Source organism: Thamnophis sirtalis, unplaced genomic scaffold, assembly GCF_051295495.1.
Source record: "Thamnophis sirtalis isolate CommonGarterSnake01/CBP01778 unplaced genomic scaffold, rThaSir2_p1.2 scaffold_1, whole genome shotgun sequence".
NCBI classification, from domain to species: Eukaryota; Metazoa; Chordata; class Lepidosauria; order Squamata; family Natricidae; genus Thamnophis; species Thamnophis sirtalis.
The window spans coordinates 151,574,778-151,718,956 of record NW_028261381.1 but is presented as its reverse complement, the minus strand read 5'-3'; the positions used below and the strand labels follow the sequence as shown (position 1 = coordinate 151,718,956).

The 144,179-nt window shown below is 38.8% G+C and overlaps 1 protein-coding gene across 6 annotated transcripts; it reads right to left on the bottom strand.

Moving 5' to 3' along the window:
• Positions 1-53,156: 53,156 nt before the first annotated feature.
• On the bottom strand, positions 53,157-139,894 carry KTN1 (kinectin 1). 6 transcript variants are annotated; one of them, XM_087727930.1, is made up of 42 exons: positions 139,721-139,891; positions 116,975-117,526; positions 113,432-113,569; positions 110,524-110,700; positions 108,717-108,847; positions 107,957-108,073; positions 107,005-107,145; positions 105,063-105,169; positions 101,727-101,859; positions 99,529-99,616; positions 98,564-98,730; positions 97,642-97,710; positions 97,027-97,064; positions 95,347-95,437; positions 94,157-94,225; positions 92,226-92,263; positions 92,002-92,092; positions 90,932-91,000; positions 83,931-83,965; positions 83,182-83,272; positions 82,076-82,144; positions 80,601-80,638; positions 77,885-77,975; positions 77,656-77,724; positions 75,760-75,797; positions 73,833-73,923; positions 73,712-73,749; positions 73,199-73,289; positions 73,049-73,117; positions 71,617-71,654; positions 69,809-69,899; positions 66,831-66,917; positions 63,168-63,257; positions 62,778-62,858; positions 61,407-61,496; positions 61,216-61,308; positions 59,827-59,910; positions 59,501-59,584; positions 57,059-57,142; positions 55,608-55,700; positions 54,445-54,553; positions 53,157-53,559 (listed from the first exon to the last, which is right to left on the bottom strand). In XM_087727930.1, the coding sequence occupies exons 2-42, from the start codon at positions 117,495-117,497 to the stop codon at positions 53,552-53,554; spliced, it is 3,939 nt and encodes a 1,312-aa protein (XP_087584056.1). In that variant the 5' UTR covers positions 117,498-117,526; positions 139,721-139,891; the 3' UTR covers positions 53,157-53,551. The 6 variants fall into 6 exon arrangements, with proteins under 6 accessions (XP_087584056.1, XP_087584071.1, XP_087584086.1 ...); XM_087727945.1 differs by having other exon boundaries at positions 110,524-110,634; positions 139,721-139,890; XM_087727937.1 differs by having other exon boundaries at positions 53,462-53,706.
• Positions 139,895-144,179: the final 4,285 nt, after the last annotated feature.

Genomic DNA, 144,179 nt, shown 5'->3' with positions numbered 1-144,179 from the left:
TACACACCTCATTCATTTCCACATCCCTTATCCATCTGCTCACACGAAAATCTGTGAATTGATGAAGTCCACAGAACTCTGGACTTCAGTTCCTACCATGGATGGTTCCTACCATATCCATCCTAGCTGGAAATTCTGGAAAAATGTTCACGTTGGGGAAAAAGCTGAGATAGATGGATTTTTCTTAGAAACTGCTGAGGAAAACCTCATTAGAAGATTTAATGTGATTTCACTTAGACTAAACCTGGGATCCCTAAAGTTTTGGAGCTGGTTGAAGCCTTTTGAATATTCAGAAGATGCTGGGATATTGAAAAATGGCTACTAGGAGGTTTGCTGTTTCATCGAGTATAATTCAAGGTGTTGTCTAACTATAGCAGGGGTGGGTTTCAACCGGTTCGCGGCGGTCCCTGCGAACCAGTTGGTCGCCGAACCCGGAAGTAAGTAACTTCCGGGAACGGCGAAGGGCGCGCCTGCCCGCCCGCGGTCCTTACCCGGTTTCGATGAGTTCTGCGCTTCCACGCATGCGCAGGACGCATACAGCGCCTGCGCGATCGTCCAGGAGCAGCTGGAGCATCGCACAGACGCTAGTACGCATGCGTGCACCGCGCACGTGCACGAGGACGCCGCCGGCCCCGTTCCAACTGAACCGGTTGGAACGGGGCGAGAAACCCACCCCTGATATAGTCATGTATTCATGCATATACAAATCTAGAAAAGTGGGTTGAATAAACCATGAAGTAATGATTTATGGGTAAATATATTAAACAGCTCATCAGTGCACAGATGTTTGTGTCTTACCTAACACTTGTTTTGCGGATGATCAGTGTAATCTTTGGTAGCTGAGTTTGCAGTAAGTTTGCTAGGTTTAAATGTGGTCAGCTAATTTATGGTTCAGTTGTAATGCACATAAAATTAAAGGCCGGTATTTCCTGGACAGAAAAATCAAGACTAGTCTGTGAATTAATCCTGCAAAGCAGGGCTTACCACAATGAATGTGTTTTCACATCACAGAAATACCCCTTGACTAATCAAGCCATGATTTATTGAAGTAACCAAATTGTGTGATGTCACCAATGCTAACTAAGCATAATGGTTGGGTCTGTCTGCTGGGCTGAGCCACAAATTACCTAAACTGTATTGCAGCCATCCTATTGGCTGAAAACCAGCCAAACAATGCCTTTATTTATTGATGCCTTAAATTCTAAGAAAAGGGTTTGTTGCAAGTAAACAAAATAAAATAAAATCAAGACAATGAGTTAAACTAGCACACTTTCAATTCTGCAGCCAAGCAACTGTAAAATGTTGCTTGGTTTGCTGACCCCAGCACTTTAACCTCTGTTACTGTTTTCACCCCTGTGATGGCTGGCAGCAGATGCTCTAGAAAGTAGCAGATGTTCCTAATGGCTCCCCAGAGGGGTGGGGAAAATGTGCTAAGGCGTTATCCATTTGTTCTGAGGTTTATTTATGCACTCATCACCAGCTGTGGTGCTAGAGTGGCGAGTTGAATAAGGAGGCTTTTCAAAGTCACAGATCTACTCAAATGCAGCCATTTTCCCTAAAAGGAGATAATCCCCATGCCCTCAATTCAGAGATGTCTAGATGAGTGATACATTTTTTTTAAAGGAGGGGGGAGTCAATCACACAATTGCAGTTACTAGCTAGATTTTTTTTTTTACCCTCCCTGAAGCTGCACCTACCTCAACAACCCCCACATCCCTCTGTGTGGTTTGAAATTGCTTTATGAGATACATTTGGTCATCCCCCCCCCAAACAGGAGGGTTAAAACAATTCTCATCAGTTCAAGCAGATTACTTGACTGCAAGTGTACAGAATGGAGAGTTCATTTGTGCCTAGGTTTCCTAGGTACATATTTCCCAGTAGAGCTGAAGGGTTCATTGATCTTTTCCTTTGTGTTTGAATGGGGAGCAAAAAGGAAATTGCTGAGGAATGAGGTATTTTCCATTACTTTGCCATGGGGAAAAAATAAGAAAAATCCGGCCGAAAGACACTTTACAGAAATAGGTTCTGTTGTGATCACCGATGATTCTAGCGATATTTCTATGATTTATGATCTATGACTTATCACTTTTGTATCACTGTTTATATGTTAACTAAGAGCTTATGCGCTGGAGACAAATTCCTTGTGTGTCCAATCACACTTGGCCAATAAAGAATTCTATTCTATTCTATGAAAAAAGCTTTGAGGAATTTTTTGCCTTATTAGGAAGCAGAATAATTTAATTTTTTTTTAAGATACATATCTTCTTATTAGAATTATTCTTAATCTCAAAAGGAACATGCACAAAAGAGTTGATCATTTGTACATACCTCATTGGCTGATTTTGCAATAAAGTCTTTGTAAATATTGATTTGACAAACTGCTGCATGAAATAGCTTTATGCTTTGGTGAATTTCTTACAAACATTGGATTAACTAATTAATGCATCTTTTCATAGTAATTTGGTTAAAACTGGAGGAACTGCCTTAATGAATTCTCAAAAAAATCAGAAATTAACCCTTTTTTAAAGCCATTCAAACTAGTGAACAACACCATATTTTATAATAGTTAATTCCTAAACTATTCATGTGTCATCCTAGATCACAAACAAATTTGAACTTTACCTAATAGTAACACATATTCAAAGGAGAAACCAAAAAAAAAGTATTTGGCAATTGGAATTTTACTTTTTTTTTTACAAAATGTACTGTACCTAATTGACTCCAATTAACACTAAAAACATAATTTCAGTATCACTCAGATCTGAAATAGCCTTCAATCTGATAAAGACAGGCAAAACGAATTGCTTACTTTAGCTATCAGCCTAACAACCTGCATGGGATGCTGTCCTTTCAGATTCTGCCATTTAAGCAAGTTTTCTGGGGTACTAGTTGGATGGGAAAATTCTGAGGGAATCCAATGAGAATTGCTGCTTTTCTAGAAACTGCATTGGAGAGGGATGGTGTTTTATTTTTTTAATTATTTCTTTATTAAATTTATATGATATAAAAACGATGGGGGAAACAAATATATGCCCAGGGTCTGCCTGTTGAAGAAGAAAATCGAAATGGGAAACCCCAATCTCTTTTTCACAAAGAAATCATATTTGTTATAAAAGAGCCTACAGATTTTTTTTCTTTTTCCTTTCCCCCAACAATTAAAACTTTATTTAAGAATAACACAGTGTATACAGATATAAAATTAGAGATACTGTAAATTCATTTCCTCATACAGGGAGCTTTTATTCTTCTTGCAATTGTTTCTTGCTTCATCAGGATCAAAGTAAATGGCCATGTCCATTTAGAGCTAAATTTGGTCTTCAGTTATTAGGCATTGATTGAGTCTTATGTGATTTATCAAACTGTACCGTCTTGAATTGGACCTGAAGAAATTCGTTTAGTTTTGCATTTTTATCTGGAGCCAAATTTAATCTCTGAATTAAAATATAAATCAAAATGTAAATTATTTTTCATTATTCCTCCTTCTACAAACCCTGGGTATTATACATCCTGGGTATAAATTGTTTCCATTTCTTCACTCAGAACACTGCTCTAGGGCATTGCATGCCAAAACAACGAGACACAGGGACGGTTTTTTCCCCCTGTGCCATCACTCTGCTGAATCCCTAATTCCCATAGCACTCTTTTATGCCTAAAGATATTTACCAATGTAGTGTGCTGCATTGCTATTAACCTTGTTATCTTTTCTATTACCTTCTATTGATGTCTTATGATTTATCACTTTGTTGTTTGTATCTTATGATTTATGATTGTATCTTGTGATTTATGATTTATCACTGTTGTTTATATGTACACTGAAAACGTATGCACCAGAGACAAATTTCTTGTGTGTTCACTCACACTTGGTCAATAAAGAATTCTATTACTTTTATCTATTACTATCTTCTCTAAATATTGCAGTACAATGAGTCTGTCACTATCTTCCTAATAGGACCACCCCCGAATTAGATGAGTGATCAGAGAAAAAAGATTCTATTGTTACTCTTGGTATGAGGAAGGCAAGGAATGGCTGCTGATAATTCTACTCAGACCATGTGCCATTCAGAACCATTCAGGATCATGTGCCAAGGAAGTCAAAACATTGGAAGAATCAGATTACAGATTAACAAAGTTGGAAGAAACCTTGTAAATCACCTAGTCCAACCCCCCACCCCCCCCAAGCAGGAGACCCTACATCATTTTTGACAAATGGCAGTCCAATCTCTTCTTGAAAGTCTCAAGTAATGAAGCTCCCACAACGTCCGAAGGCAACTTCTGTTCCATTGGTTGATTGTTCTCCCAAGGATCACTTCCACTTTCAAAAAAAAATCTCAGGAATAAAGACAACAGCACGTCCAGAATAAATAAAAGCCTAGTTTCAGAGATGCTGTAACATTTGGCAGCTTATTGTTATTCTTGAATCCTAATCATAAAAATACTTTTATTTTTATAAGAGTATTTATTTTCATGAATAAGAGTATTTATGAAAATAAATACTCTCATAGAAGTCTGCCGGTGTACAGTGTGTAAGGTAACCTGTGAAACTGCAACCAAGATGCCAGGAAAAACGGAATCTGTTCTGGAAAATTCACAAGGTTGTTTTTCAGGTACCTCAAATTGTCTGGAAGCACCAGAAATGTTCATCTCCTCTGTTCTTCTTCTAACTTTTATACAGTAATTTCTATCCTAGTTTCTTGAAAATTCTGTCCCTTTACTTTTGCAGGTTGATATTTCCATAGTTCTGTCCAATATTATCCTACAGCCTTCTAATGGTCTGTGTAAATCAGCATACAAAATATAAACATCAATTTGATCTTTAAGTAGTTTATCAGCTTTCAACTTATGAGTTGAACTTTCAGTTCTAAAAACTGCAAGAAAAATTTCAAAACTCTATTTGCTAAACATCTATTATCAGCCTCCTGACTAGTTATGAAAAACAGCTGCAGTTCTGCTTAAAATTTCAATTAGTCTTTAACAGCCTTATACGAGACAGTTAAAGAGCAAAAACCCTCAAATATTCCATTTCATAAAACTGCATCTTTATTCTCACTGGCAAGCTTCACTTTTGTGGCAATAAATATAAATACTTTCAAAAAGATCAACACAATACTTTCACCATTAACAGCAGCTTTTACTAATAAGTAATAAAATTACTATTTAAACTGAAACATCAATTTGCAGACTTAATGCAACAGCCATCACACACAAAAGATCGAATTCTATTGCACTTTATGCTATTTGCATAACAATGCCATTATACAAGTGGGATCATCTGCATCATTTCCACGATAGCATCATTATGCAGATAAAATAAATTATTTGCATCAATTTACTTCATTTGCTTAATGATGTCATCGTGTAAATGAAGCAATTTGCATCATTTGCATTACTTATGTTGACATATGTATCAGCTTACCAAACATTTGGGAAAGACAGGTACTTCTTCCTCCCAATTAATCCATTAAAAAAAAGTCCTTCTACCTTTAAGTTTCAATTGTTAACCAGCTGTCCCAAATCAAAATCCAGTCTTTGAAATAATCCTAATATAAACATTATAACTTTTTTATAATATAACTTTATTGATCTGGGCTCAAACTAGTCAATAGATTACTTTCTTTTGGATGATGGCCATCACTCATTAATACCTTCTGAGGAGGTCTGTGTGTATTGCCGATTTATCCTATGACAATTAGGGAGGACCTTCCCTGTACGAAATTTCACTTGAGCTTTGACTGATTAATACAAAAGGACTAGGATCTTTATGACTTTAAAAAGACCTAAAAAGGGAAATTTATTTCATTTTATTAACTTCATGTGCAATTTGTATGGATTTTTAAAAAAAATTGAACATTCTGTTTTTCTTTTAGTTTTTTTTTAATCACTTTGCTTTCAATTGATTAACTTCTTGTCCTGTAAACTGCCCAGAGACATCTTTCTCTAAGACCCAAGGTGGCACAGTGGTTACAGTGAAATACTGCAGGTTACTTCTCCTACTTTCCTGCTGCCTGCAATTTGGCAGTTCAAATCCCACCAGGCTCAAGGTTGATTCAGCCTCTCATCCTCCCAAGGTGAGTAAAATGAGGACCAATAGCAATAGCAATAGCAGTAGACTTATATACCGCTTCATAGGCCTTTCAGGCCTCTCTAAGCGGTTTACAGAGAGTCAGCATATTGCCCCCAACAATCTGGGTCCTCATTTTACCCACCTCGGAAGGATGGAAGGCTGAGTCAACCCTGAGCCGGTGAGATTTGAACCGCTGACCTGCTGATCTAGCAGTAGCCTGCAGTGCTGCATTTAACCACTGCGCCACCTTGGTGGTGGGTTCTTACCGGTTTGGCCAAACTGGTAGTGGTATGGCAGCTTGGGTTGCTGGAACCGGCAGCAACCCAGGCCTGCCACATCCCCGAACCAGTTCCCTAGTCTTTTCTGCCATCACCGGCATGTTTCTGCGCATGTGCAGAACAGTCAACCATGCATGCCCAGCACATGAGCGAGTGGAGCGAGCAGCGTGTGCAAAAAACGCCTTCTCAGCGAAACGGTAGTAAACCGGTTAGGAACCCACCACTGATGAGGACCCAAATTATTGTGGGCAATATACTGATTAAAGCACTTAGAGAGGGCTGTAAACAGTGGTGGGTTGCAGGCGGTACGCCCCAGTACAGGCGTACCGGTGCCTGCCCGGAGCACCGGGTACCATTCTGGTAAGGTGCTCCGGAAAGCCCGCCCACCCGAGCTCCTTACCTGTATTTGAGCTCTTCGGCACTTCCACGCATGGAGCGCACAGCACCTGCACCAGTGGTGGGTTTCAAATTTTTTTAGAACCTCTTCTGTAGGTGTGGCCTGCTTTGTGGGAGTGGCTTGCCGGCCATGTGACCAAATGGGAATGACTTGGCAGTCATGTGACTGGGTAGGCGTGACCAACTTGTAAAATGTGGTGAAACTCACTTAATAATGCTCTTGCTTAGCAACCAAAATGTTGGCTCAGAAACTCTGGCATTTGAAGCACGCAAGTCTTAAAGCTTTCAAGTTACAAGACCCTTGCACCTCTAACCCTTTAGAAAAAAAAAACCCCAGAGGTGTTCAAACTTGACAGCTTTAAGAGTTGTGGACTTCAACTCCCAGAATTCCTCCTCTCGCTCTTCATCTTGATGATGTGCGGACGGGTGGGGGGAGGGAGCTGGAACCGGTTCTAAACGGCACTGTAGATTTGTGGAACCTCTTCTATAGAAGAGGTTAGAACTGGCAGGAACCCACTCCTGGCCTGCACGATGCTCCACCGAGCAGCTGGAGTGTCGCGGAGGCTCATGGAGGCGTCACAAGAGGTAACGATGCATGCGTGCACTGCACGCATGTGCACGCGTGCTGCACGCATTCATGTGGTGGACGCCGGGCCCCATTGCAACCGGTATGGTTGCAATGGGATCCAGAACCCACCGCTGGCTGTAAAGCACTGTAAAGTGGTATATAAATCTAAGTGCTATTGCTATTCTAAACAAAGAGAATAAATACATTACGTGCCTATCTTTTAAATGTCAACCACTGAAGTGGCTAAGATTTCTTCAGCTCCATTCATGCCATCTGACCCAATCCTTTTTGTGTGGAACTTCATCTCCCATATTACAGTGCAGGACCATTCCTGGCTGATTTGCAGCAGTTGATCACTAAGTTAAAAGTGAGCACGGTGGTCCAAGTTGTGATACATTTCAAAAGTGTCTTATTTCTTTTCCAGTGGTGGGAACAGAAAAGAGTTGCACAAGGAAATTAAAAATTAGTTCCCATTATAGCCTTTATCTCCGGAGATAGTAAGGTCAACCAGAAATAGATCTGTCTCTACGGAAAGCAATGTAGAAAAGCAATAGGAATCTAAAAAGACTGGAATTGTTTACATTCTCCTTTTTCCTTCTCTACTGTTACTTCCTTTTCCTGTTTATGACATATCTACGGTCCTGCTATGGGCATCCTCTGGCTGGAAACTGGACAATTTCCTCTTGCTTTCAACAGTAAGTGAATTATCTGGAATTTACAACCTGCACGGTTTATTCTCTAGGGCTCTATTGAAGTTAGCCACATTTTTTTTCTGCAACTTATCTTCCTCTGCCCTTTCCTGCCTTCCCATTTCAACTCATTTTGCCATTCGGCCACAATCATAGCCTCAATTTCCCGAGTATCTTTAACATATTATGCCAAAGTACTCTAGAGCCAGAATGAAGATGAATGGGAAAAAGCAAGGGAGATGCTTTTAAATGTTACCACTGGGATTACAAGTGTAGAGGCTGTTAATAGGCTAAAAGGTTGGGAAATGATGGACTGAGCTTTTAAGGGGCTTCTGCAGAAGTTGGGCTGGTAGGGTTTAGAAAATGCTAATTTAAATGCCCAGAGCAGATGGGAGATGAGAACAAAGGTGGAAGTCTGGAGCATTGTAAAAAGAGCTGGGTGCAATGATGGCAGCTGATGCTCTTCATATGCAATTCCATAGGCAGAAACGCTGAGAGCTTTGGAGAAGAGAAGTGGAGCGCCTTCTGTTTGTTTTTCTTTAGCAAATATCCTATGAGAAGAGTGTTTATTGCTGCAAAAGGACAACATAGATTGAGGCAAGATAATTTAGTTAGAGAGGCTTCTTGTAGCATCAGCCCCTTGTGATCATCCTCTGTGGAAAGTTAATTTTTGTTCCTTAACATTTGACTAGGGAAGAAATTTGACTAGGGAAGAAATATATATATATCTGACATGTGTCCACAAAGGACAAAAAATTATTACGTTTTGATCGTTGAGAAGTAAACCATTTTGCAAACATTGGAGGCAAGAAAAGAATCTGAAAGCAGGACTTTTGATTGATAGGCTATAATAGAAAGCTGAAGGAAACTTGTTGTCCTTGGGATTTGCTGAATTATAACTCTCAAGTGTCCCAGCCTCAAAGCCAGGAGTGAAAGATGTTGAGATCCTAGTCTGCCAAAATCCAAAGTGCCTTTGTTCCCTATCCTTATTCCTTCTCCATCAACAGCATATAATTCTCACAATGTGCCCAACAGATCTCTGCTTTCAGATTACCTCTACCAGCTTTCCCAAACAGCTTATTAGGTACTGTAGGTGACAAAGTAATTGCTATCCATCAAGCCCGATAAATCACAAGTTGCAGGTTCCAATGCCTATAAAGCTGCAGAGGTCAAACACCTTGTTCAAAATTTTAACTGTTGGAAATAAATTGTAACTCTTTTTTTTTTCAATCTTCACTATGTGTTTTCATGTCTAGTTGGTGGATTTATCCTAGTTGGCAAATTTACACATTTGTTGACTTGACCTTTTCCTGATCTTTCTCATTTTGAATGCCTTTCATTGTATAGCAGAGGTAAAGAAAGATGGGATTGTGCTTGGAGTAAAAGCCTAGATGCATATATTTTAACCCCAAAAGTAGCTTAGTGTCCTAAATTGCAGTTGTGACACAGCTCAGGCCAGTGGTGGGATGCAGGTGGCACGCACCGGTACGGGTGTGCCGGAGCCTGCCCGGAGCACCGGATACAATTCCGGTATGGTGCTTCGGAGGGCCCACCCACTGGACTGAGCTTCTTACTGGTCTTTTAAGTCTTCGGCGTGTATAGCATCTGTGCGACACTCCGCTGAGCAGCTGGAGCATTGAGGAGGCTTGCAGAAGCGGTAGGACGCACGCATGCATGCTATGCGCATCCATGTGCATGCTGCCAGGCCGGTTCCAACCGTATCAGTTGGAACGGGATCCAGAACCCACCACTAACTCAGGCCCACATAAGAATGAATATGTGCCGAATTTCACTCCTTTCTGGAAAATAGCGAGAACTAGTCTCCAATAGAGGCAAATGATCTCTTCCCTTTCAAATGAGACAATAAAATCCAGGATTAGAACTCTAAACAACTCTATATCGTTTGAAAGAAGTAATGTCAGCTTCCTCCATTCTAAAGCCATTCAGCCATTTTAAGAATATAGCTCCAGACTTCTCAGTCAATTTCTTTAATTGTCTTCTAAAAGTTTTAAACTGAGGAAAAGCGTAGTAATATTATATACTACTAATAAAAATAGTAATAACAATATTAATTACTGATTGCATCACTAGATTTCATCACTGGGCTTTTTTTTTTTTTGAGCTGGGTGTATGTAGTAAGTCCTATGTGATTTATTTTATAGAAGAATGGTGGTTTTTAAAAATCTTATTTAAAAATAGTTGGAAATAGAGAAGTTTTCCAAAACATAGATTAACAAACCACTTCTGAATTGTTGTTTCAGCAACAACATGGATGTGTTCAGGAAATCACCCAAAGATCTTGACTGGAGAGAAAGTTTGCCTTTTTCTTATAGTAGAAAGGATATCCAATCCAGCTTCAGGTGAAATGAAAAGGATACCTAGGATACCAGCTACTTGTTTGAAATAAATGTTTTTTTCCCCCTTTGGCGACACTTTGCTTGGGACAAGACTAGTGATTGGTTGCACTTACCTTCACTACTGGTTTGCTGATTGCGATCGTGTGCTTTCCGTTCGCTCGCACACCTGACTCATGCTACGCATGCAGGCATAATACACCGCCCCTGCGCCAATCAGCTGATTGTCAGGGCTCGCACAGACGCCATAAGCTGTGCGCGCATGCACAATTTGCCTTTTGCCATAAAAGCAGGTATAGAACGTGGGTGGGCGGGAGGGCCAAAAGATCCACCATATTGGTTTGCTTTCAGCTGGTTTGGCAGAACCGTCAGCAACCCACCTCTGGACAAGACGCATGTTTGACCTTCATATGTCAATGACTGTTGACCCCAGACTTGTCAGCCTCCCATGTAGGAGTCCATGTAGGAATAGATGTGACCTACAGACTCCTATAATAAAAAAGCAGGAAATCATAAAGTAAACAACCTGCTTGCACATTATGGACTTTGGCTCTAATGCTACTCATTGGGTAAAACATGAAAAATGCAGCCTATCATAATGATGTACTTTATATCTGTTTCTTTAAAAAAAAGGGCACAGCCAAGTTGCAAAAAGACAGAATTAAAGAAGTGCTGACATTAAGCAAAATTACATCACAGATGCTATGTTTCTCCTGCTATTCGCTTGCTATCCTACACACAAAGAAGGGGGGAAATTACCAACTAAGTAATATGCCATTAAATCTGTAAATATTTGATAAATTAAATAAGAATAAAGGGCTCACACAATTCACTTTCTCCCATCTACTAAAGTGCCTGAAATAGAGGGGCCAGAAGTGAGAGAGGGGGAGGGAGGGGGAGGGAGAGGAAAAGCATAATATAGTACAGGAAACAGCTCTAGGAAGACCAGCAGTGCAAACATCCATCTGGTAGGAAGCCAGAGCTGGCAAAAACATGTTAAATTAGAAAGCTAAGAATCTCAAGAGGGAACTTCTGTCAAGGATGCTAAAAGGGGTATTTAAAGGTGAACCCCAGAGGATGGAGATAATTGGAGTTCTGCTGTTTCTAATCTAAATTAATAATCCAGTCTGAGACATCAAATGAGAACTGGCAGAATTTACCTGAGAGAAGATCCAAGATTTATTTCTTATGAAATATTTGTGAAGCTGCATTTAATTTAGACTTGTAGAAGCAGAAAATGATGCAATGAAAAAGCCGCATTTAATTTAGACCAGTGAGAAGCAGAGGATGGAGATGAATTTACAGCTCAGGATTTCCTTTCTTTCCAAATCTAGGGAATCACCTGGAAACAATCTTGGGGGCTTCGTGACTATTGATCTGATCGATAACAAGGATGGAAAATTGTTGGGAAACAGGAGTGATGGCAATTGTTTGCTTTATTCCTCCACGGACATTCCTTAGGAGGAAGATAAGGTGGTGAAGGGAAGGGGGGAATGAAAATTGCTCTCTTTAGCTTTTTATTTTCTTTGAAGTTGCAGGTGCAAACAAAACTTTTTATAGTGTTTTTTCCTCTCTTCCCGCAAATCAGAGAACTTCATGTTGTTCTGTAGGAAATTAGCACCCACCCCTCTCCTAGGAAAATGAAATATTCTAGGAAATATTAAAAAGGCAGAATATTATATTTCCCTGGATGAGAAATGGAGGAATATGTGTTTTTAGGCAAGAAGCAGACTCACTTTTAATAGTCCCTACCCTCCTCAATAGCCCACAGCAGATGTCAGCACTTAAGTGAGTCCTCCGGGATTGGGCGGCCTATAAATTTATTAAACATTCAAACATTCAAACATTAAGTGATAAAGAGATAGCTACAGAGGTGGGTTCCTACCGGTTCGTCAAATCTACCGAACTGGTTAGAAGAGGTTCCACCAGTGGACCCGGAAAGCAGGCCACACCTACAGAAGAGGTTCCAAAAATTTTTGAAACTCACCCACTGGTCCTTGGATATGATTATTCTACACTATCATGCTCATATTTATAAAACTCAGTGCCTCTGTGAAAAGTAAGGATGACTACTGCGTTTGTGGTGCAATCAGAACATTGCGTGTGTTGAAGTTGTTTTAACGCAAACCAAAGATGCCTTTTAAAAAACAAGTTTACGTCATATTCTTATGCATGCCAGAGCTGTGTATGAGGTAATTTAAGGTGGTTCTGACAAGTGTCATCTGCATCTTCATATCCGGTAACATGGGTGGCAAGTCACTCCCATCTGGTCACATGGGCGGCAAGCCACTCCCACAAAGAAGGCCACATCCACAGAGTAGGTTCCAACATTTTTTGAAACCCACCACTGGATAGCTAGGTCTATTCATAACCAATGCCATCACCCAAGATCCAACAAAAATAGGATTAGCCCTCTACCCATCTAGCAACAGAACTCACCACATGGCACCTGGGGAGATTGCATCACCCAGCAAGATTCAACCAAGCTTGGGACTCAAGACACTACAAAGTTACCCCTGCATGGCCCCATGGGAGTCTGACAACCAATCAGAATACATTTCTTACACAGGAACAGGAAGTTCCAAGGCGGGGCCCAAGAGAGGATATAAATATATATCTCCCACCCATATGCTTTTTCTTTTGCCCAGGATCTCAAACCATGTGGTCCTGCCCACCATTAAACCATCTTTCCAAGCAGCTTCCATGTTTCCAGTGTCTTTCTCCCCACTTAGAACTGAACCCGGATGGACATTTCTTCCAACAATTCTAAGATGAATGGCCAAAAAAGAAGATGGTCATCACAAGAAGGAAGCCTGCTTGCCAATGGCCCCAAAGCAAGTCAGGACTCCAGGACCCATGCTGAGGTCCAAGAACTAATTAAGTTGCCACAACTTGTTCTTTGGGCACCCGGACACTGTTCCTTTTCCTTCCTTCTCTGCCTCTGCCAAGTGAAAATGATCAGGCTTTCCTTTTTTTTTACCTTATTAAATTTTAATTTTATTTCCATTTTATTCATATGAATGATGAATTACAATTTATTTTAATAAAATTTCCATTGCTCAGTACCTAGCACACTATGGAATGCTTGACATTTTTTTTAGTTATAAGTTTATTTGGTTTCCCTTTTGACCTGATTTCTTTCAGATGAATGATATTCTCTGGAGAGCCACAATTTATCTGAATGGATAGATGCCTGATAGCTTTTATGGGCTAGAATTCCATTCCTTTTTTTTTCTCCATAGTTGCTATGTATTCAGAAGAATTATCATTTGTTTATTTAAATATATTTTTCTTCAGTTAACCTAACCAAAACTGATAAGTGGAGAATAAATAACTAAAAATTAGAATTCAGTATTAATGCCTCCACTATAAATGCTTACAATAACACTGAAAATATTTAGGAAAATTGGCCTCTGCTTTACAACTCTCCATCAAGTCAAATTAATTTCTGGTGACTTTATGAGCATGTCACTTTCTCCCCCATACACACCTTTTTTTTAGGTAGCAACTTTTTGCAGCAAAGTTAAAGAAAGGGTTTTCTCTTGCCATTTTACATGCTTTCTGAATTTCTCAATCTATCTTACAAGCCTGCTATTTGTTTTTCTTTTCCACACAAGTGCTAAGTGTGCCCAATCCTGCTTGGCTTGAGCCTCACAAAAGTCAGCCACAGGCTGCCATCCACTGTTAGCATTTGGAAGATGAGATAGATAGATAGGTAGGTAGGTAGGTAGGTAGGCAGGTAGGCAGGCAGGGAGAAAGAGAGGGAGAGACAGGGAGAGAGAGACAGCCAGAGAGAGAGGTGGAGAGAGAGAGAGGGAGAGGGAGAGAGGGAGGGAGAGGGAGGGAGGGAGAGGGAGAGGGAGAGAGGAATGGAAAGATCTTTACAGACTTGAAATTGAAGTAAGGTCCTAGACTCAGGAAATAGGAACTGGTTGGACCTACCCAAATAATCGACATTTAGTATATTTATCTGTAAAGTGATGGTTACAATTAAACTATTTAATCTGAAAGGTGCCACACACAGCAGGCTTGATCTTCAAGCACATTCATTTATGTCAATCATCAAGGGATGAATAGTATATGTGGAATAGAAGATCCACAATTAATCTTGTAGAAAATACTTTATATAGCCCCAGTTTCTAAGTGTGTGTCTGTGTGTCTGTGTGTGTTGTGTGCATATTTATCTCTTTCCAAAGACATACGTCCAAATACACACACACACACACACAAACACAAAAAAAATATTTTCTTATAGGCAAACTGTTCTCACAGCTTCATGTGTTATTTGTAAAACAAAAATATTCATCATGTTTATTACATTCTTCTAGACAATAATGAAATGGAAAATTAAAAATCTGTCTGTTTAAACAGATTAGTTATTCAAGCAATACTTGTTTTGAAATAAACACAGAGAGATGAACATACAAATTGAACTGTACATAGATAAAAGCTACCAGTGGACTCATCTGAAGCCTTTGTTGATTATACATTGTAATAAGCCCAATTACACAATTAAACAAGGTTTCTCCTCACTGCATTTTATGCTAATGAACATATTGAGCAGCCTGCGAGATATGTTTTGGGCTCCAAAGAGGAGTTATAATTACGCATCTTTCTTCCTGACACTGTTTACCCATTATTAATTAATATTAAATATGTTGATTAAAAGCCCATTTGTACGTTTTCCCACCACGGTTCTTAATTTATGCCCAGCCCAACCCTTTTCAAAAATCTTAAGCGATGAAATTAAAGGCCATGTTTGGAAATGACTGAATCTTAAATCGTTGGGAATGTTGTTTTTTTAATAAAAACAGCAGATGTTCCAGAAATTCCAGTTGTTAACACTTTAATTAAGGTGGATCTGTGTCAGAAGCTACAGCAAGCCCAAGCAGGCGTTAACAGATCTCTTAGAACTCATTCTTTTCCCCCTTTTTTATATTACTTAAAACAACAGATGAAATTCATTCATTCATCTGTATGCAGGAAGTCCAGATTAGACTGAAGCTAACCACAGACATCTCGTCTCATGATCCAAGAGAAGCAGCCCCAGCTGGGCTCTCTTGCAGTTTGACAATGAAAAATGATTGAGGTAAAGATTAGAAAAATATATACATGGAGAGGTGTCTCCTGTTTTAAGACTCTCTTCCTGTTCCAGAAATGCTTCAGGTCACAATAAAAACAAAATACATGGTTGGAAATGTATACTGTATATAACTCGTAGTTGGCATCTTCTTATTTCATGTGTTACACTAACCACTGAGCCACGGTGGCGCAGGGGGTAGACAGCAGTACTGTAGTTTGGCAGATCGAATCTCACCAGGCTCGAGGTTGACTCAGTCTTCCATCCTTCCAAGATTGGTAAAATGAGGACCCAGATTGTTGGGGGCAATAGGCTGACTCTGTAAACCATTTAGAGAGGGCTGTAAAACACTGTAAAGTAGTATATAAGTGCTATTGCTACTGTTTCAAAATATAGATATTCTAAAAAGACAATAGGTTTCTTCCAGGCAAGATGGGCATTATACAAGTCTAAAAAATAAATAAGGTCTATAGTCAATGATAGGTATCTTCATTAACCTAGCCACTACCTATGCAAATAACTGAGTTGGAAGGGACCTTGGAGGTCTTCTAGTCCAACCCCTTGCTCCCATATAGTATAATATTCAGTTTGTTCCTTCTCTTTAATTGCAAGTATTAACCTATTCATTTCTGCACATTCTAATATTTTCCTAATCACCTTCTCATCCATAGGAATATCTTCACTTTTCCAGTATTGTGCAAATACAATCCTAGCTGCAGTTATTACATGGATAATCAGATATACATTTTCTTTCCTATATGTTTCTGGTAAAATCCCCAGCAAAAATATTTCGGGTTTCAAATCAATATGTTGTTATATCATCTTCTCCAACCATGTATGTATTTTGGTCCAATATTTTTTGGCTTTTTGGCTTGCTTTCAAGATTTTGAGGATGGTAGCAATGAGGGTGACCGGGTAACTATTTATCCGGATTAAGGGAGTGAAAAATAATGCCATCTAAAAGGGTCTCAGTCTGAAAGGAAAGGAGGAAAGAAGAAGGTAAAGAAGGGAGGTTGGGAGGATGGAAAGAAGTAGTAGGGTTGTTGTAAAATAAGATGGATGTATGGGATGGCAGGAAAGCGACCCCGGTTATATTTTTAAATTTTTTAAATGAATTGTGATAAATGTTAAAGGATAACATATAAATATCAATAGTACTTATGAGAATGTATATATGTGAATATATATATGAGAAAGAAAAATAAAACTTTTAAAAATAAACAAACAAACAAACAAATAAATAAATAAATAAATAAATAAATAAATGGATCTCAATGTACCTTTCAATATTTCCCTCCTGAAATTATAAAACACTAAGACAACAAAGAGAAAAATGCTCATCTCACCTATTTTCTCTTTTACTGATTTCTTGGTATAGGTTGGTATATTGTTCTGTTCTTGGTATAGGGAGATGGCTTAAATGGCATTCAATGGGTTTGGCTCCAGGTGTGGGAAAGATCTCACAAGTGATCTGTGGTGGACCTTCTCCTATATCAGGGAGTGGTCATGTGAGACTTCTTTTGGGGCTGATAGGCATGTCAAAGGTGGGGACCCACCATTTAATTATTCCCACAACACCCTGATGTAGTGTTGTGGTAGGTATTGTGGCAATCGTCAATAAAGGGAAGCTTCCCATCAAATTTGCATCATGTGCCTGAGTACCATTTTATCATAATGTCTAGGACAAACCCAGATCTCTTTGAAAAGAGGCGGCCAAGGCAGGTGTGAATAGTTGGCCCTGATGGGGTATGGCAATCTTGCATTGTCTGGGACTATCAAGGTCTGGGAGGACAACATGTGATGTCACATCTTCTGCCTGTAAGGGTGAAACCCATTCTACCGCTTTAGGATTCTTCTATTTAGGGATATCAGATCTATTCAGCAATAATCAAATTTACCAGTAGATAGCAAAAGAGAAAAAAGAACCATCATCCTGACCTTGTGTGTATCTAGAAGTTTGCAGCTCAGATCTAGTAGCCTTATTTCTATTGTTTGTTTAGAGCAGCCTTCAAACCGAGAATGAATCTGAATAGATTTGCTTTGAATTGAATAGATTTGAGAATAAATAGATCTGAGAATAAAGGGAACCAGTTGGGTTAATACGAGGGATTAGGAGTTAACCATGGGGTAGTTTAGAGCCAGTCACTCTCTTGTTGAGCTCAAGAGTTGTTGTTGAGTGGAAAAATTGTAGGAAAGAATTCTATGTCCTCCACCTTTCCTCTGTGTATTACTAGAAGAAACTCATTTTATAAATAATCTCATTTTAGATATTTTATGTTTCCCAATTGTACGAACATGTCAGTGGCAACCAGATTGGCTAAATCTTGAACAACACAACTGACCCTGATTTTTTCTCCCTTGGATTTGCTTTATTGCCTCTCTGTTGTGTCTGCCTGTGTGAATCTGGGGTCAGCCTGCTGCTTCAATGCACCATGAAGGATGTTTCAGTATAACCTTCCCTGGGGAGGCGAAACAATAATCCCTTCTGATGTCTTGCCAACAGCCCAATCTGCATGCGACAAAGGGACTTTATTCCCAGTTTAGTCAGGCAATAATTTTATTTGGTGGAGAATAAAAAGCCTGCCTCTTACTGGTCCTTTAATGTTTATTGTAGGAAAGTTTTCACTGCTCTCTTGGCTCCTCTAGCATTACATGACATTTGTTTGCCTTTCTGAGATCCAAGGGGATGACGAGGAATAGATCTGGAGAGACTATGGCTGTGCTCACATTTATCCAGGGCATGTAAGGAACTACCAGGCGCATTTCCACAACATACTAAAGTGTAGAGTATCAGCTTTGGTTGCTTGGGAAGCGGAATGATTCAATAGATGGAGTGACCCAGCAGTTTTGTTAATCCAGTTAATCAGGTTAAACATGTTGTGTGAAAGCAACTACCTTACGTGTCTATGCATTTGGAGGAGGCTAAAGCCAAAGACCTGTGTTCTTGGAAAAGTACTGACTTGAGTTGAATGGGTGTTGCAGCAGCTTTCATCCATGAACTGAAACAGAAACATGGAGTGAAGAGGCGTCTTAGAAGAAAATGAAGAGAGGCACAGATAGGATGATCTACCTCATAGGTCAAAGGAGAATGAAGCTATTGAGGTCTAGAAATGCATGCAGTGTTGGGAATGCAGTCCTGGAAATTCTGCTGTAAACAAAGGCTGGAGAGGAAAGATGCTCTTATTGTATGTGTGGAGCCATGATCTATTTTCACAGTAGAAGATCTAAGATATTCATAAAAGCAATGCACCAGCAGTTCCTATAGCAATGTTAAATAACCAAGGGGAAAAGGCCAACCCCAATATCCTCCACATTGGAGCAGCTTAGGGCTCAACTGCTCATCCCCCGTGACTGCCAACTGGAATTGCCCACTTAATTAGTAAAGGAAGAACACACACACCCCCGCGCAAGTCGCTCCCTACTCCCAGTCCTTACACCCAAGGCTAGTTTAAACCAAAGATTCTTCAGTGTATAATGATGAGCAGAAATTATATTACCGGTAGTATCATCCAATCTAGTCAATAGATACCTTGTACCTTTCATAATGAAATATTGCAAATTATTGATGCTCGAAAGCAAAAGTTGAATTATTTTTATGGTGGGGGTGGGAGAGCGCGTGCATGCAAGCGAGAGAGACATAAATATTAGGTACTGGATTTTATTTCAGCAGCAGAGACAATGGAGAGAGTACTCATTGCAACCATTATGTTGTGTAAATCTTGAGTATGCATCACAATAATCCTGCAACTTCCATTTCACATGTGCTAGACAGCAGGGGACCTGCTTCAGACAGAAATTACATCAAAATGCTGAGAGTAGTAGCATCTCTAATACATTTGAAGGGCACCTTGTTGCTTAACCAATGAGATTTATTTTTGAGATCTTTTCTAAGAAACAGGCCATCAATGGCCATTGTTTAATTTACAATTGTTTAAGAAGATGTCTTATTTATGTTTTGTTTTTCTTACAGTGGATGTTTTTACTACATTTTATTTTGTTGTAACAGGAGGAGGAGGCGGCGGAGGAGGAGGAGATGAGGAAGATGAAGGTATTGGTATTTTTAGTCTATTTTTTTCCCTAATGGTTCCCAAATGTAAAGCAGCATTTTCACAGCTATATTAGCCTCAATGTGTTTCTGGCAAATTATTGCTAATACAAATCTCACTAGTGTATCTGAAAAAGTTCAGATTGTTTATTCATCCAAATGCATCACAGTACACTTGTTCACAGCAAACATAACTTGCCACTTTAAGATCTATTATTCCAATAGATATTTGGATGCATCTTATTCTAAACAATCATCTGTCCCAATGCAGATCCTTTGGGTATACAACTATTTACATCCCACCATCGGGCCATAGGAGATATTTGAGTTTTGTGGCAAATATTACCTGGAACATTGAAGGATGTGTGAAAAAAGATCAAGAAGGCAGCCACGACAGTAGAAGTGAAGGACTATTTCCTTTTTACAAGTATTGGACGTACCAAAGAATTGGAGCTTCAGTCTTGCAGCCGCCATTTTGACTTTTCTTATGTAAGCATTTTTATTGAGTTATAATTATAAAATATAAAAGCAAATAGAAGAGCAGTGATGGGGGAGAGGGAGGGAGAAGAGAAGTGATAAAAGATAGGAAAAAGAAAAGAAAAAGAAGCATTGACTTCTTACTCTCTCTGTTAATAAGGCATCGACATCAAATCACAACTTTTTGCTTTTCCATAATAGTATAAACAAGCCATTTCTATAAAGATCTTTCAATCTAATATGTAAAACCCAGAGTTTCATTCTTTTCCACAGCGAGCATGAAGTTCAGATGTGGTTTCCATATGGAAACAAAAATACTTATGTTCTTTTCTTTAATCAAAGTAGTCAGTTATGCCATTTCCACCAACTCCATCAACTTCTGCAAACTTTCGTCCATGGTAGCAATTGAAGTGTCCTTCCATTTTTGCATGTACAATAGGCTTGCTGCTGTCAACATATATAGTAGTGATGGCTAAACTTTTTGTTGTCATGCGCCGAAAGCATGAGCATGCATGCACCCATAATGCAATGCATGCACTACATAGGTACATGCATCCCTCCACATGTGCCCAGCCCCTGTGCGTGCATGCATGCATGAACCTTCTGCTCCCTTCACCCCCTACGCATGCTCGTGTGGCTCCCCTACATGCACCCTGTACATGCACACACGACCCCTGCACATGGATCTCCCCATGCATGCACATGCATCTCCTGCATGCACCCCGCCCTCTGTGCCAAGGTGGCGCAGTGGTTAAATGCAGCACTGCAGGCTACTGCTAGATCAGCAGGTCAGCGGTTCAAATCTCACCGGCTCAGGGTTGACTCAGCCTTCCATCCTTCCGAGGTGGGTAAAATGAGGACCCAGATTGTTGGGGGCAATATGCTGACTCTCTGTAAACCGCTTAGAGAGGCCTGAAAGGCCTATGAAGCGGTATATAAGTCCACTGCTATTGCTATTGCTATGACAGAGACCTGAAAACCAACTGTCAGATTCCGAAGGGTTAATGAAAACAGCCAAACACAGAAACGGTTTGTAAATGCAATTTGTATGCAGTTTGTATTCTTCCTCCGGCACGAACTGACCAACAAAGCACTAACGCAATGACAAATTGTCAGAGCTGCCCCCCCCGGTGCTCCCCACCACCTTTCATAGTTACTTAGTAATTAGGATAACCCCCACACCCATCCCCTCGTTAACCCAGAACAAAAACCACCTGGCAATTAATCATGGATTGTTGTCAGTCAGTTATCAATAGCTTTGTAGATTACTCAGCTGCTTGTGGAGGAGTGAAGCCTGGTGAGTCTTGGCAGCTGGCCCCGTTTTCTCCCCTGGATGGCAGCTCCAGGCCTCTGGGCTGGCCGGAGCTGACACCAGCTGGTCAGCAGGAGACGCCCGTGCATGTGCAGTGGAGCGGAGCTGGGACGATGGCTTGTGTGTCCATAGAGAGGGCTCTGTGTGCCACCCATGGGGCACGCGTGCCATAGGTTCGCCATCGCGGATATATAGTAACAAAGTTCCATTTTTTTCTCCAATTCTTTTTCCATTAGGCCCAATAGGAAAAGTTCTGGATTTCATTTTTATCTCCATTTTCAAAATTTTCTGTATCAAAATATGAATCATACTCCAACCTTTTTTTTTTTTTTTGCTTTATCAGATGTCCGCCATAGATGATAAAAGGTCCCTTCTTTGTTTTTTCTGACCCACCTGCCGGTGCTGCTGTGTTTGCCTTTGTCATCTGCCAATCTGATGTTAACTTCAGACTCCTGGACGGAAATGAGTATGATATTTTTACTTCTTAGATTTATCATAGCCAATAATATAGCTGGTCTTTATTAAAATAAAACATTCTGTGGTCTTTAATCAAGAGCATTTGCTGCAATTCCATATTTTTTAAAAAAATTATCTTTGAAACTCTTATCTTACAGCTATTTGGAAATGCCTCCGTGAAGCAAACAGTCTATTTACCAGACTCTCCACTTCCAAATGCAATAAATGATGAAATTAATCATCCTTGTTTTTTTTTAAATATTAGATTAATGCAAGATCGTCAAAAAAGGCAAGTCCCCTGAGACGAAGTGTTTATCTTGATCTCTAATCTCCATCTTGCATCTCTGCAGGTTTCCAAGGAGCATCCAGCACTTGCTCAACTTCTGGGGTGTGATTAGTTGCTAATCAGCACATCCTTAATTGTCTCCTTTAAGCTTAATTACATTATTCTTGAAAAAGCCCATTTGCTGCCTATTTGGTTACCGTTAAGCTGGAGACGCCCCTCTTGGGGCAGTAGGTAGAGCGGCCTGCCCAGATGGGAGCTGACTGAGCACATTCATCTCCTTGGTTTGCAAACATTTGATTGTAAAACATGCTGGTTGATAATTGACAACCCGGTGCTATTAATTACAGTGGAAACCGCACCTACAAACATTCCCAGCGCTGTTGTTAAATCAGTAGTGGAGCATTGAAAATCCCATCTCTGAACATAGTACAGGTAGTCTTCATCTAACAACCATTCATTTAAGGACTGTTCAAAGTTATAATGGCACTGGGAAAAAGTGAGTTATGACTGTTTTTCACACTTAAGGCCATTGAGGCATCCCCACATGATCAAAATTTGGATGCTTGGCAACTGACATGTAATTAGGATGGTTGCGGTGTCTCGAAGTCACATGATGACCTTTGGTGACCTTCTGAAAAGCAAAGTCAATGAGGAAGCGAGATTCCCTTAACAGCCATGTTACTAACTTAACAACTGTGGTGATTCATTTAACTATGGGAAGAAAAGTTGTAAACTGGGGCAAAACCTATGTTGTGTAGCAACGGAAATTTTGGGCTCAGTTATGATCAAAAAGCCGAGGACTACCTATATCTGCGATGGCGAACCTATGGCACACCTGCCACAGGTGTCACATGGAGCCATTTCTTGAATGGGCACGAGAGCTCCAACTTATTTTTGACCTTGATTTTCAGCCATTTTTCGTCTTCCGGAGGCATCCCTGAAGCCTCCGGACAGAGAAAAACGGCCCAATGGGCAACCCAGAAGTCTGTTCCTGAACTTCCAGTTTGCGTGTTGGGCCATTTTTTGCCCTCCTCAGGCTCCTGGGAAGCCTCTGGATCCTGGGGAGAGTGAAAAAACAGCCCCACAGGAAGTTGTAAAATGGGCCATTTTTGACCTCCGAAGGGCCTCCGGGGGGTTGGGGGAGGCCGTTTTCACCCTCCCCAGGCTCCAAGAAAGCTGTGCGCACATGCGCAGGGCAGCAGGGTGGTGGTGTCATGTGCACATGTGCAGGGGGCACAGCATCGCAGGGGCATTAAATTATGGGGGTGGGCCGGGGGTGGGTTCCTGCCAGTTCTAACCTCTTCTATAGAAGAGGTTCCACAAATCTACAGTGCCCTTTAGAACCGGTTCCAGCTCCCTCCCCCCGCCCGTCCGCACAAGATGAAGAGCAAGAGAAGGAATTCTGGGAGTTGAAGTCCACAAGTCTTAAAGCTGTCAAGATTGAACACCCCTGGAGGTTTTTTTTCTAAAGGGTTAGGGGTGCAAGGGTCTTGTAACTTGACAGCTTTAAGACTTGCATGCTTCAAATGCCAGAGTTTCTGAGCCAACATTTTGGTTGCTAAGCAAGAGCGTTGTTAAGTGAGTTTCACCACATTTTACAAGTTGGCCACTCCCACCCAGTCACATGGCTGGCAAGCCACTCCCACCCAGACACATGGCCGGCAAGCTAATCCCACAAAGCAGGCCACATTTACAGAAGAGGTTCTAAAAATTTTTGAAACCCACCACTAGGGTGGGCATACGAGTGTGTTCAATGGAGCATGTATGTGGGCTTTTGGCACTCGAAGCGAAAAACGCTTGCCATCACTAACCTATATCCTTATTTCTGGCTTGTGGTATTAGGAACCATTACAATTAGAGGAAATTTTTTCTCAAATTAGAAAGTCAAAGCAATCATAATTTATATCAGCCCTAAGTCTGCTGTTATCATCTCTCCAAACTGGAATTATTTAAGGGGCCCCAATGCATACCCAGAAATTATGTCCACAAGAGAGAGAAGGACAAATAATAACATCTCAACAATAACATCACTGACATCATCATGTAAATGACACAACATTTTTACATCAGAGGACATGAAGCACAATTCAGTTATTGATGCGATGATAGATATCATAAAAGTAGCCCTATTGGAAGCAATTGTTCTTGCTTTTTTCCCCTCATAATTCTGCAAAAGTAACAAGGGCCCTGACCTGTCTTGCCCATCCAGTATGCCTTCTTTAGATTATACATTTTATAACAAGAATCCAACTAACCATAGGAAGCTAAAAACAGCCAACGCAGGAAGCAAGTAGCTGACCACACGCAGTCAGTCGCATCCTAAATTTTAAAATGTAGAGACTCACACAAAACAAGAAAGATGATGAGTCTACGCTTTGCCCCAAGAATAAATTACTCCAGATTCCTGTTTTCCCCAACACCTCTCTTCAATCGGATCCCACCTAGGAAAAATTGAAATGACTTTATAGCAGATGGTAAGAACTTAACATCTGCATGCAGAAAGGAGGACACTCCATCTTTAGATATTTTTCCTCATTTTCTATCCTTCCCTTCTGTCCCTAAGATTAAGAAGCCGAGCTTTCACGTCACTTATCAAACTTCAAATGCCGTGCTCAATTTTGTAATCCCTTATTCAGCTAACTACAGAGACAACAGAGGTAAACCTGGTCTGATTCTTAAGCCTGATGCAGACAGTTTAGTTTAAGAACTTAAAAGAGGTGTACTTTCAATGTTTGTGGCCATGCCTGAGAGGGAATGGAAAGGTCGATTAAATGAAATCTATAAGGTAAGAAGCAAACTGATAGAAGCATTGCTGGGATAGTCTAAGACCAAACTTGGTAGAGACACCCAGGGGTGGGCTTCAAATATTTTAGTAAGGGGTTCTCTGCCCGGTTGCTGGGTGGGCGTGGCCTTGCTGGCTTCCTGCATCATGGCATTGGGGAGAGCGTTTTCGCCCTCCCTGGGCTCCGGAGGCCCTCTGGAGGCCAGAAACAGGCCTTTTTCCAGCCTTCCTGAACTTCCAGTAGGCCCATTTTTTGCCCTGTACTTACCTGCATCCAAAATGGGCCGCATGGGAACTCCTGAGAAGGGCGAGGTGGGGCAAGCCAGGAGTGGGATTTGGGGGTTCTCTGAACTTCACAGAATCTTAGCTGGAGTTCTCCCAAAACTCTGCGAATCCTCAGCATCCCACCCCTGGAGACACCCAGAGCAAAGACATGGAGTTTGAAGGTCAATCTGCCTGGAGGAATTCCTGTGACATTTGCTGGCCAAAATTGGTAGAGATCTCTTTATGATCTTGAGTTGATTTCAAGAGAGAGATTGATCTCTGGAGGTTGGAGCCAACTTAAGAGTCAGGATGCCAGTCTGGTCAAGTGGTTAAAGCACCAAGGAAGAAACCGGGAGACTGTGAGTTGTAGTCCAACTCAGACATGAAAGCCGACTGGGTGACTTTGAGCCAGTCACTTTCTCTCACCTCAGCTTTCCTCACAGGATTGTTGTTATTGGGCAAATAGAAAGCCGCCCTTGAATTATTTACAAAAATAATAACGGTGGTTTTTTTTTTTAAATATCTTACTGGAAACTAGTTTGACAGACCCCAGTATGGGACCTAGAAAGAATTGAATGAATAAAGCATGCGTACAATCTGAGAGGCAAGTTGGACATAACAATACCATGATGTACACGTTGTCCTTTGGATGGCTTTCTTGTTTATATGTCTTTGAGTTGTCTAAGCTTCTAGCCTCATTGCTCCTTTCTGATGACACTTTCTGCCAGGCATGGTTTGTTTAAACATGATCGATTAGATACCAATGATGAAAGAAATGTCCTTCTGGGTTCGGCTCCAAGTGGGGAAAAAGACACTGAAGGCATGGAGGCTGCTTGGAAAGATGGTTTTAATGGTGGACAGGACCACATGGCTTGAGTACTGAACAGAAAAGGTGATCACATGCTTCAATGTTGGTGGAGAAGAAGAGAAGGAAAATCTGAGATGCCGAGTCCCTGGTTTTATGCCCTCTCTGGCCTTTGATCTTGAACTTGTATTCTGATTGGTTGTCAGACTCCCATGGGGCCATGCAGGGGCAACTCTCTGGGCTGTGTTTTGAATCCAGATTTGGTTGAGTTCTCAGATGCCATGTGGTCAGTTGGGGCCAATATTATCATGCATTCCTGTAGCTGAAGTGGAGAAGTCTTTATTATGTAAAGTGGACTAGCTTGGCCTTCTTAATGGCCCATTAACAAAGTGAGGATGGGCAGGAAGCTACAGGCAGCTATTCTGTCTTTTAAAAACATGTTTCTTTCTTTTCACATCCAGAGAAATATTCTGCCTTTTCAATATTTCCTAGGATATTTCATTTTTCTGGGAGAGGGCTGGGTGATAACTTCCTACACCAAATCACAATGGCTCAGTTCACACAGCACATAGCCCATTAGCCAAAACCAAACCATATCACGTTTTAATGCATATGTGAAACTATGTGCAGTAATTTATTTTTTCTTTCAAAAACTGGGCTACCCCAAGCCAGAATATAGATAGGAGAATGCACAAACATGGGGAGCTGTCCAGCAGTGATCTGCTCTGGGATTTGATATCAAGAGTGAGTGAGTGAGTGAGTGAGTGAGTGAGTGAGTGAGTGAGACAGACAGACAGACAGACAGACAGACAGACAGACAGACAGACAGACAGATCTCGGGAAACTAGGTTACTTATTTTCACCACAGAGATTGGCATTGATTAATGGAAGGAACACAAGGACACCAACCCTGCCAGATTGGCCAGGTAGACATTATGTTGCAGTGTATGTTGCCTCTGTTCGGGGTTCTAGGTGTGATTTCCCTCCCCACCCCCCAAGATACTTTACTTCAGTTCCAGTTCCTGGCTTACAGTACTTGGAAGGGAAAGGGAGAAGAGAGGGGAGGGGAGGGGAGGAGAGGAGAGGAGAGAAGAGGAGAGGAGAGGAGAGGAGAGGAGAGAAGAGAAGAGAAGAGAAGAGAAGAGAAGAGAAGAGAAGAGAAGAGAAGAGAAGAGAAGAGAAGAGAAGAGAAGAGAAGAGAAGAGAAGAGAAGAGATCTCGGGGCTCTTCTAATCTAATCCCATGCAGAGAACCTGATACCATTTCAGACAAGTAGTTGTCCAGTCTCTTCTTAAAAGCCTCCGGTGATCCCCCCCACAACTTTTGAAGGCAAGCCAATCCACTGGTTTATTGTTCACTCTCAGGAAGTTTCTCCTTAGTTCTAGGTTGCTTCTCTCCTTGATTAGTTTCCATTTATTGCTTCTTGTCTTGTCCCCTCAATACTCAGCTGTGTCTCAGTGAATTACTTTTGAGTGATCCTGTGCTTTCTTAGGCTTTTTGTTTTCCTTTAACAATTCCCTTGGGGTTTTCCTTCAAGCTGATTGAGCCCTTCCCTTCTCCTCTGCGTGGCGAATTGTCCTTTGGCAGCATAAAGTTTCACGCTTTGATTTCTTTTTTATGCCACTAAATGGATCATCAGGTTTTTATCCAATTCAGGGGTAGTTCTCTATCTTCATCCCAAAGATGATTAGGGTTTTTAAAAAAAATTTTAATGCTGTATTGTTAATAAATTGACTTTCCCCTTATCAGCTTTTGCCATTCCCAGCAAGACAGCAAATAAAAAGGCAGATTAGCTTTAATTAGATTGAGGCACCTGCTCTCTGACCAAGGAGCAAAGTAAAGATATCCTTACGTTGTTTTCGCAATAAAAAAACTATCAGGTTTTATTCTGCATTTGTCTGAAAACAATTTTGCCCCCAAACTTGCAACTTGTATGAGAAAGCTCTTAATAGTTTAGTGTTAATATAAATCTAGAATTGACTATTACTTTACTCAATTGATGGCATCTTTTGAGGCACAGCATAATAAGATTTTTGAAATGCTCCCTTTTCTCTCTTTTTAATTGTCTGCTGATTGACAAGAAAAACAACCCCAGATCCAAGAGTGTTGGGATGATCAAGAGTGGAGGATCAAGATCCACACAAGATCCACTGCACACCCTTTTGATCTCTGTGGAAATGGGAGAGGAAAGTGCTGGTCAGCTTCTTTTTTTGTGTGAAGTCTTTGCAACGTGATTTTGGTTTATGTCTCAGATGCAATTTAGAACCAAATCAGCAGATGGATGGATGCCACCGATTGGTCACCTTGGAGACCGAAGATTGAGTGCTGATTGATTAGCAGCCTAGACAAGCATCCCAGCATGACCCTGTCATATGCAAAGTGCAGAAATGGAGTGCTACAAGCTATTAGCAAAGGAGCACAGAGACCTCAGCATTAAGAGACGAAACTTTTAAATTATTTTTAAAGATTTAGGGAGCTTTTGTTGGTTGCCCACCTATCTTCTAGTCTAGAGCAGAGGTGTCAAGCTCATTTTCATTGAGGGCCGCCTGAGGGTTCTGTTTGACCTTGGGGGGTGGGGTGGGCTTGTCCAGCATGACATCATTCATGTCAAGGGTGTCTGTGGTAGCCTGAGTGCTATGGGCTCCTGGGCCTTGTTTTTGGCCACGACGGCCTTCTGCCACCCTCTATGAGCAAAAATGGAACTCGGGGGGGGGGACACATGGCCAAAAACGGAGCCTGGGACGGCTGTGCATGACCCAAGCTCCATTTTTGCTGGCAGAGGCACCAAGGACTGGACCTTCACTGTTTCTAGGGTAGCCCCACAGGCCAGATCTAAGCACCTGGTGGGCCGGATCTGCCCCACAGGCCTTGAGTTAGACGCCCCTGTTCTACAGGTTTATTGGGATAGGAAATTGAACAAATAGACTTCTGACATAGAAGTCAAGGTGTGTGCACTTGTCTTAGTTTTCCATTTATAATGTGCGTATACAATTAAAGTCATAAGATTATTCAGACCTGAAGACCTACTGATGTCTAATATTTGTCTAGATTTTTTTTAAAGAATTTCCTACTTTCTATCTCATTCTGCTCCTAATAAGCATGTGACAAAACTAGGTTAAATTTGGTCAAAATTGGCATACTTCTAAGTTTATTATGGGATGCAATAAATATAATGTGGCTGCCACTAATACAAAGGGTAGGAGTTCTTATCTTGATATAGTGCTTTTTCTCATCAGCTCCTTTCCTGATAATAAAATATCTCAGCAAGATGAGAGAATGTTATACTGTCTCTCCTTTATTCAAGTGACCAGTTGCCTATAACTGTGTAGACAATTAAAATTTTATTTAGTAATGACATGTTATTAACAAATAACATGGGGCATAAATCCACTACTATCTCTTTGTTCCTTTCTTTTGGAATTATTCACCTCCTTCTCCTTTCTCTCTTTTGCTCTGCCAAAAGCTTCTCTCTTCTCTGATTCTCTTTTAACTCTCAGATTTTTATTCTCCTTCCTTGTAAAAAGTTGCCCTGTCAATTCTTTACTGCAAATTGTTTAAATAAATAAGAGTTTCTTCTAGTTCCTTCAGGACACATGTATAAAAGCAGGAATGAAAGAATTTTATTTCTATATCCTGTCCTGAATAAAGTGTCAGAAATCACATTTTTCTTTCCTCGTATGTATGATTCTTTACATTTATAGTTGCTGCTTTTGGGGTTTTCTTCCTTGACGTCTGTCAGTTCTTTACAGTGTTGAAGTTTTGCCACATTCAGTTTTTTTGGAAAAACTGAAAAAAGTTTACCAACCAAAACTACTTCCAGTTCAGTTGAAGAATTATTTCTGCAGAAATTTGCTTCTGTGCTGTTTTAATTTTGGAATTCCTATTTCATTCTGTCCCTAACAAATACACAAACTTAGAAATTCAACCATATTTAAAAGAAACTATCTTGATACAACTTCACTTCTTAAATGTCCCTATCTTCTATTTTCTTTTTCTCAAATCCAAATAACATTCACTACTTAGCAGAGAGAGGTATGCAATGCCTTTTAAGACTATTTTGGTCATCTCTGGCAATTGACAGTATATAATTACTCTAAAGTCATTTATAGTGTGCAGTGCAAATGCAGTATTAAAATCATAAATATGAAACAATAAAAGGAGAATCAACCTTTTCAAAGCATTTTCATGTAAAAACATTTTAAAAGGGTACACCTAGAACTGGCTTCTTCAATTTAAAACTCTCCTAGCAAGAACTCCGACATGGGACTAAATGAAATCAATATAAATAAGGCTACCCTGTCAACCTTAGGACAGATTATTTCCAGGTAACTTCCCTTTACCAGCCTATTATTCTGGCTTGTCATGAAAGACTGATTTATAGGGACAGGGGACATTAATAAAAATCTGATACTAGAAGCCCAGATGGCACTTTCTCAATCAGAAACAGTAGTTCAACTATCCTTCACAAATTGTGTGTGCAACTATGGCCAATTCAGAAAAGAATATTTGGTCTCAAGAGCAAAATCTGTCTATATGTTAAGAAATCATCTTTCAAAGAGTTTCATAAAAAAGGTAAAGGTTTCCCTCGCACATATGTGCTAGTTGTTCCTGACTCTAGGGGGCAGTGCTCATCTCCGTTTCAAAGCCAAAGAGCCAGTGCTGTAACGAAGACGTCTCTGTTGTCATATGGCCGGCGTGACTAAACGCCGAAGACTCACGGAATGCCTTCCACCAAAGTTGGTTCCTATTTTTCTACCTGCATTTTTACATGCTTTTGAACTGCTAGGATGGCAGAAGTTGGGACAAGTAATGGGAGCTCACTCCTTTACACGGTGGTAGGGATTCGAACTGCTGAACTGCCGACCTTTCTGATCGACAAGCTCAGCATCTTAGCCACTGAGCCACTGCATCCCTAAAGTTTCATAACTGCCTTTAAATCTGGTCTCGACTTCTTGATTCTTTTGGTCTCCATTTTTTTAACCTGCAAGTTTTCTCCGTTGCAGCAAGCAGGATTTCAAAAAGGATGCAGCAGCAGCAGCACTAAACTGGTGGTTGGTGAGAACCAGCATGGCATAGTGCAGTGTTTATCAACTTTAACCCACTTTCAAATATGTGGGTTTCAACTTGCTAGCTGGTCACTTCTGGGAATTGAACGCCACATATCTTAAAGCTGCCAAGTTTGACAAACACTGGTAGATGCAGATACTGATTAACAGAGTTGGAAGGGACCTTGTAGGTCATCTAGTCCAACCCCCACCCCCACCCAAGTAGACCCTATACCATTTCTGACCGAAGGCAGTCCAGTCTTTTCTTGGAAGCTTCCAGTGATGAAGCTCCCACAACTTCTGAAGGCAAGCTGTCCTATTGGTTGATTGCTCTCACTGTCAGAAAATATCTCCTTAAAGATTTCTGGTGTAGTGGTTAATCTGCTGGGCTAGGAGTGGAAAAGCCCAGGCTGTAGTTCTGCCGTAGGCATGGAAGTCACTAAATCGCTTTATTAGGCATGGAGTGATCTTGAGCCAAGCACAATGTCAGCGTTCCAAGTAACACCCCCAACCAAAGAAGACTCCAAGGCAGGCATTTCCTCAAAGTTCCATTATTAGAGATGTCATATTGGCACATCTAGGGAAACCCGAAGATGAAGTCTCCCAGGTTTTTCCCACCCAAAGGAAAGTCAAAGCCCCTTCCCCTGCACCCACAGGTCCATCACATGGTCCAATCAGGTCACCATCCTAACTGGAGTAGTTTCCCAGTCACGCTTCTCCAGGTGCAGGCTGGAGAACATCCTTGACTCCCAGGGAAAGAATATTGTTGTTGTTATGGCTGTACATCTCACCCCGTCCCCATCCAACCCCCCTCCCAGTTCCCACAGCATACCCATCCTCCAAGTGTGGTAGCCCTGAAGACATAAAGAAATAAATGGCCTCCAGGACTGACACACTCCTTCACGGCTCATCATCACAACCCTCTCATCACATCCTACATTTGCTCTAAGAGCTAGACAAAAGCAATGCCAAAACAAGTAGACTCTGTAACTAAACGGGACAAATGCCAAGAATGACAACTACCTGGTGAGTGAATAACTTTCTGAAGGCGGAGTGGAAGAACTGGAACAGCCAATGAACTGTTGAAAGAAATGCCCTTCTGGGTTCGGCTCCAAGTGGGGAAAAAGACACTGGAGACATGGAGGCTGCTTGGAAAGATGGCTTTAATGGTGGACAGGACCACGTGTAGATAGATGTAGATAAATTTATTTATAGGCCGCCCTTTTCCCTGAGGGGACTCAGGGCGGCTTACAACGTATAGGGAAGGGAGTACACACAATGACATATAAAGACAGTACGTAATTAAAAATAGAAGCAACATTCATTCATCATTCGGGAGTGGACGGATTATAATCTTTAACCCCAGGCCTGACGGGATAGCCAGATCTTGAGGGCTGTGCGGAAGGTCTGGAGGGTGGTGAGGGTACGAATCTCCACGGGGAGATCGTTCCAAAGGGTCGGAGCTACTACTGAAAAGGCTCTCCTCCGCGTAGTTGCCAGTCGACACTGACTGGCGGATGGGACTCGGAGGAGGCCTAATCTGTGTGATCTAATAGGTCGCAAGGAGGTAATTGGCAGGAGGCGGTCTCTCAAGTAGCTTGAGTCCTGAACAGAAAAGGTGATCACATGCTTCAATGTTGGTGGAGAAAAGAGAAGGAAAAAGGAAGGAAGAGAAGCTGACTCCCTGGTTTGATGCCCTCTCTGGCCTTTGATCTTGATCTTGTATTCTGATTGGTTGTCAGACTCCCATGGGGCCATGCAGGGGCAACTCTCTAGGCTGCGTTTTGAATCCAGGTTTGGTTGAGTTCTCAGATGCCATGTGTTGAGTTGGGTAAAGGGCCAATATTATCATGCCTTAATGATAATCCCATCCCCTTGGAGCTGAAGGGGAGAACTTTTTATTATGTAAAGGGACTGGCTTGGCCTTCTTAATGGCCCATTGACAAAAGCGGGGGGAGGCAGGAAGCTGCAGGAAGTTTCTCTTTAAAACGTTTCTCCTTTTCACATCCAGGGAAATATAATATTCTGCCTTTTCAATATTTCCTAGGATATTTCATTTTTCTGGGAGAGGGCTGGGTGATAACTTTCCACCGAACTTCAAATGATTTTATGTAAAACAGGTTTTCTAGAATCATTTCAAGCTGATTTTGACCTGGGTTCATCGTCAACATTATGATCCTCCAGATAAAGACGTTATAGGACTCCAGTTCTTTTCCTTGACTTTAGGGCAGTGCTTCTCAACCTGGCCAACTTCCAGGTGTCTGGATTTCAATTATTTGCATCAATGGCTATGCTGGATGTGGAATTCTAGGATTTTAAAGTTTACTCATTTGGAAATTGCCAAATGTGGGAAACTCTGCCTTAGGGACTAGGAGTTGTGACAATGGTTCTCCATCAGATTGGAATTCGGGACATACTCATCTAGTAGTTCTCTCTTCCTGAGAGACTGTTAGAATATTCATGACTGGGAGAGACATGATAAGGTCAGCCAATGAATAGGCAAAGCAGCAAGGTCAGCCAATGGGAGCTGAAACAGCTAGGAGCCAGGGAATAGTTTAGCCTGCAACCTTCTGAGTCTTTGCAAAGAATTGAAACAGAAACTTAAGTCTCTGTCTGCTCTGAACTCTGAGATGAAACTTTTTCCTCCTGCTGGTGTTCTGCTTGTAACTTCTACCACATTGAAAGAATCTACTATTGGTATTGTACATTTATTCATTTGTTATTATGTTTATAAAGCAGTTAATGAATTCAGCTGAATCAGTTATGAATCAGTGTGTGTGTGTGCTTTCTGGATTTGATTTTTCTGCAACAAACTCTGACGGAGGCCACTTCCAGAAAGCCTGAAAGACAAAACTCAAGTTACACCCCCCCCCCTCAACAGTTAAGTGAGGGGGAGGAGAGAGAAGTGGTCCACAAATCTTTCCAGAGGGGGCTGCTTGAAGCAGGGCCCGGGTTCCATCTCACCTAATAGGCTCTGTCTGTCTGGGCTGCTGTTTAAAGCCCAGCCTTCACTGCAAGCTTTACTGATCCTTTATTTATATCTTTTTATTGCATCAAATTGAACCAATAAATAAAGCAGCAAATGAGGAAAGAGCAGTATTAAGCTAGTGGAAGTGCTTTCTCAAATGCTTCATATGACCCCTGAGAGAGTTTCTTTCTGAAAAGTTACAAACCTGACCGAAGCACAGGGCCTCTGGGAAAAAAATCAGGTCTTATTTAGAGTGAGTAGATAGGTTTTTCTTCTTTCCTTTTTAACCAAGTATATTCTTGGTGTCTTTTTGTCTTCTGCAGTGTTGGACTGCATCTATCTTCAAAGCAATTTCCATGGGGCCAGTGGTCTCACTAAATCCCTTTAGGCTAAAACAAATACATTTGTTGATTTATCCATAATTGGAGAGAGGCTGCTCCTTGTTTTCCTTTACCCTGGGACACTGATCTGAGTAGTAATCCACATGAGCTCCTGGCAGGACCAACTTCAGACAGTGTGAAGAACCTCTGCTGCTAATGTAGCTGATGGAGGTCAGTTGAGAGGGCAGTCTCCCACTCCCCCAGGTCCCCTCCTTCTTCTCCCCTCTCCCTCCTCCTCTTCCTCCATGTTAGAGATAGTAAACGACAACACATTGACTATCAAAAGGTACTTCTCTATTTGTTAAAGCAACCGGATCTTGTTCTGCGGGTTTCTGTTTGGTAACGCAGTATTTTTTTAATTGTGTTAATAAACTGACAAGAAAACAAATTACTTTGTTCGTTGATCAGACTGGATTTTCTTCAAATGGAAGCATGCTCTCCCTCTCTGTGCAGAGAGAAATATCCCTAAAGGGGAGAAGATTCAGAGGCTCACTAGATGGCAGCAAATTGATATGAAACCTTCACTACTTCCTGCCATCTGCTGGTGATCTGGAGTTTTACAACTGGCATAAACTTGAAAGCTGTATGAAGCTACCTTTGCCAGACATTTCCAATTAAATGAGCCCAACTCTTTATTGACAGAATCTTCCATATGGCAATGAAATTCTTAATTTATGTCAGTGTTTTTCAAACTTGGCAGCTTTGAGAGGTGTCGTTTTCAACTCCCAAAATTTCCCAGACAGCATGGAATTCTTGGGTTTGAAATCCACACCTCTTAAAGTTGCCAAGTTTGAGAATCATTGACCTATTCTATATCATGCTAAGACAATCCTTCATCTGCTAGTTATCCCACCCAGGAGTCATATTAACCTTTGTGTGTATATGCCAACTTTTTAAAAATATGTAACTGATCTCCATGATCCTAACAGACTATTCTCTACATAAGAATGGCAAGAAAGAATGAGTAGAAAAGAATATATGGATTTGATTGGACATGCCAACCTCACTTAGATATAAAACAACACCTGAAATATGACTTGGGAGATAGAAATAATATGACCATTGAACTTCCTAGAAACTGTCTTTTCCTTGTGTACATAAGGAATGGTTTTATAGACTATTTATATAACAAACATATTCATGGTTAACCTAATCATGCTTTATTCCTGATATGTATTTCAGAGGGTGAGGCTGCGACCTGGGCATTTGCATTTTCTGTTGCATTGCAAGTTGTCCAGTAATACTACAACATACAACCAAGAGGAGTGGCTGACTTGGGGAAGCTTATTGCTGTAAATGTTTCCCATCCACATCTTTAAATTCTCCCTCCCTCCCCCCAAGTTGGTCAAGTTATCACTTAATTTCAGCTCTGCAATCTAGGGATTGCCCATGGGCAAATATTGTCCAATCATATTTCAACACACTTCAGTTTCTAGTTCATAACATTACAGAGCGAGTCATAAATTAACGCATACATTTAGTTTGCAGAGTGTAGTAGACTTAACATACGATGGATTACTTACTGTTTCCATGTTTCATAGCCCAATGGTAAACACTGTTTTCTACAAGCAGAGTCCTTGCCCAGCCAAAGCAGCACCATTTATTCTTCATAGGAGGGCATTATTAGCAAAGTTGAGAAAACATTTGCAGAAATATAAAACATTTTCAAGGAGAACAAATGTAAGGAGAGAGGAGAGGAAAGAGGGGAGGGGATGCAATAGGAACATGAATTTACAGTTTTTTAAAAATATCCTCCTTTGATTCTGGCAGCTGAACTCACAAAATCGATCAGATGGCCCACAGTAAATAGGTGACACAGTATTGTAGTTGTGTTGCTGGGTAGGATTAGAAACACACAGTCCTTTGTACAAGTCATTTCCTCCCTGCTCAGCCTACCCACAGGATTGTTGTAGGAAAAATAGGAGGCAGGGCATAATGCTAAGAAAGAAAGAAATATTGGGAGTGTGCTCTGTATTCCACACCCTTTCCCTTCCTTCATATTCTTTGACCCTGTTCTAATACCGATTCATACTTCTGTTTTAACCACATTCTGGCCCTCTCAAAAGGCTTGTGAGAGCAATATTGCCTCATGGTCCCTTACAGAAAAGGGAATATTCCTTGCCTCATAATTACCCAAAAGGTTGGAAATCTACTCTTCAACTTCTCTGACCTTATGAAGCCAACAATTAAATCTGCTTAATCCATAATCCTCCACTAAGTTTCCAAAGACAACAATGCTGTTTTATTGTATCAGGATTTGCTCAGCCTCTTTCTATCGGCAGCCCTTACAAGAACAGCAGCTATTGGAAAACCAGAGCCTGTTTCATAAGGGTTTAAATGATTAACTTGAATTGGAAATATAACCTTTTGGGGAACCTGATGCTACACATGGAAAATATGGACAGAAATATGAAAAATAAATTGTTTTAAATGAACTGAAAAATGAATTGCGGAGTATGAATAGCTAAAATTCTGAACAGCAAAAATTCTGAACAGGAGTACTTTGCACAGTTACACCTTGTTGCAAGTAACAATTAAGTTTTTATATGTTAGTTCTTATACACTGTATAAACCACAAAGAATGGGCACAAAGAATTGGGCTTACTTGTGTGTCTCTGAATGAGTTGCAAAGAATTGGCAAGAGGTTTTGATTTACACTTGTTTAACAATATTAATAACATTTTCCTCACTTTCTAACAGATGAAGTAAAATTGGACAGATGAGTAAGTCACTAGAAATGTATTTTAAATCTCAAAAGACTGTGAGATCAGTCCTAGGCTGAGAATGCACTTCTGGATGTACATTTCACCATTATTTTGGTCGTATCTGGGAATGTTTAACTGATAACAGCAATAATCTTGACTTGACCTTAAGGTCAAACCCTTTGATGAGCAACCAACGGCTGTTACCTGTAAAATGGATGTGCATGGGGAGGGAAGTGTGTGTGGGTAACTAAAATGGATGTGCATGGGGAGGGGAGGTTTTGCTCTTTTGCTGTTCGGAAGAATTTCGTAGCAGCTTCTGGTCTTCCTCTTTCACAATTCAGAGGAGCGATGGTTGGATGAAGAACCTGACTTCCAGGGAGACCTGTTTGCAACTAACAGCAAAACCAGACAGCTGGCAAAAAGGACGACACTGTTACAAAAAGCAGCAAATTATTCCTTTTTGTGGGAGAGCACGTTCTCACACAAGCAGAGTAGGTTTTCAACAACAGGGGAATCAGCACCAATAGATAAAAGCAGTAGACAGGCATCCACTTTGCAGCATTTAATGACCCCCCACCCAATAAGAAATCCCTCTGCACTAGAGCCTAGAAGGCTCCAGGTTGCTGGGAGTTGGCCTTTCAGGCTGAGCAACTGATTATCTGACCACTAGACTCTCCTGCCCCTGCCTATAGCTCACTACGAATTGAGCCTTTTTTGAGGAAGCAGTAAAATATAATCATTTATATGATTTATATGGTCACCTACCTTAGACAAGTGGCTCTGGGCAGCATACAAGGAGTAAACACCCACACACCCCAAAAGTCATGATATAATGAAGGTTGTTGCCCTGAGCACCAGAAATGGAGATCTCTATCAAAAAACAAACAAACCAGCACCAGTAATTTGAAATGTTCAGATAGGCTTTTCATTCAGAACCCAAAAATGTATTAAAAGAGAATGCCCCACATTTTTGTTCTGATGGGCTGAATGTTTCCAAACATTCTTATTAGCCTGGCTATAGTAGGAAGCAAGCGAAAGATGGACTCAAGTCTAGAATGTGATTTTGGTCTTGAATCCTGTTTTGGTCTTCTAGTCTTGGACCACAAGCTGCTTTTGATCCTATCTGTTGTAGATCAAACTCCTTTCTTCCTGCTAAAACCATGGATGACCCAGCCTCCTCTGGCCCAGAGATCCACAGCCTGGAATCTTCTGAGTAGCAACACCTGCAGCACCTTGTTACTTTCACCAACATGAAGGAAAAACTGGGGTCAGCCACAAGAATCACTCCTTTCGGCATGCAATTTGGTGCTGCATACAGAAAAGAGGTGACACCAATGCCACAACACTACTTTAATCACTCTGACCCCCCCCCCCCGCCCTCTGGACTTCTTGGATTCCCCCCTTCAAACACCCATGGGATTGGGGCAAAATACAAGGATGGAGTTACGAGTACAGGGCATGTTTTTTTTTAAAAAAAAAACAACTTGGTACCCTGTTTCCCTGGAAATAAGAACTTCTCGGATAATAAGTCCAATCGGGCTTTTGAGTGCATGCGCTAAAATAAGCCCTCCCCCCAAAATAAGCCCTCCCCAAAAATATTGCAACACAGCAACAGCCATGAGACCACGCTCACCGCCTCCTGCACCTCAAAAATAATAAGACCTCCCCAAAAATAAGGCCAAGCACTTATTTGGGGGGGGGTCAAAAGAAAATAAGACCCTGTCTTATTTTCAGGAAAACGTGATAGGTACAGGCAGGGGTGCCCACGCACCAATTCACATAGGACAGTTTCCTATTTTTCACTTAATCCAGAAACAACGTCTGCATTTGGACCATTGTTCCAAATCCTGGTTGACTTCAGTCTGCGAATTCTGCAGTTTGCAAGTTGCAAAATCAGATTTCAGACCCAGGGATTGCACAAACCGATAGGAGTGCCACTTGTGTTAGCTGCATGAAATTGGTCTCCCTCCAGTGATCCACATTATGTGCAAAAACAAGAGCAGGTCAGACACGAGTGCTTAAATTACAAGGCTGCCTTGGACCCTGAAGCCCATCTGAGCCTCCTGGACACACTTCCCTCTTTGCTAGGTTTTTTTAAAATGGTACCCATTACTCTTCATTGTAAGGCAAGAAGAATGTTACTATCTAACTATGATTTAGAGACTCAATTTCTGCTTTTATCTAGTTATTTTACTCTTAACATTAAGTAGCTTTCCGGATTCTTTCCATCAACTTTTCTCTCCATCTAAAGCAGTGTTTCTCAACCTTGGTCCACTTGAAGATGTGTGGACTTCAACTCCCAGAATCTGCCAAGCCAGCTGTCTGAGGAATTCTGGGAGTTGAAGTCCGTGCATCTTCAGGTGGACCAAGGTTGAGAAGCACTGACCTAAAGGAATCAGATTCTATCTCTGGAGATGTGGTGTTAATCCACAGGTATAGGAACCAAAAACTTTTTGCTCCCCAAGACCCCACTCCCCATTTGAAGCAGTGAGAATGACCATGCTGTCTCCAGAGAAAGGATGGTTAATATACAGGTAGTCCTTGACTTACGACCACAGCTGAGCCCAACATTTTTGTTCCTAAGTGAGACATTTGTTAGGTGAATTTTGCCCCATTATACCACCTTTCTTGCCACAGTTCTTAAGTGAAGAATTGCTGCTGATAAGTTAGTAACATAAGTGAATCTGGTTTCCCCATTTGACTTTGCTTGTCAGAAGGTCACAAAAGGTGGATTACATGACCCCAGGACACTGAAACCATCATAAATACGAATCTGTTGCCAAACATCAAAATTTTGATCATGTGACCATGAGGATGCAGCAACGGTTGCTAAGTGTGAAAAATGGTCATCAGTCACTTTTTTCAATGCCATTGTAACTTTGGTCACTAAGTGAACTGTTTGAAAGCTAAGGCTAGCTTGCATTATAATGCCTTATGCTAGCTTACATTTTCAAGAGAGAGAAGCTAAACTCCTTATTAGAATTGAAATAGAAATGAATAGAGTAGAGTAGAGTAGAGTAGAGTAGAGTAGAATAGAATAGAATAGAATAGTTTATTAGCCAAGTGTGATTGGACACACAAGGAATTTGTCTTTGGTGAATATGCTCTCAGTGTACATAAAGAAAAATAAAATAGAATACATTCATCAAGAATCATAAGCTACAACACTTAGTGATAGTCATAGGTTACTAATAAGCAATCAAATTATACTAGGAAACAAATTATTGGATTTTTAAATTATTGGATTTTCTTTCAAAGAAACTCAGTATGTGCTAACTGATTATTAAAAGTGCAAATTCAGTGTCAATGACTCCTGACTTAGTGGCTGTAAGGGGGCAATGGGAGCAGAGAGAAAGTTAAGGGTTTCTCTCGTGTCCCCTCTTCATCTGTCGTTCTGCTGCTGTTTCCCTAAAACAAGGACTGATGATCTGAGATCAGAGTCTTCTGCCATTGCTCCCAGGCACACAGGCCCAGAACAGATGCTCTCTCTCTCTCAATCTGGCATGAGGTAATTAGGTGCTAGCTTGGCCTGCCTCTATAATGTATTTTATATAAAACCATTGGCTGCTCTGGTTAGAAAAAAAAAATGCTTCAGTAATTGCTCAGGTCAGATTCCTGCTGTCAGAAGCCCTCACGTCCTGGGGGGTGTCTCCAGGGTGTGATTAAAAAAAAGTAAAAGGGGTCGACTATGATATGCAATTAAAACTCTGCCTGGTTTTGATCATACATAACCTTAAAACTGGAAGACAGTATTTATTGATTTACTGACACCCCAATAATTAGCAATTCCTATTGCTTGCACTGCAGTTTAAAAACAAAATATAACACCAAACCACAAAACCAACAATAATTGCAACTGATGTCCTTTCTCTGGGAGTGGGCAAAAATCTTATCACTCCCAAAGGCCCTCTGGGAAATCAAATAGAATAAAAATAGAATTCTTTTTTGGCCAAGTGTGATTGGACACACAAGGAATTTGTCTTTGGTGCATAGGCTCTCGGTGTACATAAGGAGAATAAAATACTTTCGTCAAGAATCAAAAGATACGACACTTAGTGATAGTCAAGGTTACTAATATCAAATAGTACTAGTAAACAAAGGGTGTTGTTATTGTTTTTGTTATCCTTTATTTGTATGCCGCCCTTTTCCCTGGGGGAACTCAGGGTGGCTCACAATTCAAAAAGGGAGGGGGGGGGGAAGACAAACAGTATTCCAATATGGAAACAATACAACATATTAAAAGAGAGCACAACAGTCACACAATTCGGGTGGGGTTGGAATCTTAACCCCAGGCCAGCCGGGACAGCCAGATCTTCAAAGCGGCGCGGAAGGATTGGAGGGGGGTGAGGGTCCGAATCTCCACGGGGAGTTCGTTCCAGAGGGTCGGAGCAGCCACCAAGAAGGCTCTCCTCCGGGTAGTTGCCAGTTTGCACTGGCTAGTAGATGGAATTCGGAGGAGGCCTAATCGATGCGATCGTATCGGTCTAGTGGAGGTAATTGGCAGTAGGCGGTCTCTCAAATACCCAGGCCCACTACCATGAAGGGCTTTATAGGTGATAAGTAGCACCTTGAAGCGCACGCGGAGATCGACAGGCAGCCAGTGCAGCTCGCGGAGGATAGGTGTAACGTGGGTGAAGCGAGGTGCACCCATAATCGCTCACGCGGCCGCATTCTGGACTAGCTGAAGTCGCCGAATGCTCTTCAAGGGCAGCCCCATGTAGAGCACATTGCAGTAACACATTGTTGTTATCACAAAGTTGATGATTCTTTCTCCCCAAACATTTGTCCATCCATCTGTAAGTACTGCAAGGCATAGTGCTTCACTGCAGAGATGGTATTCTGCCGATTTGTCCGGGCTCGGGCAAACCGGTAGTGGTGATGGCGGGAGGCTCCATCCACCTCTGTGCATGGGCAGAAGCACGTGCACTCCCGGTTCCCAACCGGTAGCAAAGGTAAGAGGATTTCATGCCTGCTTCACTGATTTTTCCTTGTACAGATTCCATCACACGTTCCTATTCTGACTCCAAAAGAGGCTTGCTCAAGGAATGTCTGCTTGGCAAATAGTAGGACGGCCGTAATAACTTAGACGCTTCCTGCCAATATGCATTTTCAGTTATTGACAAGGCTGATCCAGAAGTATATGTTGCTCTTGCAAGAGCATGATCAATTTTCTCCTGATTTTCAGGTGTCGTTTTATCTATAAACAAAGGTATTGTGTATTTTTGGGATGCAGTGTTTTCCTTACTTGAAGATGCTCCTGATCACTTTGTGATGATCCAGAAGCAGCAAAAAAAAGTGTTTCTGGAATTAGACCTCTGGAAGGAAAAGCTACTTGCACTTTCACGCTGGTCCTCTTCATTTGATTCCATAAAGTATTTTTAAAAATATCTTTAGGGCAGTGTTTCTCAACCTTGGCAACTTGAAGACGTCTGGACTTCAACTCCCAGAATTCCCCAGCCAGCATTCGCTGGCTGGGGAATTCTGGGAGTTGAAGTCCAGACGTCTTCAAGTTGCCAAGGTTGAGAAACACTGCTTTAGGGCACCTCTGGCATGCAAGGATATGCTTTGTCATCCTTGTAGCATTTGGAAAAGAATATTTCTTCTCACAATATTTGCAAATTGCAGCTTTGCTCTCAGCAGAAATTGCACTGTGCAAATGTTTCCAAACTCTAGAATGTTGGGTCTCGTTTTACTGAGAAGAGGAAAAGAAAAATCAATTTACTGACCAGACTATATAAGTAAATATTATGCTGTAATGGTGGAGAACATTAATAGGAATCATTTAATTAGGAATCATTACATTCATCATTTACCCTCTTACCTGAGTTAAGGCCTGAGAGGACGACAGAAACTATCATCTACTCCTGTATGCCAACAATTGCTCAACTGTAGAAGGTCGGAGGTACACAAACAAACTAAACTGGGAGCCGTTTTCCTGAAGTGCCCCCTAGTGGCACAAATGCATATTTCTCTTGTTTGAGAACTGCATTGAGAAGTACAGTGTTACTTGAATTGTATTCCAGGATTTGCTTGTCTTTAGCTAAGAGAACTTGCAATCATTTAAAACTTTACAAAAACTCTCAGAAATCTTTCATTAAGTTCTTCATGTCATATAGTTTGAATACAATGCCATAGATATACTATTTATTCAGGGGTGGGTTCCTGCGAGTTCTAACCTCTTCTATAGAAGAGGTTTCACAAATCTACAGTGCCGTTTAGAACCAGTTCCAGCTCCCCCCCCCCCGCCCGTCTGCACATCATCAAGATGAAGAGCGAGAGGAGGAATTCTGGGAGTTGAAGTCCACAAATCTTAAAGCTGTTAAGTTTGAATACTCCTGGGGGTTTTTTTTCTAAAGGGTTAGGGGTGCAAGGGTCTTGTAACTTGACAGCTTTAAGACTTGCACACTTCAATGCCAGAATTCCTGAGCCAACATTTTGGTTGCTTAGCAAGAGCGTTGTTAAGTGAGTTTCACCACATTTTACAAGTTGGCCATGCCCACCCAGTCACATGGCCGGCAAGCCACTCCCACAAAGCAGGCCACACCTACAGAAGAGGTTCTAAAAAATTTTGAAACCAACCACTGTATTTATCATTGGAAAAGAACATACCAGTATTCCACACTCTTTATTTTTCCAGGGAAAAAAGGCTTTGGGCAAAAAAATGGGGAAAAGCCTGTTTTTCCCCCAAAATTTTCCAGGTTCTTTTCCAGGCCTTCCCATCTCTAGCTGTGGCACAATAAAGCAGTCCTAAGTCTTGGCCATTTTCCCCCCCACAAGGCATTAGGGAAGAGGGACAGACAGGGGTGGGATCCTAATGGTTTAACAAGCGGTTCGCTGTGCACGCGTGCACAGTTTAGAGAAGACTTGCCTTCTGGATTACTGCTTTGGAAGGAAAACAGCTGAGGCACAGCAATCCACTCTGCCGTGTGATTCAGCTGAGAAGCTAAAGGTAGGTAAAGTGCAGGGACGGGTGGGCTGGCCCACTTACTCGTGGGAGCGAATCAGTTCTCTCCCAGTTGATCTTCGGAGTTACCAATTCACTCGAACCGGTCCGATCCAGTAGATCCCACCTCTGGGACAGACACAGCAAAACAGTGTCCCCATGCCAACCCAGTGGGGGAGGTTCAGAAAGACAGGATGATTGAAGAAACTGAAGGCAGCTGAGTGATCCAGCTGGACTAATAAGATTGCACTCTTTTTATCCAAGTCTTAACGCAATTCATCCACATCACTGATCCACAGAGTAGCCTCAGTTCCAGATGTGTTTGAATCCTTCTTTCACCTGAATCTGAAGCTTAACTTTGTGGAATGGGAACAGGACACGTATTTGCTCTCCCACTCAGCTACTAATTTGCTTGAAAGACATCCTCGTTACACAAAGATGCGGTCCTTTTTTGGGTGTGTGTGAAATGAAACCCCTAGTGATTAAATGTATATATTCACAACTCACAAAAAGGCATGAAAAACTTTGGGCTGGAGCCACCCATCTTTTTATTTTCTAAGAATGTTTCTGTGGCCGTAAAGCAGGGATGTCAAATTCGCGGCGGCGGCACGTGAGCCTATTGGGACTTTCCCCCTCTTTGCTAAATGGGGCGTGGGTGTGGCCAGCATGTGACACATCTGGCCCCTGGGTCAGGAGTTTAACAGCCCTGCCCTAAAGCAATAATGGAAATGTGGTTATATTGGGAAAAGAGATATATTGCTTTATCTTATGTTAAGTACCCATCAATTTCTCATTTTTTAATTAAAAGAGGCTTTAAAATGAAAGGAATATATCAGTACTCAGAGATGATGTGTTGTTGTGTCTGGCACTATCACACAATAATAGGCCAGTGTTAAACATAGCAATTAGCATGCTGTGTAGATAAGATAAATTTGGTTATTTTAACACAGCCTTATTTACGTTTTTTATGGCATAGGGCAACGGTGTCAAACTTGCCATGTCACATTGCTGTCACGTGATGTTTCACAATGTTTTTCCCATCTGCAGAGCTGGGGTGGGCGTGGCCTACACATGATACATCCAGCCCACGGGCCGCCAGTTTAACACTCTTGACATAGAGTGTTGCTTAACCTTAGCCATTTTGTTGGTTTGTGATTCAGTGTTTTGTTTGCAAACCTAGGAAATGAGTTTGTGGAAACTCAGCCAATATCATTTGTTTATTTTTTTTTGGGCTTAACATGGTCTATGAATTCAGCCTTGTGGTTTGTAAACTATGGTTTACAATTTAGCATATCTGAAGTCAGTCAGGTTTTTTTTCCAGGAAACCATGGTTAGGCCATCTGTGGCTTAGTACAGTAAGTGAACCTAATTAGAAATGTCCAAACAAAAACACAAGGTGTTCTTACGCCAGTGGTTGGTTTCGGATCCCGTTCCAACCGATACAGTTGGAATGGGCCCTGTGTCTCTCACATGGATATGCACAGAACACGCATGCGTCATACCTGCCAGGGACGCTTCCGCAAGCCTCTGTGATGCTTCAGCTGCTTGGCGGAGCATTGCGCAGGTGCTGTACGCGCCATGTGCATGCATGGAAGCACCAAAGGCTTTAAAATTTTAATTTAATTTAATTTAATTTATTAGATTTATAGGCCACCCAATCCCGGAGGACTCCGGGCGGCTTACACAGAACAAGAAAGGAAAGCAAACAAAATAAAATAAAAATAAAGATTAAAATTCTCCAACACGCATACATTCAAGTTGGGGCTGGACCCTACATAATAAGGTCAACAGCCCCAGGCCTGCCGGGACAGCCAGGTTTTAAAAGCTTTTCTGAAGGCCATGAGGGTGGGCGAGGTCCGGACCTCTGGGAGTAGCTGATTCCACAGGGTCGGAGCGGCCACAGAGAAGGCCCTCCTCCGAGGCCCCGCCAGTCGACACTGTCAAAAGACAGGTAAGGAGCTCGGGCGGGCGGGCCCTCCAGAGCACCAGAACGGAATGGTACCCGGTGCTCAGGCAGGCTCCGGTACACCTGTACCGGGGCGTACCGCCTGCAACCCACCACTGTTACACCCACTCGTACTGACTTCAAAGGCCCAACACTACTACAGAGATATACATTCATATTTAGCCTACTTTCCTTGCAAGAACTCAGCAAATAAATATATGGCACGAGACCAGATTACCTACTCTACTGACTCTGCTCCGTTACACCAGTTCATCCCACCTGGTCAGGCAGGAAGAGTATAGGTAATCCTTTACTTACAACCACAACTGAGCCCAAAATTTCTGTTGCTAAGCAAGATAGTTGTTAAATGAGTTTTGTCCCCCGTCTATTGTTTTTTTGGAAAGGTCTATAAAGACCTAACTCTGCCAACCCGCATGGGGCTCACACAGGAGTTCCGAGCCCTAAGGCTAGTTAGTGCCTTTAAGGCCCCTCTGGTCTCCAACCATCCAAAATGTGCTGCTATTCCAAGCTTCATGTAATGAGCAACCAAGGGCAGGTATGCCTTCCCGTTGCTATAGTGTAAAATGCTACATTAATTTCTCTTCAATTAAGGAATCAGTGAAATCATTTCTTTTGGCCATTCACCAGGCAAGTTCAGGAATAATTGCAATGTATAAGTCATTGTTGCTGTATCAATGGCCTCCCTGGGCGCATGGCGCATGTGTGCCAGAACAAAGGCAAGGACGCATCTCTTCTTCTCAGGAAGAGGGAGATCAATCAAACCATGTTCTGCCTTACTGATGTGGCGCAATCTAAGAAAATTAATAGCCGTTGCGGCACAGCAGGGGTGGCTGGATTGCCCATTCTTTTGTTTGCACTTGGGGATTGGTGTAAATAATGTACCCATCTGAATGATAGATGTGGAAGCTCCAGATTGTCAGCTTTGTTATTGATCAAGTGGCTTGAATGGAACAGTGAAAAGGGGAAAGACTGGCTAGACTGCGTCACTTGCAACCACCCATATATTCATTCACTCCGAGGTGTTGTGAAAAAGCTCCTTTTCAATTGAACAAAAGGTTTATTTACTTTGTCACCGGCATAAAATTTTAATGAATACATAATTTGTCCCACACTGAGGACAGAAACATGATGGCAAAGCATTCTTTCTGAAAGAGCTGGGAATGGCCATAGGTTATTGATCTTGTTCTCATAAATTAGTGAAATCAAATTAACAAAGAATAATGGGACAGTGTGCAAAGGCTGCACACCAAACACCAGCATTTACACTTTCCGATCTGAGATGTCAGGATTATACCTTGCCTCACCACGGGTTGCAATCCTTTGAGCAGCATTTGCCATTGTAAAATTGATACCTATTAATGTTCTATATATATAATCCTGAAGATTGTGAAACATTCAAGCCTGATTCAATTTCCTGCTGTTGTGAAATTGATGTTTAATGAAATAATTATACCTTTGACTTAACACTTGGGAGTCCTTTGGGTAACAAGGCATCTGTGGAGATTGTACTGTTGACGCCTGCTGTATAATACTGGAATAAACGATACAATCAAGCTTACAGGTTCAGGATGACTAGTAGATTTATTTATACGTACAAAATAATATAGTTCAAAACAAAAACAACCCTCTCCGCCATTGTTTAGAAGAAGTGTGAAGACCTGGCTTTTCATCCAGGCTTTTGGCAAGGAAGAATGAGACAACTTCATCGTACTTGTTATCTTTTACGTTTAATGTCCAATTAATTTTATTTGCTTCATCATTGTGAGCTGGCCCAGAGTTGTTGAGAGTTGGGCAGCACATTCAATTAAAGTTGGACACCCTTTATGTGTGTTTACACTGGATTTGGCATTTTTATCCATCTATTGAATCCTTCCCAAGGTAATTCTAATCCTAGCCCTGGTCTTCCCCAAGGATCTGGGATAGGCAAATGTTGCTTGATGATACTCAATATATCATGGCAAGAAATATAAGCTGTTCCAAGTAAAGCTGCCTTTTATAGTTGACTGACGGGGATTTTGTCAATGCTGGTAGTGGTATTCCAGATGTTTTTGTGTTGCATCCACTACAGATACTATCTTTGCTTTCTTTTGCCACAGTCGTTCTAGTTGTAGGTCTTTGTATTTTGTTATTTTATCTCCAGTTCTTTTGCTTCTCTTTTGCTGTCTCCAGGTACTGCAATGTCCTCTATCAACGTTATCTTCTTTTTTAAAAAAATCAACAATTGTTGTCTAGCGTGTTATGTTGTCTGTTTGGTTTTTGAACTCCCAAAACTTTTGTTTTTTCATTTTCTATTTACTTTGTCTATTTCATGATCCCACCAGTTCTTGCTTGCCATATTTCCTGCAGATATTCCAATGTGCTATTGTCATGAGTTGTGTGTAGTCAATTGATGCTATTTTGTCATGAGTTGTGTGTAATCAGTCTGTGCAATCTTTTTGCAACAGCTAACTAGGTGGCTCACTGTTTACTCAGCTTCTTCGTATTATGGGTCTTACTTTGCAGCCTGTGGAGTGGGGGGGGTTGCTTTCTGATTCTTTCTCTGCCCATTATGCAGATGGGCAGCCATATAAATGGGGGGGGAAACCATTTCTGTTTAGCAACAATATATACTATCAGGACTATTTAGGAATGAAAGAAGAAACCAACGAGTCTTTCCACTTTCACCAGTTTATTGTGAACCAAATAAAGGTGGATGTACACAGGCATTTATCTATGTATTTCTTCATATATTGTAGAAATTTCACACTAAGTCTTGGATTCAATTCCCAGCATCTAAAGTTAGAAAAGCCAGTGAGGGAAATAAATTCTTTTGAAGGACAGTTGCTAGTTAAGAGCAAATTAATATTAAATTAAATGGTCAGCTACACTGACTGGATCATAATGGGGTTGTTGTCCTATGATCAGTGTGATTCAGACTTTCTTGTTGTGTGATATAAACAAAGTTTTGATTGATTGATTGATTGATCATATATTTGAGGTCATTTCACAGGCATCACCTGGCTGGTCGTGAACAGCAGGGAGGTGACACGGGGCTGGATCCAGGCGATAGTGATCGCGTCTCTCCGGGAAGGGTCCTTCCCCCCCCCCCCCCGTTAAAGGAGGCGGTGGTGAGACCCCTACTGAAGAGACTGTCCTTGGATCCAGTCGTTTTAAATAACTACCGTCCAGTCTCCAACCTCCCTTGTTGGGAAGGTTGTTGAGAAAGTAGTGGCCTCTCAGCTCTGGCGGTCCTTGGAAGAAGCCGATTATCTAGACTCCTTCCAATCTGGTTTCAGGCCTGGCTACAGCACGGAAACTGCTTTGGTCGCACTGACCGATGATCTCTGGAGAGCCAGAGACAGGGGCCAGGCCTCCGTTCTGGTGCTCCTGGACCTCTCAGCGGCCTTCAATACCATCGACCATGGTATCCTTCTGCGGCAGTTGCGAGAGGTGGGGGTGAGAGGCACCGTTTTTCGGTGGTTCTCCTCCTACCTCTCGGGCAGGTTGCAGTTGGTGTTGGTTGGAGGACAGAGGTTGACCCCTAGACCCCTTAACTATGGGGTGCCGCAGGGGTCGGTCCTGTCCCCCCTCCTGTTTAACATTTACATGAAGCCGCTGGGAGAGATCATCCAACGGCACGGGATAAAATACCACCAGTATGCGGACGATACTCAATTGTATCTGTCCGCCCCGTGCCAGCTCAGTGAAGCAGTTGACGTGATGTGTCAGTGCCTGGAGGATGTGAGGGTCTGGATGGGGGTTAACAAGCTGGCTCTCAACCCTGACAAGACCGAGTGGCTTGTGTTTTTTCCTCCCAGAAATTGGCAAGGTATTCCATCTCTCAGGCTGGGGGGTGAAATTATGCCTCTCAGACAGGGTTCGCAATTTGGGAGTTCTCCTGGACCCACAGCTGACCTTAGATCACCATTTGTTGGCTGTGACCAGGGGGGCATTTGCCCAGGTTCGCCTGGTGCACCAATTGCGTCCCTACCTGAACCAGGAGGATCTTACAACAGTCACTCATGCCCTTGTGACCTCAAGACTGGACTACTGCAATGCGCTCTACATGGGGCAGCCCTTGGAGTGTTCGGAGACTTCAGCTGGTCCAGAATGCAGCCGCACGAGCGACTGTGGGTGCGCCACAGTACACCCACGTCACATCTATCCTCTGCGAGCTGCACTGGTTGCCTATTGGTCTCCGGATACGCTTCAAGGTGCTAGTTATTACTTATAAAGCCCTACATGGTATTGGTCCTGGATACTTGAGAGACTGCCTCCTGCCAATTACCTCCCATAGACCCATTAGATCCCACAGATTAGGCCTCCTCCGAATTCCGTCTGCCGGCCAATGCCGGCTGTCGACCACCCGGAGGAGGGCCTTCTCTGTGGCTGCTCTGGCCCTTTGGAACGAGCTCCCCGTGGAGATTCGGACCCGCGCCACCCTTCAGGCCTTCCGGACAGCCGTTAAAGCCTGGCTGTCCCAGCAAGCCTGGGGTTGAGTCCCCCCCCCCCACTCGAATTTGTTGTGCTTGCTGTGCTTTTTTAAATTGTTGTATCACTGTCCTGTTTGTCTTACTTTCTGTATTTGTTTTTCCCCTTCTCCTGGTTTTTGTTCAGCCGCCCTGAGTCCCTTCGGGGAATAGGGCGGCTTACAAATCGAATAAATACCAATACCAATATATCAGTTATTCTTCAAAACACAGAGTCTTTCATAATAATTGCAATATGAATTTAGGAAAAGGAGAAATAGACATGCAGTTCCTGATTGTAGGCCTCCTAAGGGGAAAAGTAGTAGTATTCCCAGTATACTTTGAATTTCACAGTTCCAGGGAGCAGAGAAAACGGAACACAGAAATACAAATTGCTGCAATTACTTCTTACAAACCTGCTTAATAACTACTATTCCATCAACATATTAATGACGGGCCTATTGAGGAAGATTACCAGTGCTTTTGAACATTGTTGGACCTGAAAGGGATACCAAGTTGACTGCTCTGAATTCAAATGCATTTTGGCTACAGTGACAGGAGAACTCCGTTTACGGGCCAGGACACACTCATTATTTGGTTCAAATGAGCACTTTTGTCCAAAACGTTTATAAAGACTGAACTCTGTGATGTCACAGAAGTCCATGACACCAAGTATGCTGATGAGAGCAGATCCCCTCTTTGAAGTGTTAAAGCAGTAGTGTTCTCTTGAAGACTTCACATAGCTGCTTAAAAGGGCCTTTTCAGGCTGTCTGCTGTGGGCTAATTATTTTACTGGCATTACAAGCAAATCAGCTTTGGGTGCACATACATGAGATATTCAGGGGAAAGCTTTCACAATAGCAGTGCTGAATCTTTTAGAGCAGTGTTTCTCAAACTTGGCAGCTTTCAGATGTATGGACTTCAATTCCCAGAATTCTGAGTTTAGGAAACATTTTGTTAATTATTGTGAAGTTCTCCTTTCAAAACAATTTACATAGCTATATAAAAATACAAAATGCTGGAAAATTCCCCCCATCTCAGGCAGTGTCCCACTTATAAAAACTGCTGCAATCTGCCATACAGCTATATCTGATATTCAATTACTTGGGCAACTGAACTCAATCCATTTTCCCTCACGGAAATCCTTTATTCTTGAATACCTGAAGCACAAAAATGAGTGAATGACGAGGGAGAAAGCCAAGAAGACATTTTACCTTACATAGTTTGACTATTTTACCAGCAAAATTTTTGAAGCCCAGCCAAGGGTCTAATTAATACATTATTTAAGTTCAATTGAGATTGGACAAAAAAACCATAGCTAGCCCATATATGACCATGAGACAAATCTTATCTCTATGCACTATTTAACAGCTAAGTAAATATGTGCAGACAGGAGTGCTCGTTATCTTCTTCATTGTGCATTGTTTCAGCTAATTCCTAGCCTGTATTTGCTGATTTCATCATGTTAAGGTGGGATACAGTGACATTTCTGAGAAGTGCCAGCTCATGCTGTTATGTTTCACTGCTAAAACATTTCAAAAGGATCAAGGAGAAGTGTCAGGAAAGTTGCTTTCAATGATGACAAAGATTCTGACCTTTTGTCTAATAAATAGGGGAGAATTTTAATCAGGATCAGTGAATCTGAGCACTTCCTAAGTTGCAACTACATCTTATCCCTGGATGTATTGTGGGGGAACAGGTGATTCAGTTTGATTGATAGACTGTGTGTAGGTGGGTAAACAGATCAAAGTGTCAATTAAATGGTTGCTGGATGTATGGATCCACATTTATTAATGTTTAGATATTAATCTTTGTACCAATGACAAAAGTTCTTTCCTATCAGTTTTAAGAACTATATGTATTTCAGGAATTCTTTCATTAGCTGAAAACATATTTGAAGGAGGAACTAGATATACCAAATGTTCCTTTCAAAAATGTGTTTCTTAAGCAAGTGCACATTAAGCAATGTTGCTTCTAATTCAGATTTTTTTTATTGGCACCTCAATTACTTTTCCTTTACTTGAAAGGAATAAATTTAAAGAACATCACTAAGAAAGAACCCTTTCTACTTTATCATCACAAGACATACACACACACACACACACACCAGCTGAAACATCTGGAAACTTATCACACTTGCAATGTTACGAGTAGCTGTGCACCCTGCTTCTGAGAAATAGTAAGGTAGAGCTGGAGAAAAGCTAACACAATGGTAGAGGAATTGGAAGCAACACAACAGTTTGAGGGGTAAAACACAAATTGCAATAAGAGGAGGTAACCACGGCATATAACATTGGGCATAGCACGAATGAAGTATAGATAAATGTTTCTCTCTGTCACATACATTAGCAGAAGGCAGAGCTACTATGATTAGTGGGAAATTCAAGGCAAATAGTGATTGGGTTCACACATTATGTTATGTCATGTTTTCACTATGATTTATTGAATACCATAATTTGTTGGGGTTTGCAGAACATGCTCAGCCTTAAAATCATGATTTACAAGTTATAATGGCTAGGTTCTCATGACACGTTTCTCTACATACTGCATTTTTAGAATTGTTTAGAACAAAGTGTGGTGAGGGCCCCAATTCAGATGGATCTAAAAAGGAAGCAGACAAATTAATGGAGAGTAAGACAATCAGTAGCTACTAGTTATGATGTCTTTTTTCCAGGCTTCCCAGTCACTGTCCCACCTGTGACACTTGATGCAGGAAGAGGAAAACCTGTGATCTGACCCAACCAGGTTCTTGTGCTATCTGTCACACTGCAGTGTTTTTATATAATAGCATGGAAGATTTTACAGGTCTTCTTCAGGGAATTCCAAATCAAGAACATAACAGTACAGGTTGAGTAGTAAGCATCCCTTTATTTGCTGACACCATTACAAAAACTGATTACATTAGCAACCCAAAAAAGAGAGAGTAGGGAGGAGGAGTGTTGACTTCAGGTAGAAGTTACAAGGCTGCTACTCCCAAACCGTATCTAAGTAAAACAGCACAGGCTGTCAGTATTAAAATGTTATTGTTGCTGCTACTGCTACCACTATGTCAAGGGTGCGTGCGTGTCTCTCTCTGTGTGAACGAGTTTTACTGAGCATAGTAAAGATAAAAGGTTACACGTTTATTGTAGCTCCAGGAATGTAAAGCTCTAATTATCCAAACCGGTTTATTTAAATTTATTTATTATAAAACTAAACTCTGGAGGTGTCTGCAGAGTCGTCTTCTTCATCATCTTGTTTAAATCAGTAGTCTAACAAAGAGTAGAAAAGACAAAACTCTGTTCAGTGTTTGACGAAGTAGAAAGGGTGAACACATAAATAAGGCTTTAATTTGGCAAAATACAAAATACATTGCCTTCTGCTACCCCCAAATTAAACGATCTCCCCATGATTTCATTCTGCAAAAGAGAAGCAAAACAAAACAAAAACAAAACAAAATGAAAAGATAAGCTTAAAGATAAGGTAGTCACTATGGCAAACTATTTTTATTTTTAAAAAATAACAGAAAAATATGTCATATTTTGGGAGATCCGGTTCTGTTATATATTAAGAATCAGGAGATTTTTGAAAATAAGAGGTTTTGAGGCAGGAAAAAAGTCAATATTCAGCATGTATAGTTTTCTTAAAGCTAAAAAATAATACTAAGTAAGCCCAAATTCAGAATTTACTAAATAGAATTAATTAAAATTAACTTTGTAAAGAAGACAGAAAATTAAAAATCCAAATTCCATATCTGTCCACACCTATGTTTACATTTATAAACAAGATTTTTGTTACCGCAGAATGAAAATAATCATTAAAATCACAGGTGTGAAAAAATATTTGCCCTGTACAAGAGCAGTAAAAGCAGCTGCAAAGGATAAATGCAAATCCATGGGAATGCTACTGGGAATTTTGAAAATGACAGTTTCAATATTTCTGTAGGCTGTTGATTGGGGAAAGCTGGACTGCATTGACTCTTCCTAATGTATTATTTTGTAAGGAGAAATAATCCACAATGGTATTTCAACCAAAATGCAAGGCTGCAAGATTCTATGATTGATTACTGCTGCCTACAGTGCAACTAAAAACTTCGCCAGTTACTTTTGCCTTCCTGCTTAAGTCCATCTTAGGAAAACAGACTCAAACTTTCCTACCTAATAGCTGATACTGTTCTTTTCCCTTTGTGAGCATTTGGCCGACTGATGCAAGAAGCTGCTTAAGATGAACAATATCTTGAATTAGATTCACATTATCTGGATCGGCCTGAAAGGGATGGAAGAAAGAAAGTATTAGAAACTTTGGAGCAGAGGAGGCCAAAGGAAGTGAACAATTAATTTTAGGATATGAGCTAGATACTTAGTCGAAGCCTCACCCCTTAGATAAGGTCTCTTCATTCTAAGAATCTTCGTTTAACCTTCATTCAGCTATTTCAAATCATGGCCAAAGGACTCCCTTTTCTCCAGGACAAGCAGTGGGAGCATTTGCTCAGATTTCTTGGCTTTGAAACATTTTGGATAGTCACTTCAAAAACTCTTTAAACTCCTCCCACCCGCTGGGGCCAGCTTTTTTATTGAAAAAAATTATGCAATTAGGAAACGATGTCATGGAGAACTATACTAGATCAGATCTCTTTGATGTGCTACCTTTTTATATGAATGTTTTTATTTTTTTCATTGTATGAGGCTTTAGTGGTGCCCTAAACCAGAACAATAAAGATATATACAATAAAAGCTAGATCACCATCATCATAACAAAACAGCGTTCCAAAACATGTTTATAGTACTTGCCAGAATATTATTAGCCTGCCATCTGGTGGTCTTTAGCAGTGTTTTTAAACTTTGCAATTTTTAAGATGTGAATTCCACAAAGAGCATGTTGGCTGGGGAATTCTGGGAGTTGAAGTCCACACATCTTAAAATTGCCAAGTTTGAAAAATACTGGTCTATAGTTACCTGGCCAGGCCCATAAAGACATGTACTTAAGAAGCTGCAAAATCATAGTACAGTTACAGTTGATTTGGAGTCAGATGGTGCCTAAACTGAACTAAATAAGTAAATAAAAATATTCAATACCTATAGACTTCTAAACCAAATCTCCAATGGCTTCTACAACCCAAACACCAGTTTTATAAGGTCACGGTGGACTCCTTATGCCAAACAAATGAAACCATGCAAAAGTGGGATGTAGAATTTCTACTATATTCAATGTCCACAAATGATATAGACCAAAACGCACAGGATAAATCAGCCTCTAGGCTGTCTGCTTTGTATCTGCACTTCCTAAGGCAAATTATTTATATATCTAGGAAAATACTCACCGTCTGTGAACAGACATCACTGTTCTGTATCACTTCGGGGCCCCTACTAGTTTTCCCTATTTCCCTTTCTAGAATCACCAGTGATTCCTGGGCCTTTAAGAAAGCAAAAAATAAAAAAAAAGTTATTGCTTTAAAATATCCAATCATAATCAAAAAAATGTTTAAAGAGGGAGTAAAGACAACAAACAGCCCTAGACCCAGACATGAAGGTAGACTGGTTGGAGTACATTTCAGTATTTGAAAGGATCCGATAGATCATTATTTTTCATTCTAGATCGCAAGTGTAATCAATGAAAAGATGACAAGAAATGTTCCAGTATTGCATGTTTTTCCAAGCTCCTAATGACCAAACTACAGATTTCAAAAGGCGGGGGGAGAGTTGAGAAGAAAATTACACTGACATAGCTCAGTGAGAGATAGATGAGTATGAGAGCTGGAGTTTCCTATTCTACCCCCAAGTCTCTGAATCAGAATGTGTCATAAGCAACTACTAGGAATGGCAACGGGGAGGAAGAGGCAATGCTCATATTTACTGCATTTATTATTTCAAGTTAATATCTTTAAAAACTGAAATGTAGGCATAATTACTACATTTGCAAACAGTTCTACAAGCACAGATTCACTCAGCATAGAAAGCTAACAAAAATACATAAAACATTAGAAAAAGAAAGCTAACAATGGTTACAGTTTCCAGTCAAACATCTCTGGTTTTCCCTGTGTGGGAATTAATCTGAGGAGCCATTGTTTCCCCAAAACAAAACAAAACAAAATTCCAAATACAGGGCTTAACCAATGAGAAGTAAACTTTCATCTACATATTGTTTAGAAAAATTCTTGCTCCAGAAGTGTTGCAGGATTGCAAAACAAATAAAAAATAACTAAGGCTATAAACAGTAAAAAAAAAAACACCATCAAAGTCTGCAGTAGTGACTGATGTTTTTTTTTACTGTTTATAGCACTAGTTATTTTTTGTTTTGCAGCCCTGCAATACTTGCATTCAGGGGCAGGAACTTTTATTAATTACTCATTAAATCAATAATAAGAGTTGTCAACAAACTTTCCTGACAAAAATAATATTTTAAAGGGGACACTCCACCAAAAAGGAACTTTTGCAGAATCTAGGAGATCATCTGAATGTGAGGAGATGCTCTCGTTAATTTAAGTAACATTTTGGAACTGCTATTTCCAAATAAACTTTGTAAGGACAACTTCACATAAAATGCATTGCTATGAACTAACAGGAGCATTATTGAGGTATGAATCACCATGACTTTTCCTGGAGGAGCTAGAATTGCCACAGCAACCTTAACGGATATTTCCATGACTAATTTGAATCTATCACTACCCCAGACTGTATATAGAACTTTAAGGAAAAAAAATGAACTTTCATCCAGAATCGGTTGGCCATTATGTTCCTAGGAAGGTAGAACATCAACCATAGGATTCCTTACCTTTGGCAAATCAGCAGCTAATTGGTGTCTTTCATTCAGATCAGTTAAAAGTTTAGATGATGTCTCATTCAGCTGGGTTTTGAGCTGTAAGAGGTTAAGTCAGGGTCAGATCACAATGCTTAAGAGGAGCATGGGGCAGTTTGTGGTAAAGTAATATACATATAAGAATATATGCATACTGAAGACAAATCGCTACAAAGTACATTGAGTGATAGGAAATTCCATTTGCAAAGAAGTTAAGAAGAAAAAATAAGCCAGAAAGAGGTTAAAATCGGTAGAGGGAATCTTAAACAAGTATTATTTTTAATGTCTTGTCAGCATTACCAGTGAAAGTGAATAGATTCTTCATAAGTATACTTTACAGGTAGTCCTCAACTTACAACAGTTCATTTAGTAACTGTTTGAAGTTACAACAGCATAGGAAAAAGTGGCTTATGACCATCTTTTCACACTTACGACCATTGTAGCATCCTCATGGTCATGTGATCAAAATTTGGATGCTTGGCAACATGTTCATATTTATGATGGTTGCAGTGTCCTGGGGGTCACATGATCATCTTTTGCAACCTTCTGACTAACAAAGTCAATGGGGAAGCCACGTTTACTTAACAACCATGTTACTATCTTAACAACTGCAATGATTCACTTAAGAACTGTGACACAAAAGGTCTTAAAAAGGGCAAAATTCACTTAACAAATGTCTTGCTTAGCAACCGAAATTCTGACTTGATTGTGGTCATAGGTCAAGGACTACCTGTATTGGCTTGAGATTTAAAGTTGACCAGAGATTATTATTTTGGACACTAGATAAGTAACTCTCCATAAACTGCAAATTGAAGTGATCAGAATAAGTACTTTTATGGATATAACTTTGCTTTGTTGTCTGCAGATCAGTTTTTAAAAACATGAGGAACACTTTCCCAAGACAGTATTTAGATGTTTTCTGTTGAGTTTTCAGGATCTGAATCAATAGGTGGAAATAGAGATGAAAATAATCTCCAGAAAAAAAGAAAAGGGGGGGGGATTTCTGTGGAACCAGTTCCCCGCTAAAAATGATACTGAAATATAAATTCTCCAGAATTGGCTCAAAAATATGTTCTTAATTGTAGATTTGCAAATCATTTAAGCCAATCTTTTAGTAAAGATTGGTCATGTAATTTGTGTCCGTCATTCCCCAACTGCTCCCAAATATGACAAATTCATGTGGTTCAACAAATAGACAATCTTTTTCACTTGCTATTTACATTAGGTTAATGTACATTGGAGATCTTTCATTTGCTTTCTTCTTTTGATCTCTCTATGGTTAGGCTTAGTTTTTCTTCACCAAATGGAAGTGGCTCCCTTGGCCACAAGACACTCCAGTCTTAGTTGGGAGTCCATTCCCTTTAGATGACTAATAAATAGATATGCTCTTTTCCACACTGAGTAGGCCCTCTGGGTCTCAAGCTCCATATTCAGTCAGCTTTTAAGGAAATTTAAAAAATAACTCCCCTTCCTTAAGCTGATAAACCATGTTATCCCATAGAATCATAGAACTGGTAATAGATTTTTCAATCAGTGGTTCCAACCAGAGGTGGGTTGCTGCCAGTTCGGCTGAACGAACTGCGCAGATGAGTTGCGCAAGCACGAGCAAACCAATAGTAAACCAGTTAGCAACCCACCACTGCTTCCACCCCGTTGTTTGGTAGCCCAAATTAACATTCTCCCTACAAACAGCTGCTACACATCTTCTGCTTGAACTCAATAAAGAATGGCTACTGCCGTGTGGGTATTTCATTCCAACATCACACTGGTCCTACACAGAAAGCTTTCCTACCATTGAAATTTATTTCTCTGTAACTTTGTTATTTCAATTCTTATATTCTGAAACTACAGCGAATACATTGTGTAACCCTGTTAAAGAATATGAAGGCGAAATATATCCAACTCCTCCAATGGTCCTCCACAGCCTTAATTTCCAGTCCTATGATCATCTTCATTGCTCTTCTGTGAATCCTGATAATGTCCAATGCTGAGAATTGGATAAAACTCTTGAGGTGTCATTTGCGTATTCCAACATATTTGCATACAAGATGGGATTGTTCAATTTTTTCTTATCAGCAAGTAAAACTGCTTTCAGGAAAGGAAATGCACAGTTCAAATAAAACCAAAGATTTTCCTCCAAACAATCCTACACCAACAGCCAAGCCCAGTTCCTCTGTGTTCTGTGAACATCATGTTCCAAATTCACAAAGTATAGAAATATGAATCCTTTAGGCAAGGGAGAGGCAGGCAGATGAAAAAGTATACTAAGCACTAGTCATGTTATTAAGCGGCAGAGAAAGGCTATAAAAGTGGCTAAAGTGGACAAAAGCTAAGTCGAAATGGTTAGCAGACAGACAGGATTTGGAAAAGTTTCTACACTTTTCAACAGGTTTAGTCACTGGAGGACAGGCCTCTTACCAATGTTAACTCTTCATTCTGCCTTACTGCTTCAGAATATGAGTCATCAAGTTTTCTTTGCAATTCAGTCAACAGATCTTTAAGCTGAAATGAAGTTTTCAGAGGCTTTATGATGCATTATCATATGTTTCCAACTGACCCTTTATTCAGCCATTAATATAATTTATTTCAAAATAATAAATGAATTTAAAAACATAAAAATATCCCAGATTGTTGGATGAGCAGGTTTTTCATCTTTGGGCCAACTAAATATTCAAACTTCCTGTTAAATGTGTACATGTGACAGAAAGCAAATCTGGCTTTAATAGTTCAAATAGGTACATTACCTCTCGGACTTCTGAAACATATGTTGATCGCTCTATTTCGGCTTTTTCCAATTCATGTTCCAAATGTTCTTGTTCCTTTTTAAGCTACAAAAGGAACAGGCAATCACAAATCACACATTTTATTTCAAGTCTGATCTAGTCTTTTCTACCCCCCCTCCCCTCTCTCACACACACACATACAAAATGATATCCAACTTTATCCAATTTTATACTTTCATTAAACTAATTTTTATCTTTAAATTACTGTCTGCACTTTATTGAATATAAAATTGGAAGAATTTATTCACAATAATTCTAACCATGTAGCTATTTTTTTCATTAAATAGCCATGTTTAAAAACTGATAGCAAAGCAATTGCTATTTAATCGTTGGGTTGTAGACTGGTTAACTAGGGTTTGATATCCTGGCTTACTGGGAAAACCTGAATGAATTGCCTAATGCATACAGTGGGTAAAACTTATTTCCAAAAAAAGGGGTAGGACAGAGAAAGAACAGTATATCCAGTCACATGTTGTATTCCTAGATGAATAAAGTATCATATATTTAGTTTTCTGACAATCTTGATAGGTGAACTCATTGAGGGCATTGTTCACTGCTGGCAACAGAAGGTCAGCTGGGTCCTTCGTGAAATAACTCCTGAGTAGCCCCTGTCAACCCAAAGTGTCCCTTCTCATTTGTGGAGGACCTCCGAAAGATAAAGCAATAGATGTAATGCCCAGAGCACAGGCAGAGGAGGAAAGAGTGCATCTGACTAAGTGTGGGTATGTGTGCAGGTTCAGACATATTTTGTGGCAATAAGAGAGGTTAAATGTTCTGGATGGAAACTAAACAAGGTGAGAACCAACTTAGAAATAAGGAAAAATTTCCTTGCAGTTAGAACAATTAACCAATTAACCTCAGTGGAGGTTTTTTTAGAAGAGAATGGACAACCATTTGTCTGAAAAGGTATAGGATCTCCTGTTTAAACAGACCTCCAAAGTCCCTTCCAATTCTGTTATTCTTCCTATAACACTCTAGCTGTGAACTCTTAGGGCAAAAATCAGCTTTATTTTCTTTTAAGTTAGGAGCAATTACAGAGAAATCTGAATGAATTAATGTAAGGGTATACAGTTGTGTTGATCCATAAATAAAATAATCAATTGTCTGATAACCTTATATATCAGTTTGGGTTTACTTGTGTCTGCCTAATGACTCCTTCAGATAGCTTTCATTTGTATTTTTCATTTTATCACCTATATTAAGAATTATTATACTGAGAGGAAAGCTGCATTTTTTCTAGACTAAAAAAATAATTAAACACAGTAAGGGTATTTTCACTTAACAACTGAATATAGACTCTAACTAGCTCCCAACTATTTTCAGGATGAATACTTGATTTTTTTAAAATACCTGTTGTAGTTCCTTCTGTGATTCTTCAATTTTTATTTTCCATTTGCTCTCTTCTTCTTCTACACTGCGCTGTAGCCTTTGCAAGATTCCCTCCTAGTAATACAAAATTTCAGTTATGTTGATGCCTACAAGAAATTGAGGCAGAAGAAATATTACCAAATATAACCAGATGTAATAAAGTTCCTTCCTACCGTCTCTGCAAGGACAACTTTGTACTTCTCACATTCTTGCTGCAACATGACATGTAGTTCATCTGCCTCTTTCAATTTCTGTTCCATGACCTATAGTGATAAAAAGATTCCATGTATATAATGTACAGAATGCAAGGTAGAGAACTCTCTTTATTCCAGTGAAATGCTGTATGACTAATTTTGAAAGTTCCATTAACTATGGATTCTGCACAACTAAGCAATCTGGACAGTTAGCAGAGTTGGTAACGATAGAACAGGGATAATAATAGAATATTAATTTAATATATGTTTATGGAGTGACCACAAATTTAAAGGAATGTTATTTATTTCTTCAAGCAACCCGCATCTATTTAGCAATTACATGTTCATCATTTGTACGAAATTCTATTTCAAACACAACCTTATAATGTTCAAGAACAAATTATTTTACCTACTTTAAATCTTTCTAATAATGGTAAATAAGAAAACCAGTGGCAACTATGGCCCTCTGCCATCAGCTCTTCTTTTTTATTTCATGTTGTATCCCTAACCCTTTAACAAAATTCTAGCATATAACAATAAATTAGCTGTTTGTATTTGTTATTATTTCTCATCTACAAAATGCTTCTTGTGCTGAGAATCATATATCCCCCTATATACACATTTTTGAAAACAAAATGTTGCTTTTTTTTCTTTCTTTCACATTTTGTAACAGAATTTGGATAAGTGGCAGAGATAGTAGAATATGAATTCAACATAAGATTATGAATTGACAACAAACTAAGAAGGATAATTATATATTTCCTCAACCAACTCAAACTATATTGAAATTATAATGCCAATGAAAAACGTGAACACAAAAGAAACAAAGTTGGCAGAGAAAACAAACCCAGATGGGAACAAAGACCAAGAAGAAAAAGGGTTGTTAATCATTTTTGCCAAAGGTCTGAGGAAAGAGCCATATTTGTGGTAACCTATGCTTCTTATCATATTTTTGAACTCCTTAGATTGGAGCAACAAAATGTGGTGGCTAAATTGCTAAATTTCAGTAGCAAAGGTGCATGCTTCTGTTGTTTTATAAAAATGGTTGGTCTGTTTTTCGTGTTTTATTCAGTCAAATCTGAAAACTCAGAATTCTGCAGAGGACAATCAATTCTGTAATTAGGCTCTGCAGAAATGTAATCATTCAAAACATTAAAGAACTTTGGGAAAACACATGTGGGACAAATTCTAAGATTAATCTTGGCGTTACCTATTGTGAATCAAATCTCAAAATATTACCAGTTAATTCTCAAGCACAGAACATCAATTTTCTCTCTGCTCTCCAGAATAAAAAGAAACATTAAAAAACCTACTTAGCTAAAACTAAATTCATATCCAGTCTGCACTAACCTTAATGTCATCTGGTCGAGTAGTCTCTTTTGTATGTTCTCTTACTGCTTTTTCAAATCCACGCATCCACTCACTGTGACTCTGAGTTTGAAAAAAATACATTAAAAGAATTTGGAAATAAATCAGTAGCACTGCTAATTAACTATCACAGACAGTTAACTGGAATCTTGAATGTTATGTACAGAATAGCAACTTAAAACTTAGCAGTCTTTGAAGACACAATTTTGCCAGGTAGTAAAAGTGAAACAGCCAAAGCTAATTATAATTAACAAGAGAACTAAGGTCATATTAGCAAATCCATTTTTTTCATTCTTCAATATTGTCTTAGAAATCAGTCTTGCTTTAAATATAGTTGCCCATTTGATAAATTTAAACAAATGATGATCTTACCAAACTGGAAGGCAGAGAGACTATAGGAAATAGCTTCTGCAATATGTTTCTCATCTCTGCTTCAACAGCCTCTGCATGTTGTTGACTCTCCTGGATTGATAAAAGTGAAAGAAAGAAAAAAGATAAAATAAGTGTAAATCTTCTACCATGATGTCACATCAATCTCCATTTCTTCGCCTAAATAGTTCTCATTTTAATACTACTGATTCTAAGGAACAACCATGATTTCATCTGCTGCCCTTGCATTTGGAACATGGAATGATTCACTTTAAAACTAAAAGTTTTATATATGCATATATATATTTAATATAAAGGTTATATAAGGTTTAAAGCAGATGAAAATTATAATAATCATCAATTTACATTTGGAGAGTCTAATGTAGAGATTTTTTAAAAAGATGGAAGAGGGGAATCTTAAATGGGTGCCAGGAAGAAATTTATTACCCAAACTAATTTGAAAAAAAAATCTTTATCACAGTCTGATAACAATTAAGTTATTCTATGCTGGGCCCCCAAAAGAATTTTATTACAATATTATTCCATCTTACATATTTCTGGATACAAGAACTTTTCTATTTTTTCCACTTATTTGCATGCTTGCTGATCCTTTAAATCAAGAGTAATATTTATGCATGACTGAATTAAGGCAAAAAAAGCCTTATGAGTTGTATTTTGAGAGGCTCAAGCAATTCTGGAACTAACTGCAAATATTCCAGATTATTTCCACAGCAGTTATGCCATTATTAGGAAATTCCTGTTATAAAAATTGTAGGAACCTGGCTCCCAGGTGACATTCATTTTTTTGCTTCTCCCTCCCTTATCCACTTTAGTCCCTCTATGAAAATCCCACGCAGTATTGCATTGGAAATACAGCTGTTATTAGAAAACTCAATTATCACTTCAAAAGTGACTAGAGCCTTCCAAATTCATTTGCTTATTATGTTAAAGCACTTGAACAGTTACGAGTGGCTCACACACACGTGTGCCACTTGCTCTCTCATTATTTGAACCTCGACTGAGACTCTAAATCAGTGGTAGTCAACCTGGTCCCGACCACCCACTAGTGGGCGTTCCAGCTTTCATGGTGGGCGGTAGAGGTTTGCTATAACTGCTTTATAAATTTTATAAAGTAAAGTTACTTCCCTACTTCATAAATCACCATTAATATGGAACCGGTGGGCAGTTAGAAAATTTTACTACTAACAGAGATACAAAAGTGGGCAGTAGGTATAAAAAGGTTGACTACCCCTGCTCTAAATAGTTTGTCTTGTAACAGCAAAGCGGGCTACCAGTAGTTCGTTTGCTTCCTCTTGTAAACAAAGGCAGCTAAACTCACTTAAAATTAAGAAGGAAGCATTCTAACCTCAGGTTTCTAATTTATGGTCGCTTAACCAATCAAAGACTAAAACTCTATTGTCAGCAGAGTGTTATGTGTGTTTACACCCAGGGTGCAAAAATGAATGTGATGGAAGATAATATTTGTAGTCAGGGTGAACTGTGGAGTCTTTGGTGCTTCTGAGCTTGACTGTTTTCTTGCAGATGTTTCATTACCAAACTAGGTAAATGATCAGTTCTAAAGCTGATCATCATCATCATTCTAGCCCTGATGATGTCACATAGTTTGGTAATGAAATGTCTAAAAGAAAACAACCAAGCTCAGAGAGCACCAAGGATTCTACAGAATGTGATTGTGGAGTGGTGATCAGACAATATTTCTCAATACAACTCCTCTTCTATTTTTTCCCATTTGTATGCATGCTTGTTGATCCTTTAAATAAATGCAAAGCAAAATTATCTTTTAGGTGTCAAGGCAAAATATGTTCATTGTCTTTCACCACATGCTTCAAGAGGCATCTTCTCTCTCCTACTTTTAGTTTCCTAGAATACTATATGAAGTTGACAGAGCTGGGTGGCATTTTTTTCTCTCTCTTGGATGAACAATCTGGCCAAAAGAAGAAATTTCAAGGATTTCAAAAATCAAAAAGCAGGCAGCAACCAACATTTGTTCCTTCCACTTGTTGCTCTGTAACAGAGCAGAATAGAAGGGCAGGTGGGGAAGCCATGGCTGGACTTAAAGCACAGTCCATGGATCAAAGCAATGTTCTTCAGATAGCTTCAATACTGTTTGTTTCCTCTAGATGGACTGCAAATATTCATATTCCAGAAAAAAAAGAACTTCTCTGGTCCATAGATCTGCCAGAAGTTCAAGATCTCTGGTAGTAATTGAAGTTTTATTTTGCCACCATTCACCAAAGTTAAAGAACCTACCAGCTCTATTCTGTAACTCAACTCCATAAGCAAACTCCATAAGCATTGCAACAAAGGCCTGTCAAAACTTTTCTTTAATTTTTTTTTTAGGAGAGTTTCTTCCTAGCAGTTTATTTTTCAGCTAGGTGAGTGCTGCTTCAAAACAACTTGATCTTGTGGCTTATATCACTGGATTAAAAATGACAAATCTTACACAATTATATACTAACAAATTTATTATTCTATAAGCTTTTGTGGATCAGCCAGTCCACTTCATCATACTGTACAGTTTGTACCCCAAGATTATCATTTTTGATGCAAAAGAATCAGCATGATTACTCTTCTGGAGACTGTGATTATATTAAGGTTTTTTTTTCAAGGATATAAATAATGTATTTAAAAATAAGAATATATAGAAAAGAACTGCTAGTTTGGCTGAAAGCGTAACAGGAGACTTGCTAACAGAAATGTCCAAAACAGAAATATTTTAAACTGCATCCTTGTAACAGCCTTCCTCAACCTAGCACACACTAGATGGTCCAATATAATCCATATCACCCTCACCAAACAAATACTGTGGAACATTTGGTGGTGGATTATGGGGATTGTAGTTCAGCACAATTAACTACAATTGGTGGGACCAGAGTTATTTTGACTTATCCTAGTTTTAAAGCACATTTTAAAATCTCTAACCTCTAATAAATCTTAAGCTTGGTAAAAAAAGATTATATTTTTTCCAATTATTACAAATCTTAAATCTCTACTGTAAAATTCTACAAAAAAATAAGGATGTGGCAAACCTGAATCTGGTCCTATTCAAATGAACTAGGAGTCCCTGTGATAAATTTAACATGGACATAACTGGGTCCTAGTTAAGCATTTTGAAATATCAGTGGGAGCCTGTGTATGTGATGCTCTAGGCAAAATATGTGGGTATTAAATTTTATCCAGACAACTGGGACACTGGGCTGAGTATTAAGTTTCAAAGGTGTTATAAAATAGAAGTAAAAATTGTCTTTAAAAAAAACTTACGGGCACTTCTTTTATGACAGAGTTCCTTTCAGCACAAAACAAGAGAAATTTTCAATGACCAAGAGGGTGGCAGATCATCACTCTGCAGACTAAACATCACAGCCCTACAGCTCTAGCATCTTTCCCAAGCAAAACCAAAATAAGCAGCATGCTCACAAATTAAAGGTTTAAAGAAAGAAAGAAAAAGAAGAAGGGTATAAAGATGACAGGCAGAAGCAAAGGTGAAAGTACATGGAAAAAGGAAGGGAGGAAGGAAGAAAGGAAAGATTAAAAAGAGTGTATTTAAAAACTGCAGTAAAAGCTAAATGCTTCCATTTGATTTTAGAAGGCGGCTGCAGAATCACTTCTAGCTAATGCATTGTTTCTAGCAATTAGCATTACAACCTTGGCAGTCTTGTTCACTCTGTCCTGCAGCAATTTTTCAGTTGAGGCCAATGCTTCCATTGCTTTCCAGTTTTTCTTTCGAAGGTCCTAATCATTTTTAGAAAGAATGGTTTCAGTTCAGCCAAAATAAAACGATTTCTGCTTTCACCTCAAAGAGCGAGCATTTGCATTTGAGCACGGGTCACTGGAAAATGGGTTGGTGCTCAGTTTAGATGAGGCATACTAGCAAAAGACAAGTGTGATGTTAAAAAGACAGAGCGTTGATATGGCAAAAAATTCAAAAGAAAAAAGAAAAAAGCATCTATTTCTGATTTTAGGGCCATAATGGCATCATGAACAGGAACCTCCCCCTTCATACTTTGACTGCATTTGCAAAGAAGAAAATGGAGAAATATTCAAGTTATCAGCCTACATACATGCATACTGAGAAACATACATACGCTGCTAGATCATGTACCCACTAAGTTGGCTGCATATTCTAGAAAGTAACCCAAACAGAACACCACTGAAAATTTAGTGTCATTTGAAGGAATGAGGGGAGGGTTTTTCAAAGAGATGCTTTCAACCTCCAAAGCATCAATTTTGACTTTAAACACTGCTGGGAGGTCGTATATTTTAGGAACAAAGCAAATTATGGTGAATATCTGTAGCTTGGGTGTTCTCCAAGCTTGTGGGTTTGGTTTCTGAACATTTCGCTACCAGGTTAGGTAACATCTTCTGCGGAGTTTAGGGGATGTCAGTGTCAGTGTTCTTCTGTTTATAAGGGCTTCAGGTGTGTGTCAAGTAAAGGTCTTGTGATGGATCAGGTGTGAATCATCAGTGAGTCTTGTGATGGGTCTTGTGATAAGGAGGTTACATCAGTTCAGGGTCATTGGGAGGTGAACTTCTGGGGGGGGTTAGGGTTGTGACCCATCACAAGACCCCCACTTGACACACCCACACCTGAAGCCCTTATAAACAGAAAAACATTGACCTGATATCCCCTAAACTCCGCTGAAGATGTTACCTATCTGGTAATGAAACATTCAGAAATCCACCCACAAGTTCAGAGAGTGAACCTTCACCCTCAAAGCAAATAATTTCAGGCACACTTCTTGGTACAGAAGGATCTAAAAGGATAATACAAGAGATAAATGCTGTGGCAGTGTAGTTATTGCTGGACTCCAATTACCCACACCTCAAACCTGAATTTTGGATAAGCAGGCTGGGGCTGATGGGAGTTGTAATCCAACAGTATAAAAAGAAGCCCCCAGTCTTCTCTCTTGAGATATTAGGAAACACTTTAAAGGAGATCCAGCAAGAGTAAAAAGTGCTGAGCTAAGATGATCCAATGATGTGAATATTAGATTACGATTCACTTTCTCCTAATTTCTGGTGACTGCCAGAGGAAGGACAAAACTGTTTTAGTTTATGTTCACTGGGTGGATCAGAAGACAAACTTAGAATTAAACATTTTTGGCATTTGAATTTGTACTCCATAATGTGTCTAAGGTGATCAATCACATTTTGATAAAATAATCAAAACTGTGTTAAAATACAAAGCAGCAGTACATTAATCAAAGGAGAAATTCAAATCAGAATTCTATTTTCCTAGATGATCGTCATATTATAAGGGAATGGTTTTCCTCAATGGAATTCCAAAGTTGACAGTTGTGTATTGATTTGAAGGGGAGGCATCCTTACTCTCCTACCTCACAAACCTCTACAGTAACCTTTTTAGTTTGTTTTCATTCAATTTTTTTATAAAATGAAAAGCTAAAATAGCTTTCTAAAAGTGAACAGGAAATTTGCAAATTCAATTATCCCTTCTCAATAAACTACACAGTCTATATATCCATTGTCTCTTCCTCTTGTGGTGACTGCTGGAAGGAGATGAAATGTATTTTAGGAGGAGAAATATTTAGGAAGTTCCAAAAGAAAAGTTTCAGAGCACCTTATGCAGCACCCATAGAACAAGAGATTTGACAGCCCTGTGTGTTTCCAGTTTTGTTGAGCAACAGAAAGACTTAAGAGAAAAGATGAATCATCCAGCTGGAAGTGACCATGGAGGTCTTCTAGTCCAACCACCTGTCCAAAGCAGGACCATCCTGGATAAAATGAATGTCCAATCTTTTTTTGAAAATTTACAGTAATGGAACATCCACAGTTCCAGAAGGCAAACTGTTCCATTGACTAATTGCTCTCACTGTCAGGAAATTTCTCAGTAGGATCTCTCTTTAATGAGCTACTGTTGCTTCTTGTCCTGCTCTCAGATGCTCAAACCAAGTCAAAAGATCTCTGAGCAGGTGAAATGAGTAAGTGTTAAGTTTGCTTCTTTGGTCAAGGAGTTTTTTCTTAATTGGGTAATGCTTTTCAGAAGCATTTTCCTATCAACTTTCAAGAAATTCACTTAGCTCAGGGGTGTCAAACTCGTGGCCTGGTTGGTTTTGCGAAGGGGAAAAAAAGTCCTGATAGGTCACATGACAATGCAAGTTTGACACCTTTTAGCCAATTAGAAAATACCTCATTTTCTTCTTCTGAAATTTGTTTACTAAGCAGTGGGACGCTCTCCGATACCTCCAAAAACTTTTTCTCATATAAAAGGGAGAGTAAAATATCCCTCTTACTATCCCCTTAAAAGCCACTCTGCTTTTACTGCTGGACGAAAGGGGCTAAAAGAGGAGGCCTGAGATATACATATTCATTTACAACATTTGTGTTTCACTTTGCATCAAAATAAGAGTGTTTTATAGTAAAATTCAAACATTAAAAAATGGTCAGGTTAAAACAACTGATAAAAGTGTACATTAAAACATGACATAAACGGTGAAAGAAATCCTCTAGACATGCTGGACTACAGCTCCTATGAGTTCCACAGCCCATGCTGAGGAAGATGGGGCTGTAATCAAGGAATCTTCTAGAACGAGAATATTCGGGATGCAAGCAGTTCTTCCTTCAACATCCTCTCTCCAAAAATTATTCTAAAAGGAGTTACTTACATTGTTCTTTTGCCTCTGTTGCTCCACTGCAAGTTTCAAGGAGCCCAACTCGTTTTGAAGGCTGGTGTTTTCTTGTTCTTTCCCAGAAATGCTAAATCCATACAAGAAAAGGCAAAGTCACAGCCATGTAGAAGGGAATAAGACAGGGACCTGTTTTTGTTTCTTCAACAGAAAAGACAACTGACCTTCCCCCCTCTGTTATCTATATGGATCATGAGAACTAGAAAATATACTCTTTTAAAAGTAGGTAGAGGAAGAATCCCATTTCTGATGGATTCAGTTGGAAGCAAGAAGGCAGCAATTGCAAATTATTTTATAAATTAATTATTCTTAATTTTTTCCTCTGCCTGTTATTTGATAAAATATGTCTCTGCCCTCCAACAACAATTCTGCCAGATATGGAGTTTTAAAAGCTTTCCTTAAAAAGGAAGTGCTGCAAACAGATGCAAAATTTGGTTTCCAGTATAAATCTTTTTCTTCTCCCTAGTGGCTGACTCTCCTTTCCAAGCTGTATCCAGTGAGGAGAGGCCATAAGGTTGCTATTCCATGCATTACCATTAAATGTAGAAGGCAACACATCATATAACCCATAAGTATTCTTATAGTACACCTGATGTTTTTTCAAATTTAAACTGTTTAATGAGAATGCAGGAAATTTCTGAAATATGTTCTTTCCCTATCCACTTTTCTTTTTAACTGCTTTTTTCTAAAGAGTCATTTTGTGTCTAGAAGCCCAAACTAAAATTAAAGTCACACCACAATTAATGGCAACAGTGCACTGAGTGGTAAAGTTTCTCTTGATTTTAGCTTTCAGAGGATGGATTTGTCTCCTTTAAGTAGAGATGTTCTGCATTCAGAATTGGTTTTACATGCCATCATGTTGATGCACAAATTGGATCAAGATCAAGGGAGACTCAAATTTAAGTCCCTGTGTGCCTATTCTATGGGTAGTTTTCAACAAATTACTCAACTGTTTTACCTCATATTAGTGTGAGGATAAAACTAATAAGAAGAGAACCCAACAACATTCTCCTGATAATTTTGTAGGAAGCATATCATAGTAATATAATACATCCCCCACAATTATCATTAAATAATTTAACATATTTGTACAATGTAATTGCCAATAACTAAATAGTATTTTAGCAAAAACAGCAACAGTTTATAATATACCGCAACATCACTATGAGTGCAGAATACATTCTTCTAAAGGATATAAAGTGTGCCATTATTCACAAGTAAATAAAATGCAAACTTTCTGTACCACTAAGAAACCAATCTCTTAACTGTTTACAATAAACATAAAACCACAGGTAAAACTAGGATTATTACAAGTGAATGTCAAATAGTCAAGAATTTTTAAAGGGGCATTTTTAAATGCCAAGGTTATTTTTCCTCACGAAAATTGTCCGAACAGCAGAGATGGGACAATATTTTTGTATTGTACATCTAGACAGTCAAACATAATCTTGATGTGGTTTTTTAAAAACACTTTTAAAAATGTTTCATTTCAATGCAACAGACCATGTCCAAGGAAACACAAATACAGTTATCATTGAAGATAAGTAATTTCTGTACAACTTGTATATTGTTTTTCAAGCAATAGTGTTCAAGCCCCTGAGCCATATATCAGCTTCATACCTCTTGGTACAAACTGTTCTGAGGCTTTCAGCTACCCAATGTAGCTGAATTACTGAGGAAAGAGTAACTAATGAAGGGAAACAGAAAATGAAACAGAATCCAGGAGAAGAATATTGTGGTTGATACCCATGTAAAAGATATGCTGAAATAAGTTAACAATAACTTACAGCTGTGAAAGTTGCTCAATCCTGATAACCAAGGATTCCTGAAACAGAGGAGCACTTAAATCACTTAACTGAAATGCAGTGGAAACTTCCCCAGCTTAACAGTATTTGACATGTAGCCATTTGCTACCTCAAGATTTTTCTCTATGCTTTTCCCAGAAGACTGGAAGCCAAGCCATACATTGCCCAAAAATAATTAGAGCAATACTTATTGCAATATATGGATTACCTTTAGACATTCATCTGCTTTTCGTACTAATGACACCACAGAAGACAGAGATGTTATTTCCATTTTCCTGCAGTTAATTTACTTCTGACAAGTTTAATTTTGAACTTTATGGTGTTCTAGGACACCACTGAGCCAGTAGCATTATTATGTGTCAGAATGAGGGATCTTTTTTGTTGTTTAATTCTTTGGGGGGAATTTGGGAAAATCAAAGAGCAAAAATGAATTCTTAAGTATCTTAAACCTCTGTGAGGCTCAAGACACATATTTTGCCCCTTTAAATGTGTCTAACAATAGGTAAAACCTCCTTCCTGCTGTTGTTGTTATTGTGTGGAGTTGTTACATTAGCCAGGAGACCACAATGCTATTGCACAGTAATAGTTTGGCTGCCAATTTACCCACTCTGTTGTAGGACACATTCGCATGCTTCCCAAGTTATGCTACAGGAAGATGAGCTGGCTTCGCATCAGAAAGACAAGGGGCTCTTCCTGAAGCGTCATCCTAAGACCCCTTCCTTCCCTTTGAACTGTTTCATAAATGGGAGCCTTAACCAGGAAAGTTCACAGCTGCCTGCATGGAGTACCAACTTGACTCTCCATCTAAGTGGCATCTATTTATTTACTCACATAGAAAATGCTTTCGAACTGTTAGGTGGACAGAAGCTAAGGCGAGTGATGGGAACTCACCTCGCCACGCAACGCTAGCACTTGAACCACTGGAACAGAAACCATCTCCAGCGTCATTAAGCCACTGAGCCACCATGTCTCTAAAACCAACCTGATTTGAGGGGATGCTTATGAAGGAGTGAAATAGGTGTATAAGGTTTCTGTCATCTTGTATGCTCCTGATCAGATTAAAATTTACACACAAACACCTATTTCACACATATGATGCTGCAATGGAATTAATAAAGGATGAAATTAAGAAAGGATGGAGACCTTACAAAGGAATGCTGTTGCAATTAAAATATTATTATTCTTGAAGTGCATGCTCTAACAGGGGTAAAATGATAGTCTAGAAAGTAAGATCCATTATTCCAATAAATGGACAGAAAATCCCTTCTCCTTACCTGGGCAAACAGGAGACCTGGCAGATAGTAATTTCAATAGCTAACTGATTTTATTCAAAGTGACTCCTAAGGCAGAAAGAACACAATACATGTGCTGTCTTATTTTTTAACTCTATAAATTTAGTAATCTGGAGAAATACCTGTTTGCCGTTTTCCTGCTTGATTTCTTGAATCTGTGCTCTTAATAACCTATTCTCTTCCTGTACAGCCTGTGAAAGAAGATAATGTCTTAAATCTCTGTGCCCACTTCTTAACACCCCTCCCGCTCCTCTTAAAACTGTCACAGGCACCTGCAACTCTTTTCTTTGGTGAGCAACCTCTTTTCCCCTCTCATCTAATAATGCTGCCATTTCTTGCACTTCTTCTTGTTTCTCTCTCAATCTGTGAACAAGGTTTAAAAAAATTACTCATAAATACCCAAAATGAACCTTCATCAAATGACTCAAAACAGAATCTTTTAGCCAGCAAGCAAATTCAGGGCTGAATGATATGAAAACATTTTTTACGACAGGATTGTTTTTCAAGTTTCCCAACTAATTGTGGTTGTCATGCCTCTTTGACTGCTCTGGAAACCAACTGTGTCAGAAGCTCTCATTGTTCATTTGAAGATTTACTACCTTGATACAGGAGCAAGTCTTCAAGAAAGAGGGCATCACCCAATACAAAAAGCTGTTCCAACCAATACCAAGTACAATGAAATGTCTCTCTTATTCATTCATACCCCAACTGCATCAAGAATTTATCCCAAGTCAAAATGTGAAAGAATAGATAATGGTGGAAGACGTTCCACTTTGTTCACTTACATTGCCTCATGATCTTTAATAGAAGCAGCAACAGAAACCTAGCAGGAAAGAGACAAGGGAAAATTAATGTGACAAAATATCTACGATCATCTCCTGAGTTTTAAAGTTTCATCAACTATACCTGAAGGCATTCTACATTCTTCGAAATCTCACTCTCCTTTTCTTTCAACAATACTTCTAGACTCTTCACCCGTTCCTCTTTCTCCTTCAATCTGTAAGAGAGAACAAGACAAAAGTTACATTTGTGAGATGGGTGGCTATTTAAATAAATAAACAGCAGACAATAAATAAAAGCAATAGCAATTGTTGTATGTCTTCATAGACAAAAAAGCCAGATGCTGAATTCAGGGCGTGATCACAAGGCCAGCAATGTGGGTCAGCATCTCACCAGAATACAAAGAACAGTAAGGTAAAAGCAAAGAAAAAGCAGTAAAACTAACAGTGTAAGTAAGTAATTTGAAGAGTCCTCATAATGTCCAGTTAGCTGCTGAAAAACTAAGAAGAATTAACCTGGATTTGTATTTAGATGATAGATTCCCAGAAATAAAAAAGCTACAGGATAGCCTGGAAAATTTTTTTTAAAAGGCAATGGCAATACATTCAAATTATTGCCATGAAAAGCACAAGAATAAACTCATGCTTGAAGAAAAGCTTTTTTTTCATCATTATTTTTAAAAAGAAAACACCTAAACCCTTCTTGAATTGGATTTCACTGATATTTCACTGATTTCATGCATTCTTTACTACTCTTATTAGCCCAGTAGGTCTATCAGACTTTGAACTCTGATTGAGCAAATGACAGGGATGCTGCCTATCATAAATCTGCTCTCTCCCCCCAGGATTTCCCAGAAATGACCAAGTGTGAAGGCTTGTGCACAGATTGGCTATAAGGACATGCTGAGATTCCTGTTGTACTGACTGTCTAGTATGACTTTTATCAGCTCTGGCTGTATTTGGTGATGGTTTGGGAGTTCCAAGGATTACAGGTCTTGCATTCCTATAATTATATTTCTATAATGCGCTGGAAGAGAAATCTTGAGCAGTTCATGAGTTCCTCAAGTAGCCTTAAGCTACTTACACATAATTATTGCTTTGAACACACAAATATGTATTTGACAAGGTTTTCATATCAGAGCAAACGAGATCTTTGAATGAAGGACATTAACTACTCTCCTTTGCTGTACAAATCACTTCCTGAATAGGCTACAGATTATGGCATTCCTGAATTCTGCAAGGGCAGAGTACCTATTAAGACGATCCACTCCTAGCATCTAACGTATTCATAAAATGTTCAAACTGCACTAGGAGTTCCCATGACAATTTGCCAAGAGCTGTCTTGTGCATCTATTCTTATTTAGAGTGACTGGATCCTTTAACGATAGAATTTTGGGACAAAACTCCTGCATACCAGCTGCTATGTTTGTAGGTTTCTTCATGGGAAATGTCACTCATACCTACTCTAGTCTGGAAACCAATAGGGTAGAGTCTACTGTGAGGAATCCAGCATTTTGTGTTAAAATCTGGGATTCTTTGAATTCACACAACTGATGAACTATAAAAGATGGTTTTCTAGTATGAACTATGCCATCATTGTATTAGATCCATGCCCCACTTGGCTTTTTGGGCAATCAGAGAAGGTATGGGTGGCTGTATATGGCAGATGAGTAATGTTTTCTTGAAAGAGAATGTCAATGTCTTTAAAAGAGGTGGTGCTGCAGCCTCTCTTGGTATCTCTCCAGCCAATCACACATGACATACTTTTCCTTCTTGTAGTACCTAATTTCCACATGGGGTAGACTAATTATCCTGACCAACAACCAATTGCAGTTGTTTTAATATCTTTACTTGCTGTTAAAATAACTTCAATTTTAGCTACCTAAGCTCTAATCAGGGACTTACGATAAGCCTTACCATAGTTTTCCAATTCTAGATTACACAACTGTTTATAATACGATAAACATGATGAAAATTAGAACTATATTCTATTAACATTCTATTAAAAAGGACTGCTAGAAAACACCTAAATTCTTGTTATCAGAAAAACTTACTGTTTTTGAAGATCTTCAACTTCCTGAACAAATGTCACCTAACAGAAAAAAAATACACATATAGGTAGTCAAAAGAAATGTGCAGAATGATGATAAACTATAAGTCCAAGGGGGGGAGGATAAGAAAGCAAGCCATAAAGGTAAAGGTTCCCCTCACACATATGTGCTAGTCGTTCCCAACTCTAGGGGGAGGTGCTCATTTCCATTTCAAAGCTGAAGAGGCAGCGCTATCTGAAGATGTCTCAGTGGGCATGTGGCTGGCATGACTCATCGGTGAAGGCACACAGAACGCTATTACCTTCCCACCAAAGGTGGTTTCTATTTTTCTACTTGCATTTTTTATGTGCTTTCAAACTGCTAGGTTGGCAGAAACTGGGACAAGTAACAGGAGCTCACTCTGTAACGCAGCGCTAGGGATTCGAACCGCCGACCTTTCTGATCGATAAGCTCAGCGTCTTAGCCACTGAGTCACTGCGTCCCTTTTATAGCAAGCCCTAATACAGTACTAATATCAAACATATACAGTTGTCTTTTGGAATACTTTGACACTTCTGTAAAATGTTACTCTTAGGAATTTAATTAAATGCAGTCAGACTACTTTAGAAAAAGAGCATTTTTTAGGACTAAAAATGTTGTGTTCTGGAAGACAAAAGAAATAATGGGCAATAATGAAAATCTTGAAATAATAGGTCCCTTGACTTCCAGTAATCAAACTAAGCTTTTTCTGAAACCAGCCAAGCTGGTAGCCAGCACCACACCTCATGGCACTGAATTCCAAAATTGAACTACATGTTATATAAAAAAGAATCTTTTTATCCTGATTCTTTCAGGATTCAGATTTATTGAGTGATCCCCATTTCCTATATTTGGGGAAGGCGGAAATAGTTTTTCCTTGCTGACTATATCAATACATGCATAATCCTGTACACCTCAATTCTGTCTCCTCTCAGTTGCCTTCTTGTTTGACTAGAAAGCCAGCGATATCACAATGTTTCGTCATTGGGAAGCTATTCTAGCCCTTGATTATCTTAACTGCCTTCTTCTAAACTTTCTCTAGTTCTATTATATTCTTGTTGTGATCACTAAAATTGCACACGATATTCCAGATGTAGTTGCACCATTGATCTATAAAAGTGTATTATAATATTATATCCCTAAATACCATTTAGAGTAACTGTTTTCTTAAAATTCTTCTTGGATGACAACTCTAGCATTTCTGTAAATCTTCAGAAGTATCATTTTAAATTAAAAAAATACTTTATTATATTTCTCAGTTTTTCTAGGAGCTCAAGGTACCTTTCATGGAATCTCCATTTTATGCCACAATAAAGATAGTGAGGATGGCTAGGCTGAGAAAGATTGACTGACTTATAGTCAGTGATTTTTGAGACCTCCTAGTCCAGGTTCAATGTTATAGTCACTACTATAACTACTATATAGTCACCTTGACTGTGTTGGTCAACAATAACAACAACGATGACAATGATATTAGGAGCTTGAGTTCATGAATTAATTTTGCATATGGCAAAAAAATGATTGTTCTTTAGAACTATCATTTCTTTACATGATGTTTTTGTAACGATTACATGATGTAGATGTAGACAAGACATATTATGTTAGGAAATGCCTTCCTCCTATTGCATACATACTGATAAGCCTTTTCTAAGATAGATTTTTTTGAAACATAGAAATTGCTTAACATTAGTGGAGGCCATGTTCTTTTTTAAAATTCAGCAACGTACTCCTAATCAAATTGAATTATCAATTAAATACTGCAATCCTATATGATTCATTGTTTTTAAGCCTCTACTGAGAATTAGGAAAAAGCTCTTAGATGTGGAAGGAGGAATAATGCCGAATAAAATGCACCCAGCTGCTAGCTCATAATGGCTTTACCTGAGTATCCTTCTCAAACTGGGCCTTTCTTAGTTCTTCTTTCACAGCCTCTATTTCCTGTTCCAAAGCCTTTTCAATGACAAAACACACAAAATCGTACAATGGAGACGACACCAAATGAAAATGTTACAAAAACAAATTTGACTAAAAGGCAGTGCAGAGGTAAACACACTCACAAGTTAATGCCACAAATAATGGAGCATCAACATCCAATTGATCCAATACTTACCCCAAGAGTTTTCTCCTTGGTTGCAACTTTAAGGACTTCAGCTTGAAGCAGTTCCTCCACAGATTTGATCTTTCCATCTTTTTCACTAATTCTTTGGAAAGGCATAAAATTGTAAATGCAGATATAGAGTGTATTTTAGAAAATAAACTTTAAATATATAAGTTCTTGTACAAGGTGAGAAAGAGCTTAATCAGGAAGTAGATTGCCAAATGGTGGAAAGCAAGCAATATTTCTACACCAGTAATTGGATGTTAATAAATACAATAGCAAACCAAAACTTAGATATGGAAGAACTAATAATGCTTGATAGTAAAGAAATATCCGGTTTATTCCATTAAAAAAACATTTATTTTGATATATCTCAGTGCTTTTGTATACAGTAGCAGACAACGTATGGAAAATCAATTTCAAAATGTACATATAGGAACTATTCATATTTACTGAAAGAGTACTTAAAGCTCAGCCATAGCAATTTTAGAGCATTTTTAAATTGTTCCAATACTAAATTTCAGATTAGAACAGAACAGAATACTTTATTTGGACAAGTATGATTAGACACACGAGGAATTTGTCTCCTGTGCAGAAGCTCTCAGTCAATATGCAAAGGAATAGAATCATCATCATGCCAATAAAAAGTGAAGGGAGTAAAGTAGATAATAAGGAAAAGTGATAATACTACAGACATACTACATGGGTAAGTGCACACAGACATTAGGCAGCACTGTGAGAATTAGGTGTTCAGCAAAGTGATGATAAGAGGGGAAAAACTGTCCCTGTCTCTAGTTGCTTTGGCATGCAATGCCCTGAAATGCTGTCCTGAGAGAAGGAGTTGGAACATTTTATGTCCAGGATATGAGGAGTCTGTAGAGATCTTCTCAGCCCTCCTTCTAACTTGCACAATATATAGATCTTCTATGGAAGGCAGGCTGGTTGCAATTACTTTTTCTGCAATCTTAATTATCCATTGGAGTCTGTACCTGTCCTGTTTGATTGCAGTACCAAACCAGACAGTTATAGAAGTATAAACAACATACTCAATAATTTCTCTGTAAAACTGTATCAACAGCCCCTGGGGCAATCTGAATCTCCTGAGTTGATGGAAGAATATTCTTTGTTGTGCCTTTTTAATGATGGTTCTAATATTAACTGTGCATTTCAAGTTCTGGGAGATTACAGAACCCAAAAACATGAAGGACTCCACTGCTGATAGTGGGCTGTCGAATATAGTACTATATCACAAGAGGTGGTATGGTAATATAGTACTGGTAGAAAAGAAGGGCTCCTCCTGAAATTCACTCTACAGTTTTTAAGCAGATAGGCGAAATGAAACTCCCCCTCGCCCCGCCTTGCTTAGATCTTTTCTGCCTCTCCCCTTTGCCAGCAGGAAAGGCTCAGGTTCACAACCAGCTGCGCCTCTTCATGTGGAATATTTCTCGGAATGACATCAATCAGGGTAACACTTCCCTCGGTCTCTCTCGCCTGCCCACTTCGGGGGCCCTTATAGGCTCCGACAGCTTAGGCAGACTGCCTTTCAAGCAGAATGTTGCGTGGCGAAATGCCACTGCTGCTGCCAATGATCCTTTTGCCTCCTGCGCCTCAGCTGGTTATTATGTTATTTCTGTCCTACCAGGGTGTGTGTCTGTGTGTGACTGGGCCGGTCTCAATGCCCAATGCAATGGCCCTTGTGCTCGGATCAAGCGGACCATTTACAGGGCTGAGAGAGACGCAGAGACAGTTGGCCGAAAATGGTTCTCCAGTTTTTGACATTGTGCCGGGAAAAGCCTTTTATGGAAACAGTACCTCGGTGACCCACATAAGTCACAGGCACAGGGAGACGAGTTTCTCTGACCTCCCCTCCACCAATCACCCTTCAACTCGTATGGCTTGGCCCTGGCGCAGTTGCGACAGCCGAAGCGGTAGGTTGGTGAAAGAAATTCTCCCTCCTCCTGGGTCAGGGTGGAGCTGGAGGCCGGAAGGAGCCGAGGGCTGTGTGGGGCGGGCAAGGGGGGATGTTACATCACGCTGTGACATTAAAAAACACTGTGCGGCAGATGGAAACTGCTGCGCGGCGTTTTCTTGTCACGTGCGCAGCCGCGCAGCCGCACAGCTTAGAGGGAACTTTGACGGCCAGTTGTTTAACGTTCCATCTATACGCAGACTCATCACTGTCTTGAATCATCTGTTGTATCATCTGGAAATTTCAGTACTTTAACAGAGGGTTGTAGTCATTGGTATACAGAGAGAAGAGCAACTGAAAGTGCATATAGCCCTGAAGGGAGTCTGTGCTAGTTGCCCAGGTACTAGATGTAATTTTCCTAGCTTCACCTATTTGTTAAAAAGCTTCTGACCCCCTCAAGTATGAACAGATACAGTGAGCTGAATTGGTTATTATTCCTTCAATCTACAATGGACAGTAGGATTAATGCAGGGTGTGGGCTTGGGGGAAGAGACAGGCCACTACCTCAACAAAAATCCTTTGCTCACAGAAACGTTCACACATCAAATATTTTGGTGATTGGGGATTTTTTAAAATATAAAAAGGTATACTTTTTTGGAGAGAGGTAAATGTTGGGATACCAAATGCAACATTCACCATTTCATTTTAGATATTTTGTGTTTCAGAATTTTTAAGTCAATATTTATTCACTTAATTTCAAATAGTAACAAAATTTAAACATTTAGAGCTTATTAAAATGGAAGTCATGCTGCTACTTACACCCTCTGCAGGTCGTCTACCACGGATGCAAATGATACCTTTGGGGAAAAAGATGAAAATATATCGGCATTTAATAGGAGAGACTCAAATCACTCTGATTGGATGCTTCAAATGATAATAATGATTACCGGGCACAAATGATACTAGTTTTTATTAATTATTAAATTAATAAATGAATTGTTATATTGATCTACTAAGAGAAATTAGTAATAGAATTACAACAGTATTTGTAGCATTGTAACTATAATTACAAATTAGAAAACAAATTAGTTCTATTATTTAATCAAAGTAAACAATAGTATTTGGCAACTACTAGTAATTTAATCCTAAACACAGTTGGCAAACACAATTTAGCTCTCCAAATTCTTTGTGAAAAATATTCTGTATGTCTCATTTTCACTCTAGTGGCATCCCACTGGAATACAGTTTTCCCTCCTCTGTGATTTTTGGAACATGGGTCCCTGGAAGTAGTATATTAGGAATGATGGGCATATATCCTACCACCAAACAATTGTATTTAATATAAACTAGTGTCTGAGATGAACTTACATTCCAAGAGTAACCCTTAAGCACAGCTTAGCTTACAATACAAATTCTCTGCCTGGTAACATTAACTAGCAACCAGAGAATGTTGCCTTCCTGAAAATGTCAATATTTTAGAACTGCCGTAAAATCTGTACCATGTTATCTCCTATATAAAAGATATAGTGCAGACCAGTGGTGGGTTCCGGATCCCGTTCCAACCAGTACGGTTGGAATGGGCCTGGCGTCATTCACATGGACGTGTGCAGTGCTCACATGCGCACAGTACACACATGCGTCTTACTGCCTCCGTGAGCCTCCGCAACGCTCCAGCTGTTCAGCGGAGCATCGCGCAGGCGCTGTACGCGCCATGCGCGTAAGTGCCGAAGACTTAAAAGACTGGTAAGGAGCTCAGGCGGGCGGGTGGGCCCTCTGGAGCACCATACCAGAACGGTATCCGGTTCTCCGGGCAGACTCGGGGCATACCGCCTGCAACCCACCACTGGTGCAGACTCTAGCTGGATTTTGGTTGTAAAGAACTCACAGGATGTAGTAAAACAAGATGTGACAACAGACATCAAATCAGAGTAGCAACAATTACAATCCAAAAGTTTCAAGTAAAATTCTCTAGACATACAAAAAATATATTTATAAATCAAATATGTAGGCTACTTAACTAATAGTAACTTTGGGTAGTGTACAAGATAAGATAACAATCAAAACAATGTAAAACAAATGAAACTGGTATTCCCAGAGGGGACTTATTTCCTAACCTAGCATCTGGGGGAAAAGCCAGCTCTTCAAAGCTTTTAAAACAAAACATTGTCACAGCACTGCAATTCTCCAGTGGGATACTGTTATAATTAGCAGGATACTAATAGATGGAAAATGTTATAGTTATAATTACCAGCAATCCATTTGAAGATTTTTTTAAAAGTTTTGATAAGATATACCTGCTCATTCTGTACTTTCCGAAGACTTTCAACTTCACTTTTCAGGGATAAGTTTTCTGTTCTCAATGCCTTTACAAACAAAAGAGTTTCAATATTGAAGAGTTGCAACACTGCTACTGATCTTTAAATAATAGTAACTGTTGCTATTAATTAAATTTATATGCTGCCCAACTCCCAGTGACTATAATTTATACATTATGTAATTTATAAACTATTTTTATAGTTTATAAATTATTTAAAACATTAAAACTAGACATTTTAGAACAAGAAACAATAAGAAAGATAAAATGGCAGGATGACAAGCAGAGTGTGAGAAGTAAACCAACAAGGCCTAGGTGAAGAGCCATGTGTTCAAGGCCCTTGGAAACATCTGCAGGGTGGGGGCAATCTTGGGGGGAACCTCATTCCAGAGGACAGGCATTGTGACATAAAAGGGGTCTTTCTTCAGTCCTCACAGAGTGTTACTTAAGCACACCAATCCTGCCAGACTGAATTGCCCAAGCACGTACAATGCAACATAGATAGTCCCTCAAAAAAAACCAATAAATTCAATTTGTATGTTAACTTAAATGTAACTCCTCAGTACAGATTTGACCACCTTTTATTATTATTATCAATGGAATAATATCTTAATATAGAAGAATGCTTTACAATTTTTCCCTGGACACTTCAAGACATACCAGAACCTGGCACACATATCAAAGGGATGATGAATGGCATCTTCATATTTAGGCATTCCAGCTTGACAGTCTAAAGTGCATTCAATGACACAGTATCAAATGACACTCTGATGTCCTCAGCACAAAAATCTCCAAAGACCTAATCTTATTCCAGCATAAAGAACAGTAACATGTCTTAATTCTCTCAGCAGAAGGATGGGTGGGTGGGAGTAAAAGAAGCAATTAGTTGTCTGTAAGTGCAGTTCTTTGAGTGGTCATCTGTGGATACTTATATGTGAGCTGTGTGTCCACATCACAAACCCTACAAAATCCTCCATGTATACTGTGCAACTTGGCATGGCTAGCTGGCTAGCTGAGGTACTATGAAATCTTACACACTCCCGCACCACTGAGAAGTAAGCCATGTAACATTCATAAAGTCATTACCTTTAATTCATCCTCCTTATTTGCCATTTCTATGAGCCCAGTTTCAAGGAGTTCTTCAACCGTCTTTATTTTGTCATCCTTATCTGTAATACTGAAGCCAAGAACATGTACATTGACAACTATTCAAAACTGGTTGAAATAATCAGGATGGCAACTTTATGCACATTTCCTCAAGGGGTGCTTACCACTGAATAGTCTTCACAGAACCAGCTGTAACACAGCCTTAACTCCTCAGAGTATCAATTCATCCAGAAAGCTCCTTCCCATCCTACTTCCTCAATTTCTTTTACTACAGGGAAGGTATTCTTTTGGTGGCTCAGATGCCACACTTAACTTTGTGAAGGTGGATGGAAGCTAATGATGTTGCCTTTCTTTTTGGTGTCCTTCTTTCTTGTTAATTGTGGGGAGGGGGAGAGAATGGGATTTTATTTTCTTTTTTTCACCAATTATCTTAAGCCTACTTTAGATATACATGGGGTTGTTTTTACATCTGAAAATAGGGGGGGGGGAATTGCACAGCTGGAATTTTGGAAACATTATCAGTATAAAATTGGGAGAATGCATGCTAAAGTTTCAGTAGCGACAATTTACCAATTTCTGCTTTGCATAGAAATGTCAAGGATGGAACTTGAGAACATCTCTATGTCAAGCCATATTTTCAGAAATCTGTGGCAGACCCATCCCACCCTACGCTATACAGATTTACAGCAAGGTAAACTTGAAAAATGATTATTTCCCCCATTCCTTACCTTCTTTCCAGTTGCTCCAGCAATTCTTTGTTAGCCTAACAAGTAAGAAACAAAGCAATACATGTTAAGTCTACAACTTTCATCCTAAGATAGTCAGCTGCTTGGAATCTAAATGTTTACATTCACTTAAAGTCATGGCACAAAACCCACCCCAGATATTTAAATATCATTAGCTGAGCATTCAAATGGAGTATGTCTGATTTGTTAAGAAGAGGTGGCAGAGCAGAGAGGGAAAATGACAGTCTTTATGTGGTAATCTGGGAAACAAATATAGTCTGTTTCTTTCACTTTCTGTTTTCTGATGTTTGTCTGGAACCAAGTTAGTTGAGATGAGAGATGAAAGTGAAGTTCTTGGTGCTCTCAGAATTTGACTGTTTGCTTGCACTATGTTTCACTCCCAACCAGATAACATAATGCAGAAATTATAGTCATCAATGCCACTGGTAACTGTACAAATTTGTCCTTTTTGGGGTCTTCCTCAACTATACTCCTGCCCATACACAAGACTGAGTTGCAAACTTTGTGGTACCTGACTTAGTTCTTCTAACTCTTCTAACATTGTGAGAGAATCTTTCCTTGGTACTGCTCTCTACATTATCTTGCCATCTTTTATGACTGCACTGCTAAATTTTATCAATCTTTTCTAAACCACAATTTTGATAAAATGAATGATGAAAATTATTCCAAGTAGTAGCAATTTGCTTCATAAATTGATGTTATCCCTAGTAAATAGAATCCTATTAACATACAACATTATTTAATATTACATTTTTCTTGATCAAAGAAATGTGAAGGATTTTATAGCATCCACTGCAACATATTTGGTCTGTACCAAATACCCTATACTATTTATATAAAACCAACAATAACTAATTGCATGCCATCAAATCAGTATTAATTCTTTAACAAGCCTGTAGACAGATTTTCTCTAGGATGACCTATCACCAACCTGGCCTTGAGATCTTTCAGAAGAGCACCCATTCATTCCATTGTGACTGAGAAGCCTACATGTTCTGCATAAGAAGCAACCAATAAGCATCTAGATCTTTGGTCTATTTCAATCTCAGTTATTTTCAGTCAATAATCTTTTAAAATCGAATCACCACAGATCCTTTAACATGGGTGGGCACTCCAGATGTTATGAACTACAACTCTAATATCCCTCTCTCAGGTATGTTTGCATCTCTATAATAGCAAAGGACTTTATATCTTAGCACTGTAACTTAACCACTGAGACTTGTTCAAGAAACTATAAGAAAAATACATAATACTATTTTTATGGAACAATTGTGGAATAAGATTCAATATATAATGGGATGGATTACTTTTTCTATCATGTATGAAGAGTATGAAGGGCTCTAATTTTTATTCCAGTTTGGAAGACCAAAGAGCTTTCTGTAGCCCTAAGATGGCAGTAAAAGCCAAGCTTCCAGCAGTTGAGAGATGACAAACATTATTTAAAAATAGTTCTGTAGTGTGAGGTTAAATAAAAACAGATGTAAATACAAGTTTTACAGAAGACATTCCTTCTTAGGAAAAATCCCATAATTGAAAGAAAAGGAGCAGGTACCTCTCATTCCTAGTAGAAAAGGGAATTTCATAATAAAGTTGATGTACCATTTTCCTACTTAAGGGAGGATATCCTTATCTGAAGTTAGAATGGTCCCCAAATGGGTTTGAATGACTCACTGAGCAAACTTACAAAGTATTACTTATTGCAAAGCTCTTCTCCTGAAAGAAATGTCAACTTTGATTTGTGAATTAAAAGAGTTATACTATTCTTCCTTTGTAAGGCACCACGTCCTTACCTCATAAAGCTCAGCCTAGTCTGAGGACCATGTTGTTCCCCTGCATATAACACTGAGGAGACATTAGTAGAGAAGGTAGCCAAACTACTAGCAAGATGTACTGAAGATTAGATGAACCAGGCGATATAACTGTAGGCTTCCATGTACTGGGCTAATCAATGAGCATGTTGAAGGAGGCCTTGACATGTTTTATTGAGCGATGAAAGATGTGACCTCTGATTATTCTAACATTGTTGAGATCTCCCTCATGAGTTTAACTCAGAATTGCAGAGTGCTAGCCTAATTACTTTGAGTTCCAAGAAGTCTATAAAATTTTAGTGAATCCAACAACATCCACTGGACAAGTCTCCTATGCCCCAAAGGCTGGCATTGGCAACTAGATGGATAAAAAAGAATTTCCAAAGGAATACACCCTTTTCAAGGGCCTTAGACATCCAGCATATGAAAGACTTTCAAATGTGGTCTCAGTAGAATAAATGACTTGGTCCCCTGTTGCTTCTCCTCTCAAGAAGAGAAACGATGTCTACTGTTGGGAGTATGAGTGAGCCCTGGTCCACGGAACTGAGTCTTAGAGATGACCTAGGGCTGCTGAATTTCAACCATTTGGCATGCATCACTGACCTGATTAATTCCTGTAAGGGAGGAGGGCCAAGCCTGCCAGAATAGTTCAGCTTTGTTTCCAGAAGCTGCAGGAATTAAGCGGGGGCATCTGCCTCTTCTCCCAGTTGATGCAGAAGCCAAGGTATGATAGGCAACAGACTATCTTGCTCACTCTGTTAAAGAATGAAACAGAGGAGAAGGTAATCTAAATAGCAGTAGGTATGAATTTGGTCCTAAGAGAACACTACAGGTGCTACAAGGATCTTTATGTTGCCGTGTCAAATGGGGAGAGCAGTGTATTGAGAATGATGGCCCAGTTCAAATCTCAAAAAACCTCCAGTAGATGGGGAAATGAACAGACAAACAAGGTTCTTGGAAATAAAGAAAGGCTAGCCAAAAGAATGGAATTTCGGGTTACCACATGAAACTTATTGCCAGTGGGAATGATTCTATGACTTTGATAGCAAACAGATGGTTGATGGCTTGAAGTAGGTGCTTTGCTTTCTGGAATTTCAGGGAAGAACTTCATTAGCTATGTCACTGCATGAAACACTCAGGTGCCTGAATATTAGAACACTAGCACTAGGCAACTAAGCAAAGCCCGCCCATCCCAAGCTCATGGATGATCTTGATAGGTGGTGTCCATTTATGAAGAACGACCCTTAGATTCCCGGTGCTTCAGCTGATAGTATGACTCATGCCAATAAATTATGGATCCTTGTGTAACGCTGGTTTTCAGCCAAGAAGTCATCTAATGGTTTTCAAAAGTGTTTTCACCAAAAATGCTCAAAGTTAATAGCAACTTGGATTCATTATTTATTATTTGATTTACACCGTGTCTTTCTCCTGTGGAAAGCACTTGAGGCAGCTGACAAAAGTTAAAACAAAAACAGAATATAGAAATTTAACAAACTGGTTCAGAATACAATGAAATAAATAACAAAATCGTCTAATAAATCAAAGTGCTGTTATACTGTGTGCCAAAAAGATGAGTCTCTTCAAGATGCCTCTCTACCGATCTTAATTACCAGGCAGATTAATAACCAGCGATCTAGTCTGCCTTAGTGATCCTGCTCAACACAACTGCAGAGGAAATATTCGCTGCAGGGTTTGAGGCTACAGGAAATACTTCAGCCACCCTTGGAACTAAAAGTAGACCATCCAGGAAATCTGTGCCCACATTCTTTGGAAATGCTTCCTTCTCCACTGGCTGTGAAACTTCTGGTCTCTTTGAAAGCTTCTTAGGGATGAAAAAGTGAAATCCCCAAATTACATAGCCCACACGGGCAGCTCTGCTGATCTGTTTTGAAAGAATTCTTCTTTCCTGGGCTGTAAGACATGCCTTCCTCTTCTGGGTGTCTTCAAAGATGGTTGTTGCCATGTGCTTGACTTTCTGGCCAATTTGTTTGGGGGGGGGGGTCTCAATTCCCCTAAGAAATTGAAAATATATCACTCCCTTAAGTGGGGTGAGCAAACTACCACCTCTGCATAGCTGTTAAAAATACTTTGGGCAAGACAGAAGGAGACCTACCTGGAAAGGACATCAGGTCACCTGAAGAGGTCATAGTTTGGAGGGTCAGTCCCTGAGAATGGTGCCCCCTAACCACTAAAATCTCTCCTGATATGTCCAAAAAAAGTGGTGGACATTTTCCTGGGCTATCATAAAATGTAACAAAGAAAAAAAGGAAGAAATTGAAAAAAGTAGAAAACAATGAAGTCAAGTGCTATAGGATAAAGCTCTTGTAATGAGCTGCTTACTATAGCAGGCGGGACCAAGGAAGTGGCTGGGAGGTTATTACAGGGTTACAAAGTTTCTTTGGCCTCCCATTGAAACAAGAGAAGAAGCATCCAAGGACACCCTCAGCCATAACAGGAACCAAAATTATGATATGCAGTAATGTTGATTTTTACTCTATCGGAGTAAAGTCAATTAGCAAAAGAAGTCAAAAGCTTCCATAAAAGTTCCTTTCAAATTAGATAGTGGCACTGCTTTTAGATCAGTTCTTAGAAGATAGCCTGTATAAAATAGCCTGTTATGAGGAACATCAAGAAATATTAGGGCTCAACATATCTGCCTCTACTCCAAGCCTCTTTGTGTCAAATTGAAAGGCAAACGGTACATGCCTTTCTCTGTCCATCTCCACCCATCACTGCCCTCTTGGCTACTCTGTACTCTGTCACTTTTGCTGCCCTCTGCTCCTACAGCCCTGCCAGTCCTGCAGCTGATCTTCATCTTCTTGCCCCCCCCCCCCATTGCAGATGAGGCATGCCTGGCCTTTCTGAAGGAGCTGCTGGCCACATGCAGCCTTCTTGCAAAGCAGCCTTGTGAAAAGGCCATGCACCATTTAAAGAAGGGTGTGGACAGCATCAGAAGGCAACGGGGACTGCTAAAGGCCACTACTACAGTCTCAGTACTGTCAATGCCACCATTGCTGCTAAGGAGTGCCAAGGTACAGGATGGGCAAAATGGCAGAGATTTGGAGAGGGGGGGACATAGGTAGGTTGGGGGGGGGAGTTCAAGAAGAGGCAGTTTTACAAAGACTCGGGGCTGGGGAAATCTATCCAGGAGTTATTTGGATTGGGGCGTGTTCTCACCAAATGATCAGAGGGGATTTGGTTAGTGAACGTAACGGGGACTGCTAAGGTGCTGTCTCTAATCAATACAGTCAGGTGACATCTTGCATTATAACTGCTTGGCAGTGGAAATTCTGGTTCTGAATACCATCATTACTGGAGAATTCCTCATATAATAAGGAATTATATCACCATATAGCTGCTGAATGTATAGATTTTACAAACAATTTTTCTTAACATGTTACATTTTTGTCATTATTGTTATTAACCTATGTATCACTTGCTAACATTTTCTTCAAAAGCATATTGCACACATGAGAAAAGTTTGAATTTTGAAGAACAGTTGTTTCAAATCTTTTATTCAAAAAGGAAATATTATTCTGCATTAAAAAGGGGAATACATTTATTTCTCCTTGAAGACTGGTTTCAACAGATATACCACTAAAAGCTTTTCTGCTTCTAAAAATGTCAGCACAGGCTTGGTTGACAATAGGGAAGAAAAACTCAAAATCTAATGTTTTAGCAAGGTCACTCAGTAAGTTCATTCTAGTAGGCATGCTTTGTTTAATCTCTCAACCCATCTACCAACCATGCATATAAAAACTAATAGTTGATGACATGGAAAGTTATATTACACAAATAATGTTCCTGGAATGAATTAATGGTGCCATCTGAATGTTTTCCAATCCTATGCTTTTTATTAGGATAAAGTGTTTAGAAGGAAGCATGAGTAAGATAATAACGCATTTTACAAGCCTGAGCTCCTTATAAACACTAGCCAGCCTAAAACATTCATTGAATAACACACTTTCTCCCTCCCTCTCTGTCTCTCTCACACATCCACACATAAAATTAAAACAAAATCAAAATGACCCAGGTACCTATTCTGTTTGCTTTTGCAGCAACACTACAAGATATTACAATGATATTCACAGCCTCAAAAGTCCATACTTCCGTTCATCTCATTCAGAAAATTGGTAACAGCAACAGCAATATGGAAAACCTATATGGAGAACACTTTAAATTCCTGCTAAACTCTCTTTATCTTACATTGGACTTCTTTGTATAAAGGAATTACAAAAGTGATTTTATCAGAAGGCAAGAGCTCTGCATGCCCCTGAAAACTCAACATTCCAGAGCTACAATCACAAAGGTAAATAAAAGTGCCCACTCCCATGAGAGTCCCAGAGCAGCCTTTCTTACAGCTGAACTAAACAAGCCTTCTGTCTCCTGGTTCAATCCTAGTATGTACTTCTATGCCAAACAAAGAAAAAGAGGAGGAGAAAGAAGAGGTTGTGTGTCTCATCAACCTTGGCTATCCGCAAGTTACTGTCACTGTGGCCAGGTACTAAATTCAATGCATCTTTTTTATTCAAGTTCCACTGAAGTGACAAGCCAGTGGTGGAGGGGAGAAAAATAAAAGGAGAAAAACGTAAATGAATGAACGAGGATTGGCATAATGGGATTCCAAACTGCACCATCATTTTTGCTTTTGCATCCATATGTTTTGGAAGGGATTACTGAAGATGCAGATGACTTGTTCCAAGTCTGCTAAGGCCAACTTGCCACAATATAACTGCCATGGGACAGTTCAACAAATACAGAAGTTAAATTAATTTTGACTGAACCATGGCCAGTAATAATAAAGGTTAATCCAGAAATACAAAAATTATGTGGCCACCAATAATAAAAGTACCTGAATGAAACCATTAATACAGCATTGAATTATCCTGCAGTGAATTGTCCCATGGTGAGTTGGCTGTGGAAAATGGATGTGGTGAGTTGTCCCAGACCTCATTGACAAGAACTTGGTGTAACCGATTCATTAGAAAGGGAATATCAACAGCTTTTTACAGTGGTTGAAGCTGCTGCTCAGCCTGATATTGTATTGCCATATCCAGCCCATGTAACATTGTTCTGCATCAAATTAAACCTTAGTAAACATAGCCTATTTATTTTCATTAAACAGAGATTGAACATTCTATAAATTATTATTATCTGCAGCAAAGTGTGCCATACCTGCTCAGAGAGGACAGCCTGCAGTTTCTGAATTTCCAACCGAAAAGTTTTGTTTTGATCCTCTAGATCCTAGAATGTAATTGTCAGATCATACTGTTAATCTGGAATTACAAACTTGGGGATGGTTCTTATCATTTTCTTGAAGAGGAATAGCAAGAACATATAAAGAAATGTTAAGTGATTCCTACTGGAACTGGCTTCAATTACATTTGGGGGGAAAACAAACCCAGAGACACAACTCTTTATATGCAATATCTTCCCTATTTCAATCTCTAAACATGGTTTAATTTATCCTTAACCTGTTCGTTTTAGGATTTGGAAAATTTCAAAAATTCCAGATGGAATGGTCATTGGCAAATAATTTCAAAGTGAGATTATTTAAAAAACAATGAACATAGTAACTGCAATTAAGCAGAAGTTAATCAACAAAATGGAATACTGCCAAAATATTGGGGAGGGGAGGAGAGGAGAATAAATAAATAAATAAATAAATAAATAAATAAAACAGGAAAGGGACCAAATAAGATCCAAACTGCTTCAAAAGGGCAAGGACAGCCAATCTGGACTTTTCTAGATATTTCAATTCCCATAAACCCCAAATTTGATTAATAGACAGGGTTTTGAGAAGCACAGAACATTTATTGTATGGCACATTCACATCACATTTTGATAAAAAACACAAAAGATAAAAATACAAAATATGAAATAATTAATTTAAAATATTGTAACCAGGAAGCATAGAGTAAAGGCATCAGAATGCCTGCTCCTGGTTCAGGAACAGGGAAGAAATAAAGAAAACTAATGCTGAAGAAAAACCAGCATTTAATAACATTGCCACAATCATAAGCTTTTGGACCATAGATAGTAATCCAAGCTGAGACCACATTTCAGAATGGACTCCTTAGGTATTTTGATGAAATATGTAATATTCTCCACAATTTAGACTCTTAGAGCCAATCAATGCATAAATAATTTAATTTTGGCTTTCCTGTTTCATTGTTTCCTATTTCTACTGTCAAGAGGTTACTGTCTTTTATTCCACTATAAGACAGCTTCGTAAAATATAATACCTGAAGTTCCTCCTTTGCATCTGAAGCTTTGGAGTAATGTCCTTGAAGCTGATCTTCCAGTGTTCTGATTTTGTCATCTTTGACATGCACACTGGAGGGGAGAAAAAGATTAAAATAAGTTTCCTCCTTGCTCGTAAGTCCTTGCATGAGACCCTCCTTGTTCCGAACTAATGCATAATAATTCCAGCATTGGTTTCTCAAGAAGCAGTTTTCATTGGTTTTACCTTTTCTGTATCCGCTCCAGCTCACGAATGGTAACCACCTAGACGTAAAAAGATTAGTACATTTTTTAATGTCACATCACATTTTACTCACATCCAATTTTTTTAAAGGTCACATTTAGTTTCTGGATCTGCTTTTCGTTCTATGACAAGAAAAGGGACCACACATATCCTTCGTTTGGCTCTGAGAAAGGACATGTTGTTTGAAAGGCTATGATATTTTCAAAGCATCCTGATCTAACAGAAAATAAAATATTAACTTTTAGGTAATATCTTAACAAGTGGAAACACTCTAGGAGAAATGGCCATTTGTACATTTTATTTACAATTGTACATGAATAGATTTAAACATCTGTATATTGGTAGGAATGAGATTGGCAAGTCAGGTATGTTTAAATCCATGTTCACTCAAAAATCTACATTCTTGACCTTAATGAGGGCAAATGCATCTAGTTCAGGGGTCCCCAACTTCTTGTCTGTGACTCACTACCAGTCCGCGGGCTAATTCCACTGGGCTGCCTGAGCGGTTGGCCTGTGTGCACACATGGCCCCACTCACACAAGCCTTATTGCTTGCGGATCCGCTCATACTACGTCATAGTAGGCGCTTGTGCACCTACTCCGCGTGGGCATTCATGGCCCCTCCCACAAAATCATCTCCTCTTTCCCCACTCTGGACCACCAACCCAGATTGATTGGGGAATTCTGATCTAGTTGTGCTACATATAAATTTTTTGTTGTTTCAAATTAGAGGGCAAAGTTGTGTACTGAGATTGGTACAAGAAAAGTACAGGTACTCAGCTTACGACCACAACTGAGCCCAAAATTTCTGTTGTTAAGTGAGACATTTGTTAAAGGGAGTAAAATAGAAGGGCTAAAATAGGAGGAGGAAAGAATATTATATATGTTCGCCACTACGAACAACTGTTGTAAAGTCGAGGACTACCTGTAATCAAAGCAAAAAGAGACTGGAGAAAAATTCAGAGAAGCGACAGAAGGCTATTGCTTCAGGAATCCATTTTTTGTCTACCAAATAAGAAAACAAGTCTAGGCGGAAAACAATGTTATACAGTATTCTTCATTTTATGGTGGGTTCATGTTTGTATGCAATACTGTACTCTATGTTTTCAAGTCACTTGGAATTTTCGTAAATCAGAAGTTCCTCTGAGTAGGAATAGAGCAATATTACTTTGTCTGCATAGAACCTAATACTTTACTTCATCTTCTGTTACAATTTCTTTTAAGATGATATGATTTCAACTACTCTGTACTCTTATTTCCTCCATTGCTGAATGTTTTCTCATGATAACACTTAAAAGTTAAAAAGGGATTTTTGTTTCATTCTCCCTTTTCCTTTTTAAAAGTAAGTTTGATTCCATTTATTTCTTTTGCGATAAGATTATCTCTCCAAATGGGACACCGAAGAAGGCGCTGATTCCCCTATCCATATGGGTCAGTGGTATTGAAGCAGATTCTCTGTTTCCCTTTTTAATTTATCAGAAAACCCACAGAAGTGGAACGTCTAGTGAAGGCATAGTAAACATGTCTGTGGATTGTGGAGAAAATTGTGAAAAAGACTGAAGAACCAGTGAGTAGACTCGGTAAGGAAAAGATGACAGATTGCCCCTATGTATTCCAGACAGCTGCTCCCCACAAGGGTAACAGTCTACACTGTGAGTCTGAGCGCCAGTACCTTTTAAAGCACACTAACTTCAGTAACCTTAATTCTAATTTTGGAAATTGCTTATTGTTTCTGAGCGTATGCCAGTACTTTAATATTAGTCTAATTGTGCAGCTGCCAGAATAATCCTAATTTATTTCATTGAGCCAATAGGATGGTGATTTTTCCAAAATCCTTCTGCTACTGAATAAACAATATTTAGCATTATTAATGGATAAGTCATCATCCTGACTGCCCAGAAGAAGACTTCTTACCTGATCATTTGTGATCGCCTGCAACTTTTGTACTTCTGCTTTCAGAGACATGTTGATATTCTGGACAACCTGCAGAGGGGAGAATGAGCATTCTTAGCTCTTCTATTCAATCTACTATTTGGCACACTGAATTAATATTAAAAAAAGCTTTCCTGTGCAATTTCAAAAAGGCTAACAAAGATGGAAATCAGCAGAACAGACCACCTGGGCGGTTTGCACGACCAACTGTACAAATGCAGAAGGATGAAATGGAAGAATGGACGGTCACCTCAAGCTACAGTTGCCATGAAATAACAAATGCCTCAGACACTCCACAGCTACAAAACTAGACTTTCAGGCAGCACATTTGAATTTTGTTGGATCTGTTTGCGCTACTGAATTTGCAGAGAACTGCTTTGCATTTTGGAGAACAAAGAATGGTATTTTATTTCTGAATTTGGATAAGATCCAAGAGTGAGGCATTTATAGCATGATGGGATGAAAAGAAAAATGTTTCTAAGGTTTGAACTGGCTTGTTGCAGGCTCAAAAGGTTTCTGAAGAAAAGTGGCTGATGGATTATGCTGGTATCAATTCTCACTCTCTATTCATGTAATCTTGTTTCAGAGTCTATCTTGCTAATTTGGAACAATTTAATAATTACCATTCTCTATAAAAACATTCTCTTAAATCTAATGCATGCAACATAATCTACCTTTCTAAGGATTAGGAAGAGAAACTCCTGTAGCTTTAGAGTAATTTGTAAACTGGGAATTGATCGGACGCTTACTGGACACTTTCTAAGATCTACTGTCTCTCTTAAACTGCTGAAGTTTTTACCGCTTTCATTATAGGTGCCTTCATGCTTGCATAGGCACATCCCTTCCCTTGAAGGCAAGAAAGTAGAGATTACTGAAGTCACAGAACTGAACTAGAGCAAGCAGAGGTAGTGTTTATCAATGATTTGATGAGCAGTGATAAATACAAGCATGAGATAAATACAAGCATGGGAAGACAAAATCAAGGCAACGGCTATCATTGAAATTAGACAAGAAAGAAGAAATTATTAGTCCACTTTTTGTTTACATGAAATATGAACTACACCAACAGCAGCAGATACAACCACCTAAGACAACTTGACTGCTACTATTAATTATTTCCACAACTGAAAGATAATTCATTCCACCTTTTCACAAATAATAATTCACTTTACCATTAGATCTTCTTCCTTGCTGGTTAGTTTGAGTCGTTCATTGGCTAAGGACTCCTCAGACTGATTTATTTGCTGGTCTTTTTCTGCAATTCTGTAAGCATTAAAAAAAAATCAATAGTGATCTATAGTGGCCTTCATAAAAGGTAGTCACAGTATTCTTTAAAGTTGTTGCAGTGGATTGTTCTATTAGTGTTTTAGAATATAAGCAGACACTGTGCTCTCTTGATGAAATGCAGTTTTTAAGGTTTCTATTATATTCTATTCATAATTCTGCAGATCAACTTGGGGTGAACAGGAAAAGGTAATATAGTATCTAGAGCAATGTATGTAACAGTATGTTTTCCATAAAGTAACACCAGTGCTTAATTTCAAGATATAGTCATTTAAAGAGGCTTTAGAGCAGGGGTCCCCAAATTCCCAGGCCACAGCCTACTCAGAACTGGGCTGTGCAAGTGGCAGGTGAGCGTGCACATGTGCACAGCTCCACTTACGCAAATGGAGTTGTGCACGCTTACACATGGCTGCCACTCACACAGAACCATCCCCTTCCCCCTACCAGTCCACCAAGCCGGAAAGTTTGGTGATCATTTCTTTAGAGTCACCTAACAATAACATACGATTTAAGATAAGAAAAAAAGAAAAGAATACTTTCACTATTGGGTTCATGGCAGAAAGTATGCCATTATTGAGGATTCCAACCAGTACATGTTTTATTTCCTTATACTGATTTGCGGATCAGAGAGCCTGAAGTTCAATACATATTCTAGAATTGCGGATGTTGGTTTTATTCTTCTCTCTGCTTTTGACCTTTGGTTTGCTCTGATATAGAGGTCAAAAATCAAGTCAGTTGCATCATTTAGTCCTATATGACTTAAACTTTCTTTAGATCTGTCTGACTTTAGAAATGCTAAATCAGGGCCACTACATTGCCTAACCACAGCCTTATCAATGTAATGTTAACTATTATACTAAGGCAGATAGTAGCATTACATTCCACCTGCCCTCACCCCCTCACCCCCAAAAAAAACCCACCAAAGAGGAGAATTGATAGGGAGACGGTGAAGAGAAGCTGTTGAAGAACTGATTTGGAATGACAGAAAATAGCTTACATTTATTTTTAATTTCATTCAAAATATTGTTACATTGCCTTTCAAGACAGTTTCCAGAACAGTTTGTAAAATTTCCCTCCATACAAAAAGTTTCAGAATCAATTGCAAATCTCATCACAGAACTGAAAAGTCCTCACCTGCTGCGTTAGGGTGCCGGAATACAAAAATAGTCACAGAAACTAAAGCTATTAGAAATGTTTATTTTTAAAAATGTAGGAGAAGCTGCTCTTCCTTTATCTCATACACAAAGCCCCACAGCTACACACTGAATCATACACAATGCTATTTTAATGTAATGTATGAAAAACAAGAAGGGGACAAAGGTAATTCTTCTCCTAAAACAACATAACATACAATGCCCAGAAAACATTCAATCTAAAAGGGAAATCCTTAGGAAGATGCCGGTAACTTCTAAGAAGAATTTGTTACAATAGAGGGTAAAAATATTGACAATTACTATATTTCCTTCAACAAAATCTCTTTCATATGCCCTCATACTCCTTACATGTACAAGGAAATAATTAGCACAGAAGCAACAGAAGGTCTGGCTGTACATGTGGAAAATACTTACACTTTGTGCAATTCTTCAGCAAGGGCTGAAGCTGAATTCTGAAAAAGAGAAGCAACAATGGGAAATGAATGTATGAAAGAATAAAAGGTTTAAAGCGTTACTAACTTAGAAGAAGGCTAATTCTTTCTCAGTGTTAAGGATTTTGTTTTATTAGTATTTAAGGTGTTGCACTAGGGTCAAGGAGACTCGGGTTCAAGATCCTGGAGAAAAGGATATTAGAAATCTAATAAATACCTAAACAAATCAATGTAAACCTATCGCTTCCATCAAATTAATCTGCACTCTCTTTCTCTAGTAGCAATGGCTTTGCCTCTTATCCTCCAGCTGTCAAGCTAGATACCTACAGTAATAGTTATCACTCTGTAAGAATTCTGAAAATGAGGTACTGCAGCTTTCTGTTCAAGTGCACAGTATGCCCGTGGTATAATATGTGTTTCACAGAATTCTCATGGAAAGATGCAGGCAGAGCAGTAACCTGCTCTAGCAAGCTGCACATCTGAAACACAAGGAAAGAGCAGCATGGAGAAGATGGAAGAGACTGGCTCCTAAGTAATTGTGGCCACCTGTTCTAGTCTGATGCCCAATGCGTGTAACAGTACAGCTTGTCATATATACCTGGACTGCCATCTGTGAATGGAACTTCTGAAGCTGAGCTTTCAAAGCCTCATTCTGTTCCATCAGCTCCTTTACAAAAAAGAAAATACAAACAGTGAAATACTCTATTCTAAACTAGCAATGTGCATAAACACAATAATATTTTTATACAACTGTGCTACTAAAATTATTCACTCTGGAAAAAATCTTAAAGTTTCCCCATGCTGCATCATATGGAAATTACAGAAACATCAACAAACCTGAGGATATCACGGGAAGTCTTAATTCACTTAAGAAAACCTCAAATACATCAGGGTTATTCAATACTGTCTGTTAGCCCTTCCAGGCAAAACACAGAGAAAACAGGATTACGTGAACTAATTCAACTTTATTGTAAGGCTACCTTAGCAGAATCTAGTAACTCTAAGGCATAATATTACTGCCTACACTCTTAACTGCTTGATCCAATAGGCTGAAAACTTCCTAAATTCGTTTCCTTGACCATTAAAAGTCACTGGGGGCTCTTGCCTATCTTGACTGATTGTTTCCTAGTCAGCATCACTTGCACCCCACACCCCACCTCGCCTTTCTCGACAGCATCCACACACTCCATTACAGTGCCTTTGGAATCATTTTCTAAGATTCCCTATGCAATTTCCAAAATATACTGCAATCGCAATAGGAGTACAAAGTCAGTGTAAAACAGGATTTGCCCAACCATGCAGATTGTACTATATGTAACAAAACCAAGGTGACAGTTCACCAAAAACCACCCCAGAGAACTAAAATTCATTTTTCACATTTTAGTATCCTGACTCAGGATAAATTGGTTGTTATCAAATTAACAATCTTAATATGCAACATATCCCGTAACACTGATGTTGTAAAGAAAAAAAATATCAAAGCATTAAAAGCTAAACATGATCCCAGCAGAATGTCATACCTGCACCTGTCTCTGGATAGAATCCTCAGTTGTGACCCTCTTTTGTTCTGCTTCCATTAATTGCATCATCCTTTGTTCCAGCTGTTGTTTTGAGACCATTGTATCAGTTAGCTTGCTGTGCAGACTCTGGATTTCATTATCTTTGGTCACAAGTTTATTCTGCACATCTATTACAAGAAGCAAAAAATTACTGCTACTAATTAGTTGGGGGGAGCATCTTACCATTATCAGATATGTAAACTATATGAGTGTGAGTGGTCACACTGAATTTTATGGAAGCGTGGGGCATAAATATTTTAGACATACAGAAAAAGAGAGACTGATGTAGGAATGATCTGGCTCAGAACATAAGCAGCAGAATCTCAGCATGAGATCACCACTCTGGAGAAAAGAGACAGAAAGTGCATCACTCTCTCACACTATTAAGAACAAGCTATTATACACGAAAGGATTGCAATAGCGATGAATATCCGTAGCTCAGGTGTAGGATGAGGGTGAAGTTTCATTCTTCAAGCTTGTGGATTGGTTTCTGAACATTTCCTTACCAGGCTAAGTAACATCTTCAGCAGAGTTTAGGGGACCCCTAAACTTCACTGAAGATGTTACCTAGCCTGGTAAGGAAATGTACGGAAATCAACCCACAAGCTTGGAGAACAAACCTTCACTCTAACATTAGGGGATGTAACCAATGGTGGTTCTATTCTGCCAGAAGGTAGTTATGCATGCAAAGATAGCTGAATTTTGCACTACCCTTTCTCTTCCCTTCAATGAAGAGACAGGAAAACTATAGTAGGTAGAAGGGAAACCAGCAAAAATTAGATGCCTTGCTTTGAACAATGTAGGAACTCTGTCGGAAATCCCATGCTCCCAACAACACAAAAAGAACTTTAAAGAAACCAGTTTTATCCCAGTGATAAAAAAAGGAGGGATCATATTCGACAGCAAGGAAGACGCTCTGAATGCACCTTGCTGGGCAGCCTCATGTTCTGCTGTCCGTTTCCTGAGATAACTTTGCATTTCCTCCCATCTTCGTTCAGCTTCCTGTTGTTGTGCCTTCATGTTTAAAGGAAAGGAAAAGAATATACATGACTGCCTGTATTGCTACATCACTCACAAATCATAAAAGAAAGGTCAAATATTTCTTGTTCTTAATAATTTTGAGTCATGCACTAATGCAAACATATAAAAAAGCAGATTAGTCAAATATTTAAGTGACATGGAGTAGAATAAATAATTCAAGGCTGATCCTAAAAAAATGTGGGCTAAAAATTGAATAATTATAATGCTTATAATAATAAAGGTGTGAATATATTCCAATGTTTCTCAACCTCGGAATTTTAAAGTTTCTTCAACTCTTAGAATTCCCTAGAGAGCATGCTGGCTGGGGTATTGAAATCCAGACATCTTAAAATTGCTGAGGTTAAGAAACTGACATATCCCTATACAACCAACACATTTTAATGTGAACTAGATTGGCACCATGCTTGCAATTCCACAAAATTCAGAGTCTAAAAAAATATGGCAGGAGCAAATTAAGAATTGTTTTACAAACCTACAAATCAAGCACTACTACCTATAGTCAGGACAGGAACTGATCCATTGTTACCATCACAATAAAATAAGAACAAAGCTATACAGCCCATACGCCTAAATCAGTTGAAGTAATTTACTGAGATAGCTATTCCATTTTTATAGTGTAACCAGTCAGTCATCCAGAATACCTTTACCATTAATCTGCATATCTGTATGCATATGGACATGATGAATATGAAATTATCTCAGAAGAGGAACTATGCAAGTTCATACATAATACAGGGTGTTAGGCTGCTTCCAGGAAATCTTATTGTTGTAATGAATGTCTTACTCTATCAGAAATAGATCATTAAAACACAATCTTTAAATTATCTTGTATCTGCTACAAGAAGAGGCTACAAGCAGCTTAAAAGCAACTTTATTGTGGTATTTTTACGTTGTTTTTATACATGTATTATGAACCGATTTAAGAACCAGTACAGAAGAGACGTAATACAAATTTTTAAATAATATATAAAGTAATACTTCTAACCTGACAAGCACCAATTAGAAAATACAAGTCACTTATGTAACATTGTCTAATAAAATTATGGTTGGGTGCCATCTCTATACCCAATCAAATGAAATTATTAGGCATTTTTATAGAATGCTATAACACATACTCTAGCAATAAAAGAGGAGTTTATAACTTGCTGGCACTGATTTATATATAGGTCATAATGTTTCTGTAGCTGGTAATTCATTAAAAGAAGAGTTCACAATTATTGTGTATTCTATTTGAATTAGTAACATATTGCTTGTCTATGCATCTCCTTTGGGGAGGGTCAAACTGCCCTTTGCAGAATTTTTGCATGATCATGAAATACAGCATTGCAATGATGAAAAACTGGCAGAAAATACAGTTTGTAAGCATGGCAAATCAATACTATAATAGAACTGCCACTTTCACCTCTCCTAAAAAGTGATTTCAAGATTTCTCTAACATTCAGGAGGATTTTTCAGAGATATAATGGGCATTAGAAAGAGGAAAGAGGAAAAAACAATCTTAATTATTTTAATTTCACATTGGTGTAAAAATCACACAAACCAACTGGTAAAGGAGGGATTTCAGATGCATCTCCTCTTCCTGCAGCCATTAGTAATTTTGTGACATATAGTTTGTCTTCTTACTATACATATAACAGAATAACAGAGTTGGAAGAGATCCTGGAGGTCTCCTAGACCAACCCCCCATTTAAGCAGGAAACCCTATACAACTTCAGACAAATAGTTGTCCAATCCCTTCTTAAAAACCTCCAGTGTTGGAGTACCCACAACTTCGGGAGGCATGTCATTTGATCTGGCATGAATATGCTTACCATACCTGGAAATAGTATTATAGAGAAGCCATACCTTCTTTGGATCTCATACAACCAAGAAAAGACAAAATTTCATTAAGGTGTTTCGGAAAAGGATAGATGATTCCAAAGTACTTTCTCACTTTGGATCCAAATACTGCACACTTCTGTAGGCAATCCTCACATGGGAGAGATTGCAAAGTTCCATTTCCTCTTGGTGGCTCTGAACCATTTGATTTGCATGTTTGCGAACACCGGATTTGCCACAAATATGAAGACAAGTTGATACTCACCTTTAACTGATTGATGGCTTGTTCTGCATTTTTCTTTAGAAGCTCCTCTTGCTGCAGTTTGTTATTCTTTTCTGTCAGCTCGTTCACTAGTCTAGCACAATCTTGACGCAATTTGCTCAGCTCTGAAGACTGCCTAGATACAAAAACAATTAGTTGTTTTCACCATATTGGCAATGTGAATGAAGAACATTGGACAGAAGATCAAGCTGCAGTCACCATGAGTGAAGGTATGGTAATATTTAAACACATATGGCAACTATTAAAAATAACGCTATGTTACTGGGACAGGCCAGTTAACTTAAGTGGTACCACTATGGGTTCTATCAAAAATGAAATTCAGTTTCCAAGTTAAAGAGCAAAGAATCAAAGGAAGAAAAGCTTGATTAAATTTTGCTCTTCTCACATGTAGAGATTCTGAAATGCTAAAGCAACTAATAAAAATTTACCTCTGCCTCCAAATGACTATTGTAAAGAAAACCTCCAAATCATCACGCAAAATTCACCGAGGTGATGAATATACACTTTGAACAGAAGACCCTATGCAAATAATTTCAATGCAAAATTGCAGGAGAAATCACTCAGGCACAGCAACAACTGTACAGTTAACTATAACTAGGTATATTGGTTCTACTCAGTCAAATATATGGTATTTTTCGGAGTGTAAGACGCACCTTTTTTCCTCAAAAAAGAGCTGAAAATCTGGGTGTGTCTTATACATCAAATACAGCATTTTTTGCCTCCCGAAGCCCTGCCCCCTTCACCAAAATGGCCGTGCATAACCTTATGGAGGCTTTCAGAGAGCTCCTGGGGGCTGGGGAGGGCAGAAATGAGCAAAAAATGGGCTTTTTTGCCCCCCCCAGCCCCCAGCAGCACTCTATAAGCCTCCATAAGGCTATGCATGCAATTTTTTGACAAACAACAGGCCCGTTTTCACAAAAAATGGGCTGTTTTTTGCTAGTTTTATGCCCCCAACCACCCCAGGAGCACTCTGCAAGCTCCCCCAAGGCTAGTTATGCCTTTTTTTTGAAACCGGGGCCTTTTTGCGAAAAAACGGGCCATTTTTGGGAGGTTTTGCAGAGTGCAAAAACTTTTTCCCCCCTTTTGGAAAGCTCTTTAACTGATTGATGAGAATTACATTGATGAAGTGCTGTGATAGCAGAAACAAAGTCTTAGGTGCTGCAGATTGTCAGCGATTTCCTTCTCCAGCACATGGATAAATACACCTGGAAACATCTACCCACCTACCTACTTTCTCTTTCTCTCTCCTTACCTACCTACTGTATTTCTCTCTCTCCCCCTCTATCTATCTACCTACCTACTCTCTCTCCCTCCCTACCTATCTACTGTATTTCTCTCTCTATTTCTCTCTCTCTATTCCTCTGCCTACCTACCTACCTACCTACACTCTTTCTCCCTACCTACCTACTGTATTTCTCTATCTCTATCTCTCTCTATTTCGCTCTCTCTCTCTTTCTCTTTATCTATCTACCTACCTACCTAACTACTCTCTCTCTCTCCGTACCTACCTCTTTCTCTCCATCTCTATCCCTTTATCTATCTACCTACCTACTTTTTTTTTAATTGGCCTTTTCAAAACCTTGATGCGTCTTATATTCCGATGCGTCTTATACTCCGAAAAATACGGTAAGTACTGCTTTGAAAATCCAATGCTTGAATTTTACAGGGAGACTGGGAAAATAATTATTAGGGTAAAAATAATGAGAAGAGTTGAACAAAACATAAGATAAGTTATGAATTTATTAAGCATTCTCCCTTGTGCTACTCAGAGGCAGAAATTCTTCTAAATTTAATTTGACACTAAATGGCAGAACAGATTGGAATAAATTTCCATGCTATCTCCTACAGCTGAAAAACTAAAATTAATGACAATTAATACTGATCTTTCTTTTTATTATCAGCAAACATCTTATCAGACTGATCTGCTCTACATTTTGACAGTAATATGAAGAATACTCAAATTGATAACACTGATTTTTAAAAGCAAATAAAAAGCAATAAAATCCCCCAATAAAAAATAAAAGAATTTACTTTCTGTAAATGAAATAGAATAATATCCATTTTACAGGATACCAAATTATATGAACACTACCTTTTTCTCGACCCCTCTGAATCCCTCATTGCACTGCAATGGATTTAACAAAACTATGCAACTAAGATAAAAAAGATAAGAGTCTCCTTCCAACTTGGCTCCAGGTAATTTCTTGGCCAAAGAATTGAGGCCTTTGAACTATGCTGGTTAAAATTTCTGCTAGTCCCTTGGACTGCAAGGCAATCAAACCAGTCAGTCCTAGAGAAGATCAACCCTGACTGCTCTTTAGAAAGCCAGATCCTGAAGATGAAATTAAATACTTTGGCCACCTATTGAGAAGAAAAGACTTACTGGAGAAGAGCCTAATGCTTGGAAAGATTGAGGGGAAAAGAAGACGGGGACGAAAGAGAATTAGGTGGCCGGATGGACTCACTGGAGCAGTAGGCGTGAGCTTAAATGGACTCCAGAGGATGGTAGAGGACAGGAAGGCCTGGAGGAACGTTGTCCATGGGGTCGCGATGGGTTGGACATGACTTTGCAACTACCAACAATAATTTCTTGGCAACAGTGCACACCGGTTTACCTAACTTAAAAAATCGCATTATGTTTGTCCACAATAATATATCATGATTATAAGAGAATAATAATAATAACAACAACAACAACAACAACAACATTATTTTTCTCAACCAGTGTGATGTCTGGTGTATTATGCGCCAGTATTTTGTCCGTTTGTATACGGGAATCCCACAAGATCTTGAAAATCAGATGGTCAAGATCTTGTGGGATTTCCGTATACAAACCGACAAAATACTGGCGCATAATACACCAGACATCACACTGGTTGAGAAAAATAAGGTCACAATTATAGACATCGCAATACCAGGTGATAGCAGGGTCGCCGAGAAGGAACATGAAAAAATCGCAAGATACCAGGACTTAAAAATCGAAATTCAACGACTATGGCACAAACCAGCAGTGATAATTCCAGTGGTAATTGGCACACTGGGTGCTATTCCAAAAGCACTGGAATTACATTTAAAACAGTTAAAAATTGACAAAATCACCATCAGTCAAATGCAAAAAGCCGCACTGCTTGGATCTGCACGCATATTACGAAAATATGTTACGCCGTCCTAGGCCCCTGAGTGGGGCCCGACTAGTAACCAATGCCAAATCCGGCGAAAGAACTGGCCGCTGTGATACAATTGTATAATAATAATAAACAGTTTGAAGTTCAAGATCACAAAATAAGATGTTTTAACAAAATGACCACAATGGCGTACTTGCTTTCCATTTGATTTGTGGAAGTACTGACAGCATCTCTCAAAATACCATTCTCCTGCTTCAGACGACTGATTTCTGCTTCCATCTGTTCACGAATCTGTTGAAACTGTGACCAGGAAAACATTATTGTATTCATTTAAGATAATCACTTTATAATTTATGTAGCTTCATATAAAACACAGGGTCTTATTGTTTACAAATCCAAACTGTGATCTACTTTCGGCTTTATTTCTTCAAGAAATGAAGAAAAAGCTATCACCAGATTGGATCCCCAAGATTATTTCTCAATAACAAATCTAGGAACTTTGAACCTAATAATTGTTGCGTCACACTGACACTTCCCCAATTTTAGCTCCTGCAATGTAATTAAACACTAAAGTTTGCCTAGGTTTTAATGCACTTCCCTTATTTTTTTTGTGCATTGTAATTTAATTAGTGTTTCCTTATTATGTTCCATTGATTGTTTTTAACTGTATTTTAAATTAATATTCTGGTTTTGGTATTGTTACTATAAAGGAAGGGAAACTTTAGGAAACATTCTATTTTAAGTCTTCAAACTCTTCAATGAAACTATAACTGAAATATTAGTATAAACTGAAAAAGGTGCGTAATCTAAATCTTGTCAAACTTGAAATTGTATGGGCAGTTTTCCAAACATGAGCACTATCTTGCTTTTCCATGTCCTTACAGTAGTCCTATCAATGCTTCAGGAACAAAGCTGATATTCAAACATGCAGTGACTGCTAATCTTTTAGCCTTAGGCAGTGATGGCTAACCTTTTTCCTAATGTGTGCCAAAAGCGGGGAGGTCCTGTGCGCATGTGCCCATACCCATAATTCTATGCACGTGACCTGCTCCCAGGCCTCCTGAAGCCTCCAGAGCGCGAAAAATGGCCCTACAGGCAACCTGGAAGTTTGGAAATGGACTTCCAGGTTGCCTGTAGGGCCATTTTTTGCCCTCCGGAGGCTTCAGGGAAGCCTCCTGAAGCCTCCGGAGGGAGAAAAACAGCCCAATGCGCAAACCGGAAGTTTGTTCCGTAAATTCTGGTTTGTATGTTGGGTTGTTTTTCACCCTCCAGAGACTTCAGGGAAGCTTCCGGAGGGGGAAAAATGGCTGAAAATGAAGGCCGAAATCAGCTGGACAGCACGCGCATGCACACTGGAGCTGACAGGGCAACGCCTTGCGTACCCTAAGAAATGGCTCTGCGTGCACCCTGTGGCATGCATGCCATAGGTTCTCCATCACAGCCTTAGGGTCTCCATGTAAAACTCATTCTGATAATTAGGAGGTATATACATTTAACAATCATGACTAATGAAATCAAGACATGGGAAAGAAATTGATGCGAGACTCAGTGCCCTTTACAGTTCATTTTCTCTGTTCAACACTGTACAGAAGAACAATTACACAATAATTCCAGTTTTCTTAAAATGTTTATTTAGCCACAGGACTGCAATATCTTGGAATGGAAGAAGGAAAGTCTGCTTGCGTAGAGACTGAGCAGATGGTTTAGAGAAAACATCTAGCTAGGGGATGTTAAAGGATTTAGCATCAGTCTACATTTTTAAAAGAACAAATCTGATTCATTCCTACTAGAGGAATAAAGAACCTACGATTACTTATAATTTGGTATAGGTGCTGACTATTTTTTTTTTTAAAAAAAGATCTATTTCTTAGCCACCCAAAGAAAACACAATACAAATATACCAAAGAAATTAGTATCCTATGGGACAAAAGCAATTTAAAATTATATGAAGGTGAATTATTTTTTTTTTAAAAACCTAGCTTATTCACATTACATGGGACAGAAAAGAAGTTATCAATAAATACAGAGAAATGTAATATGCACCCAAGAAATATAATGCATGTTTCCACCCTAAGGATCTAGATACTCAAGTCAAAATGAACTTTTTTCATTTTCATTAGAGATGTTGACTTTACCTTCATTTTCATCTGCTGGCTTTCTTGGTAGCTCCCATGGATTTTGTTTTGGAAAACCCCATGCTCTTTTTCCAAAGTGTTAACTCGCTCTCTCATTTTTGCCATAACCAAATTGCTTCTTTCTTTCTCTGTCATCAGTTCCTAGGACCAAATCAGAGAGTATCTCTTTTCAATAGTCCACCTCATTCTGAGGCCCATGGCCAGTTTACACAAAGCATAGAATTGCAGTTCCCTAACATTTTTCTAGGTATGTCTCAGAGCATCTGTGAGGCTCAGAAAGCATTCCTGGAAACAAAGAATATACTTAAGGGTTACATTTTGCTCTACACCATTCAAGCATCTCTTTTATTTCCTTTTAATTAAAAGAATCTTAAAAAATAAAATCAATAGAACATAGGAACTGAGAGATAGGCTGCCATTAGATGCTTTAGTACACGGGTGTGAAATTCACCACATCACGTTGCCATCAAGTGACGTATCACAACGTTTTTCCCCTTTGCGGAGCTGGGGTTGGCATGGCCTGTGCATGACACATCCGCCCCCAGTTTGATACCCCTGCTTTAGTAGATTCCCAGATTTTAAAGACATGAGACTTGGACACAGCTCACAATAGGAAAACAGAAAGAGTTAAAAAGTTGAAAAGATAGCTGAGCAGAGTGTAGGGAGGGGGCACCGAATTGTGTATAAAAGTAACAAGAAGTTGCTGGAAAAAGTAGGGAGAACTGTTATGTATGCTTCCCCCAAAGAATTTTCCCCTTCTTGTCTTCACACCTGAAGTGTTTCCTACTGAAAAGATTCTTTTAAAAGTCTAATATCAAATCTCCCAGCATAACTGTTTTTATCAGTAGTATAAATGACACACTGAGCTGTGCTTTCCATGAATGATGATTCCTCCCTTTACATCTGACTATACCAGTAATGACACATTTACTTATTCTGGGATTCACTGTACCTGGGAAAGCTGTTTGCATTGTTCCTTTGCAACAGCACCTTCTTCTTTTGCTGCCATAAGCAATTTATCTTTTTCTTGCAGCTGATGGAGCACTGCAGCTGGATCTCCTTTACTTGCCTGCACGAAGAACACAAAATGAACTTAAGAAGGAACTAAGTCCAGATCACATGTCACAATAAATCAGTTTAACTCAATTGGAAGCCGCGGCAAATCAGAATCATTTTCCTGCCACCCATTTTCCTCCTCTGGCTTATTTCCTGACATACAGTAAGTCGCTGTTATACTTAAGTCCTCAATTCATTCATATTAATGATTTATACAGCAGCAGTTTCAGAACCCTTGATCTAAGATAATCAATAACCCACCAGCTTGGATAGCCAAAGAAGTTCTGAACCAGTCAAAAAATTATTGCCAGGCACGTGGTAAATACTATTAAATTCACTAGTATGCATGTGAAATATTTTAGGGTTGCAATAAATAACGAGCAGAACAATGCATTTGTGGCATATGTTTCTGCTCAAGAACAGAATCTCTAACAACTAGCAACCAGGAAATGTATCATATGTGGTGCAGGAACAAAATAGTGACATTATTTGTATTTAGAGGATTTTAAAGGCTTCCTCAAAAAATGTTCTGGTCTGTTGTCCAAAGAAAGAAAATCCAGATTTATTTGTTTATTTGTTTGTTCCCCCCCCCCCCAAAAAAAATGCAAGTATTTATCTGGATGGTAAGCAAATGCTAGCCTCAAAGCACCAGTTACCTTCTGCAGAATCTCCTGCATGGCATTAGATTTCTCCTTCAATAACTCCACCACATTCATGGCCTCCTCTTCTGTGAATATCATGTTCTTCATAACCAAGATAAAATCCTTAAATTTCACATCTGCATTTTCTATAATGAAATCAACAGGACAGTTATAAGAAGGATGCAGCATATTTTTACAGTAAGAGTAGAAGGAAAACTATTATTCTGTAATACATGAAAGACAACTTTTCAGCAGGCTTTTTTATAGGAGCCAGCAAGCTATAAATATAACAAATACCAGTTGTCTTTGCTTACCAACTGCTTATTCAGTGACACTAGAAATTATGACAGGGCTGAAAAGGGAGACTGACAATTGGTCCTCAAAGTTGTGGCCCTCATAGCATCCCCCTGATCAGGTGAATGTGATTCAGGTGCTTCACAACTGGCATTGCATTTACAAGAGTTGCAGCTTCCTATGGTCATGTGATCGCCATTTGTGACCTTCACAGCTAGCTTCTGACAAACAAAATCAATGGGGAAACTGGTAGGAAGTCACGTGGTGGTCACATGACATTGCGCTTAATGACCATGGGTGATTTGCTTTACAATCACAACCGGAAGTGACATTGTAAGATCGGCACTGTCATATGATGTTTCACTTAACAACTATATCACTTAGCATCAGAATTGCTGATCCCAAATGCAATCAGTAAGAGAGGACTATTTGTATTGGCAAATAATTTTTTTGCCCATTCCTAGGAAATGTTTGCAAGACAAAACTCCAAATTATAGTTGTATGATCTCTAGTATATTTGGAGTTTAAGGCACAATTAAAAAGAATGAATGAATAAGTGGCAATCTAGAGTCAGATTCTCCCTAAGCACAGAAACTCTATTGGAAAGTGTACTGGAGTCATTTTGGTTCTATCTAAGGCTTATCTTATAATAAATAATAATTTTAGATTTTTCGCTTAAAAATAAACAGAAACAAGAGCATTATTTCCCACCCAAAATAAAAAATGAATTTCCCACCAAAAGACAGATTTTTTTCATATGTCAACTTCAAAAGAAAAATAAAGGCTGATTATTAGCAGGTTACTTCAAGGCTCCTTATCTTTCTTTTATGAAACTTAAAATAAATGATACTGTTTTGATTACTCTTCAAACACCATAGGCATCGGAGATGCAGTAGAGTCATTACTTTCATGTTTGTGCTTATCTCAGAACTCTGCTATCATCCTTTGAAAAACATATTTCAGGAACTTAATGTATTCCTCTACTTGAAAATTAAAAGCCAAGTTCAGGCATTTTAGTTTCGTGAGGCCATCAGCAAGTTCTCTGGTCATTGTCTCAGAAATATACAGTACCACCTTATTTAAAATACTGAAGTTAGTCATTTCTGGAATAAGCAAACCAGCCACAAGCGCCAATATCAAGTGTTTATCAGAAGGCCAAGCCAACACAACTCTCAAAATGCAGTACAGAAAGAATTTTAAATCTTTTTGTATCACCTGAACAGGACCTCTTCCCCCTTGTCTTTCCTATTGCCTCTTCTTGCCTTATCTCCTCCCAATTTTCTTCCTTCCTTTCCATTACATTCCCTTTGATTTCTGATGCAACTTGTCCAGACTTTCCCTTCCATTTACCATATGATTTCAATTCATTTATCATACATTCTGCATCTGCCCACAGTCTAAACTTTTTCTCAACTAAAAAACCAAAACCCTCAAATTCTTAAGAATATTCTGGCAATGACTATGTATCCATGCATCATAGCACAACCAACTAGTTTTCCTGGCCATGCCTTCTCTTTTGCACCAATACCTTTATCAGTTTCATTCTTCAATTTCTTCACACTGGTTTTCTGCAGTCCTTCAAGACCATCATGCCTCACCAAATCAGCTGCTTCTCTCTTTCCCTCTGTTACGCCTGAGTCTGCATTATCCATCAGAGGAATATATGTTGTTGCACGAATCAAAGGTTCATCCACTAAAGTCATAACTGGAAATTTAGGAAACATACTGACAATAATACATGGTAACATGCATTTAAAAAGTAGCTTGGTTTCTTCCAATTCAAGCTACATATGCACCGGCACTTTGGTTATTTCTTAAACAGGTACATAGTACGTTGATAAAATTATTTTTTTATTACTTGTTTATTGTTCACTTTTGATGGTTTGGGTTGTAAGTTCTTTTTGATATATTATTTCAACAAAATGAAACAAAATGTATATTAAAATGCATGTAAATTAGCAGTTAGAAACTGTTTCTAATTTTCAGCCAATATAGTATTTGAATATATTCAAATAAAATATAACCTCTGGCATGAACTGACTACACATTTTTAAGTAAACATTTTCCCAAGTCTTAGTCTTCCACATCTATAATATAGGAATAATACCGTCTATTTACAAAGAGTTTTTATAAGAATTTTAAAAATATGCATATGAAATATTTTGAACACATGGAAAGTGCTGCAGAACTGCTTTTGTATTAGAGTTGTTAAACTCATCTTTCCTCAGTTTCTCCAATAATTCACCATTAATGATTAAGTCTTAGATTATATATCAGTATTTGTAATCTATTGTGATGGTTAAGGGTAGCACCATGCACAAATCAAAACTGATGATAATTTTCAGGATTCTCAGCTTAAACAAAACCTAGATGTCAGAGAACAAAGTCACACTTGAGAATCTTACCTTATATGCTATAGTTTGCAGGATACTGAGAGTAAAATCCTAAAAACCTACACTAGATTATTTGTTAAGTTGGTGCTCTTCAGATGATAGCCAGTACTGTGCATTTAATACATTATGCACTGTATTAAAATCAAATTCAGAAGAATTGTTTTTAATCAATGAGGAGTCCCTGATGCTGTCTGAGCTTGGTTTTTTCTTGCAGATGTTTCATTACCCAAACTAGATAACATCATCAATGCTGGTAAGGAGATGGGTTTGCTCTTTTTAACCAAATATCAAATGCACCTTTAAAACTGGTTCAAACTTGCCATGCTGAAATCAAAAATTACAGGCTAAGTTGAAAACTTTTAATACTCAAAATGCCATCTTGCTTAATTAAGAACACTAAAGAGAGCACACTCTCTTTAATATGCCAAGATTGCAGATGATTTTAATTTTATATGAAGAGCAAGAAAGAGCCCAGGGTCCTAATGACATTGTACATACTACAGTGGCATAGAGTTTTGTGTCTTTAATTTGTGGCTTTAAAAGGTAAAGATGGGTGAAGAAGTAAGAAGAGTTGCTCAATCAGAAGAAACCTCTTCTTATTCCACATGCAATTCCTCAGATGGAAACACAAAGTGGGAAATCAGAACCCAAATGTAGTACAGGCAGTCCTCAATTTATGGCCACAACTGAGTCCAAAATTTTTAATGCTAAGCAAGACAGTTGCTGAGTTTTGCCATATTTTATTACCTTTGTTGCCACAATTGTTAAGTGAATCACTGCGGTTGTTAAATTAGTAACAGAGTTGTTAAATAAATCTGGCTTCCCCATTGACTTTGCTAGTCAGAAGATCACAAAAGATGATCACATGACCCGGGAACACAGCAATATGTAACAGTACATACACATCATCATACTCTGGATTTGACTAAGCTGTGCTGTATTGGTCAAAATCTAAGGTCAGCTACCAGAGGAATTCTTGTTGAAGCTATCTTTCCAGTAGATGGCGCTACAACCATCTTAAATACAGTATTTACTTTCAACAGCATGAGAAAGTCTAGTGACCCTAAGAACAATGAGCTTCTCCCTTCCGGGTTGGGGTGCTCTGCCACGCGAGCCAGTTTCGGCACTCAGTGCCGAAAAAGTTAACCATCACTATTCTAGAGGAAAGATATGATATAATTCAAATGAATGAATATACATTGATTCAAGAAGAGCAAGCACTTATTTTTCTTCTACCAAAAGGTAACAACTGTCATTCATGTCTTAGTTAGTTCAAATCTTCATTAAGAGTAAAGAAATTATTGAATGCCTATGAATTGACACCAATTTTCAGCATGCTATTTCTGCCCTAACCTTCTTTCTGTTGTCATGCAGGACCTCCTTGGTTCTAGAAACAAATGGTCACAGAAAACTATAGACTCACAGAACTCTGAATACTGCTATTCTTAATGTCTATAATCTGTAGCCCAGTTCAAGTATATGGATTAAATATTTACAATTCATAAAGTTAAATGATTCATCTTTTGTGTAAATTAAGTGGATTCCAGACTATGAAAGTCTATGCCAGAATGCAATTGGTTACATTCCTTAAGTGAAAAAGGATTGTCATTTATCACAATTAGTAAAATAGGAGAATTCTAAACTAAGTGGATTGCATTCTATTAATGTAATTTAACAAGCACAGATTCCCCAAATCCAAGTATCTTCATGCATACCACAAGCCAGATCTGCCAGTTTTGTCTTCCATTTTATGGGACAACTGGAGGGAAGAGAACATTCCAACTTCAGTCTCCACTAAGTATATCTGATTCATGAGAAGGATATTGCTAGTCATTTCCCCTCGTGCATTTGAAAAGGAAGGAAGCCTCTGAGGATTGACACCAAAATTACAACCTCATTTCCACAAAAGGACAAATGCTGATTTGATTTGGGAGTAATTTTGTGATTGAATTTGAGGCTCTGAACCCAGAAATACTTAATCCAAGAAAGATCACCCACTAAAGGTGGCTACTAAAACATCAGATATAAAATCCACTTTATTACCATTATCTGTCTTTTGTTTTTTTGCAGACACTTTCTTCTTCCCAGAGCTACTTTCTTGCTTTATCTCATGATGCAATATGAGAGGATCTTGCTTTCTGGATGTGGACAGAAGTGAATCACTCTTGGCATCCTGATCATCTGTAAAAAGGGGAAAAATAGAAGCTATATCAGGTTTTATACTGTACACATTAATCTACACATGTCCGTACATGTTTGTAGGTATGCATGTATCCTATCAGTGGTGGGCTGCAGGCGGTACATCCCGATACGGGCGTACCGGTGCCTGCCGGGAGCACTGGGTACCATTCCGGTGCGGTGCTCCAGAGGGCCCACCCACTTGCCCGCCCTCCTTACCTGTATTTGAGCTCTTCGGCACTTCCGCACACGGAGCATAAGGCGCCTGCACGACACTCCGCCAAACAGGAGGTAAGGATGCATGCGCGTGCTACGCGTGTGTACACGTGTGCTGCATGCATTCATGTGGTGGACGCCAGGCCCTGTTGCACCGTACCAGTTGCACCAGGATCCGGAACCCACCACTGTATGCTATACATATGTATAGTCATGTACAAATTGCATGGAACACTTAATTCATATAATATCATATTATAGTGATACAAGTAGTCCTTGACTTATGACCACAATTGAGCCCAAAATTTATGTTGCTAATTGAGAAATGTGTTTTGCTCCATTTTACGGTTTTTCTCGCCACATTTGTTAAGTGAATCACTGCAGTTGTTAAATTAATAGCACAATTGTTACGTGAATCTAGCCTCCCCAATGACTTTGTTAAAAGGTCGCAAAATGTGATTACATGATCTCGGGACAATGCAATGATCATAAATATGAAACATCTGTCAAGCATCTGAATGTAATGGAGATGCTGCAATGGTCATAAGTCACTTTTTTTAGTCCCGTTGTAACTTTGAATGGTCACTAAACAAACTTTTGTAGGTCGAGGACTATCTGTATACTGTAGATACACATATCAAATTAATCCGGAATAGGATGTGGTTTTGGTACTTCAAATCAAAATAAGTTTAGAAAAATCAAGTAAGATATTTCAGTGGGGACATGAGGATAAAATCACTTAAATTTCAACAGCCAGAGAGAAAATATAGCATCTATTCCAGGGATATTCAAGTATTCCATCTATAATTTGTCAGGACAGGGAAGCCAAAGGCTTGCACTGATCTTGGTAACACTGCTGAGGCTGAATTGTGATCTGACCATGAACCTCTGGAGAGAGGGTGGGGGAATTATTTTTCTACAGAAACTCCATATAGGATTATTTCTATGCTGATTTATTCAGTAATAGTTGAATAACTATTCAACTATTGAATAGTTGAATAGTTAGCTATAATAAGTATAATAAATCTTATAGTTTATTATACTATAAACTATAGTACTATAGCTATATAGTATTATTAGCTATAATAAATATTAGAATTACAAACCATAAATATTAGATCCCTTTATTAATCTTATTAAGCCATGAAGTAGTTCATTTTTTTGCTCAGCATATTGTGAAATCCTAGCCACTATGATCTGAAAACCTTGATTGATATCTTGGTATAAAGCAGGCCACTAGGATGTGTTTTAAAAATGTATAATTAAAACAAACGTGGCGTAACACAATATGCAATCATAACCCCAAACTAAAATATTATCTTTGCTGCATATACATCTTACCCACATTATAGTAATAGACATTATACTACGGTAATATGTAAAACAATTATCATATCTCAGAAAGTATTTGGCTAAATAGTTTTAAATACTGAGAAAGCCATAAATATATAATTAAGAATGCACAATAATTAGCTTTAGGAAAACTTTTTTTAAAAAAATATCTGAATATCTGAATCTAAGACATTTTCTGTATAGTTGGAAAGTTTATGTAGGCTAACAAAACATTTCTCTTTTCAAAGCTTCATTCTGTAGATCAAGCTCCATTCTATCAAGATCAAAAGAACCTAAAGTTTAAAATGCTGATAGAAAACAGTGAATGAAATTTTGTGTGGCAAGGCTAAACTTTACATATAAAGTTATTATTAGGTAGGAACTCTGTAATTCATGTGTAACATTCTATTTTGAAATTATTTCTTTATTAAAAGAAATAGTTTATTGAAAGAAATAATGCATTCTTCCTCGTTTGCATGGTCTATGTAGTGTTTAAGTCTAAGGATTCATTTCCCTGTCCCTCTCACAGTGGCATAAAGTTTTCTTGCTAAAATGCTTGGCACAAAAAATATAAGATCTTGTCTATGGGGGAATAATACTTTAAGCTACAACATGGTCTAAAAAGAGGATAAGGAGAGACATGCAAACTTTATGAACACTAAGCGTGCCCCAATAATTTAGTTTAATAGTAATCTTAAGTATGTCAAAACAAAGATCACACAGTACACAATTTGAATGTATTTTTAATTAAATACTAACAATCTGGAATTTATATTTGGTTGAATACAACCAATTTCGTTGTATTTATTTTGTATAATGACAATAAAGGCTATACTATACAATATTATCATTGTATGAAGAAACAGAAAAAGAACTATTCTTCAATACTTTAAATCTAGGGTTGTACCATCTGTCTCATCTTAAAGCTACAATACCTCTTGGGTTTCTTTTCGAAAACTAGGTCATATTATCCCCCATTGGAAAATATAAAACTGGCCATGTAATTTTTTTTATATACAATACAATCTTTTTGTCTTTTTGAATTTTTGTTCTTTTTTAATATTTATTTTTCTTTTCCTTTCCCTTTAATACAAAAAAAATCCTATCCAATAGTTTTTGCTAACTACATCTTTGGTTTACTGTAATTAGATGGAAGTATGCATATTGCTTATCAAACACAAAGATAATGAAACAAATCATGCTAATTCTGACTTAAGGATCCACAGCAATGGTTAAAAAAAGGTTCTTTATAATCCTCTGAAATCCAGGCCTCTTTATGAGGTATATAGGAAATATGCTGGATTGTCTTTATATATAGCAATAGCAGATAGCAGATTAAACCAAGCAGGTATGAAATGTTACTTACAGCCAATTCCAGATCTACTTATAAGAAAGAATAGAGAGCTGCCAGCTGAGCAGAGCCTTATTTTCAAGGCTAGCAACTTCAAGACAAATCAGAGCCACATCCATAATTGCCAGGCTGTGCATTGAAAGACTGTCAAGACTTGTTTCTCAACTATGCACACCTCACTTTGATTCCAGTTGATGATGATGATGATGATGATGATGATGATGCTGATGATGATGATGATGATGATGATGATGATGATCATCATCATCATCATCATCATCATCATCATCATAGATAACATTAGAAACTGGTACCTGAACTTGCTTAATTTCACTGTTGCTTTCCCATTCTCTTAGCTTTGGAGCCGTGCCATTTAAACTGTAAGCCTGCAGCTAATGACTCTTATTCTGTAGGGGCGGTGTGACTTGCTCTTTCACACAATTAACTAATATATTGCCATCTCTCCCCCCACCCCCAAAAAAAAACCCCAACTAGTAACACAGTCATACCTATTCCATTTTTCTGCTTTTTTTGTCCAGGCTTTTTTTTGGACCCAGCTGAATCCGAAGGTGGGGTGGGCTGTTTTGTTACAGGGACGGGCTCCACTTTTTTTCCTGCAGGCTTAGAACTCTCCAACTCTTTTGGCACAAGTTCCTCTGAGTTGCCCTTGTGTTTCTTCTCCTTCTTCTTGCGCTCCCGGAGACTGCTGGGGGCCTCTGTCACATTCAATGGAAGAGGAACAATGTGCTCCTCCTCTGACCCCATAGCATCTGACAGTCGGAAGTCCCGAGGGGTACTCTCCGAGTCAGACTCATGGAGGTTCCCATTCTGGGCCTCTTTTTTCTTGCTCTTCTTCTTCTCGGCTTTCTTTTTATCAGTCTTACTAGGCAGAAGCTTTTGGTCCCTCTTTTGTTTGGCGAGGGCTTCATCGTATAGTGTTTCTTTCATAAAAAGCCAAAAAAAGAGGAAGATGACAGCAATCACAACAGAAGGTACTAGGATGATAAAATAGGGAGACTCGTAGAATTCCATTGTGCTTTTTCTTAACTACAAGAACAAATCTGCAAAGAAAATGACAAATGAGAATAAAAAGGATTAAGAAAGCTTAAATGTAGTGTTTTTACAGCTATATAACTGAAGCAATGATATTTCCAAATAGATTGTCATTATTAAAAAAATCAATAAAAATATCAATAATGAGATTATAATGTTTAGAATAAGCAAAATGAGAGAAAAGGAGCAATACCATTTTTCACTGTGCCTGTCAGGAGCAAAGAATCAGGAGCAACACAAAGTGTTGATCAGAGTAGTTTATTGCTATTGCCAGGAATCTTAACAGACTAATGCACTCACTACTGAAACTACTAGATAAGCACTGCAAAGTTTAGAGAGAATCTGCTTTCAGAGGCTTCTTCCTATCAGCAATTCAAGGCTAGCTAATCTTTTCACTCTACTCCTCACTTCAGCTCCAGATTCCATAATGCCTGATTGAAGAGAATTCTGCTTTGATTTGCTTCTCTTAGTTGTAATTTACCAGCAGCCATTCCAATATAAGAATTATAACTTTAAATAATGATGCCCAAGATTGTTTTTCTTCTTCTTCCTTTCCTCCCATTTCTGCTTCTTGTAGGCACTGCCTTTTAAACTATAAAATTAAAGAAGTTGATGAGTCTAATGATACATATTCTATAAAACTATTAAAGATACATAAGATATTCTATAAAACTATAAAATCAATTTTCATGCAAGAAAATTAATGGCAAGATCAACTATCTTTAAAAGAAAGCAGCAAGACAAAATTCAATTTTTAATTTGCCTTAGGAAAAGTAAGAAATCCTTAGTTTATGAAATAGATTTGCAACCTCCCCTACAGAGAACTTTAGTCAATAAAATTCCTCTAAGGTGAAATGACTACAACCCAAGTTAAAGTTAAAACAAAACTATTTATTTGATTTGTGAATGCTCCAACACTGGAAGTTTTAAAGAACAAATTGGACAACCATTTGTCTGAAATGGTATAGGGTTTCCTGCCTCAGCAGGGGGTTGGACTAGAATGCCTCCAAGGTCCCTTCCAACTTTGTTATTCTATCCTATTCTATTTAAATTCTGTATTTTACTCAAAGTACAAGAGATAGTTAGTAATGACTACAATACTAATACATACCTTTAAAAATCAGTCATTTAACTAGTCATTTAAAATTTAGCGAAATAGACACAATCTTCAAATTTCCTAAATGAAAGGGATGGGGGACATAAAATTTGTAAGATTACACTACAAGTCCTAGCAACCATATAGATAGGTCTTCTCCAGAAACAACTATCCCTAACCTGTTCTTTCAGGATGCCCAACAGCTAAACCCATCACCATTAGAACGGATTCCAGCCATCTTGCTGCTGGTTGTCTTCTTCTTCTCTTTCCTTCCTCCTTTCCCAGCATTAGATATTTACCAGAGAGATAGGAAATCAAAATGCCAAGCTAAGCAAGCAATACTATGGAAATCGTGATCTCATATTTGGAAGGTGCTGGAAGGGAATGGATGGGAAAAAATAGGCTGAGGTGAACTCTAATAAAACCAATTGGTGTTTGCTAAGCCTCAGATTGATTACTTCTGCATCTATGGCTTCAAATTTAACCAATGTGTCAAAGCATTCAGGCAATTTAGTTAATATATTTCTTCAATTCTTAATTTTCAAGTCTATATTTAAACAAGTGGCAGTTGTTCTATCTTGTCCACCACCACAAATCTATGCATCTAAGCTTGTTATGCAATGCTTTTCTTGAGGAAGGATGAATTACTGCCCCTTCTAAGGTAATAGACAATCAATGATGCATTTTGCTCAGCCTAGCCAGCCTCCCTTTACTTTCCCTTCGGCTTTCTGACTGACTGCTTCTTGACGTCCAATAATGTGCTCTGTTAGTCTTCCCCCTCTCCTGCTCCCACATCCTACATATTAGATGTTACAGTCATTATCGAGAAAGAACACACTACTAAGAAGTTAGTTGGGCACTAAATCACACAACCAAGAGATGGAAGAACATTGGGCACTATCTAATAAAATGAAGTTCAATGGTGAAAAGAGTAAGGTTCTACATTTAGGCAAGTAAAACGAAATCCACAGGTACAGTATAGGTGGTACCTTGCTCAATAGTAGTAACTGTGAGAGGGATCTTGGAGTCCTAGTGGACAACCATTTAAATATGAGCCAGTAGTGTGCAGCAGTTCTAGGCTACATAAACAGAGGGATAGAATCAAGATCATGTGAAGTGTTAAAGATGTGGAGACTCTAGAAAGAGTGCAGAGGAGAGCAACAAAGATGATTAGGGGACTGGAGGCTAAAACATATGAAAAACGGTTGCAGGAACTGGGTATGTCTAGTTTAATGAAAAGAAGGACTAGAGGAGACATGATAGCAGTCTTCCAATATCTCAGAGGTTGCCACAAAGAAGAGGGAGTCAAACTATTCTCCAAGGCACCCGAGGGTAGAACAAGAAGCTAATCAAGGAGAGAAGCAACTTAGAACTGAAGAGAAATTTCCTGACAGAACAATTAATCAGTGGAACAGCTTGCCTCCAGAAGTTGTGAATACCCCAACAGTGGAAGTCTTTAAGATGATGTTGGATAGCCATTTGTCTGAAACAATATAGGGTTTCCTTCCTAGGCAGGAGGTTGGACTAGACCTCCAAGGTCCTTCCAACTCTGCTATTGTATAAGATGGCTTGGGCAATAGGCCTACTTCAAATGGCTGACAAAAAGTTCCAAAGAGTGGCACATATAAAGCTATGTCTTGGTGGATCACAAACTAAACCTAAGCCAAGATTCTGATGCAACTGCAACACCAGAGGTTTAGAGCCAAGATCAAGAACAAACATTACTTCTCTTTATGTTGAATTGGTCAGAGTAGACTTGGAATACTGCATCCAGTTTTGGATGTGTTTTAGAAAGACTCTGACAAACTAGAGAATATCTGGAGTAAAGCAAATAGATGACAGAGTTTGGAATATTTACCAAGATAAGAGAAGATGCAGGGAGGCAATTTAGCTAGCTTCAGGTATCTAAAGAGTTGTCATGTAGAAAGCAGGGCAGAATTGTTCAGAGTTGTTCCAGAGGTCAAGAAGCAATATGTCTCAATCACAAGAAAGTAAATTTTGGATGGGGAATCGGGAAAAATTCCTAATGCTACAAGTAGTTCAACAATGAAATTGATATGTCTCAGGAGATAGTAGATTCTTTTCCACTGGAAGTGTTTAATGGAGAGTTATACCGTACTCTATTCCATGGCTATACAATTCAATTTATGACTGTGTTGTGGAATATCAATTGTTAATAGCAACACAATTCTCACTACTTCCTTCTAAGAACACAGAATATAAAAGTCAGTCTCCAGTTCTAGAGAGAACAAAACATAAAATAATTATACCTTAATATCAGAACTATCTTTATTGGTGCTTATGGGCTTCCTGAACTGCTTCTTGGAACCACTGAAATTATATTTGCCTCTGAAGTTAAGCATAAGCTGTGAGAACAAGTGGATAAGACTCTTGACTATCCATGGCTTGCTTAGCCAACCATGACATGAACACATTGGATGTAGATTTTGTGTGCATCTATAATACACAGCGACTTGTTCTTTAATTTCTAAGCTAGACGATCCCCACCATTCATGTGTCATATTATGCTCACATAATCATCTTTGCAGACAGATTGCAGGAGCATATGAGCATTTTTATCACTAACCCAGGGCTTATGGTTTAGCCTGGCATGCTAACTGACCTTATAGAATGAGAAGGACACTATATTACTATTGTGCATCAGTCATTACATTTCACTTTAGTCAGGAAGGAAGTGCAAATCTCCAGTGTACTAAGTGCTCTACACAATGATCTTTTCTGAAAATGCTAAAAGAACTATTATGTGATATTCACAAGCCAAAGAAAATTATAACAGATCTCTTTGGGGAACCCAATGGAATTTGTATACATCTACATTTATTCTAGCTGAGGCACTAAATTGTAAAAAAAAAGCTGTATGCTTGTGAGTAGCCAAAGTTAAATAATATAGGATAGGCTGTATGCCAAGGAATAATTATATGATATTAATAATTCAAATTACATTAAACAACAAAACTTTCTAACTGTAAGCTCTCAGGAAAAAGTATAGTATTATCTGTTCAACTAACATTAATCTTTTTCCTGTGGTCTAAAAGACACACATGGATAAAATCAAATAATGTACTCTGAATATTAGAATATTGGAGCCGAGTTGGCGCAGTGGTTAGAATGAAGTACTGCAGGCCCCTTCAGCTGACTGCTATCTGCAGTTCAAATCTCACCGGCTCAAGGTTGACTCAGCCTTCCATTCTTCCAAGGTGGGTGAAATGAGGACCCAGACTGTGGGAGCGATATGCTGACTCTGTAAACCGCTTAGAGAGGGCTGAAAGCCCTATGAAGGGGTATATATGCTATTGCTATTGCTAATATCATGAAAACCATCTAGATGACTTTAATCACTCTCTCTCTCATCCCAACCTACCTCACAGGGTTGTTGTGCATAAAAACTGGAATTGGAATACTTTATTTGGCCAAATATGCTTAGACCCCAAGGAATCAGTTTCCAGTACAAAAGCACTCAGTATACTTGCAAGCAACAAAGATGATAACAACAACAACAAAATAGCTGGCTGTGTGCAACAAATCATCATCATCATTATAATGCTAATACAAGGGGAAATATAATAATAAAAAGGATAAATAATAATAATAATACAACCTGACTATATGGATTAATATGCACACACATTAGACAGAATTCTAAGAATTAGGTGTTCACAGAGATGGCATGAGGAAAAAAACTCTGTTTCTAATTGTCTTTGCATTTAATGCCCTATTGCGCCATCCTAAGGCAAGGAGTTGAAACAGTTTATGTCCAGCATGTGAGTGGTCTGTTGATATCTTCTAGCCCTCCTACTGGCCTGTGCAATAGACAAGTCTTCTATGGATGGCAAGATGGTTGCAATTGTTTTTTCTGCAATCTTGACTATCTGTTGGACTCTGTATCTGTCCTGTTTGGTTGCTATACCAAACCAGAGTTATAGAAGTACACATTACAGACTCAATAATTCCTCTGTAAAACTATATCAGCAGCTCCTGGGACAGTCTGAATTTCCTGAGTTGCTCAAGAACAACATTTTTTGCTTTAACTTTTAATGAAAGTTCTAATGAGACGTATCCATTTCAAGTCCAGGCAGATTATAGAACCCCAAAACTTGAAGGACTCTACTGCTGATTGCATCCTCTAGAACAGGGGTGTCAAATTCAAGGCTCGAGTGCAGGATCTGGCCTGCAGGGTGCTTAGATCTGGCCTGCAAGGCTGCCCTGGAAACAGCAAAGGAGCAGCCCATGGTGCCTCTGCCCGTAAAAACAGAGCTTGGGAGGGCTACGAGCAGACCTTTGGAGCTCCATTTTCACTGGCAGAGGACTGCAGGAGGCCGTTGCAGCCGAAAATGGAGCTTGGGAGGCCATCTTTGCTGGCAGAGCACTTGGGCCACCACAGGAACCCTTGACACGAGTGACGATGAGCTGGCCACACCCACCTTGGCCACGCCCAGCCAGCTCCTCCAAGGTCAAACACAACCCTGATGCAGCCCTCAGTGAAATTAAGTTTGACACCCCTTCTGTAGAATATAGTAAAAGGGAGCAAAATAGAAGGGCTAAAATAGGAGAAGGAAAGAATATTAGGTATGTTTGCCATCCTGAGTTATTTTAAAAAATAAAAAGGTTGGATTAAAAAACCTTAAATAATAAAAATACTAAATGTGTATCGGTAGCCCTCAACTTATGACAATTGAGCCCAACATTTCTGTTGCTAAGCAAAATAGTTAAGTGAACTCTGCCCCATTTTACAACCTTTCTTGCCATAGTTGTCTTGTGAATCACTGCAGTTGTTAAATTAGTAACACAGTTATTAAGTCAATCTGGCTTCCCCATGACTTTCCTTGGCAGAAGGTCACAAAAGGGTATCACATGATCCCAGGACATTGCAACCACCATAAATCAGGGTCAGTTGTTAAGGGTTCCAACATGCTGCAACAATCAGAAATGTGAAAAACAGACATGTAATTTTTTTCAGTCCTGTAGTACAGTAACTTCGCAGAGTCACTAAATGAACTGTTGTAAGCTAAGGACGACCTATATTCTGAATTCCAAGTATCAACATTCTTGTTCTAAATTACTTTTCTCTGATCTGATAAATATCATAGTCATCATTAAATAACAGTGTTTGCTACTTTGAGTCTATAAAAACTTTAGCTTCACAAAACTATCAAAAGTCTGTGTTAATTAGAGCAATGAACCTTCTTAAAATCTTTTTATATTCAGAACAGAACATGCATTCCATTAATTATTCTGTAGCTAAATTTCTTAATGTGTTTCTGAAAGCCAAAAGAATTCAGACTAAATGGGTTAAACCAAACCTATTCCAATCTAATGCCTCCTAGATGTGCTGGATTACAATTTATATAAATCTCGGATAGAGAAAGCTAATCAACTATTTGTGCCATCTAACAATTAGGCCGTTATACAATTTTTAAATTACTTAATGGGATGCAACTTTCAGTCAAATAATAGTCAAGTCTTCCCATTTCTCCTATCCTTTGAACAGATGACTAAGTACTGTGTAAGTGCTATGTAAGCATGCCAGATCACAGTTGGGGAATGGTACAGCTACAAACTGAATATTGCATTGAGCAAGTGGAATTAGGGAGTTAAGCAGAGAGCTAGCCAGCCCTCAAGAGCATTTGAAAAGTTAAAACTATTTTAATATGTAGTATGATTGAAATGTCTGCAATATTGAAAACCTTGGTTTAGAATAGGTTATAACAAATCTGAAAGAAATTAAAGAGTGTATGAATCCTCTTTGTACACTATCTCCTGCATAATGAACCACAGAACCCCACAAGTACAGAATATATCTCTGTCAGTCAGTAAAGGCTAAACAGTGAGACAGGCAACACATCAGACTTTATTAATAAAGTCAAACATGAGTGATCATGAAGTTCAGCATTATCTGGAAGTCATACATTGCTCATCCATAACCTGGATTAGGAGGAGACACAGATTCAAATTTCCCCTAAATGTAAAGAACTATTGAGATGACCTTAAAGAAAACTATACAGAAACGGTTACTTGAGGACATCTAACCTAGCACACAGGAGGATAAAATTGGAAGGGATTGCCACTCTGAATTTCTGGAAGAATATAAATACAAAAGCCAAGCGACTAAATTATTACTTGTGAGGTATCATTATAAAACTGATAAAATAAAAGCAATGCATATTTATATTATTTAAAGAAGCACTGATTCATTTCTATTTTCATATTCTATTTTCTATTTTCTTAGCCAACTTTATTATTTTTGTTAATAAAGTTATAATAAAGCCAGTTTGATCTATTTTTAAATCAAAATCCATATAGGCAAAATCCAAAGTCTTTTAAATCATGCAACTCTTCTCTTGATTAAACTGATCCAATTAAGCCTTTTGTTGAGCACAAACTCAGCCTTCCAAATATCCTCTGGGTAAATGCTTTACATTCCAACTATAACAGAGACACATCAAGTCAAAAGTATAGTCCTTTGAAAAAGAAAAGATCTAAGTGACTTTTTTTTTGCTTTAAAAAAACCTGGGAGTATACCCTCCAGAAGTATTTGGTTTTAATCATATTCAAAACGTATTTACAAGAAAAGTATTTTAAGTATTTTAAAATTAATATAATACTATATTAATGCATTTAAACCAAGAGTTTGCTAATATGTCAACAATGTCAGCATTAGACACAAGTTTTAAACATGATTACATTCTCCCAAAAAGAGCATTCCTTGAATCCCAGCTATTACTGGATTTGTAGGTAGTAGCTATATTACGGAGTGTATTTGTGCCAAAAATTACTACTCCTGAGTTGGCTGGATTCAACAGATATCCAGACCTTGGGGGTTGGACTAGAAGATCTCCAAGGTCCCTTCCAACTCTGTTCTTCTATTCTATACCTTGTCTAGTGCCTGACTATTCTTAAAAATGTTTCTGCATATTTTAATTGGTACAAAATATAGTGGTTAGACTATTAATCAGAACAAACTACATGATGTTGATTCTGAAAGGCCTCCATAGGGTGTTAGTCACCTATTGGGAACAATTTGAATTGCTGGGGATGAATTTTAAAGCCCTAAATAGCTTAGGGCATCATTATTTTAAGACCTTTTCTCCTACCATGAGCCTGTCCAGTTACTTAGATCAGCAGGAGAGGAACTTTTAAAACTCCACTTATTCCTCAGAGTTGATTATCTTGCATAGAGAGGACTTTTTTCCTATGGGGCTATGAAATGCTCTCCCAGGGAGGTATAGCCATGTGAAAAACAAGACCTTATGCAACGTTTGTCCCCCTTTTTAATAATTGTAAGAGAAATCAATATTAATAAAAGCTGCAAGAATTGGCTCTTCACCCAAGTCTTCCTTAATGGGAAACCAAGACCCTTCACTCAATCACATTTGCCAACTTTATCTTTTATGATTTGATGGCATTTTTTGTTTAATTGTTGTGACTTGGCCAGAGTCATTAGGAGTCAGGCAATTTAAATTATTTTACTACTACTACTACTACTACTACTAGTAGTAGTAGTAGTAGTAGTAGTAGTAGTACTTATTATTATTATTATTATCGATGTTCTTGTTGTTGTTGTTGTTATTATTATTTAGTACATAAAGATAAATGTGATGTAGCTGACAATATATATTTTTGGGTAAATAAATGATAATATTTAAAATAATGATATTTCCTTCTGTGGAAAAGTATCTTTGATACTAATACTTAGTATTATTCCTTTTGCCAGAAACAATCACAAGTATGTGTCCCAAAGGTGCTTTTTCAAAATGCAACTGGACTTTATTTTTATTGAAGGTGTTTTGCTTCTCATCCAAGAAGCATCCTCAGTTCAGATTGAATGCTGGTGAATAGAAGGATTTATATTTCTCATAACTCTCTAACAGTCTCTGACACTGACTGGAAGAAATTTTCCCACTTGTCCATCCAGAATGTTTTCAGCTATGCAAATTTTGAGGGGTTTCTTGCTTGCATAGCCCATTGCAAGTCACCCCACAGCACCTCAATGGAATTTAGATATGGGTTGTAACATGGTAACTCCAGAGCCTCCATTTCTTTTTTCTTTTCTTTTTCAGGCATTTCTTGATGGGTTGGTTGAAATACGTGGCTCACTGACACGTTGAACTTTAATTAACAGATGGACTCACACATTATCCTCAAGCACCCTTGGTACAATGAGGAATTCATAGTGGTGAGCTGCCCTAGCCCTGTTGCAACAAAGCAGTCCCAAGCTATAACATTTCCACCACTCTACTTTACAGTTGGTATCAGGATTTTTTGGGTGAAATGCTATATTTGATTTTCTGGTACTGTGGTGAAATAACTCTACCCTTAGCTCATTGGTCCAGAGCACATTATTCCAGAACTCCTGCTCATTGCCTAAGTGTTATGAGCAAACTTTAGTCTTGTCCTGATGTTATTTCTAGGCAGCAAATGTTTTCTCCTGGCCAACTTCCATATAGATCCAATTGGTGCAGCTTCTTTTGAATAGTAGATCCATACACTTTGACATCAATAGTGGTGAGAGTTACTGTAGGCCATGTGATAAAAGTCTAGGGTTCTTAAAGACGTCTTTCAGCATCTTGCATTCTGCCTCAGATTGAACGTTGGGGCAGCCTGACCAAGTTGGAAGTTGTCTGAAACCTTCTCCATTTGTGGAAGATCCTCTACGGTGGAATGATTGATGGCTAATTGTTTGTCTATCTTTTTAAATCCCTTCCTGGATTTGCAGGCATATATAGCCCCATTTCTGAAGGCTTCAGAATGGTTTTTGAGCTTGGCAAGGTGATACCATACACACTTCAACAACAAAAAGCAAATCAAATTAATGTCTTAGGTTTCAATAAGACCGGTTCCTCCCAGATCCTGTCTAATGATGTTCTAATCAGTTGTGCCTGATCTGAGGAAACTGATTCTAATTTTAGGCTAAAAAACTAATGATAAAATGTTGAGGTGTACATACTTTTCATACATGTGAAACTTCATATATATTTATTTAAATTAAGATAAATGGTGCATGGTGTTTGTTATCTCATATCCCCATAGATCAATACTGTTGAAATGAATGTTACATATATACATTTGAAATATATAGAAAAAGTCAAAAAAAAATCAGTGGGGTGTACCCACTGAATCATGTTTCATATGATTATGGTTGCTTCACGGCAGTGGTGGGTTCCGGATTCCGTTCCAACCAGTACGGTTGGAACGGCCCTGGCGTCACCCACATGCACGCACACAACACGAGCGCATACACGCGCAATGCATGCATTCGTCCTACCTGTCAGCAAGGCTTCCGCAAGCCTCCGTGATGCTCCAGCTGCTCAGCAGAGTGTCACGCAGGCACTGTACATGCCATGCATGTGCATGGAAGCGCGGAAGCCTTAAAAGACAGGTAAGGAGCACCGTACCGTACCGATATCCCATGCTCCGGGCTGGCTCCGGTATGCCCGTACCGGGGCGTACCGCCTGCAACCCACCACTGGTTCACGGGTCATCAGACTGTGTAATGATAGAGAGATAATGTTAGCATGTGTGGAATGTACATTTTGAAGATTTCCCTCAACAGTTCATTAGGAACATGTACAATTTATCCCTACAAAAAGGACAAGCAAAAACTTCAGAGAGGTTCTCACTCACATTTCAACTTGAAAAAGAAATTTCAGCAAGTTGCAGCAGCTGGCTTGGAAGATACAAAAAGTCAAGCTGAGCTGGTATCTGGCTAGGCATTATAGAAGAAGAGCTACATTAGTCCATGATGGCAAAAAAATGCATCTGATGAAATGAGTAGCAGTTCACAAAAGCTTATACCTTTTCATAAAAGCTTTAAGCCAGAAAAAGTGCTACTCAACTCTTTCTGATTTCTTGCACAGAGACCACCTAGAAATGTCAAGAGTGATAAATTATAATGAAAAGCTTAAAAAACCCAAAAGATGGTAATGGAAAATATTTTCTGCATTATTGTCAAAAAAATTATAAAGACAGGACTCCTTACTTCTCTCAGGAATTAAAAAGAAAAACACATTCTTCTTTTATCATTCTTTCATAACTATATTTCCAAGCAAGTGAAGGAAGAAAACTCTCCTCCACAAAGTTGTCTAAATGCTATAAGTAGGAAAATAATCATTGCAGTTAAATATGAAATGCCAGCAAAATCTGAAAATAATTTATATTGGGAATATTATAGGAAGGAAGATGGTGATATAAACAAAAAAAGGGAACCAATTTACTATGCCCCATATCCAGGATCAACAATCAAGGCATTACAAGGTTCTGAAAACAGAGCAGAGTTGATGTCTCGATTTGGACATAATCAACATGAAAACTGGAAAGCACAACATTCTTCTTTTCTCAAACATGTAGGTAAAAAAATGTAGCTTGGCAAAGTTTCAAGGACTTGGAATGGGGCAGGGAAGAGAAAACAGATAATTGCTGCATTTTTGCAATTTTCATGTCAAGAGTATAATAACCTGGCCAATGGCAATCATAAAATATTTACTTAGTCTTATCCTCGTGGAGAGCAAGTTCACTGCAACCCAGCATATCTAGAAGACACGAAACTAGGAAAAAAAACCTGTTGCATGCATAATAGAGAGGACAAAGGAATCTATGCCCACTTGTTTTGTTTAAAACTCATTTTCTCTTAATTCAAGACAGGCAATTCCTTCCTTTACAAAATAAGTCACAACATCTATGTAAAGTTTTAAAGTCAGAAGGGGAGGAGTATGTGGAAAGCAATAAAGGGGGAAAGTTTGAACAATTTAAACTTAAAAGCACAAAATAAGTATATGAGAATGCAGAGTATTATAACTAGTTAACAGATTTTGCCAACTGCCAGAAAAGATTCAGTATCTTAATGTTTAATCGAATTTTCCAATAGGAAAATGTGGACAAATGAACTGAAATTTACACTAAATTATAATCTAAACAGTTTTTTTTTAATAAAATGATGTATCATTGATATTTAACACCTGAAAAATGGTCAAAGATGTATACTGGCATGTCAAACAAATGTTGGAAATGTAACCAATGTTAGGGTACCTTTTACCATTTATGGTGGACCTGTAAAGATGCTAAGAAATATTGGGATTAGATAGGTTTACTGATCCGGAAGATTCTTAAAGTTGATGTACATTTGAAACTAGATTTTTTCCTTTTATGGGTTCATGGATAAACAGAATGAAAGTAAATACCGGACTTTGTTCTTATATATGACAACTGCTGCAAGGCTGCTATATAAACAAAGGCAGAAGGGATATGCAAATTCTCACGAATGGATCCTGAAGTTAATGGAATGGGTGAAGACCTCAAAACTGACTACTTTGATTAAAGATAACATTTTAGCTGTTTTTTTTCCCCTGCATGGAAACCCCCTTTTGGATTTTCTGTTCAATAAAGATAAAAATGAAGTTTTGACTTTGAGATTTGAAGATTAGATATGTTTTCATTATAGCAACATTGTATACTTATATTATACAATAGATATACATTTTATTTTGTTATTTTATAGTTTTATACATTGAATATGTGTAGTTGTGAAGCTGTTATGATTATAGTTTATCTGTTTTATTTAGATTAAGATGTATTATCAGTTATTTTTTATTGATATAGCTTTTAAATTTTCATTTTGTATCTGTTTTTGTTAAAGTAAAATAAGAGAATGTTTTATATTATAACTGTATCCATATTGAAGATGATTGTAAGTACATTTTCTGTTATCGTTTTATGTCACTTTTTAATTTTTCCCTGTTGTTCCTTGTTCCTACTTTCCCCTTTTTGTTGTAATTTTGCATTTTAACTTTCTATCTTTGATATTTAATAAAATTTGGCATATAAAAAAGATTCAGTATCTTAGTGCAGAGATTCATGACTTCCTTATAGGAGCATCATATTTTTTAATATCCAATCAGGCAAAGTGAGAACATGCTCAAAATTCACTCCCACTTTTTCTTAGTTAGCCCATAGTGTGCTTGTGCATGAAAAAGAGAAGCGAAACCAGAATGAATAGATAGATACCGTGTTTCCCCAAAAACATGACCTACCCCAAAAGTAAGTCCTAGCTTGATTTTTACATGTGCCCAATACAAGCCCTACTCCCAAATTAAGCTCTAATTAAGACCCCGCCCATCGCAGGGTTCAAGGGGTGGGGAAAGGCACATGGGTAAAAATTAAGCTAGGGTGGGGATGGGTGGGTGGAGCTGCCCTAGTTATCAGGCCTTGCACACCTGACCCCTGCCTTGCAGGCCGATTTATTCTATAGCCGCTTGCAGCCACTTGTGTATATTGCCCCTGGCCTCCGTTTTGCCATCAGAGGCCTTCTGAAAAGCCCTCTGCAACCAAGAAACAAGGTCCAGATTGACATGCGCATTACCCCTAGCCTCCGTTTCACCGTCAGGGCTTTCCAGAAAGCCCTCTGCAGCCGATAACAGAGCTCCTGATCGATCCGGAGCTCTGTTATCAGTTCCAGAGGGTTTTCTGGAAGGCTCTGATGGCGAAATGGAGGACAGTGGCAATGCATGCAAGTGGCAGAAGAAGTGGGCAGCACCGGGCTCCTGCTGGGCGGGGCTGTCGGTGCCACTGCTGGAAGATGAGTCACTAATTAGACCCCATGAAAGGAGTTTTTTCAGGGGTCAAAACAAAATAAGACCAGGTCTTATTTTCAGGGAAACACGGTAGTTGTGCCTTGCCATATGCCAAAAACTTCTGCCATGTTATCGGTTCTAAATTAATTATATTTGGTCACTCATGATCAATAGACATTATCTGCAATACTATTTAACAAATCAAAAGAGCTTTGAGAAAAAAATTGTTTTTGTTCTTTAAAGTTTTCCTTTATGATAACTGAATCTGCTTCAAGGGGGAATGGCTCCTCATCCTAAGTCAAACTAGTTCTCGCTTTATTAAGCAAACAACCAAGCTCAGGGAGCACCAAGAACTCCAGAGCTCTTTATTTTCCTTTCAAAGGGATAGGCAAAAACATTATTTATTCAAGTATGCTTCCAGGATGTAAGTACTTTTGACCTTCTAAGTTTCTCGGTTTCTCAATTTTGGAACATTTTTGTCTGCTCTTTTAAAATATTCCTTCTGCTTACTATTTTGAATATTTTTCTTTTCTGAAAAAGCAAAGTAGATATTCAATAAATAAAATAAATGTAAAATTTATGAAGAAAAACATTTCAGGATGAAAATATTTTTTTTCTTGGTCTCCAAGATGAACTCAATTTACTATCTAGTCAGAATAACAGAATTGGAACGGAGGTCTTCTAGTCAACCCACCACTCAAGCAGGAGACTACTACAGTATTTCAGACAAATAGTTGTCCAATCTCTTCTTTAAAACCTCCAATATTGGTGTACAACTTTTGGATGCATTTCAACATATAAAAAATAAGAAATAATAAAATAAAAATAATAAAATAAAATAAATACATAAAAATAAATAAGTAAATATAGTCATTCCAGAATCAGTTATCTACAGCTCCATAAACACTTAATGTTCAGCTTGAGAAAATTATTATTAGAAATAAGCAGTAAATATGTTAAAATTGTTCTGAAATCCAAGAAATTTAATGTTCTTAATAATAATAAACTTCAGGTTTTGATTATGAAACAAAGGGAAAGAAATAAAAACAACAAATTGAAGGGGAAATATATATTAAACCACTTCAGGAAATAACATATATCTTGAAGTTAGAATAAAAAAAGAACTAACTAAATGGCTCAGCTCTTTCTGAGGGGTTTTATCTTTGATACAAGGGGGGAAAAAACCCTCAAAATTGATTACTTTTACACAAACGCATATACAACATTTATTTCTAGTGAATGTTCTCAAATGGTCTTTCCTTATGGATTACTGTGTTTAGATGTGTACGTTACATGGATGTATTTATAAAAATGGATGGAGACCAGGATTTTTGAATCACTGTCTTCCCACTGCATAATGCCAAGTCCTTCAATTCGAGCCTTACATCACAGGTTCTCTGTTTTTTGACTCCCACTTTTTCACTGCTTTTTTTCTATTCAATCCTAGTCTTGGTTTACTTATTTCATACTCACTTACTGCAATGACTCTTACTGAAATTCCATTTATTTACATGCAAATATCAGATTTTATTGGTGTCACAATCTTAATTTTCAGGTGGTAAAGCTTCAGTAGAAATATCTTTTGATGGCAAAATCAACAATTTTTATCAGTAAATGTTCAAATGCTTATTTGTACATTTCTGTCCTACTACACAGAAATAGTTACTACGACAGAGCATGTTAAACATCCAAAATTTCAGTTTCACAAACGTTTGTGAATAAATGCATCAATGTGTTGTTCTAGAATGTGGATATAAAAATTGAACAAACTAAATCCAGTAGCATTTTTTTTCTCTAAATAACTTCCAAAATGTAATCTGGCCTTGGAGAAAGTCTACTTGTTAAATAATAGGACACTCCTCATTAGGATACTTCTCATGCTTCCTCTATTTTGCCTAGATCCAAATATCATCTTTGAGATTATGTAATAACTTGCTGAACAAACCACAGTGGTATGCTTCAAAAAAGCTTCATGTACTGTATATTCTTACATTACATTTTAGTGCATATTTTGACATCTAGAACTAGAACAATTAAACCAATGTGCAAATTTGAAAATGTTAATTAAAGGTCATATATGAAAGAAAATTATCAGTTAAAAATTAACTCTCAATCATGTCATCACTGAGGGTTAATTTTTAACTGTTATCTTGCCTGTGTGCACAGGATAAATTAAATTATATAGGGATGGAAAAATCTTTAGTGATTGAAAGTTCCTAAAATGTTATTTTGGTATTTAGAAATTTAACTGTAATTTCACTCATGTCCCTGCATAAATATTGCACAATTCTGACCCTTTTTTGGAACTTAATTTTCTGGGTTTAGAATAAGAGAATGAAAGCAAAGAAAATGAAACAATGTTCAGTTTGTTAAACAGCACTAATAGTTAAGATTTCAGTCAATTCTCCTTTTTTGACTTGTTAATCTTATCTGAATTGAAATCACATTTTTAAAAGGTTGCAGTTTTTTTCAGATTTCCAGGGGGAAAAATGCCTCAGTAATCCTTTTATATCTCCACTGCCCCAATGACAAAATTCTTCTTTGCCTTCCAGCTCCTCCCAAAATTGCATTCTACATTTCACAGTGGGAGACAATGAAGAACACTTCCTACAATGACCAAAGTTTATTAGTTCTCACAAAGACAAAGCTCATAATCTGGTTCAAACTGCAGCTAAATGCACTTTGCTCTCAATTCTGCAAAGCAGAAAATAGGTGGAGTACAGAATGACTGTGGGGACAGGAAAGAGAAAAATGTTTCATAGCTAGTTGCATCATCATACCACCCTGCACAAGCTTGAACAAGTCTAGGGTTTTTTTAAATATGGCATGAGACACAATATTATTCTCAGAAAGAAAGAATAAATGTGCTTTAAAATCCCATGTGTTATGGGCTTCACAGAGAACTGAGTTACTGGCAGACAATACTACATATTTTACAGTATGTATATTATTACAAGTTTTGAAAGACAAAATTAAAATCTAGAATTTAGCAAAAGAACAGAAATAAGATTCTCACACTTTTATATTTTATATAGTAATCTTCATTTTGGTGTAGAAAAGATATTTTGGTATAGAAAATATATTTTAATTATAAAAATTGTACACAACTGTAAAACTGCAGCAAAGGTAGCTGCAAACTTTAGAATAAATGCCACTGGTTTTTATTTTAATTTAGCATTAGCACTCTGCTAGGAAATGTCCAGAATAAAGACAAAATTATACCAAATATAAGGATATAATGGGAAGAGAAAATTAAAAGGACTCCTTCCAACAAAACTTTGATTAAATTACTTTTACTAAGAGGAATATACATTCTTTCTGGATCCCACTGTCTCTTTCAAATCACAGTGAGTATGGTAACTTTTATTCATCTTCTTAGCAGACCAATAAATATTATTCATATATTACAATGTAGGAAAGGACAATAACTGTTAAGCTAAAATGTAGTCTTCTGGGTAGGATACAAACTGCTTTGTCCTGGATGTTTAATAATGCTATGTTTTACTTGGAGAGTCATAAGCCATTAAACCTCTTCTGAAGGAAGTATTTTCTGATGCTTTCAGTAAGAACTACGAAAAGCTCATTCAATTTAGGCAAACAACAGAACCATCAGAAGCATGGCCTAAATGAAACAAGTATTTCAATATAGGCAATCTTCAGCTAACTTAAATTTTGTTTAGTGACCAAAATTGAAAACACCACTGGAAAAAAGTGATTTATAACTGATTGTTTCTCACACAACAGTTGCAGGATCTAGATGGTCACATGATCAAAATTCAGACACTTGGCAACTAACTCATATTTATGACAGTTGCAGTGTCCTGGGTCATGTAATTCCTTTTTGAAACCTTCTGGCAACCAAAGTCAATGGGGAAGCCAGATCATTTAACAATTATGTTACTGGTACTAACTTAACTGCAGTGACTAATTTAACCACTGAAAGGGGCAAAATAAAATAGGGCAAAACCCTCTTAACAACTGTCTCACTTAGCACCATAAATTTTGGGCTCAACGGTGTTCTAAGTCAAGAACTACCTGTTTCTGTGTTTCTACACAGAATATATGCAGTAGAAATAAGAGAATTTCTTTGTGTGTGCCACACACATGTGTATATAACAATGATTGTCCCAAGAGAGTTGAACTACTACTAGTAGCAATCCCAGTAGCCTGCTAATAATGAGGGCTATTGCAAAATGCAATTCGGGAACAACAGGCTGACCAGGGGTTCTTTCATATCTGTGGGGAGGGGTAGAATGACAAATGTGGGAGAGGGGTTGAATCAGACCACACAATCCTCATAAGAACCAAAGTCTTGCTGACTGTTCTTACAAACTCATACTAATCAATGATCTCATTTAACAATTTGGCTAATCAAATATTGCAATCAAGATAAACACTAACCTATTAGAAAGAACTGGTACCATGCTTCAATAGTTATTTTGTAGGCATTCTTCAAATAAATACTACTCTCGGCACTTGATTTGATAAAAAGATGATTACACCAAGCTGAGATTGCTATAAGTGAAGCTTACAGCTTGTTCCTATGAAGAATCAGACATTTTCAAGTCCACATCTAAGAATCCACCGGTCTGGACACATCAAGAATACTTTCCCAGCTTTTTAAAGTCTACCTCTATTCCATGTGAGATTTTACCCCTTGACCCCTACATTACAAAATATTTCTGGATATTAAAAAGTAGAAACTACCTAGCCGAAAAGGCTGAAATGTCAGTTGTTTGCATAGTAACTTTAAATGGTTCTTTAATATTTTTATAATTCAAGTAAATATATTTATATTAAAAAATTATTCTGAGTAAGATCCGTGGCTAATAAATTTTACAAATAAATGAAGATCCTGCTGAAGAAAATTAAAATCCTCAAGTTTTCAGCCTATTATCACGCTACACTTTTCAGCAGATCCAAAATTCCACTCAGAAGACAGAAATCTCATGCATACTTCATATGGAATTTCCTGCCATTAATCTTTGCAAAGTTTAGAGCATAATCCATCAGCATATTTAAGAATAAATATAACAGAATTTTATTCAGAAAGCATATAGACAATATGTATAACACTGCACATTTTTCTGAACACAAGGGATTGCAATGCACATTATTCAGGGACAACTGTCATTGCAAGGAGATCGCTAAGCATTTCTGTCCCTCAAGTATTGCCAAACTACTAATAGATACAGAGGTGTTATTTATTACAGTACATAACATCTTGTATTATAGACAGCTTAATGAAAAATATTCTCATGATACAACAGGTAGATAGAAATAATTCAGCCTTCCCCAATAAGTATTCTCTAAAAGAAAGATTGGACTACGATTCCTGCTGTAGACCATACTACTTCATAACAGAAGTTTTAACTAATGTATATGGAAACATCAGTTTGAAAAATGTGAATCTAAAATACAACTAATAAAAACTCATTCGGGCTTTCTTCACTCCCCCTTCACCAAAAGGCCTTATATTTTGGAATGGAGAAGGGCATTACAGAATACTCATAAGATCCATGTTACAGGACAACCACAAAGGAAGGAGAACCATATTACTTTTGTAAACTATAGCTCACCATCAAATGCATGGAATGGCTAATTCCTACATTAATTTAATTTGCCACTCCATACACCTGACAAAGGAATCATGACTCAATGTGCACTGGTGCTATATTTCATAACAGTAACAAAAACCAACAAAATAATTTAAATACTGAGAGGAGAGTTTATTTATTAAATGTATACATCACCCATCATAGGCAGCAATCAATTTACATTAGCACAATCTCGTTCCAAACTCAGGTTAGTTGCCTTTGTGACTTGAAAATCTTGCATTTTTTACATAGGCATTTCAGAGATCCTGTCTAAACTTCATTTTCTGAATAGATGTGGGGTGGGGTACAGGAAAGTAGACAAAGAACATTATTGTGAACTTTGCTTATTTAAGTAACAGGGCTACACAATCTGGCATACAGCTGCAAACCCAAGCAAATACTTAATTTGTGGTTCCATTGAAATCTATTGTACAAATAACAACAAAATATTTGAGATTGCTTCATTTGCTATCCTATTAACATAACTCTCTTTCCTTAATTCAGTAAAATTTGAAGCAGTTTCTTTTAAGGATATGTAAGCAAACAAATCCTAGACTTAGAACATTCTCAGCAAACAATCATTAAAGATCACAGAGAACCACTTTTATTATGCTAAATTATGATAATTAAAACATGACAAATACTATGAGTCTCATCATAGGCAGGCTTAAAGAGATGCACAGTTAGAAAAACAGTTACACTCAGAATATAAAATGAATATAGTCCTTTGCTTCTCATCTGCCTTTAAAGAACACATGCAATACTTTTAAAAAGGACAAGTGGTGCTGGTGCAATGAAAAGACAGTTTTCCTTTGTATACTGCAGTACTAAATGTTGTCAATAAACCAAAATAATGAAAAAGGGGAGAATTGCACTAAAACAAAAAAATTATTCTATAACTTTTCCCTATTTACAGTCATCTCCAAAGTCCAAGGACAATGTGCCTTTACTGACACTGTATACTTTAGAAGGCAAGAGAATACTGAATGATATCTGCGTGTATGTGTGTATACACAATTAATTTTTTAAAAGGAATTACTAAAATACTATTATTTTCCTTCACATTTACTATATTGATATTAAATCCTAATGTGTTGAACAAACTTAACATATTTCATCCATATCAGAGGGAGACTTGTCAAAGAATGTCTTAGAATTGTAGTAACATTCAATCTATTTCATTATCTGATTTTGTCTGAACAACCCTCAAGCTGTTCAGGCATTCAGTGTAACAGTTCAAGAAACAATGAACCACAGCATTAAAGAAAATCAATCTCAGCCCAATGCACTGCTAGAATCATTCCAAACTATGAATTTTAAAAGAAAGGACTTAGTACAGTTCAAATACAATAATTGTGGATCAGGATTAGGATTCTAAAATCAAGCTGACACAATACTCAGTAAGGGGTCATAGTTCAATAGCAAAGAATATCTTGGTTTCCATTCCTGGCATTTCCAAGGAAGGCTATAAAAAACCCTATCTCCCTATCTGAAGCCTTGGAGAACAGTTTTCATTTAATGTAATGTAGTCAGTATTAACTACTAGACACAGATTAACCATCTGACTCTGTGTAAACCAGTTTCATACAAGTTCTAATCTGGCACATACAAAATTAAAATTCCTGCTTCACAATCAAAGAACACAAACCAGTTTGTACTTGGACATCACAGAAAACCATGATCAGTTTTAGATGCTCCTGGTTTTCCTTTCATAGAAGAAATCAGAGAGATCCTAACCAGGGGCTCATTCCAACTTATTCTATTAATACTATGTAAGAGTTCAATGTTGGTTCAACTAGCCCTTTGTTTCCTAATCTATAACCAGCCAAAAGGAATGGCTTAATAGGTTTTTTAAAACTTAACACTAAGTGTTGGGTTAAATATCCTTATATATATATATATGCTGAATGACAGTTCTTAGATTTCCCAAAAAAGCAGCTCAGACTTGGAAAGAGGAGAAGTAGAGAAGTGAATGCACCTAGGTTTTGTGCTGAATGGACTAGCATTTTTCCCCCAGTTGGATATACAATAGAGGTCTTCTTGCTCTCCACCCATGCCACACTTAAAATACGTCAACTGGGAAGGCAGGCTGACTCAACCCCAGATATATACATCCCGAACTGCAATTCGGACCCCTTCCCAAAAATTGCCTCCCCTCCTTTTCCCCTTCCAGCTCAGTCCCCTGCGCTTGGGGCACATTTTGACAGAGGTAGACTCTACTTTGGCCCCTACATCTATATACAAGGGCAATCATTAACTTTGATTAAAATCATGCACAAACTGTATTAAAAATAAATAAATGGGAAGGAGAGAAAGGTGGTCCCTAGTAGTTTCAGGAGAGAAAGGTATGCAAGTCCTCATTATTCACCCCACCTTCACACTTTCCACAGAATAAAAGGAGCCTTTTAGAGAGGTAGCGGAAGGGAAGGGACCGTTTTTCCCTATTTATGGGGGGGGGAGGAAAAGAGCGCTCCAAAGACCCCAAGTAGTATATTTAGGATACCTACTGCAAGGCTGTAAAGAGTTACTTACTCTCCCGGTTCACTTCCTTCCTCCACAAAGGCCGCTCTCTTTCTGGGGAGCGCCAGAGAAACCCCCTCCCAGGTCGGGAGGTGGGGGCTTCGGCACCCCTTCCCCTGCCCTCACCCGCCCCGCAAACAGGCCCTGCAGAGAACCTGAGGAGACTCCTTCCACGCGGCCAGTCTGAAACCCGTGGCCGGATGGCCCCGTCAGCCACTCCCCGCGTCCCCCTCCCAGGCCTAGCGGGCCCAGGAATCCCGAGCAGCGGCCCAGTGCCACGGAAGCAGCTCCGCTTAAGCGCTCCCACCTCCGACGCTGCTGCTTACGAGGCGGCTGCCCTCACAAGTCCCCGAAAAAGGAACCCGAAGAGGAGGAGATGGCGGCCGGCCGCCTGGAGCGACGTACCTGAGGAAGGCAGCCGGCGGAAAAGGGAAGAAAAGCTGGTAGGAGGAGGAGGAGGAGAAGGAGCTGTGGCGGCGGCAGCGAAGCCAGCAATGAACAGGCGGCGACGGCTCCTCCTCACACGACGGGCCTTTCGAGGCGGAGAGGAGCCGGGGAGGGAGGGGGAGAGGCGGTACCGACACGTCCGCGGCGTCGGCCCGACCCGGCCCTTCATACATCCAGACAGTCATCCATCGCTTCCTCTCCCCGCCCCGCCGCCTGTTAAAGGGGCGAGCGGCTCTCGCCCTCCCTCCCTCCCTCCCTGGAGCAAAACCGGCGGCTGTTGGCATTCTTATTCCCGCAGCCTGCGACTGACTAGAACAGCCCCCTTTGCGGAGTGGGTCTCTATACATCCTCAACGACACACATGTCCTTCCCGCGATCTCCAGCCCAGATCTTGGCCGTCTGTGGAGATGGTGAAGGAGAGGGTGCCTCTGAGAATGTGCAAAGCGCCCGCTTTCCATTGCCCGGCTTCTCCGAGCGATAGAAACGAAGGGGAACCAAGATTTGTAGTCAACTGCTTATCGCTGCCCTTGCAGCCTCCGCGCTTGCAGTTCAACTCGGGCATTTATGTCTCTATCGCGTTGAGATTTCTCAGGCAATGTTTCCATCCCGCTGACTTGTCAGTCAAAACCAGCCCGCGGCGGTTTCTTCGTGTGGCCAAGTACTTGTGTTTTTTTTCAGGGTACCTAACGCAGGGCTAGAATCCCGCCTTTGTATAGGGTAGCCGCATAACGTGTGCATTTTTCGGATATATGAACACGTGGAGGTGGGAGTTTTTATTTATTCGATTTATACAGCCCCTCCGCCCTGATCTCGCCGTTGTGACACTGGGCGGGTTATAATTAAATAGGTGCATGAAATCCCTACTTCCTCCATCAGAAATAAGGAAGGCCCAGATACAGCAAACTAGGGGCTCAAATAACCAAGCATTTTGCTTTTCAGAGTGGCTGTGCACAAGCAAGACAAAAGGACAGTGGTGTTTTGTAACTGCTCCTATGCAGCTGGCATGCAAGAATATCATGCCTGGGCATAGGGAGAACACAATGCTACTGTTAACTAATAGCCATGTCCAGTGGGTGTGTTCACAAAACAGTAAGCCCACAATCAGAGTTAACAAGTATGTATGTATGCATATCATCACATCCTACACATTAACCAGGATTTGGGATTTATTATGTTGTCGCCAAAAGGCACACTGCAAATTCTTCATCTATTGAATTTTTATGATTCAGCTTCAGTCTGTTTTTAAAAAAAAGATAAATGTCTCCCTATCCATTTCCCACACATTCTGTATTATGTTAAACCTTTGTTTTCCGTAGAATTAAATTGATTCTTAATTTGCTAATTGACTGATTTATTGTACTTTTTCCTCATAAAGGATTGTTAATTGTTGATATAAGTTTCTAGTCAATATGCTCAAAAGCCTTTGTTTCAAATGAAATTTGAGTTAATTTTAAGTCCTATGAATCATCATTTAGCCGGTCTATCCAGTGCAAGATGAATTCCTCTTCTGCATGTTTCCAACTAATATGTTCCTGAGCTTAAATCCTATGAATATTTTACATTAAATGTTTTAATGTCTTGTAAATTACATGTTTTATGGCTTATATTAGTTTAAATATTTTGCCCGTACTTGAAAAAAATGCTAAATATATAATCTGTATTTCAATGGGAGCCCACCACAAATTCAGTTTTATGTACTAAACCAAATTTTTAAAAAACTTCCAAGAAGGAAATGGTAAACCATTTCTCTATTGTTGCCAGGAAAACATGAATTTCTCCAGGAGTAGTCACCAGGAGTGAAGCATAATTCAAGATAAATTTTACTTAAGCAACATTGAATAGGCTTTACCTTGAAGACAATATAAAAATATAAGTATGTAAGGATAGTTTTTGTCCGGATCCCAATCTAGTATAGCAAGATAAATTTATTCCCCCAAATTCCCTGTGCTAATTCCTATCAGTAAAAAATGAACCTTCCTCTGCCTATCTTTCAAATAATTTCCTTTATTTCAGGCAATTGTTGAGCCTAGAAGCACATCACAATTTTGTTTTAATTATTGTTATTTAATTTATGTTTACCAGAGCCTTTCTTGAGCTGCATTAATCACAAATGTGTGATTAAATATCAATTTAGAAAAAGAGCTCCCCCTTCTGTTAGCATAGTGAACAAGTATGTATCTCAGTGTGCAAAATGAATGGAAAATATTTTTTGTGCTTTTTATCCGTGGACATATTGGAGAATCCTATCTTCATGATCAATGATGCATTAGAATCAGCATTTTATTAATGAAATTTACAATAATCCTAGCAGCTGGAAAAGAAAATTTAAGATACCTGCTGTGCGACCATTGGTTGTGGATGGGAAATATAATTCAAAGGCTTTATCTTCATTTTCAGTTCTAAGGCTGATTGTTGTACTTGTTGTCATTAGTTTGATCTTTATATTTAATTTCATTGCCCTTTTTCACTGTGCTCTTTGACTTTTATTAGTACATCTTGCTGGTTCTTTTTTTTTTTTCATAGTGTCCTCACCAGCCAATCTATTTCGCCATGTTCTGTCTAGTGTAGTTTCCTGATCTGTAAATAATTGTTTCTCATGAGGACAATAAGATGTTCTGGGATTCCAATTTGTCTAAAAACCTTCTACAGCTTGATGTGATTGGCATGATCTAAGGCCTTTCAGGATAAATGAAATGCATATTGATTTCTTTTTGGTGGTCTTTGGCTTTCTCAGTTATCTAGTATGCATCAGCAATAATGTTTTGTATTCTTCAGCCTTTTCTAAAGCCACCTGAAACATCTGGCATCCCCTTTTCCATTTAGGGCTCTAATCTGCATTGGATGATCATAGCATTATTTTGCTAGCACATTAAATTAAGGACACTATATAATAATTTACACCCTCAGTTATTTTATTTTATTTTTTGGTGTTGGAATGTAGATTAAACCAGTGGTGAAATTCAATTTTTTTTACTACCAGTTCTGTGGACATAGCTTGGTGGGCATAGCTTGGTGGGCATGGCAGGGGGAGGATACTGTAAAATCTTCATTCCCACCCCAATCTGGGGCCAGCCAGAGGTGGCATTTGCTGATTCTCCGAACTACTTAAAATTTCCGCTACCAGTTCTCCAGAACCTGTCAGAACCTGCTGGCTTTCACCCCTGGATTAAACTCTTTCAATCTGTTGGCCAGTCTATCAGTCCTCAGATTTGCTGGCACAACTTGGTAGCCTAAGCTTGTAGCTCTAATTTCTTTTGGTGCTTCCTGTGTGATTGGCAATGTCGATAAATGTTTGATGGGATGGCTCATTGGGAGGACAATCAAATAACATAACTTTATACAGGTAGTCCTTGACTTCTGGTTGGCACAGTCATAAAGCAGGTCATCACACGACCAACCCGATTTTATGATCTTTATTTGAAGCATTGTTAACCATATGCAGCACTCATTAAGCAAATGCTGTGAACCCATTTTTTGCTATGGGGCCAGTTTTCACCAGAAACCAAAAATGTATGTTTTTTTCCAGGGAAAAAAATGTCATAATTTGTGGTCATGTGACTGAGTTGCTGCAAATAGCCATAAATACAGGCCAGTTGCCAGGCAATAGCAATAGCAATAGTTAGGCTTATATACCGCTTCATAGGGCTTTCAGCCCTCTCTAAGCGGTTTACAGAGTCAGCATATTGCCCCCAACAATAATCTGGGTCCTCATTTTACCCACCTCGGAAGGATGGAAGGCTGAGTCAACCTTGAGCCTGGTGGGATTTGAACAGCCAAACTGCTGAACTGCAGTCAGCTGAAGTAGCCTGCAGTGCTGCATTTAACCACTGCGCCACCTCGGTACAACAATCAGGCATCAAAATGCAGTCACACAACTGTGGGGGAAGGGCAACTGTTGGAACTTCAGAACTAAGTCATAAGTAGCTTGGGGAGGGGGTGCTTTGTAACTTAGATGATCACTAAACAAATAGCTGTAAATTGAAGACTACTTGTATTCAAACTAAAGGATGATAAGAAGCTGCTAAACAGATGGTCTATTTAACCTTGCTTAATGATAATTGCAATTACAGTGGTGATGAAAAAGTAACATTGCAAGCTGTCCTCTCATTTACAACCTTTGGCAATATTTAAAGCAAAGGAAAGCTGAAATAAGAGCATAGGCACAGTTATAATTTCACTTAGCGACCACATCACTTAACAACTGAGTTGCCAGTCCCAATTGTAGGTGCTAAATGCGGATTACCTGTACATATGATTCTCCTTCATGTAAGTTACATTTGTAAGATTCTCTGAAATCCAGCTTGGTAAAATTGCCTGCTATTCTAAGTACTGAAGATGAGAGGAAAACCACAATGACCCCTAGTGATTGTAGAGCTCAGTAACCTATACTGATGGATTACATATGGGAAACTTTTTC

Coding starts and splice junctions, on each gene's coding strand:
- KTN1 (XM_087727930.1), bottom strand. CDS start 117,497: ATGGAATTCTACGAGTCTCCCTATTTTATCATCCTAGTACCTTCTGTT. Junction 110,701..113,431: donor AAAACAAAAGACAGATAATG/GTAATAAAGTGG, acceptor CTAAATTTCCAG/TTATGACTTTAGTGGATGAA. Junction 69,900..71,616: donor ATTGAGCAACTTTCACAGCT/GTAAGTTATTGT, acceptor GTATGGATTTAG/CATTTCTGGGAAAGAACAAG.